The 144,179-nt window shown below is 42.5% G+C and overlaps 1 protein-coding gene across 1 annotated transcript; it reads right to left on the bottom strand.

The window, feature by feature from the left end:
• Nucleotides 1–48,284: 48,284 nt before the first annotated feature.
• CEP120 (centrosomal protein 120) lies at nt 48,285–140,248 on the bottom strand. The gene is made up of 20 exons (XM_075836165.1): nt 139,652–140,248; nt 135,740–135,896; nt 131,562–131,676; nt 130,796–130,937; nt 124,486–124,625; nt 122,850–123,047; nt 121,972–122,196; nt 121,651–121,879; nt 120,327–120,504; nt 119,746–119,895; nt 109,200–109,382; nt 105,160–105,256; nt 104,364–104,501; nt 100,655–100,744; nt 93,082–93,174; nt 90,806–90,967; nt 86,721–86,843; nt 68,347–68,445; nt 50,801–50,946; nt 48,285–48,869 (listed from the first exon to the last, which is right to left on the bottom strand). Exons 1-20 carry the CDS (start codon nt 139,698–139,700, stop codon nt 48,635–48,637), a joined length of 2,949 nt encoding a protein of 982 aa, XP_075692280.1. The 5' UTR covers nt 139,701–140,248; the 3' UTR covers nt 48,285–48,634.
• Nucleotides 140,249–144,179: the final 3,931 nt, after the last annotated feature.

The raw sequence follows: 144,179 nt of genomic DNA, 5'->3' as shown, positions 1-144,179 counted from the left end.
GTAAAGAAAGATGGCTGGATTGTTATGGAAACCCGATGTAAAACAAAAATGACTGGGTTGTTATAGGAACCTGGTGTAAAACTGTGTGTATGTCAGTGAGGCTAAGAATGAAAAACCTGCGAGCTCTATTGGCTAATACGGGTCATCTGATGTGATATGGAGGAAAGTCCTTGATGTGGAAGCCAGTGGTGCTATCTTTGCTTTTGCATTGCAATTTTTTGTGAATATGTCAAAAACGGTAGGCCATAGAGAGCTCAGAGTTACCCGGCTTCGTACGGGTCTATTTGTTTGTTGTTTGTGATTAAAAACCTTGTTTCCTACTGATATGCCTCAGTCTGCTGGGGAATTTCAGCAAACTATTGTTTGCTGTGACGTATCTTGCCAGCCTGACGGGCTTTGGTCTACTGAGAGGTTTCAGCAGCTCGGGCAGCAGTGAGATTGCTCATATCCAGTATAGGCACAGTCCGTTCACAGCGAGTAACACGTAGAGTAAAGAAAAAAGGCCGGGTTGTTATGGAAACCTGGTGTAATACGAAAATGGCTGGGTTGTTATGGAAACCTTCTCTAAAACTGTGTGTATGTGATGAAGCAAGCTAAGAAGGAAGGACCTGTGAGCTTCTATTGGCTAATATAGGTCATCTGATGTGATATGGAGGAATGTCCTAGATGTGGAAGCCAATGATGCCATATTTGCTTTTGTGAATATGTCAAGAACAATAGGTCCTAGATAGATAGTCCAAAACCTTTGGAAGCGTGTGATATACTTATGTGCCAAATTTGGTGCAGATTGGCCCAGTCGGTTTGGCTGTGCTTAAAGAACATACAACAGACAACAGAAAGATATATATATATATATAGCTTCATTTCCACGGCTGTCGAATGGTCCATGTAAAAACTATAAGCTTAAAGAGGCTCTGTCACCAGATTTTCAAACCCTTATCTCCTATTTCAGCTGATCGGCGCTGCAATTTAGATAACAGTAACATTTTTATTTTTCAAAAATGAGCATTTTTGGCCAAGTTATGAGCATTTTTATATTTATGCAAATGAGCCTTTCTTATGGACAACTGGGCGTTTTTAATCTTATTTCCAACTGGGCGTGTATTGTGTTCGTTACATCTGGGTGTGTTTACTTGTTTTACTAGCTGGGCGTTGTGAATGGAAGTGTATGATGCTGACGAATCAGCATCATCCACTTCTCTTCGTTACCACCCAGCTTCTGGCAGTTCACAGACACACAGCGTGTCCTCGCTCGTCCGATGCGATGAAGTTCCTGTGGGAGGAAGTGAGTGACAGAGCAGAATGAAGCGGAAGTGAGCGCTGGCATCTCCTGAGGAGGAGATGCGGGCCAGCGCTCACAGATCCATGGCTGCGGCCGTCGGGAGGTGAGTAATCCCGACGGTCCGTGGCCATGGGTGTTACAGTATCCCCCCTCTTACGCCCCCTCTTCTTGGGACCAGAGCTGGAGAGAAACTTCTTCACGACGGTAGGAGCATTGAGGTTCTCCTCTGTCTCCCAGGACCTCTCTTCTGGACCAAACCCATTCCAATCCATCAAATAAAAAGTTCTCCTTAACCTCGAATGAATCTGATGAACCGCTGGGGGCAACTGCAGGACTAGGAGTCTTGGTGTAGCGGTTCACGACCACAGGCTTCAGGAAGGAGACATGAAAGGAGTTGGGGATCTTGAGGGTGGGAGGCAGCCGAAGCTTGTAGGAGACAGGGTTGATCTGCTGTAGGATCTTGAAGGGTCCGAGGAACCTGGGAGCAAACTTGTATGACGGCACCCTCAGCCAGATATTCCTAGAGGACAGCCAGACCTTGGCACCCGGAAGAAACTGAGGAGGATCTCTTCCCCTTGTGTCTGTCTTTCATTTCATGCGGTCGACCGCCAGCAGACTAGAGGATCGGGTTTGCTGCCAAATCTGCCAGAAGTCCCTGAATGCGGAGTCAGCTGCAGGGACCTGGGATGTAACTGACACCGGGAGAGGAATTTGAGGGTTTTGGCCGTAAACAATGAAGTATAGTGTGGCAGCAGTGGACTCGCTTGTGTGGTTGTTATAAGAGAACTCGGCCCAAGGAGGAAGCTGCACCCAGTCATCATGCTGCCTGGAGATGAAGTGTACATAGTTACATAGTTAGTACGGCTGAAAAAAGACACATGTCCATCAAGTTCAACCAAGGGACGGGAAAAGGAAGGAAAAAATTTCTACACATAGGAGCTAATACTTTTTTGTTCTAGGAAATTATCGAACCCTTTTTTAAAGCTATCTACTGTCCCTGCTGTGACCAGCTCCTGCGGTAGGCTATTCCATAGATTCACAGTTCTTACAGTAAAGAAGGCTTGTCGCCTCTGCAGGTTGCCCCCTTGTTTTTTGAGGGGCTTTTACATGGAACAGGATTTCACCATATTTTTTGTATGTGCCATTAATATATTTATATAAATTAATCATGTCCCCCCTTAGTCGTCTTTTTTCAAGGCTAAATAGGTTTAATTATTTTAATCTTTCCTCATAACTTAGATTCTCCATGCCCCTAATTAGCTCCGTTGCTCTTCTTTGTATTTTTTCCAACTCCAGGGCAATCTTTCTATGAACTGGAGCCCAGAACTGAATTGCATATTCTAGATGAGGCCTCACTAATGCTTTGTAGAGTGGCAATATTACATCCCTGTCCCACGAGTCCATGCCTCTTTTAATACACGACAATATCCTGCTGGCCTTTGAAGCAGCTAATTGACACTGCATGCTGTTATTTAGTTTATGATTTACAAGTACACCCAGATCCTTCTCAACAAGTGAATCCGCCAGTGTAGCTCCCCTTAGGACATATGATGCACGCAGGTTGTTGGTACCCAGATGCATAACTTTACATTTATCTACATTAAACTTAATTTGCCAACTGGATGCCCAAACACTTAGTTTGTTTAAATCTGCTTGCAATTCACGAACATCTTCCATAGACTGAACTATATTACATAGCTTGGTGTCATCTGCAAAAATAGAAATAGTGCTATTAATCTCATCCTCTATATCATTAATAAATAAGTTGAATAATAGTGGTCCCAGCACTGAACCCTGGGGTACACCACTTATTACCGGGGACCATTCAGAGTAGGAATCATTGACCACAACTCTCTGGATACGGTCCTTGAGTCAATTCTCAATCCAATTACAAACTATATTTTCTAAACCTATAGTCCTTAATTTATTCATTAGGCGTCTATGGGGGACAGTGTCAAATGCCTTTGCAAAGTCCAAAAACACTACATCCACAGCGGCCCCTCTGTCTAGGCTTCTGCTCACCTCTTCATAAAAACAGATTAGGTTAGTTTGACAACTTCTGTCCTTAGTAAAACCGTGCTGGCTGTCACTTATAAGACTATTTTTTGTCACATAATCCTGTATATAGTCCCTCAATAGCCCCTCAAACATTTTCCCCACGATGGATGTTAAGCTTACTGGTCTATAATTACCCGGGGAAGACCTAGAGCACTTTTTGAAAATAGGCACCACATTTGCCCTGCGCCAGTCCCTTGGCACTATTCCAGTCACTTTAGATTCTCTGAATATTATGAAAAGGGGGACAGAAATAACTGAACTAAGCTCTTTAAGAATTCTAGGGTGTAACCAATATGGTCCCGGGGCCTTGTGCACATTTATTTTATTTCATTTAGCTTGGACCATATCTACATTCATCCAATTCAGTATATCAACTGATATATTAACAGCACTGGCACCGGCTACATCAGCTGCTCTTTCTTCAGTTGTATATACAAAGCTAAAGAACCCATTTAGTAACTTTGCCTTCTCTTGATCCCCTGTGACCAACTCCCCATTACCACTTTCTAGGGGTCCTACATGTTCAGACCTTGGCTTTTTAGCCTTTATATACTTGAAGAATTTTTTTGGATTTGTTTTACTATCCTTGGCCACCTGCCTTTCATTTTGTATTTTTGCTAATTTTATTACATTTTTACAGATTTTATTAAGCTCTTTATATTTTACAAAGGCTGCAGATGTACCCTCAGATTTGTATTTTTTAAATGCCCTTTTTTGTCATGTATTGCCCCTTTCACAGAAGGTGTAAGCCATGTGGGATTTAATTTTAGTCGTTTATACTTGTTACCTATAGGAATATATTTTGCACTATAATTACCCAAAGTAGATTTGAAAATCTCCCAAGTGTAGTAGATAGTTCTCCAGGATCTGATTGATTCTTTCGACTTGACCATTGAACTGGGGGTGGTAGGCTGAGGAAAAGTCCAACTTTACATCGAGGAGTTCACAGAGGGCTCTCCAGAACTTTGAGTTGAACTGAACCCCCCGGTCAGACACGATATGCAGAGGTAAGCCGTGCAGGCAGAAGATGTGTTGGATGAAGAGGTTGGCCAGTCGAGAAGCAGAAGGTAGACCGGTCAGCGGAACAAAATGAGCCATTTTCGAGAATCGGTCCACCACCACCCAGACCGTACTGCATCCAGCAGAGGGAGGCAGATCCGTGACAAAGTCCATTGCTGTATGCTGCCAGGGAGCATTGGGCAATAGCAGCGGCTGGAGCAGGCCAGCAGGCATGGCGTGAGCAACCTTGTTAGCCGTGCACACCGTGCAGGACGAGACAAAGTCCATGATGTCTTTGCGCTGCGTGAGCCACCAGAAATGACAGGCAATCAGGTCTCAGGTTTTATGGGCACCCGCGTGACCTGCCAGTTTAAAGCTGTGTCCCCAGCGAAGAATTCTTCCTCTGTCCGCCAGGCGTACAAAAGTCCTCCCAGGAGGGATGTCTCTAATTTACAAGGGTTGACAGAGACAATGCAAGACGGATCAATGATGTTTTGCGGGAACTCCATGGCATCCTCAGTCTCGAACGACCTGGACAAGGCATCGGCTCTCACATTTTTGTCGGCAGGGCGGTAGTTTAGCTCAGACTGGAACCGGGCAAAGAACAAGGACCACCTGGTGTGCCGGGGATTCAGCAATTGGGCCAACTGGAGATAGGTGAGGTTCTTATGGTCTGTAAATATCAGAATAGGGTGAGCTGTGCCCTCCAGTAGATGTCTCCATTCCTCCAGAGCCAACTTGATGGCCAGTAACTCCCGATCCCCAATCGATTAGTTGCGCTCTGCGGAAGAGAAAAGTTTAGAATAATAGCCGCATACCACTGTTTTGCCTTTGAGACCTCTCTGGAACAGAAGTGTGCCTGCACCAGCCGAGGAGGCGTCCACCTCCAACTTTAACTGTCGAGAGACATCAGGATGATGGAGGGTTGAGGCTGACGTGAAGGCACTCTTCAGGCTATTAAATGCAGATTCTGTCTCTGGAGTCCACACCTTGGTGTTCATGCTCTTTCTGGTGAGGGTAGAGATGGGCGCTGTCAGTGAAGAGAAGTTTGGGATGAACTGCCGGTAGAAGTTGGCGAATCCCAAAAAGCGCTGTATGGACCTTAAGCCTTGAGGGCGTGGCCATCCCAGGACGTACTTTACCTTCTCAGAATCCATCTTGAGGCCTTGATCCGAGATGATGTAGCCCAGGAAGAATAGAGAATTTCTCTCAAACACGCATTTCTCCAGCTTGGCATATAAGCGATTCTCCCTTAATCGCAGCAGAACTTGACGGACGTGTCTCTGATGAGTCGTCAGGTCTGGAGAAAAGATCAAGATGTCATCGAGGTAGACCACGACACAGACATAGAGGAGATCTCGGAAGATGTCATTGATGAACTCTTGGAAGACCGCAGGAGCGTTACACAGGCCGAAGGGCATTACCAGGTATTCATACTGCCCGTCTCGGGTGTTGAATGCCGTCTTCCATTCGTCACCTTGGTGGATCCGTATATCCGGATATCTGTTCTTGACAGTGATCTGATTGAGACCCCGGTGGTCGATACAAGGTCGAAGAGATCCGCCTTTCTTTTTGACAAAGGAGAACCCGGCCCCGGCCGGGGAGGAGGGCTTTTATATAAAACTTTATACAAATTCTCCTGGATATGAGCGGACTGGATCTTTGGCAAGGAGAGAGGATATACCCGTCCATGAGGAGGGGACACATCAGGAACCAGTTCAATAGGGCAGTCATACGCCCGATGTGGGGGCAGCGTCTCTGCCTCCTTCTTGCTGAAGACTTCCGTAAACTGTGTGTAGTGAGGGGGTAATCCTGCCAACGACCGAAGAAGAGGAGGTTGAGCCGGATGGATCTGTCCCAGACAGCGGTTGAGACACTTGGGACTCCACTGGAGAACCTCACCGGAATTCCAGTCCAGGACTGGGGCATGTAGTCGAAGGCAAGGCAGACCCAGCAGCACAGCATTGACGGCCCTGGGCAGGACGAGGAAAGAAATTAGCTCTGAGTGAAGAGCTCCAACTTGGAACCTCAGCGATTTGATCTTAGATATGACTGGATCGGGTAGGGGCAGTCCGTTCACTGAGGGCACAGCCAAAGACGTCTCCAGGGGAACTGTGGGCAACTGGAGGAAATCCACTAGGTCCCACTGGATAAAATTGGCTGTGGATCCAGAGTCCAAATTGGCCGGAACCCGGTGGGACTTCCTGACGGACACTATGGTCACGGGATGGACAGTTTTGAGGAGAGATTTTTTTATCCAGCGCTGTATCGCCTAGGGTTGTCTCCCCAACCAATCCTAGGCATTGGAGTTTCTTTGGCCTTTGAAAGCACAGATGCACAACATGGCCACCGAGGCCGCAATACAGACAATGTCCCGAAGTGCGTCTGCGTTGTTTCTCCTGGACGGATAACTTAAGCCGGTCCACCTGCATAGGCTCCTCAGGTGGGCCAACTGGCGAGGGCATCAGGGATTGCTGGAAAGCGGGTGCCAGCCTATGGAGTCCTCTCTCCCGACGAACCTCTTGAGATCGTTCCCAGAGCCTCATGTCAACCCGGGTGGCAAGCAAGATGAGGTCATCCAGGGGAGATGGCAGATCACGAGCGGTAAGTTCGTACTTGATCTTGGACGAAAGTCCCTGCCAGAATGCAGCCAGCAAGGCTCTAGCATGCAGGCTGAAGGGGATCTGGCACTGGTTCAGAAATCCGATGCAGGTCCTCGCGTCTCCATCATAGCGATGAGGTAGTGGCAGAGAAAATCGGGGATCAGCACTACCAGGAGGTGTAGTCGGGGGGTCAGTACTGCCAGGAGGTGTAGTAGGAAGAACTGCGGAGGCAATAGATGCAGGTGCCGGGGGAACTGGAGTTGCGTATCCAGCCGATGTGCAATAATGTTCACCGCCTGGAGGAGTTGGTCCTATCGAGACCGGAGGTATAGCATATCCGCCCGCATCACTTATGACGTCGTCATGGTCTTGGGTTGGCAAGCGGGGTCCATGCCTGAGCGTACTGTCACGATCTGTGGGTATGTGGACCCACTGGGCCGTACCGCCGTAGCGGGATAGCAGCTGGCCACACAGTGTACCAAGTAAAGTCTATAGTCCGAGTAAGGGTACCTGTAGTAGTTCAGACAGTAGCGATGGTTAGGCTCGAATGGGACCTTGGCAGCAGACACCAGGCGTGGTGTAACACAGCAGATGTGATCAGTGGCACAACACGACTCCAACTCTCTAAGGCACGGGAATAAGTTAGCACGGGATACAGGATAAATGTAGTAGGTACGGGAACACTGGGAACTGGAAAACACTAAGGGACACTTGCAAGACTAACACGGGTAAACACAACAACGCATAGGCAATGAGGGAAGGGGTAGGGCCCTCTTATAGTCCAGGGTGAGTATGGGCTAATTACAGATTTACTTCATGTGCGCACGCTAGCCCTTTCAGGCCGGGCACGATCGTGCGCGTGCACCCTACGGGACACAGCAGTATGAAGTGAAAGTGAGCGATGGCGTCTCCTGAGGAGGCCAGCGCTCACAGAGCCATGGCTGCGGCCGTCGGTAGGTGAGTAATCCCGACGGTCCGTGGCCATGGGCGTTACAGTATTAAAGCAGGTATTGGTACTTTTGGCAGTGTGGGCAGGTGTCAAGTCCTGCTGGAAAATGAAATCAGCATCGCCATAAAGCTTGTCAGCATGAAGTGCTCTAAAATTTCCTGGTAGACGGCTGCGTTGACTCTGGACTTGATATAATACAGTGGACTAACACCAGCAGATGACATGGCTCCCCAAACCATCGCTGACTGTGGAAACATCACACTGGACTGCAAGCAACTTGGCTTGACGCCTTTCCACTTTTCCTCCAGGCTCTGGGACCTTGAGTTCCAAATGAAAAGCAAAACTTACTTTCATCTGAAAACAGGACTTTAGACACTGAGCAGCAGTGTTGGTCCACTGTGTTATATCAAGTCCAGAGTCAACGCAGTCGTCTACCAGGAAATTTTGGAGCACTTCATGCTTCCCTCTGCTGACAAGCTTTATGGAGATGCTGATTTCATTTTCCAGCAGGACTTGGGACATGCCCACACTGCCAAAAGTACCAATACCTGGTTTAACCCATTAGTGACAGCCAATACGCCTTTTCACGGCGCTGCATCAGAATAAATAAACAGAGCAGGGAGCCGTTAAATTTCCCTGCCCTCAGCTACCAAAGGTAGCTGAAGGGGTGGGGGCATCCCTGCTCGAACGGGTGAGATCGATATCAGTATCGATCTCACCCGTTTAACCCCTCAGATGCGGCGCTCAACAGCGAGGGCCGCATCTGAGTTGTTTTGGAGAGAGGGAGCTCCCTCTCTCTCCCACCGACACCCGGCGATAAGATCGCCGAGTATCTGTGTCTCCGATGGCAGCAGGAGGCCTAATGAATGCCCCCTGGTCTGCCTTTAGTAAATGCATGCTAGTTCATGCCAGAGGCATGGCCTAGCAGATGCCTGTCTGTTTTAAAATGTACAGGCAGTAATACACTGCAATACAAATGTATTTCAGTGTATTATAAAAGCGATCGGAGGATCGCATAGTGAAGTCCCCTAGTGGGACTAGTAAAAAAGTAAAAAAAAGTTTAATGAACTTAATTACATTTTTTTTAAAAAACAACACAGTTTCCCCTTACAAAATGCTTTATTATTTAAAAAAATAAAATATAGTAAAAAAGTTACACATATTTGGTATCGCCCCGTCCGTAATGACCCCGACTACAAAGCTATTACGGTGAACGCCATAAAAAATAAAATAAAAAAACAATGGAAAAATTGCTGTTTTCCGTGAATCCTGCTTTAAAAAAAATTTGATAAAAAGTGATCAAAAAGTCGCATCTACTCCAAAATGGTACCAATAAAAACTACAAGACGTCCTGCAAAACAAAAGCCCTCATACAACTGCATCGGCGGAACAATAAAAAAGTTATGGCTCTTCAAATATTAAGACACAAAAACATATAATTTTGAAAGAAAAAGTGTTTTTACTGTGTAAAAGTAGTAAAACATACAAAATCTATACAAATTTGGTATCTTTGCAATCGTAACAACCCGCTGAATAAAGTTATTGTGTTATTTATACCACACCGTAAACGAGGTAGCTTTAGGATGCAAAAAACTGTGGCGAAATTTCAGGTTTTCTTCTATTCCTCCCCAATAAAAAGTTAATAAAAGTTAATCAATAAATTATATGTACCCCAAAATTATGCTATTAAAAAATACAACTTGTCCTGCATAAAACAAGACCTTATACAGCTATGTCAACGCAAAAATAAAAAAGTTATAGCTCTTGGAATGCGACGATGGAAAAACAAAAAATAGCTTGGTCATTAAGGTTTAAAATAGTCTGGTCATTAAAGGGTTAATAACCACAGTATCACTGAGCTTGATTGGCCAGCAAACGCTCCTGACCTAAACCTCATAGAGAATCTATGGGATATTGTCAAGACGAAGATGAGACACCAGACCCAACAATGCAGACGAGCTGAAGGCCGCTATCAAAGCAACCTGGGCTTCCATAACACCTCAGCAGTGCCACAGGCTGATCACCCCTTGCCACGCCGCATTGATGACGTAATTCATGCAAAAGGAGCCCCGACCAAGTATTGACTGCATATACTGTACATACTTTTCAGTAGGCCTACATTTCGGTATTAAAAATCATTTGTGAAATTGGGCTTATATAATATTCTAATTTTCTGAGACACTAAATTTTGGGTTTTCATTAACTGTTAGCTATACTCATCAACATTAGAAGAAAAAAATGCTGGAAATAGATCACTCTGTGTGTAATGAATCTATAATATATGAGTTTCACTTTTTGAATTGAATTACTGAAATAAATTAACTTTTTGATGATATTCTAATTCATTGAGAAGAACTAGTATATATATACACCGCATTCCAAATTATTATGCAAATGTTATTTCTAGCTGATTTTCCTAAATAGTCGATGCAAATAACAGTCAGTATAATCTTCAAGCCATCAACCGTTAGAGTATAATTCGAATTTTATTGAACAAATCTCATAATGATAACAGATTTTTTTATAGAAGTAAAAAACTCAAAATGCACTGTTTCAAACTATTATGCACAACAGAGGTCAAAACATTTTAAAGTTTGTAAAGAGAACTAAAATTTGTTGAATTTGCAGCATCAGGAGGTCATATTTACAGAAATCAAAAGCTCTTTCAATCAAAAAAAACTTAGGCCAAGTTACATGTTAACATAGGACCCCTTCTTTGATATCACCTTCACAATTCTTGCATCCATTGAATTTGTGAGTATTTGGACAGTTTCTGCTTGAATATCTTTGCAGGATGTCAGAATAGCCTCCCAGAGCTTCTGTTTTGATGTGAACTGCCTCCCACCCTCATAGATATTTTGCTTGAGGATGCTCCAAAGGTTCTCAATAGGGTTGAGGTCAGGGGAACATGGGGGCCACACCATGAGTTTCTCTCCTTTTATGCCCATAGCAGCCAGTGACACAGAGGTATTCTTTGCAGCATGAGATGGTGCATTGTCATGCATGAAGATAATTTTTTCTACGGAAGGCACGGTTCTTCTTTTTGTACCACGGAAGAAAGTGGTCAGTCATAAACTCTATGTACTTTGCAGAGGTCATTTTCACACTGTCAGGGACCCTAAAGGGGCCTACCAGCTCTCTCCCCGTGATTCCAGCCTAAAACATGACTCCGCCACCTCCTTGCTGACGTCGCAGCCTTGTTGGGACATGGTGGCCATTCACAAACCATCCACTACTCCATCCATCTGGACCATCCAGGGTTGCACGGCACTCATCAGTAAACAACACGGTTTGAAAATTAGTCTTCATGTATTTCTGAGCCCACTGCAACCGTTTCTGCTTGTGAGCATTGTTTAGGGGTGGCCGAATAATAGCTTTATGCACACTTGCAAACCCCTGGAGGATCCTACACCTTGAGGTTCGCGGGACTCCAGGGGCACCAGCGCCTTCAAATACCTGTTTGCTGCTTTGCAATTGCATTTTAGCAGTTGCTCTCCTAATCCTATTAATTTGTCTGGCAGAAACCTTCATCATTATGCCTTTATCTGAACGAACCCGTCTGTGCTCTGAATCAGCCACAAATCTTTTCACAGTATGATGATCACACTTAAGTTTTCTTGAAATATCCAATGTTTTCATACCTTGTCCAAGGTATTGCACTATTTCACGCTTTTCGGCAGCAGAGAGATCCTTTTTCTTTCCCATATTACTTGAAACCTGTGGCCTGCTTAATAATGTGGAACGTCCTTCTTAAGTAGTTTTCCTTTGATTGGGCACACCTGGCAAACTAATTATCACAGGTGTCTGAGATTGATTACAATGATCCAAAGAGCCCTAAGACTCAATACCATCCATGAGTTTAATTGAAAAACTAATAATTAAATGTTTATGACACTTAAATCCAATGTGCATAATAATTTGGAACATGGTGTATTGTAGGGAGAGATATTCTACACAACCGTTCTTATTGGTACCAGACAATCCAGCTATTATTAAACTCCATTTTTTAAATAAAATTACAACACACAAATGTAGTAATAAATCACTGTCTACCCGATTGTGCTGCTAAAGGCCGTTCACTCCAATTTGTGAATGAATAAACTACATTATGATCCACTCGGTCACTTGATGGCACAGATGTCCAGGATAGATCACTCCTTGGTGGAAGATTGAGTAGATGGAGTTGTAAGTGAGGTGAGGGAGCTGTGTGGGGGAGGGGGGGAGGATATGATATTACTAGGGGGCAAAAGAGAATTTGCTCTTTGGAGGCAGAAAACAAATGTCCTGGGAGATGAAAAAACGGTCCTGCTGGAAAAGGGGCAAAAGAGAATAATGCTGCTAGGGGATGAGAAAATGGGAAGAATCTGATGTGACAGAAGTGATATAAGATTAAAGAAAATTGGCTACAAAAGAGGTAAGATGAATGTTAAGGGCCTGTTCACATCACCGTTCGGGTTCCGTTCATCGGTTCCGTTCAAACCTGTCCATCAGAGGAAGCGACAAATAGAAACCCGAATGGAAACTGTAGCTTCCTGTAGCATTACCGTTTCAATGGTAATGGTAAAGCTTCCGTTCCGTAAAGTTTTTGTTTTTTCAAGTCGACTACGCTATTGTTTCTGTGCAGAAAAAAGAAAGTTTATGGAACGGAAAAACACTGAAACTAAAGCATTACCATTGAAATCAATGGTAATGCAAATGGAAGCTATAGTTTCCGTGCAGGTTTCCGTTTATCATTTCCTTTGGAGGAGATGTTGAATGGAACCGATGAACGGAACACGAACAATGATGTGAACAGGCCCATAGCTGGCAAAATACTTTAGATAGTTGCTGGTGAAATTTCAGCCGGATGCAGTCCAACAGTCCCCCAATGCCGATAGTTGTGGGACAGAGGGATCAGGTATGCTGAATTTTTACAAGTCTGAGACATTTTTCGTCTATGCCAAAGGTGCATGGCAGCTTCTCACCCCCTATCACTATGTCCGTAAAAATGGCCACTTTCCCAATTTGATATATGCATAACTATGAGGGGTGCAGAGGCCTTGGAGCCCCTAACAGTTAGGGGGAGACCAGTAGTAAAAATGGTAGATGATGGTTGGGCCCTGGTACAGGATGTACATAAGGGCCTAGGAGCTTCAAGTTATACCTCTGGCAGAGCCAGGCTGGGGCTGAAAGCTTAATAACATAACCAGGTACTGCCGCTTCCATTATTGTATACGCTATATCTGGAGATAAAGAAGACAGAGATGTTTAAAAAAAAAATTGGACTGCTTTATCTGGCTGGTGTCATACTTGTTTAGCAACAAATCTGTTTCTAAGAGATTCTCTGTACAGCTTTGTTTCTGCCGTGACACCACTGAGCAGTTAGAACACCACCCGTGTGACATCAAAAGACACTGTGCGGGCAGTAAGCCCTTAAAGAGGCCCTGTCACCACATTATAAGTGCCCTATCTTGTACATAATGTGATCGGCGCTGTAATGTAGATTACAGCAGTGGTTTTTATTTAGAAAAACGATCTATTTTCACCAAGTTATGACCTATTTTAGCTTTATGCTAAAGACTACTGGGTGTGTTTTTACTTTTGACCAAGTGGGCGTTGTGGAGAGAAGTGTATGACGCTGACTAATCAATGACCAATCAGCATCATACACTTCTCTCCATTCATTTACTCTGCACATAGTGATCTTGCTAGATCATGATGTGCAGTCACATACACACACATTAACGTTACTGAAATGTCTTGACAGAAAATAGACATCGCTTCCAACCAGGATGCCGCGTTCGCTATTGAACGTGGCATCTAAGTGGTTAAATGGGCAGGATTAGAGTTGTTGCTGGCTGTTAGTCCAGGGAGTCAGCTGTAATTCACATTAAGTTGGACAGAGCCACATGGTCTGCTACACATCACATTAAGTTGGACAGAGCCCATCGTGCACTTAAATCTAGGGGAACTGCCTCTCACCCTTGAGATGTCATTTGTTGCATTCATGATTTTGAAAATAGAGAGCGTATTAAGGCTTGCAACCGTCGGGACTTTGTATTTGATGGTGCTCCTATACAGCTTTATCCTGATCTTTCCAGGATTACGTTAAAAAAAGCAGACACCTACGCCCACTCCTTACTTTACTTCGAGATCACCAAGTGATGTACTGCTGGGGCTTCCCATTGGCTTTGACTGCACGCCGTTCTGCGACCTTGAAAACCTTTGAGGACCCGACTGCTTTCTGCACTACCCTGGACATTTCTTTCCCAAATATTTCGGCCTGGGAGGTGGCGTCATCTCCACCTACTGCCCCCCAGGATGGATACCAGGCCACCACAAGCGAAGATGTCCTCCTTCCTCGGACTCCTCTGGAAATTCCCCTAGGGTGTCCCCCCAAATGCTGAGATGGCTCGGTCTGTCTGCGGTGCTTTCCTATTTGTAATTTGCTATGTCTGCTACTTTCAATTGTTGTGGACCTTATACTATCCTACAGGACCCTCTGCACCTTTAACATTGTCTAACTTGTGTTACCTGATTTTATTGCAAAGTGCATTTGTTAATACTTGTGTTTATTTTTCTTTTGAGCCTTGCCTTGTCTTGTCTTACCCTTCCTCTTTTGTTTACCAACGTGACCTAGATCGGACTGGTTCCTGATCTCTGAAGCGGCTGCTACCCTCCAAATCATGCTGCACTTGCATGACTGGCCTAAGTAGAGTCATGTAATATTTTACCTACTAAACCTCTTCACCCCCTTTTCCTGCCCATCTCCCAATAACGACACGTGACAACCGAGGTTGGATATGAAATGGCCACAGCAGCCGTTTATTTATTTACATTATTTAAACGCAATTTAATCCGAAACATTCGGATAACTCCACCTCTAATTCACATGACCCAACATGGGTCAGAATCAGAATTAACCATAAACATTTTTTAATACTTTAACAGAGCAGGGGAAGTCCTTGAAGCCATTTTAAGACCGGATTTTCCTTTAAGTTAGCCATCTGCAAACCACCACCAACTCTTTACCTCCAGCCGTAAACCAGCTCGGAGGCACCGCTCACCTCTGCAGATGGCTCCAACCACCAGAAGACCACTTCAAAGGGATAACACCCTATGAAGTCTTCAAATGATATACCTTTTTGGGGGACGCATACCCCCGATGCGACACCCCCACCATTTTGTACTGACCAACCTCAAGGACTCCCCCCGCCACAGCGAAACAGGCCTTGACTACCTTAAGCCTGTGAGTTCCTCCAAACCACCACCGCCCTCTCAATTCCTTCTGCTAAAGCCAAGCTCCACAGATCAATTCCAACCTCGGTCAAATGCACCCCATCACTACGCCAATAGTTCCCAACCCCGGACTCCAGATCCCTGTGACGAACACAAATGCCCCCATTCTTTGCAACGAATCGTGACACCGCCCGATTCACATTAATGCGGGCCTTGTTAACCCTCTCCACCGACCTTGCCAGGCGCCAAGCCTTCCTCGGAACTATGTCCGACCAAACAATCATCAAGGACGGATAAGATGCCCACCGACACAGCAAATCATGCTTTATATCCCGCACTAGCTCACGAAAGGGGCGTACCCCTAGATCGTTCCCCCCAACATGTAACACCAAAACCTCCGGGACTCTATCCAGGCGAGCATATGTTTGAAACTCGGCCAATACCCGGCTCCATAACATACCTCGAAATCCCAACCAATGTAACACCGCATCCCGACGCGGAATGCGAAGCTGGCGGCCATCCGGGCGCACGTCCGCCCGCAGTGCCCCCCAGTGCACAAAAGAATGTCCTAACAGCCAGACTAAACATGGGCGATGATCTGAAAGAAAGGACAAGAAACTCACAGAAAATCATAAGAAACAACGTACAACTCATAACAAATGAGGGCGCACGTAAGACCTAAACCTATTGGACTCCCAGCGGCCAATGCGACGCACGCCCTCGTCATCCAACCCCCAATGCCCAGCTTCCGTAGCCGCGCCAATTCTGAACGAGTGAGACGAGTAACACCCGTTCCCCACACCAACCACAGCCAAGCATTTTTTGAATACTGCATCAAATTGATACTTAGACAGAAACGCGTCATTCTCATGACGGAGCAATGGCGCCTCCGGCACCTCGCCCAGTGGCCTGAACGCACACCCATGAAAGCGACCGGACACATCGTCGATCCCGGGAGAGCAGACAACACTATCCGCTTACCTCGGCCCAACTGATCGGTCTTGGACCGCCGCACCAACAACTCGAGTCTATCCCCGTAAAGACCAACATCCGCCTGTCGCAACCCCCCAGCCTTAGCCTTACTAGGGGAGATCAACTCCCCAATTCGGAGTGCACCAAAAAACGCGAGGGAAAAAGCCAACCTAAACAAATCTACCTCATAAGGTGAATTACAAACAGCCCCCAGCGATGCGCCCAGTGAACCAAGGAGGGCAAAAGACACAGGTCGCCTCTGATCTGCTTCGGCCCTGCCTCTACGCAATCCTTTCAAAGCTTGCTTTACTAGAAAATGCTTGGATACATCCTGGAAACCCCGTAATTTGAAACCGAACGCCAAACCAGCAATGAAACGATTCACCTTAGCCAGCGAAAACCCCGCCTCCCACGCATCACCCAACCAATACAACAATGATACCAACCTGTCTTGCTCTGTGCAGACGTTGCCCAATACTCTTACCCAATCCTCCCATTGCTGCCAACAAGCCGAATAAGCGTTCCAAGTCGCCCTAGCCAGCGACCGTTCAATCAACCCTTCCACGGGACCGAAACCAGCTCCCAGTGATGTTCCGGGCAAGCCAAGCCGGACGCATCCACTCCCGGTGCCAATTGACGAAAACGATCCCACTGCGAGCGAGAAAGAGCATCAGCAATACAGTTGGACACCCCTGGCACATTCACCGCCACCACCCACGCGTTTAGCGACAAGCACAATAACACTTGGTTGACGCAGCAACTGAACCACCGGTGGAGATGATGCCGATATGTTGTTAATTGCTAACACCACTCCCATGTTATCACAGTGGAAACAAACCTTTTTATCCCTGAGCCTGTCCCCCCAAATGGTCGCTGCAACCACGATGGGAAACAGCTCGAGCAGGACCAGATTTCGCATAAGGCCACTGACCACCCAGCTGTCGGCCAGCTCCCCGCACACCATTGACCCCCCGCATATGCGGCAAAACCCCCGGACCCCGCCGCGTCAGTAAACAACTCCACGTCACTCATTTCTTGCACCGGGGACATCCACAACAATTTACCATTATACTGCCCGAGGAACTCGTCCCATAAGTGCAGATCTGCCTTGTGTTCCAAACCAAGCCTCACAAAATGATGGGAAGCCCTGATACCCGCCGTCGCTGCCGCCAAGTGCCTACTAAAAATTCTACCCATTGGCATAATCCTACAGGCAAAGTTCAACTTCCCCAGCAGCGACTGGAGTTCGCGCAAAGTGATCTTTTTTACTCGGCAGGCCCGCCTCACCTCCTGCCTCAATGGTAGTAATTTATCCTCAGGCAGCCTGTACTCCATAGCGACCGAATCAATTGCGATCCCTAAAAAACAGATGGTGGAAACTGGGCCCTCAGTTTTACCCGGCGCCAACGGAATTCCGAAATCCGACACAACCTTCTGCAAGCAATACAATAGGTTACCACAAACAGGAGAACCGCTAGGGCCGACACACAAAAGTCATCCAGATAATGTATCAACGAGTCCACCCCCGCTACACCCTTCGTCACCCATTCCACGAAGCTACTAAAAGCCTCAAAGTATGCGCACGAAAGAGAACACCCCATTGGAAGACACCTATCGACATAGAACCCCCCGTACCAGAAGCAACCCAACAGCCGTTGGCTTTCTGGATGTACAGGCAGCAAACGAAAAGCCGCCTCAATGTCTGTCTTCGCCAACAACGCCCCTTGTCCCGCCCCTCGCACCAACGCCACCGCCTTATCAAATGACGTGTAAAACACCGAGCATAAATCGTGATCTATCCGCTCATTTACCGACGCTCCCCTGGGAAAGGACAAATGGTGAATCAAACAGAATTTATGGGGCTCCCGCTTCGGCACAATTCCCAAGGGGGATACAACCAAATTCACAACAGGCGGCTCAACAAAAGGACCGGCCATGCGCGCCAGCGAAACTTCCTTTAACAGTTTTTCTGAAACAACCGCCGAGTGCAAATAAGCCGACTTAAGGTTACGCCGCGTAACCGGAACCTCATACGGAGGAGGGGGAATAACAAAACCAAACGAAAACCCCTAAAAAATTAACTTGGCTGCAACCCTATCCGGATATTCAGTTAGATACGGTGCCATTCTTTCCACCCTCACCGGAGACCGACCCTTGGCCAACGGCGGAGGACTGAGGACCTGACCGCTTCCCTTTCGGCATACATTTTGCAGCCCCATGAGAGGAGCCATTACACTCCGAACAGACATGTTTAAATTTGCATGAGGCCCCGAACTTACACTGGCCATCATTGAACTGCCAGCAGAATCCAAGTTTTGAACCGAAACCCTGTCCGGACTGACCCGACTGACCTCCTTGGTCAACGCTCCCGGGAAAGGACTGCTTAACCGGGGCCGTAACCCTTAACCATAGCGCAATATCTTTCTGATCCCACCAAATCGCCGGTCGTACAGCTTTTCGCTGGCGAAATTGCTCATCATACCGCAACCACGCCTGCCCACCGTACGCCCTATACGCCTCCCCGATGGCATCGAAATAACAGAACAACGCCGAGCAATTTTCCCGCGCCTTTTCTCCGATCACGCTCGCCAAAATAGCAAAAGCTTGCGACCAGTTCACGAACGTCTGCGGAATAAGCCTATACCGCCGGCGTTCTTCTTCCTCTTTTTTACTCTCATCCCGCTTGCCTTTATCCAGATTGAACTTAGCAAGCGGCAGAAGAGAAAATATCTCCACGTATTCATCTTTCCAAATACGGTCCCTCACCTCCTGCTTCAGGTGAGCACCTAACGGACCCTCAAAACAGACATACACCTCCCCCCGAGCGCGATCATCCAGCCTAATTCTATCCCCATCCTTCAGCGCCTCAGTTTGAACCGACACTGCTACTGCTTCTCTTGACACCCCCGAAACATTACTACCCACGGACCGCGGCAATACATCACGATGACCTTCCCATACCACCGCCGGGGACACCGCAGGAACTACAGGGGCCGCTGCCCTATCTAAACGCCCAACTAACCAACAAACAACGCACCAAATCCGATAAGCCATCGCGCCCGACAACGCCACTATCGACAGCCGCAACCTCCGCGCTTGCTACCCCACCCTCACAACCCGACATGAAAATTGCTGGATACGGTAACGTGGGACTTACACACTCACCGGGCTGCCCAGGCGCTGTATTCCCGCCAGCCGGAAAATCCTGACCGCGCTGCGTCTCATCCAGCTCTCCATCTTCCAAATCCTCTCTTGGCGCCGACTGGTGCTCACACCGACATCTACGACATGGGGACCCTGACATGCTGACCGAGGGGCCGGCCACCTGCCGCCCAACCGTAGGGATCCAAACCTCCGACCGGACTTGTTGCCTCGACGTCGGCGTTGATCTTGTCGTCCTCCCCGACGATCTCGAGGAAGCCTGCCCCCTGGCCGGCACATCACCATGCGGAGCGGCCGTGGATTGCACACTGCATACTGTGGCTGAAGGCGGGGGTGTGATCGGGAGCCCGGCCTGCGACTCCCTGTTAGCCGCCAAGCCCCGTCGCGGCTGGGGATTCCTGCCAGGACGCAGGCCCTGGCAGGAGGCGCCGTCCCAGCAACCTGGCCTGCAGCGTCCTTAGAAGGGCTCCCCCTGCGACGCCGGGCCCGCGGGGCCATGTCTGGGCTCAGGCGCTCTGGTGGACGGGACCGCCGGGAGCGGCGGGGTGACCTGGCCTGAGCCACCGCTCCCGACGACGCCCCCTGCTTTATTGTAGCAGGGGCCGCAGGGACCATCTCTCCCCCTGCTGCAGTAACACTAACGCCCGTGAAGAGGGTGGGGGAAGGGGGCGCCTCTATGCCGGCTGCCGACACAGAGCGCGACGGGCCTGCCTGAGGGATCCGGGCTAGCACTGCCACTGTTTCCTCCAGCCAGCCCGGATCGTGAAACGCCGCTGCAGCCTGCAGCTGCTCGAACATTGCGGCCAGGGAAGCCATACTAACACTGCCACGGGAGGTAAGTAAATCAGTTCGCACTGAGCAGCTCAATTTGCTACCTGTTGTTCCTCTCGCTGCTTCCGGCTCAATGCCGAAAACAGCGGGAGGAACAGATAACTCCCCCCGTCCCGTCCCCTATACGTCCCCTCCCTTTCCCCAACTATCTCTTCTCCTATTGGTTCTCTTCCCTCCTATGGCAGTCATGGAGGCTTCCCCTTAAGCCCTCCGCGCTGCCGTCCAGCCTCGTCTTTCCCTTCTGAGAGTTGTCCACATTCCCACCTGCAGAGTCTCCTGAATACAACTAAATCTATAGACCACACTCTCACAGTTACCATGCTAAGCTGTGTTACGTTGAAGTTCAGGGGTCTTAACTCCAATGTAAAGTGACGTCTGACTCTCAACGAACCCAGATCCCTAAAGTCAGATATAGTTTTTCTCCAGGAGACCCACTTTCATGACAATGGAACATTCAATTTTGCTCGTAGATACTTCCCGGTGATGTATTCAGCCACTAATAAACGTAAGATGGCGGGAGCTCCTATACTCCTATCTACTGCTTGCCCTTTGAAAATTACTTTCACTCAGTTAGATCCTAATGGCAGACATGTCATCCTTCAGGGCACTTTCAGGGAAACACGATAATTCTTTGAAATGTGTATGTCCCCAACAGCTCCCAGACCCTCTTTCTCTCTAGTATACTCACTAAACTGACGCATCTGCCCCCTGCAGCCCTCCTTCTAGTGGGTGAATTCAATATGATTTTCTCAGACTATGTAGACCGCCTATCCCTAACTGGTAGACCTGTGAATTCCAATCAAACCCGCCTCTCTTCTGCTTTTCGTAAACGTATAAAGGAAATACTCTTTTATTTTAATTTTTTTAAATGTTTTTATTGAAAATTTTTAACTTTCAAAACAGATAAAAACAAGGGGACATATACAAAAACACAGAAAAAGGCCATACTTACAAATGGACACAGCCAGGTCAGAAACGCTGATGAAGGAGAGTGAGCAGGTGCTTTAAATAATAATAGCCACTCCCACTAGTCTTGAGGGGAGTGGTGTGTGGTGCATGGGATGTGTAGTAAAAAATAATAAATGAATAGTGTATGTGCAAGTGTAATACTATAAGTGAAATATAGGGGGCAGTAATGAGTGAAGTGCCTCAATAGAAATAAATGAATAATGGGGTGCAAGTGTGTGAAACATGGAGGGATAGTGTGTACGTCATGAGGCACAACGTGTATAGCCAGGTAAAAGCCTATTTGTGACGCCTTGATAGTTCATAGAGCAGGCTACCCTGCTTGCTAAGCCAAACAACAACACATCATGCTCTCCCAGCATCAAAGACCCGGCTGTGTCCAAGAGAAGCGAATATACGTAATAATGAAAAATACATTACTGGCTGTGTCCATTTGTAAGTATGGCCTTTTTCGGTGTTTTTGTATATGTCCCCTTGTTTTTATCTGTTTTGTCTGTGCATGAGGAACATTCAGTTCCAGTTAAGGAGTTAGGGACTCGCAAGTCTGGGGATCCTTGTTATGGATTGCGAGCTTGCGTCCTTTTGGCCAAAATGATCACTAATACCCCAGGTATTTTTCATTATTACGTATATTCGCTTCTCTTGGACACAGCCGGGTCTTTAATGCTGGGAGAGCATGGTTTGTTGTTGTTTGGCTTATCAAGCAGGGTAGCCCGCTCTATGAACTATCAAGGCGTCACAAATAGGCTTCTACCTGGTTATACTCGTTGTGCCTCATGACGTACACACTATCCCTCCATGTTTCACACACTTGCAGCCCATTATTCATTTATTTCTATTGAGGCACTTCACTCATTACTGCCCCCTATATTTCACTTATAGTATTACACTTGCACATACACTATTCATTTATTATTTTTTACTACACATCCCATGCACCACACACCACTCCCCTCAAGACTAGTGGGAGTGGCTATTATTATTTAAAGCACCTGCTCACTCTCCTTCATCAGCGTTTCTGACCTGGCTGTGTCCATTTGTAAGTATGGCCTTTTTCGAAATTTTTAACTTTGTGAGGTAGCAGTACAGAAGGAATAAGGGGAGGAGGGAAGGGTAAAGGGACAGGGAGGGGAAAAAGTACATGAGAAAATACATGTTATGTTTCATCGACAGCCATAATTTAGATAAAAGTCTAATAAATATAATCCATTGTTAATGTTATATGCCACATTATGAATGAGATATCTAGAACCTGCGGAGACATGAAATAAATAGCAAAACCCTTATGTCTACATGAACATAACAAGGGTTAGGGGGGGGGGGAGCAATATGGATTCGGACATCCGGGTCTCATGAGGAAGGGAGCACCAATTCACCACCCAATAGGTCAGTGCCAACATTATATCATTATAGGTGTAGATCTTGAAAGGGATTGTTCCAGATACCAAGTCCTTAAACAGCTCTTCAATTTAAGTTTAATCCTTACTGGAAGAAGGTATATGAATTTATTCCAGATTTGGAAGAACTGTTTTACTTTTTTTCCTTTGACAGAGATGTCTCTATCCAATCCATACGGAAGAGATATGACAGTTTCTCAAGGAATAGTCGAAAAGTGGGTGGAGAGGATGAGATCCAACAATGTAAAATGGTCTTACGTGCTGCCGCAGAAATAAACATTAAAAGCTCTTTCCTGTGTAGGTGTATCACGTTATTTTCAGGTGGTATTATTCCAAACAAACTCCATGTATCTGTGTGAGGGCATGTGTCCATCAAGTTTGTGAATACAAAAGATTGTAATTGATGCCAAAAAGTTTGTATACAAGGACACGATCAGAGACACTGGAGTAAATTAGCATTAAGGGAGGAGCATTTTTGACAGGAGTGATCTGCGGTGTTACCAATTATGAAGCCCCTATGTGGGGAAATATAGGCCCTATTTGTCACCTGATATGCCATTTCCCAGTACATTGCTGAAGGTAAGTATTTCTCTGCCATTTGTAGGGCATATAGGATATCTTCAGTGGATGCATCAGTAAGTATTGTGGACCAATGACCCTCTCCTGTGGAAGATTTGGAAAAATCATATGTATGTGAGAGTAAGCGATAGTAAGTTGTTATTTGGTTGGGCAATTTTTGTCAGGTAGGTGTTAGTGTTAGGAAGAGATCATCCCAATCGTCATCCGTCATATGTTTGTGAATTTTAGAAACATAACTATAAGCTTGCAAATAATGAAACGGGTGAGGACACATTATTTCATATTTCAGTCGTAGGCCGTTAAACGTGTATATCTGTCTTCTATTTCTGTCTATCATTTTAATGATACCATCCAGGCCTCCAGAGTGCCATAATTTAAATATATAGGGTGGTTTTCCTTCATGAAAGGTAGGGTAATCAAAAGCCAAGAAGGCGTTTGATCGCCTAGGCTGGTTCTCGTGTTTGAAAGCATTTGGCTTTTGTGGTACCTTCCTGGCTACACTAACTCAACTTTACACTAACCCAATGGCTACAATTAAAGAGGCTCTGTCACCAGATTTTGCAACCCCTATCTGCTATTGCAGCAGATAGGCGCTGCAATGGAGATTACAGTAACGTTTTTATTTTTAAAAAACGAGCATTTTTGGCCAAGTTATGACCATTTTTGTAGTTATGCAGATGAGGCTTGCAAAAGTCCAAGTGGGTGTGTTTAAAAGTAAAAGTCCAAGTGGGCGTGTATTATGTGCGTACATCGGGGCGTTTTTAATACTTTTACTAGCTGGGCGTTCTGATGAGAAGTATCATCCACTTCTTTTCAGAACGCCCAGCTTCTGCCAGATCACACTGTGACGTCACTCACAGGTCCTGCATCGTGTCAGACGAGCGAGGACACATCGGCACCAGAGGCTACAGTTGATTCTGCAGCAGCATCAGCGTTTGCAGGTAAGTAGCTACATCGACTTACCTGCTAACGCCGATGCTGCTGCAGAATCAACTGAAGCCTCTGGTGCCGATGTGTCCTCGCTCGTCTGACACGATGCAGGACCTGTGAGTGACGTCACAGCGTGATCTGGCAGAAGCTGGGCGTTCTGAAGAGAAGTGGATGATACTTCTCGTCAGAGCGCCCAGCTAGTAAAAGTATTAAAAACGCCCCGATGTACGCACATAATACACGCCCACTTGGACTTTTACTTTTAAACACACCCACTTGGACTTTTGCAAGCCTCATTTGCATAACTACAAAAATGGTCATAACTTGGCCAAAAATGCTCGTTTTTAAAAAATAAAAACGTTACTGTAATCTACATTGCAGCGCCTATCTGCTGCAATAGCAGATGGGGGTTGCAAAATCTGGTGACAGAGCCTCTTTAAGCTTCCTCATGCATCCGCCAGTACTTTTCAAATTAGCAGCCGTTAAAGGGGTTTTCCATGGACACAAAATTTTTGTACTTATACTCTATGTCTAAATTAAATAAACTTCCTAATATAAATTGCGTCAAAAATCGGAACACATTGGTTCCTATTCCCCCTACCTCTGGCCGGCCGGAAGTTCTGCTTTTCATTCATGTGTTTTTTTACTTCGACACACGCTCGTGCATGAGTGTTATTATGCAGACAGACCTGTGTCGATACCCCACTAAGTATCGACACATGTCTGTCATTGAAGCATAAGCAAAGAATGAACGACGCTGGCATTGAGAAGACTGTGGACCAATAGGATGCATCAAACCCAGGTCTACATCAGAAGTCCCGGGTTTGAGGCATCCTATTGGTCCACAGCCTCTTCAATGCCCGCCCCATTCATTTGCTTATGTTTCAATGACGGCACCATTTACTTTACCTTCATGCTTATTCCTCGGTGCTCGGGCGCTGTTCGCCCTTTTCGGGGCGGGCAGCGCACCAGCACTTAGGAATAGCATGAAAGCAAAGTAAATGTTGCTGGCATTGAAGCATAAGCAGACAATGCATTGAGAAGGCTGTAATCCAATAGGATGCCTCAAACCAGGGACTTCTGATGTAGACCCGGGTTTGAGGCATCTTATTGGTCCACAGCCTCAATGCCCACCCTGTTCATTCTCTGCTTATGTTTCAATGCCGACATCATTTACTTCACTTTCATGCTATTTCTGTGTGCCCGTGCGTTGCCCGCCCTGAAAAGGGTGAGCAGCGCACGAGCACGCAGGAATAGCATGAAAGCAAAGTAAATGGTGCCGGCACTGAAACATAAGCAGAGAATGAACGGGGCGGGCATTGAGGAGGCTGTGATCCAATAGGATGCCTCAATCCCCGGACGTCTGATGTAGACCTGGGTTTAAGGCATCCTATTGGTCCACAGCCTTAATGCACGCCCCGTTCATTCTCTACTTACGTTTCAATGCCGGCACCATTTACTTCGCTTTTATGCTATTCCTCCATGTTCGTGCGCTGCTCGCCCTTTTCGGGGCGGCCAGTGAGCGAGCACTTAGGAATAGCATGAAAGCAAAGTAAATGTGCCGGCATTGAAACATAAGCAGAGAATGAACGGCACTGACATTGAGGAGGCTGTGATCCAATAGGATGCCTCAAGCACGGGACTTCTGACGTAGACCCGGGTTTGGAGCATTCTATTGGTCCGCAGCCTCCTCTATGCCCACCCCATTCATTCTTTGACTATGCTTCAATGGCCGCCCCATTTAGTTTGTGTCCTTTCAGATAACTCAGTGCTCATGCACTGCCCGTAGCAAAAATTGTGCCTCCCTGGAAAACCCCTTGAAGGTTGCCCCCTGTCCCCCCTCCTTTTTGCCCTAACTATAGAAGAGGCTGGACGCAGCACGGAGGGCTTAAGGAGAAGCCTCCATGACTGATATAGGAGGGAAAGGGTTAATTCGTTAGGCAAGCGAGGGAGGACAAGGAGGAGTTGGGGAAGGGAGGAGTTAGGGGACGGGTATCTGTTCTTCCCGCTGTTTTCGGCATTGAGCCGAAAGCAGCGGGAGGAAGAACAAGCAGAAGTACAAGATCTCTCTGCTCCTGCTCTTACCTGTCATGGCGACCGCTGACCGGATGCTGGAACAGCTTCGTGCGGCAGCTGAGTTTCACGGTCCGGGGTGGCTTGAGGAGACAGTTGTGGCGCTGGCCAGGATGCCTCAGGCTGGCCCCTCTTCGCGCCGAGCCCGGCGCTCCGTGTCTGCTGCTGGGCCGGATGTGCTCCACTCCCTCGGTCCCTTCTCTATCACCGGTGATATGGCGGCGGGGGGGGGGGAGTCTGGTAATATTGCTCCTGCCGAAATAAAGCAGAGGGCAGCGTCGGGAGCGGCGGTTGCTCAGGCACGGTCACCCCGCCGCTCCCGGCATTCTCGGCCTCCAGAGAGGCTCAGTCCAGAGGTGGTCCCGGGCCCGGCGTCGCAGGGGGAGCCCTTCTAAGGACGCTGCAGGCCAGGCAGCTGGGATGGCCGCCTCCTCCCAGGTCCTGCGTCCTAGCAGGAATACTCAGCCGCGACGGGGCTCGGCGGTCCACAGGGAGTCGCAGGCCGGGCTCCCAGTCATGCCACCTCCTTCGGATGCTGTTTCCAGGGAGCTGTCCATGGCCGCCCCGCATGGTGATGTTCCGGCCGGGGGGCTGGCTTCCTCGAGGTCTTCAGGGAGGACGCCTATATCATCAGCGGCGGCGAGGCAACAGGTTCGGTAAGAAGTCTGGGTCCCGTCGGTTGGGCGGCGGTTCGCCGGCCGATCTGTCAGCATGCCGGGGTCCCTGTGTCGGAGATATCGATGCGATTGCCAGTCGTCAGCGAGAGAAGACTTGGAAGATGGCGAGTTGGACGTGTCTCAGCGTGGTCAGGATTTGCCGGCTGGCAGAAACACAGCGCCTGGGCAGCCTAGTGAGTGTGTAACTCCTTCTTTGCCGTATCCAGCGATTTTTATGTCGGGTGTGGGGCAGCGAGCGCAGAGGTATCGGCCGGCGGTAGTGGCGTTGCCGGGCGCGACGGGTTAACGGATTTAGTGGGTTGTTTGCGGAAGTTAGTCGGGCGCTTAGATAGGGCTGCGGCGCCAGTAGTTCCGGCAGGGTCCCCGGTTGTAGTTTGGGACGGTCCTCGTGATGTTGGGGGGATGGTACAGTCGAGTACCATGGCAGGGGCAGTTTTGGGGGCGTCAAGGGAAGCGGTTGCGGTGTCTGTTCAAACCGAGGCGCAGAAGGATGGGGATAGAATTCGGCTTGATGATCGTGCTCGTGGCGAAGTTTACATGTGTTTCGAGGGTCCTTTAGGGGCCCACCTTAAACAGGAGGTGGACGAGTATGTGGAAATTTTTTTTCTTTTGCCGCTTGCGAAGTTTACTTTGGATAAGGGTAAGCGGGACGAGAGTAAGAAGGAGGAAGAGGAACGTCGTCGGTATAGGCTTATCCCGCAGACGTTCGTCAATTGGTCGCAAGCTTTTGCAATTTTGGCTAGTGTGATCGGGGAAAAGGCGCCTGAGAATTGCTGGGCGTTATTTTGTTATTTTGATGCTATTGGTGAGGCCCATAGTGTGTATGGTGGTCAGGCGTGGTTGCGGTACGACGAGCAATTTCGCCAGCGGAAGGCGGTCCGGCCGGCGATTCGGTGGGATCAGAAAGATATTGCGCTTTGGTTGAGGGTGTCGGCTCCAGTTAACCAGTCCTTTCCCGGGAGCGTTGGCCAAGGAGGTCAGTCTAGCCAGGCCGGGCATGGCTCTGGGTCAAAACTTGGGTTTTGCTGGCAATTTAATGATAGCCAGTGTAAGTTCGGGGGCACATGCAAATTTAAGCACGTGTGTTCGGAATGTAACGGATCCTCGCACGGGGCTGCCAGATGCATGCGAAAGGGGAAGCGGTCAGGTAATCAGTCCTCCTCAACTGGTCAAGTGGTTGTCGCCGGTGAAGGTGGAAAAGATGGCCCCGTACCTAAATGAATACCCAGATAGGTCTGCGGCCAAGTTACTTTATGAGGGGTTTTGTTTTGCTTTTGTTATTCCCCCTCCTCCTCATGAGGTTCCGGTTACACGGCGCAATCTTAAGTCGGCTTATATGCACTCTGAGGTCGTTTTGGCAAAACTGTTGAAGGAAGTTTCGTTAGGTCGCATGGCGGGCCCTATTGTTGATTTGCCGATTGAGAATTTGGTTGTATCCCCCTTGGGAATCGTGCCAAAGCGCGAGTCCCATAAATTTCGTTTGATTCAGCATTTGTCTTTTCCTAGGGGGTCGTCGGTGAATGATAGGATCGATCATGAGTTATGCTCGGTAGTTTATACGTCCTTTGACAATGCAGTGGGGTTAGTTCGTAAGGCGGGGCCTGGCGCGTTGTTAGCGACAACGGACATTGAGGCGGCTTTTCGATTGCTGCGAGTTCATCCAGGCAGTCAACAGCTGTTGGGTTGTTTCTGGAATAGTGGGTTTTATGTGGATCGGTGTCTTCCTATGGGGTGCTCCCTTTCTTGCACATATGTCGAGGCGTTTAGTAGCTTCGTGGAATGGGTGACGAAGGGCGTAGCCGGGGTGGATTCATTGATACATTACCTTGACGATTTTTTGTTTGTCGGCCCTAGCGGTTCGCCGATCTGTGGGAATTTATTGTATTCCTTACAAAAAGTTGCGAAGGAATTCGGGATTCCACTAGCGCCGGGAAAGACTGAGGGCCCTGTCTCCACCATCTGTTTTTTTAGGGATTGAGATGGATTTGGTTGCAATGGAGTGTAGGCTTCCCGAGGATAAATTAATGTCATTGCGTCAGGAGGTGCGGCGGGCCTGTCGTTTGAAGAAAATCCCTTTGCACGATCTTCAGTCCCTGCTGGGGAAGCTGAACTTTGCCTGTCGAATAATGCCAATGGGTAGAGTTTTTAGTAGGCGATTGGCGGCAGCAACAGCGGGGGTTCGTGCACCACATCATTTTGTGAGGATCAGGGAGGAGCATAGGGCTGATCTTCAGGTGTGGGACGATTTTCTCTGTCAATATAATGGGCGATCTTTATGGATGTCTCCAGTACAGGATACGAGCGAGTTGGACCTTTTTACTGACGCGGCTGGGTCAGGCGGGTTTGGCGCATATGGGGGAGGTCAATGGTGTGCGGGGAACTGGCCGGCTAGCTGGGTGGTCAGTGGACTTACGCGGAATCTGGCCCTGCTCGAGCTGTTCCCTATCGTAGTTGCGGTGACCATTTGGGGGGATAGGCTCAGGGATAAAAAGGTTTGTTTCCACTGCGATAACATGGGGATGGTGTTAGCAATTAATGACATATCGGCATCTTCTCCTCCTGTGGTTCAGTTGTTGCGACACTTAGTTCTGGTGTGCTTGTCCTTAAACACGTGGGTGCATGTGCCGGGGGTTTGCAATTGTATCGCTGATGCTCTTTCTCGCTCTTAGTGGGATCGATTCCGTAAATTGGCACCGGGAGCGGATCTGCTCGGTTTGGCTTGTCCGGAACATCTTTGGGACCTGGTTTCGGTTCCGCGGAACGGTTGATCAAAAGGTCGTTGGCGAGTGCGACGTAGAGTGCTTATTCTGCTTGTTGGCGGTAGTGGGAAGAGTGGGTAAGAGGTTTGGGTAACGTCAGCACGGATTAAGACAGGTTGGTGGCACTATTGTATTGGTTGGGGTACGCTTGGGAGGCAGGGTTTTCTCTGGCCAAGGTTAATCGTTTAGTCTCTTTTGGCTTTAAATTGCGGGGTCTACGGGATGTGTACAAGGATTCTGGAGCATTACATTTGTGGGTTCGATTAAACTCTCAAAATGGCTAGAAAAAGAGAGCTTTCATGTGAAACTCGACAGTCTATTCTTGTTCTTAGAAATGAAGGCTATTCCACGCGAGAAATTGCCAAGAAACTGTGAGATTTCCTACAACGGTGTGTACTACTCCCTTCAGAGGACAGCACAAACAGGTACTAACCAGAGTAGAAAGAGAAGTGGGAGGCCCCGCTGCACAACTGAGCAACAAGACAAGTACATTAGAGTCTCTAGTTTGAGAAATAGACACCTCACAGGTCCTCAACTGGCAGCTTAATTAAATAGTACCCGCAAAACGCCAGTGTCAACGTCTACAGTGAAGAGGCGACTCCGGGATTCTGGCCTTCAGGGCAGAGTGGCAGTGCCCATTATGATGTTATGACCCCTGTGACGTCTTCATTTGCACTGTTGAAATATACAGAACTCACCAGCCTATGTCGTTGACAACCTCCTGACATTATGCCTGCAGCATCATTACCAACTATGGACCCTTAAATAGGACGCACCAATCCACAGACATGGGTCACCCCTAAACCCAGGTGCTGCTGCCATGGTTGAGGCCCAGTGCTTAATTTGTAGGGCCACCATTCCGTGTGATGTCACCTCCCCAAAGTACCCACCTGAGAAATTCTCACCTGTTACATCACCACCAATTCTGGTGCCTTAGACACGTCAGGCAATGTCGCTGACAGGGCCAATTATGATGTCATCCCCTCTTTGACGTCACTGACTTTGAAGTGTCATCACATGCACTGGTGCCCTGCAGTGCTAAGCTGATTCTGTAACTTAAAATTAATTTAAATGGTGTGGCTGTGCACTTGCTCAATCACCAATTCCCACAGCAGTCTTGAGGCGAATGGGAATGGGGGACTCGGGATACCTTTTTTTAGTGATTGGTAGTGGGACCCTATGATCAAACATATATCACCTATGCTGTGGATAGATGGTAAATGTGTTTGGTAGGAAAACATCTTTAAACTTTTAACTAGAAATACTATTGCCATTAATATAGACGATGATGTATCTATCTATGTATCTAAATTCTATAGATCTGTAACTCCAATTCAATTTAAAGGATTATATACAATTGTTACAGCAAGACAAATAACTGCACTAAACCTTTTCATGATTTACAGTGGAAAAAGATAAAGTTGACATTGTCTCCTTGTATTTAAGCAGAAACTAAAGCGTGATATGAAAGCTAATTTTTAACATATTCAAGCATATCCCAATCCTATTAATCTTTTTTTTCAGAAATAAACCCTTCAACATTCTTTTCTGAACTGCGGCAATAAAGATTACACATTATATTTTAACCGAAAGCCCCACTTAAGCTAATTTTGGCTCCAAAACAAACTAGAAGAGACAGGGGTCACTTAATAACCCTTCTGCTTTTCAGGCACTGCACTCAGACAGTTACACAGTGGTTACAGAGCAAAAAGTAGACACAATTCGAATGGAGTTTCCAGCGGCCAGCTTCAATTTGGCTTCATATTGCCATACAAGCTCTCAGGAACACATTAAATGAGCCTCTCGATAGACTGATGCTTAAAGAATTTTCCAACTATTGGATAGTTCCCAGCTTTTGAATAGTTACAGACATTTGTGACAACAAACATTTTTTATTCCCAGACAGTGCAGTTGAAAATTTGGTCCGTCTCTAGACGCTCACATATGAATTAATGTCTACAACTCTGTGTTGACTGCTACACTTTTTTTTTCTACCACCCAAATGCATAACAAACAAGTTCCCAACCCATCTCACTTACTCACTTTTTTTTTTCTTTACAATGTAGCCATATTATAATGTCTGTGGGAAATAACCTCACATATAGGGACAAGCATTATTATGTAGTCCAAGACGTGTCAGTTAAGATATTCTTTCATTTTAATCCTGGAATCCAAGTCAGCCATGTCCAGAAGCCAAGCACATTTTCCCAACCTAAGGCCTAGCTCAAACGGAGTATTTTGCAGGCAGAAAAAAATCCTTTCTTTTGACCTGATTGCTCTTTCTTGCCGCGTTTTCTCCCGCAGCCATTGAGCGCCACGGGAATGCTGCAAAAAAAACAAAACGCTTTTTCTGCCTCCCATTGACTTCAGAGGCGGAACCGCGGAATGCTTTTTTTTTCCTCGGGAGCAGTTAAAAGTCACTCGGGAGAAAAAACGCCTCCGCCTCCCATTGAAATCAATGGGAGGCAGTTTCAGACGTTTTTTGTCACGTTATAGTTACCATTTTCTTAAATGTTATTTTCAATTTTCAAAATAGTGAATGTCATTGATAGTAATCTGATCTCTAGCATTGCGTTGCATACACTACTGATCTTAGTCATCTACAATGACAGATTTAGACCATCTGTTGACATTGGTTGGCCTTTTTTCGTAAAATAAAAGATTGTTAGAAGCTAACCAAAGGCAGATGTCTGTCAAAAACTCCATCTGACACGTTGGATAATTTTGGTCGCTGCTTGGGTGTAGTCGTTATATTTATGACATCTTCCATAACAGGCATATACTTGGAACTACATGCAACAGTATTGTCCTCACCTCATCAATATTCATTTACTAACTTATTCACAGACATATGCAGAGATCTATCTGCGTTTTGTCATTGTAACTCATGTCATTGTGATCCATATCGACCTTATCATTGTACTGTACAGTTGAAACTTTTCATTTAAAATTGGGATTTTTCATAGTCCTGTTTACACAAGAAGACTAACAGCAATGTGGTAATAAGTCAAGATGTAAAAACTGCAATCCAAGCGTCTCAACATAATCTTCTATATAGGAAATTCTATAAACCGTGCGTTCTGGAAACAAGCGCTGACGCACTGTGTTACAATGGAGGATGCAGTGACGCGTGTAGTCAAATGCTCCTCTATCCTCGGCCATGTTATGGACGGGAGCAGTGGCCATTAGGAGGATACTGCCGTCATAACAAGGCGGCGTGGCTTTTGTCCCCAGGAAAACAGCACTGAATTGGAAATAAAGTAAAATAGTAAGTTTAACAAAAATACTGTTTAAAATGCGCTGCTGATATTTTTCTTAAAGTAGTCGACCCCTTTAATGTGGTAAACTATAAGGCTGCTTAATGTTGTGCTGCAAAGTAATTAATATTTAGAGAAAAACATTTTCAACTTACTTTGGTTAAATTTATTTTTGTTTTCTGGATTTGATTGATAAAAATCATGTATACTAATATAGTACATGAATAATACCTTTATTACCAGTAAATTAGACCCCAGTCTTTGCATAGTCAAATGGTATATATAGAACACATCTAGAGGCCCGCTGTATAGGACACAATATTGCACCGGTCACCTGACCCTCTTTGTGTCATGTGACTCCCAGCATTCAGTTAGCAACAGTGTTAACCTCTTAAGGACGCGGCCTATTTCGGCCTTCAGGACGCGTCAAATATTATCGCATTTCAAGAGCCATAGCTTTTTTTATTTTTTTGTCAACATAGACGTATGAGGGCTTGTTCTTTGTGGGACGAGATATTTTTTTTTAATAAAAGGAACCATTTTGGGGTAGATATAATGTATAGTATATATTTTTTGGGGGTAGTAGAAAAATAAAACAGCAATTCTGTCAGTGTTTTGTGGGTTTTGTTTTTACATTCATCATTGTTTGGCCCCTGGTTGCCACAGCAACCCATCTGCATCCTGCAATCGTGCTGCAGGGGGGGGGGGTGATGGGCTGACAGAGGGAACCCTCTCCCTCTATAAACCACTAAGATGACGTGGTCAACATTGATCGCGACATCTACGGGGTTAAATGGCCGAGAACAGAGCTCGCTCCGATCCCGGCTGCTAGAACGAGGTGTTGGCTGTGTATTACAGCCGACCACCGCAAGTGCCCTCGCCATCACCATGGTGTACTATTATGTCAGTTTCGGGGAACGACACGCTTACCATTACGTAATAGTTTGTCATAGGGCGGGAAGGTGTTAAAAGACATAGAACGTCTGTCAGATAACATGGTTTATGCAGGTGACGTGACTGGCCCCATGTTTAGTTCAATTCAATGGAATTTGAAATTCCCACACTCTTGGAACTTATGACAAACTTCAGAAATGACACTCTGTAGAACATGCAATTCCTGTGGCACGGACATCTGGTTTTGCCCAGCCTCGTGTCTCTCTATGATCCTATCCTGCATTTAAAAAAAACGTATTTGCTGAGCTATACAAGTCATGTAACATTCAGTTCAGGAAACGTTACATGCACCACCGATCAGCCACTAAGGGAACAAATTGCACCTACACCGCGTTCCAAATTATTATGCACATTGAATTTAAGTGTCATAAACATTTAATTATTAGTTTTTCAATTAAACTCATGGATGGTATTGTGTCTTAGGGCTCTTTGGATCATTGTAATCAATCTCAGACACCTGTGATAATTAGTTTGCCAGGTGTGCCCAATCACAGGAAACCTACTTAAGAAGGACGTTCCACATTATTAAGCAGGCCACAGGTTTCAAGCAATGTGGAATAGAAAAAAAATCTCTCTGCTGCCGAAAAGCGTGAAATAGTGCAATACCTTGGACAAGGTATGAAAACATTGGATATTTCAAGAAAACTTAAGCGTGATCATCGTAGTGTGAAAAGATTTGTGGCCGATTCAGAGAGCTGGTAGGCCCCTTTAGGGTCCCTGACGGTGTGAAAATGACCTCTGCAAAGTACGTAGAGTTTATTACTGACCACTTTCTTCCGTGGTACAAAAAGAAGAACTGTGCCTTCCGTAGCAAAATTATCTTCATGCATGACAATGCACCATCTCATGCTGCAAAGAATACCTCTGTGTCATTGGCTGCTATGGGAATAAAAGGAGAGAAACTCAGGGTGTGGCCCCCATGTTCCCCTGACCACAACCCTATTGAGAGCCTTTGGAGCATCCTCAAGCAAAATATCTATGAGGGTGGGAGGCAGTTCACATCAAAAGAGAAGCTCTGGGAGGTTATTCGGACATCCTGCAAAGATATTGTAAAGGTTTTGCCTGACACAGCTTCTGTCTCGACGCCCGTGGTTAATCAGCCTGCATCTGTGCCTAGGTCGGCTAGAGTGACTCGATCTGCTACCACTCAGGCTGGTAGGCTGAGGAGTGGGAGAACCTATAACAGCCTGGCCAGACGGTTCTAGCTCCCTCCCTTGGTCTATGTATACCTTCATTTGCTGCTTGTCCTTTGCCTGTGATTCTCCCTGGTTCCTGGCTCTGCTATTCCTGCTACTTACAATTGACCTGCTTCATATCGACCCTGGCTTGATTGACTACTATTCTTCTGCTCTGCTTTTGTTACCACGTACTCTCCTGGTTTGACTCGGCTCGTTCACTACTCCTGTTGCTCACGGTGTTGCCGGGGGCAACTGCCCCACTTCCCTCTCTTCTGTGTACCCTGTCTTGTGTTGTCTGTCGTGCACACATTGAGTGTAGGGACCATCGCCCAGTTGTATGCCGTTGCCTAGGACGGGCCGTGCAAGTAGGCAGGGACTGGGTTGCGGGTAGATTAGGGATCACATGTCCGTCTCCCTACCCCGTCATTACAGATATTCAAGCAGAAACTGTCCAAATACTCACAAATTCAATGGATGCAAGAATTGTGAAGGTGATATCAAAGAAGGGGTCCTATGTTAACATGTAACTTGGCCTACTAAGTTTTTTTTGATTGAAAGAGATTTTGATTTCTGTAAATATGACCTCCTGATGATGCAAATTCAACAAATGACCATTTTAGTTCTCTTTACAACCTTTAAAACGTTTTGATCTCTGTTGTGCATAATAATTTGAAACAGTGCATTTTGAGTTTTTTACTTCTAAAAAAAAATCTGTTATCATTAGGAGATTTGTTCAATAAAATTCGCATTATACTCCAACGGTTGATGGCTTGAAGATTATACTGACTGTCATTTGCATCGACTATTTAGGAAAATCAGCGAAAAATAACATTTGCATAATAATTTGGAACGCGGTGTAGTTGTTCTGGAAGGCACATGGAGATGTTGTAATGCAGGGTCAAGCAGAATTAGGGTATGTGCACACGTTAACGACCATTACGTCTGAAATTACGGAGCTGTTTTCAGGGGAAAACAGCTCCGTAATTTCAGACGTAATTGCTCCTACTCGCATTTTGAGAGGCGTAATTGACGGCCGTAATTTAGAGCTGTTCTTCATTTAATTCAATGAAAAACGGCTCAAAACGGCTCAAATTACGTCCAAAGAAGTGTCCTGCACTTCTTTGACGAGGCAGTAATTTACGCGTCGTCACTTGACAGCTGTCAAACGACGACGCGTAAATTACAGGTCGTCGGCACAGTACGTCGGCAAACCCATTCAAATGAATGGCCAGATGTTTGCCGACGTTTTGGAGCCGTATTTTCAGGCGTAAATCGAGGCATTATACGCCTTGTTTACGCCTGAAAATAGGTCGTGTGAACCCAGCCTAAGGGTGAGCTCACACAGAGTTTTTTGCAGGAGGAAAATCTGCCTCAAAATTCAGTTTAGAATTTAGAGGCAGCTTTTCCTCTGCCTGCACGACGTTTTTCGCGGCGTTTTTCGCTTGCGGCCATTGAGCGCCGCGGGCATAAAACGCTACGAAATACGCTTTCTCTGCCACCAATTGTTGTCAATGGGAGGTCAGAGGCGTAAACACCTGAAGATAGGGCATGTCCCTTTTTTTCCCGTGAGCCGGTTTTCCCGCTCGCGGGAAAAAACGCCTTCGCCTCCCATTGAAATGGCCGTTTTTTGACACGGTTTGCGGCGCGGTTTCCGCGTCAAAAACTCGTAAAAAAACTCAGTGTGAACTCCCCCTTAGAAGTATCTTATACGAAGTGTGAGGTTATACTGTACTTCAATCAACGTTCTTATTCTCTTAGAAGCCCTTTCGTTAGTGCATATGTTAACCCCTTAGTGATCAACCTATTTTAGGCCCCAATGACCAGGCTATTTTTTTTTTTTCGTTTTTCTATAGTCGCATTCAAAGAGCTATAACTTTTTTTATTCTCCCGTCGACATAGCTTTATGAGGACTTGTTTTTAGCGGGATTAGCTGTACTTTTTAATGGCACCAATTTGGGGTAGATATTATTTTTGATTGACTCTTAACTTTTTTTGGGGGGGGGGAATAGAAAAAAAAAACATGAAATTCCACCATTGTTTTATGCGTTTTAAATTCACACCGTTCACTGTGCGGCATAAATAACACATTACCTTTATTCTATGGGTTGGTACGATTACGGCGATACCACTTATGCAGGTTTTTTATGTTTTACGACTTTTGCACAATAAAAACTCTTTTGAACTAAAATGATTTGCTTTTTGCATCGACGCTTTCCAAGAGCCGTAATTTTTCTATTTTTCTGTCAATGTAGTGATATGGGGTCTTGTTTTTTGCAGGACGAGACGTAGTTTTGATTGGTACGGTTTTGGGGTACATGGGAGTTACCTTTTATTATTCAAATTTTGGGGGGCAATGGAAAATATAGCAATTTCGCCATTGTTTTTTTGGAGGTTTTTTTTTTACGGTGTTCACCTTTCGGTTTAAATTACATATTAACTTTGGGTCATTACAGTCGCGGCGATACCATATATGTGTAGTTTTATTTATTTTTTACACTTTGACTAAATAAAACTGGTTTTATTTTAATTTTTACAGTAATTTTTATTTCACATTTATAACTTATTTAATTATTCCCACTAGGGGACTTTACTATGCGATCTTTAGATCGCTGCTATAATGCTTTGGTATACTTAGTATACCAAAGCAATATTGCCTGTCAGTGTAAATCCGGCACGTCCTAATATGCATATGCCCAGGGCAGACCTGGGGACCTTTATCAGGCCCCCGGCTGCCATGGCACCCCGTCGGAGGCCAGCGATTGCATTTGCGGGCCGCCGATGTATGATAGAGGAAGCGCCCTCCCTCTGTAAATAACTTAAATGCCGCGGTTGCTATTAACCATGGCATTTAACGGGTTAAACGGACGATCTAAGTAAATTGATCGTGGCCATTGAGCAGGAGCCCGGCTGTCATCAGACAGCCGACCCCCGGCTCCAGCCTGCACGGGACACCCAAGCAGGACTTGGACTAGGCCGCTATTACAAGGCGACGTACTAGCCTAAGGCCCCTTAGTGACCGCTGTAAAAAGGCGTATTTGAGGTCACTAAGGGGTTAAATAGAATACGAACAAAGAGGACAAACGTTAGACAAATAAAAAAACATTTGTTGGCATATTGCTTGGTTTCTGAAAATGAAGGGACCACAGCGCTGGTTTAGCACTATGGCCCATCACTGTTTTTGCCCACACAGCACTGCTCCCAGTCACCTGTTGTGCAGGAAACTGCAACACCTTTCAGGTTCATCCATTCACGGAGCGGTGCTGCAATTCCCAGTGCAAGGAAAAAGACTGAAGGAGACACAGCACTAAACTAGCGCTACGGCCACTTCATTCTCTGGATCGGTCCCAGCAGTTGGACCCCCACTGATTAGAAAGTAATGGCATAAGCTAGCAATACATAGCTTTGAACATGCATAGATTTGTAAAGAAAGCTATAGATAGAATTTGTTCTAAAATGATTTTTGTGAGCTATTTTTAAGGTTACACTGTATAAACATGACCTTTCCTCTTGAGTAATACATACCATTTGACGTATTTGTATATTTTTAACTGGTATGTGGGACTACCTGGAGAAAAAAAAATAACTATTTCACTATGATAATGGCTGAAACCCATAACAATGGAATGTTTATTATCTGAGCAGACAAAAAAAAAAAAAAAAACAGGCTACATGCTTTCCCAATCCATTCCCATCAGATAGACTACTGTATCTATGCCTGAGACAAATGGTGTAAAGATAGAATGTCTTTGGGAGGGTTCATCTGTTAGTAATAATCTTCCATTCTAGCATGACATTTTATCACTTTTAGGAACTTCGGAGATAAGCAAAGCATTAACATAGTAAAGTCTAACCCAAAGATAAATAATGTAGATTCATTGTCATATTTCAGGCTTACTTTGTGTATATCACATGGCATTAGTAAATTGACAGTAAAATAAAATGTTATAATCTGGGTTAATAAATCCAATTTAAGTGTGGCTGTCCTATGGTAGATACCCTACATTAATAACTCCAACAGAAAGGCATGTAAAGCCCTGCAGACTCCCACCCGCCCCCAATAAATCCAGCATATTAATAATAATAAATAAAAAGAAGAGAATATTAAAGTAGGTCTGTAACACTGAATATACTGTCCTATTTGCAGAACGTTATAGAAGATGAAGATCTGAGCAGTTGGATGTATAGTGGGAAAAGATTCAGTAAAAATTGAAATGTATTCATTTAAATCCCTGGTCACTCTGGTCTTATAAGTCCAGAAAAAGACCACCCTCCTTTGGGGTATATATAAATGTATTGATTAACTTTTATTAACTTTTTTTTTTGGGGGGGGGGTGTGTAGAAAAAAAACTTGCAATTTTGCCAACTCTTTTGCGTCCTAAATTTACGCAGTTTACCGTGTGGTATAAATATCACAATAACTTTATTCAGCGGGTTGTTGCGATTACAACGATACCAAATTTGTATCGTTTTTTGTATGTTTTACTACTTTTACACAGTAAAAACGCTTTTTTTTTTTTCAAAATTATTTGTTTTTGCGTATCCATATTTGAAGAGCCATAACTTTTTTGTCGATGCAGTTGTATGAGGGCTTTTTTTTGCGGGACGACTTGTAGTTTTTATCGGTACCATTTGGAGTAGATGCGACTTTTTGATCACTTTTTATCAAATTTTTGCATGTTTTTTTTACGACGTTCACCATGCGGGTTAACCCCTTAAAGAGGCTCTGTCACCAGATTTTGCAACCCCTATCTGCTACTGCAGCAGATAGGCGCTGCAATGTAGATTACAGTAACGTTTTTATTTTTTTTTAAACGAGAATTTTTGGCCAAGTTATGACCATTTTTGTATTTATGCAAATGAGGCTTGCAAAAGTCCAAGTTACATAGTTACATATATAGTTACATAGTTAGTACGGCTGAAAAAAGACACATGTCCATCAAGTTCAACCAAGGGACGGGAAAAGGGAAGGAAAAATTTCTACACATAGGAGCTAATATTTTTTTGTTCTAGGAAATTATCTAACCCTTTTTTAAAGCCATCTACTGTCCCTGCTGTGACCAGCTCCTGCGGTAGGCTATTCCATAGATTCACAGTTCTCACGGTAAAGAAGCCTTGTCGCCTCTGCAGCTTGAACCTTTTTTTCTCCAGACGGAGGGAGTGCCCCCTTGTTTTTTGAGGGGGTTTTACAAGGAACAGGATTTCACCATATTTTTTGTATGTGCCATTAATATATTTATATAAGTTAATCATGTCCCCCCTTAGTCGTCTTTTTTCAAGGCTAAATAGGTTTAATTCTTTCAATCTTTCCTCATAACTTAAATTCTACATGCCCCTAATTAGCTTCGTTGCTCTTCTTTGTATTTTTTACAACTCCAGGGCATCCTTTCTATGAACTGGAGCCCAGAACTGAACTGCATATTCTAGATGAGGCCTCACTAATGCTTTGTAGAGTGGTAATATTACATCCCTGTCCCGTGAGTCCATGCCTCTTTTAATACACGACAATATCCTGCTGGCCTTTGAAGCAGCTGATTGACACTGCATGCTGTTATTGAGTTTATGATTTACAAGTACACCCAGATCCTTCTCAACAAGTGAATCCGCCAGTGTAGCTCCCCCTAGGACATATGATGCATGCAGGTTGTTGGTACCCAGATGCATAACTTTACATTTATCTACATTAAACTTCATCTGCCAAGTGGACGCCCAAACACTTAGTTTGTTTAAATCTGCCTGCAATTCATGAACATCTTCCATAGACTGAACTATATTACATAGCTTGGTGTCATCTGCAAAAATAGAAATAGTGCTATTAATCCCATCCTCTATATCATTAATAAACAAGTTGAATAATAGGGGTCCCAGCACTGAACCCTGGGGTACACCACTTATAACTGGGGACCATTCAGAGTAGGAATCATTGACCACAACCCTCTGGATACGGTCCTTGAGCCAATTCTCAATCCAATTACAAACTATATTTTCTAAACCTATAGTCCTTAATTTACCCATTAGGCGTCTATGGGGGACAGTGTCAAATGCCTTTGCAAAGTCCAAAAACACTAAATCCACAGCGGCCCCTCTGTCTAGACTTCTGCTCACCTCTTCATAAAAACAGATTAGGTTAGTTTGACAACTTCTGTCCTTAGTAAAACCGTGCTGGCTGTCACTTATAATGCTATTTATTGTCACATAATCCTGTATATAGTCCCTCAATAGCCCCTCAAACATTTTCCCCACGATGGATGTTAAGCTTACTGGTCTATAATTACCCGGGGAAGACCTAGAGCCCTTTTTGAAAATAGGCACCACATTTGCGCTGCGCCAGTCCCTTGGCACTATACCAGTCACTAGAGAATCTCTGAATATTATGAAAAGGGGGACAGAAATAACTGAACTAAGCTCTTTAAGAATTCTAGGGTGTAACCCATCTGGTCCCGGGGCCTTGTGCACATTTATTTTCTTTAATTTAGCTTGGACCATATCTACATTCATCCAATTCAGTATATCAACTGATATATTAACAGCACTGGCATCGGCTACATCAGCTGCTCTTTCTTCAGTTGTATATACAGAGCTAAAGAACCCATTTAGTAACTCTCCCTTCTCTTGATCCCCTGTGACCAACTCCCCATTACCATAATCTAGGGGTCCTACATGTTCAGACCTTGGCTTTTTAGCATTTATATACTTGAAGAATTTTTTGGGATTTGTTTTACTATCCTTGGCCACCTGCCTTTCATTTTGTATTTTTGCTAATTTTATTACATTTTTACAGATTTTATTAAGCTCTTTATATTTTACAAAGGCTGCAGATGTACCCTCAGATTTGTATTTTTTAAATGCCCTTTTTTTGTCGTGTATTGCCCCTTTCACAGAAGGTGTAAGCCATGTGGGGTTTAATTTGAGTCGTTTATACTTGTTACCTATAGGAATAAATTTTGCACTATAATAACTCAAAGTAGATTTGAAAATCTCCCATTTATCAAATTAAAAGTATAAGTCCAAGTGGGCGTGTATTATGTGCGTACATCGGGGCGTTTTTACTACTTTTACTAGCTGGGCGTTCTGACGAGAAGTATCATCCACTTCTCTTCAGAACGCCCAGCTTCTGGCAGTGCAGACAAACAGCGTGTTCTCGAGAGATCACGCTGTGACGTCACTCACAGGTCCTGCATCGTGTCGGACGAGCGAGGACACATCGGCACCAGAGGCTACAGTTGATTCTGCAGCAGCATCAGCAGGTAAGTCGATGTAGCTACTTACCTGCAAACGCTGATGATGCTGCAGAATCAACTGTAGCCTCTGGTGCCGATGTGGCCGACACGACGCAGGACCTGGGGCAGGAAGTGAGTGACGTCACAGCGTGATCTCTCGAGAACACGCTGTGTGTCTGCACTGCCAGAAGCTGGGCTTTCTGAAGAGAAGTGGATGATACTTCTCGTCAGAACGCCCAGCTAGTAAAAGTAGTAAAAACGCCCGATGTACGCACATAATACACGCCCACTTGGACTTTTACTTTAAACACGCCCACTTGGACTTTTGCAAGCCTCATTTGCATAAATACAAAAATGGTCATAACTTGGCCAAAAATGCTCGTTTTTTAAAAATAAAAACATTACTGTAATCTACATTGCAGCGCCTATCTGCTGCAATAGCAGATAGGGGTTGCAAAATCTGGTGACAGAGCCTCTTTAAGGACGCAGCCTAGTTTTGGCCTTAAGGCTCAGAGCCCATTTTTCAAATCTGACATATTTCCCTTTATGTGGTAATAACGTCGGAATGCTTAAACCTATCCAAGCGATTCTGAGATTGTTTTCTCGTGACACATTGGGCTTCATGTTCGTGGTAAAATTTGGTCGATATATTCAGTGTTTATTGGTGAAAAATTGCAAAATTTAGAGAAAATTTTGAAAAAATAGCATTTTTCAGAATTTAAATGCATCTGCTTGTAAAACAGACGGTTAGACCACCCAAAATAGTTACTAGTTCACATTTCCCATATGTCTACTTTAGATTGGCATCGTTTTTTGAACATTCTTTTATTTTTCTTGGACGTTACAAGGCTTAGAACATAAACAGCAATTTCTCATATTTTTCAGAAAATTTCAGAAGCCTTTTTTTTAAGGTACTTCTTCAGTTCTGAAGTGGATTTGAGGGGCCTATGTATTAGAAACTCTGATAAAACACCCCATTTTAAAAACTAGACCCCTCAAAGTATTCAAAACAGCATTTAGAAAGTTTTTTAACCCTTCAGGCATTTCACAAGAATTAAAGCAAAGTGTAGGTGAAATTTGCAAATTTCATTTTTCTTGCTGAATTTCAATTTTATTAAAATTTTTTTTCTGTAAGACAGAAAGTTTTACCAGAGAAATACTACTAAATATGTATTGTCCAGATTCTACAGTTTTTAGAAATGTTACACGTGTCTCTAGTGCGCTCGTGGACTAAAACACAAGCCCCAGAAGCAAAAGAAGCACCTAGTACATTGAGGCCTCTTTTTTATTGGAATATATTTTAGGCAGCATGCCAGGTTTAAAGAGGTGTTGAGGTGCCAAAACAGTAGGAATCCCCGAATAGTGACCCCATTTTGGAAACTACACCCCTCAAGGAATTCATTTATGGTTCTTGTTACCATTTTGACCGCACAGTTTTGTCACAGCACCTATTTGAATTGGGCTGTGAAATTAAAAAAAATTTCATTTATTTCCAATAAGATGTCATTTGTGATATAAATTTCTTATTTTCACAGGGAACAAAATACCCCATTTTGTTGCCCAATTTGTCCTGAGTGCAGCAATACCCCATTTGTGGTGATAAACTGCCGTTTGGGCCCATGGGAGGGCTCAGAATGAAAGGAATGCTATGTGTTTGTTGGAGTCCAGATTTTGCTGGATTGGTTTTCGGGTGCCATGTCGCATTTGCAGAGCCCCAGAGGTATCAAAGCAATGGAAACCCACCAGAAGTGACCCCATTTTGGAAACTACACCCCTCAAGGAATTCATTTATGGGTGTTGTGACAATTTGACCCCATAGTTTTTTCACAGAACTTATTTGAATTGGGCTAGGAATTAAAACAAAATTACTTTTTTTCAATAATATGTAGTTTTGGCTGAAAATGTCTTAATTTCACAAGAAATAAAATACCCCATTCTGTTGCACAATTTGTCCTGAGTGCAGCAATACCCCATTTGTGGTGATAAACAGCCATTTGGGCCCATGGGAGGGCTCGGAACGAAAGGACCACCACTTGGCCTACTGGGGATTTTCTGGTGCGAAGTCATGTATGCAGAAGCCCCTGAGGTACCAGTACAGTTGAAACCCGCAAGAAGTGACCCCGTTTTAAAAACTACACCCTTAAGACATTCATCTAGAGGTGTAGTGAGCATTTTGACGGGAGACATACAACCGAAAAACTGTAATGCGGGTTCTCCCAGGTATGGCAATACTCTCAATGTGGCTGTTAACCGCTGCCTGGGCACACAGCAGGGCTCAGAAGGGAAAGATAAGGGAGGATAAGCTGTGCGGAGTGCATCAGGGTAAGTAAAATTGGGGTAAATTATAAACCAAGGGATGTATGATAAATTTTAAAACACTTTCATACAGAGCTCTGGTTTTTCGGGACACGCGTCACATTGATATATTGTATCCTCCCTTATCCCCCTCTTATAGCAGACTTTGCACCTCTTTTGACTCTTTCGTTTCTTGACAGTTTGGGGAACTTCTCCTGGAAATGTTTGCCCTTGTACGATGCGTGTGGCCTCGCTTCCAGAAGTACTGGGTGCCCCCCCTTCCTGGTCCCTAAAGATTAGGTTCTTGATAACCACCTCTTGAAATTCCAGGAAAGTTCCCCTCTGGCCTGTACATCGACGTAGCACGTACACATTGTATAATGCCATCTGTATGATGTGCACGGCCAGCTTCTTATACCACACCGCATGGCGCTGTAGGGCTTCAGGACTTGATCTGACAAGTCCACCACTCCCATGTACCTATTGTAGTCCAGGATGCAGTCTGGTTTGGGGGTCTCTGTACTGGTACATGGGTACTGGTGTGGCATCTCTCTCGTCTTGTACGTGACACACAATATGTTGCTGCTAGAATGTGCCCTGCTCTAACCCCTTCTGAGTGTTTGCCCACGCAGAGTCTTAGGGAGGCCTCTCAGGTTTCTTCTAGCAGTGCCGCATGCCACAGGACTGGAAGCAAGGCAGTTGAAGAGTGAGACACTGGCGTAAAAATTATCCAGGTAGAGGTGGTAACCCTGGTCCAGCAGTGGGTGCACCAAATCCCACACAATTTTTGCATTAACTCCCAGTAAGGGGGGGGGGGGCATTCTGGGAGCTGAATACTGGTGTCCTTCCCTCTATATATCCTAAATTTGTAGGTATACCCTGATGCACTCGCACAGCTTATACATCTTCACGCCATACCTTGCCTTCTTACCCGGCAGGTACTGGCAGAATTGAAGCCTCCCTTTAAAATGTACCAAGGACTCATCAATAGAAATACACATCTCGGGGGTGTATGCTTTGGAAAACCGGTCACTGAAACGGTCTAATAGGGGTCTCAGTTTACACAAACTGTCAAAACTGGGGTCACCTCGGGGTGGGCACGGCTCATTATCAGTATAATGTAAGAAGCGAAGTATTGCCTAATTTATTTATTTTTTTAGGTTACAGTTCAGTTCTGAAGTTGCTTTGAGGGGCCCATATATTAGAAACCCCCATCAAACACCCCATTTTAGAAACTAGACCCCTCAAAGTATTCACAACAGCATTTAGAACGTTTATGAACGCTTTAGGTGTTTCACAGGAATTTAGAGCAAAGTAGAGGTGAAATTTACATTATTTTTTTTGGTCAGAAAATCCTCTTTATACCATTTTTTTTTATAACACAAAAGGTTTTACCAGAGAAACGCAACTCAATACTTATTGCCCAAATTCTCCAGTTTTGAGAAATATCCCACATGTGGCCCTAGTGCGGTAATGGACTGAAGCACCGGCCTCCGACGCAAAGGAGCACCTAGTGGATTTTGAGGCCTCCTTTTTATTAGGCACCATGATCGGTTTGAAGAGGTCTTGTGGTGCCAAAACAGTGGAAAACCCCCAAAAGTGACCCCATTTTGGAAACTAGACCCCTTGAGGAATACATTGTAGTTTTCTTGGGGTGCATGCGGCTTTTTGATCAGTTTTTATTCTATTTTTAAGTGGCGTGGCGACTAAAAAACAGCAATTCTACTATTGTTTTTTTATTCTATTTTTTTTTACAGCGTGCACCGTGCGCTATAAATGACATTCACTTTATTCTGCGGGGCGATACGATTACGGCGATACCAGATGTTTAGTTTTTTTTATGTCCTATGGTGTTTGCACAATAAAATACTTTTTGTAAAAAATCATTTACTTTTTGTGTTACCATATTCTAAGAACCAGAACGTTTTTATTTTTCCATCAAGAAAGCCGTGCGAGGACTTATTTTTTGCGTAACGAACTGTAGTTTTGATCAGTACCATTTTTAGGTACATGCGACTTTTTGATCTTTTTATTCCATTTTTTGGGAGGTGAAGTGACCAAACAATTGCGATTCTGGTACGGTTTATTATTATTTTCTTTTACGGCGTTCACTGCGCGGGATAAATAACGAAATAATTTTGTAGTTCAGGCCGTTACGGACGCGGCGATACCAATTATGTATAGTTTATTTGTTTGTTTATATATTTTTATTAATAATAAAGGACTGATAAGGGAAAAGGGGGGATTTTTACTTTTAAAAACTTTTATTTTCTTATTTTTACTTTATTACTTTGTCCCACTAGGGGACTTGAGGGCAGGAGGCCATGATCGCTATTCTAATACACTGCACTACATGCGTAGTGCATTGTATTAGAACTGTCAGCTACTCACGACTTTGTCAGGACCCACTAGGCTTACGTCGATGGCAGAGCCGGACGCCATTGTTTGGTGTCCGGTTGCCATAGTCACCATCGCCAGCCGCTATCGCGTAGCAGGCTGGCGATTGTAGCTTAACCCCTAAAAAGCCATGATCACTATTGAACATGGCTTTTCAGGGGGGACACAGCGATCGGTATCCGCTGTAGGAGCTGCTGTACGAGACAGCAGCTGTCACAGCTCCTGTGTCGGGTGGACGGCCGAAATGGCCGTTACTCCCGCGACGTACTTTTCCGTTACTGACGCGGCTGTACCAAATATGTGTAACTTTTTTACTTTATTTTGTTTGTTAACAATAAAGCAGTTTGTAAGGGGGGGGGGGGGAAGTGTTTTTTTAATTTTATTTTTTTTCACTTCTAAATAAACTTTTTTTTTTGATCTAGCAAGCATTTACCACAGACATACCTGGGGGCCTTTATTAGGCCCCCGGCTGCCATCGGAGAGACAGACACTCGGCGATCTTATCGCCGGGTGTCAGTGGGATGAGAGGGAGCTCCCTCTCTCCAAAACCACTCAGATGCGGCGCTCGCTATTGAGCGCCGCATCTGAGGGGTTAAACGGGTAATAACAGGTTAATATGCATAAGTATATGTGTGGTCAATACAGAGAACTAGCACACGATCTGTTCCTGCCAAGGACTCTACAAAGGACCAGGGGACATTCATTGCGTATGGAAGAAAGACGTTTCAGACATCAATATAGAAAAGAGTAGTCAAGCTATGGAATGCCCTTCCCCAAGAGGTAGTGATGTCAGATACTATGTCAGCATTTAAAAAAATACTAGATGCTTATTTACTGACAAATGGCATTGAGGGTTATAATTAATCTAGCAATGAATGATGTGTAATTTATTGAGGAAGGTTGAACCTGATGGACCCGAGTCTTTTTTCAACCTATGTAACTATGTGACTAGGTAGAAACCCCTTTTGTGGCGGGAACATCTTTTCCTCTTCTGGAAAAGCTTTACAGTGTCTGTGGAAATTTGTGCCCATTCAGCATTTGTGAGGGCAGGCACGGACATTGGACAGAAAGGTCTGTATCTCAGTCGTTTCTAATTCATACTGAAGGTGTTCAATTGGTTTGAGGTCAGGGCTCTGTGTAGGCCACTTGAGTTCCTCCACACCAAACTCCTCCAACCATGCCTTTATGGACCTCGCTTTGTTGACAGTGGCACAGTCATGCTGGAACAGAAAAAAAGCCTTCCCCAAATTTGGAAGCATATAATAGTCTAAAATATATCTGTATGTGAACCATTAACATTACCTGTCACTGGAAATAAGGAGCCTAGCCCAACCCCTGAAACACAGCCCCAGACAGTTATCCTTATCCACCGAATTTACAGTAAGCACTATGTATACCGGTAGGTAGGATTCTTCTGCCATCCGCCAAACTATTACCAATATAAATAGAAGGCTGGTCTCTGACCTTTGCAAAAGGGTATTTGCCACCATGTGGTTTGAAAGAAAGTATCAAATGTGCCAAATACGAAACATTATTTCTAAAACTTTATTAGAAAAATGTGGATACTGTTTAATAGTCAGAATTTACAATTTTCAAAAATTCGTTACACTATACATACTTTATTCATTGCAGAACCACATTCAAAAGGAAGAACAGAGCAAACGGGAATGTACATTAAAAGTCATAAATAAGGACAAAAAAAAGCATTTAGTACACTTAAAATATTAGGAAAAATATAATGAAATGTAAAATTATTATGTAGTAAAAATAATGTACAGCTCTAGCCCTTTGTACCTTTATAATAGGCGGGTGATATTGAGCCACGGCTAGTAATCATTCTTCAGAGCAGTCGGTAGATGTTGGTAATTTACAGTAAACATGTCATCTCGTACTCCTTTTTGCCATCCCCTCTCTAATTTGACGATCGAGCTCGCTTATGATCCGATCTTCATGCGTATAGACGCCTGTTCTTAACAAAGTGTCCCTCTCTTCAATCAGCCGAGACAGAAAGTCATCCAAGCCTTCATCTTGTGGCCTGGACCCTGACATGGTCATTCTTCGTTCCTGGTTTTTAGATGTGTCAGGTTGTTGTTTTTTGTCTTCTTGCAGCCGGAGTCTGATGGAAATACAACATTTCACTATTTATATTAACCCCTTAATGACCGCCGATACGTCTTTTTACGGCGGTCATTAGTGGGCTTTATTCTAGAGCGCCGCCAAACTACGTCGCTGCATTAGAATAAAGTAAACAGAGCAGGGAGCCGTGAAATCTCCCTGCTCTCAGCTGCCAGAGGTAGCTGAGGGCTGGGGGCGTCCCTGCTCTGCCGGGTGAGATCGATATTAGTATCGATCTCACCCGTTTAACCCTTCAGATGCGGTGCACAATAGCGAGCACCGCATCTGAATGGTTTTGCAGAGAGGGAGGGAGCTCCCTCTCATCTCACTGACACCCGGCGATAAAATCGCCGAGTGTCTGTGTCTTCTATGGCAGCCGGGGGTCTAATAAAGACCCCCAGGTCTGCCTGCAGCGAATGCCTGCTAGATCATGCCGCAGGCATGACCTAGCAGATGCCTGTCCGTTTTAAACGGACAGGCAGTAATACACTGCAATACAAAAGTATTGCAGTGTATTATAATAGCGATCGGAGGATAGGGAAGTCCCCTAGTGGGACTAGTAAAAAAGTAAAAAAAAGTTTAATAAAGTTAATTAAAAAAAAAGTGAAAAAAAAATAAATGAAAAACCCAGCTTTTCCCCTTACAAAATGCTTTACTATTAAAAAAAACTACAATAAAGCAAAAAAGTTACACATATTTGGTATCGCCGCGTCCGTAACGACCCCGACTATAAAGCTGTTACATTATTTAACCCGCACGGTGAACGTCGTAAAAAATAAAATAAAAAACGATGGAAAAATTGCTGTTTTCTGTTAATCCTGACTTAAAAAAAATGTGATAGAAAGTGATCAAAAAGTCGCATCTACTCTCAAATGGTACCAATAAAAACTGCAAGTCGTCCCGCAAAAAACAAGACCTTATACAGCTATGCCGACGCAAAAATAAAAAAGTTACAGCTCTTCGAATGTGACAATGGAAAAATGTAAAAAATCGCTTGGACATTAGGGCCCAGAATGCCAGCAGGGGGAAGGGGTTAAAACGAGTGTTGTTTTCATTACAAATTTAGATTGTAAGCTCATATGGGCAGGGTTCCCTATCCTGTTATCTCATTATTTTTTATTTGTTTTATGGTCGTTGTGCCCATTTGCTACCTTCCGAATTGCAAAGTGCTGCAGAATATGGTAACGCTATATAAAAGATTATTATGGTTACAAATTACTGTCTTTAGAACAGGGAAAACCATGGGCTTATTACTCCTGCACTTTAACATATACTTGGGAAAACAGCGCAATTTGATACATAGCGCAACATACTACTGTACACAGGATGGACTCACATCAGACCCTCTTACCAGAGGAGATCATGGCCTACTTTACCTATTCCTGACTTGTGCAAACAAACAAACATCATGTTACTTATTACTGTTTTTACCATGCGCTATTGGCATTATAATTGTCAATTGCTTTTATTGTTAAAGCGGGTCTGTGATCAAAATATGCTGCCCTAGGTAGGAGCAGCATATTACAGGGACAGGGCCATTCGCCTATTAGTCAAAAAGGCTAATCGGAGCGATCAAAGACCACACCGGATGCATTTTAGTCTGGTTTATTCATTAAGAAATCGGTACCCACAAACCTTTTTGGTGGCATACAGATACCCAGCAGTCAACCATCAATCACAGTGATGAGGATGGGGAGAGCCCTCTACTCAGGAATATTCTTAGATAGCTCATATTAGCCAAACTACACAACGGCTACTACGATAATGGATCTGTCCCTGCATTTATGCTGCCCATACAAAGGGCAGCATATTTGAATGACCGATGTGCATGAGTAGCCTACCCTTGCTTCCATACTGTTATTTCTGCCTATGATTTGCAACTTCTATTCAACTGCAAATCCTTATACACAATACTCTGGTAATTTTTTGTACCTATTTAGTTCATTCCGGATTTCCTCCAGCTCTAGACGTTCCGTTTTTACCACATCTTTCTCTTCTGCTGCCAGATAGCGCAGTCTCATTTGCTCAAGTTCTTCTTGCTGCTTTTTAAGTCTTGCCATAGCATTCTCTTGTTCACGCTTCACAAAAAAAAAACAAAAAAAAAAAAAACAGGAAAATGTGAATTACAAATTTTACCATTAGTAGGTTCATTAAATAACTGAACACGCGGTTTATATATTGGCATTTCTGAACACAGGACTGTTAAAGATTCTTACATGTCTTGTCAATATAATCTGATCTAGAAGACAGCATTTCCTCCCTTTATTTTAGGGAAATTCTCATCTCCAACATTTATGACATATCTATGCGTAAATGAATGGAAGTTACGAAAACAGTGTAGAACAGCTAGCTTGTTTCCGGAACTCGGGAGCTACAGAAACAGCATAGCTTGTGCTGCTACGAGGTTTCCGTTACTAACATTCACTTCTAGAGGAGTTCCAAAAATAGCGTAGCTCAGCTGTTTCCGTACTCTGGTCCACCTCACTACTCCGTGGCTTGAGAGCAGCGACTGCAGGACAAGGTAAGATGGGGGCCAGGGGTCCTGTTCTAGAGGTGGGACCCACATCTATGGGAGAAGGGGCAACAACTTATTTTCTTAAAAGCAAAATGAAGCCTATATGAAAACTTGTCAGCCCCGGTCACGTAAATACTACAATAACGTAAAAAACTAATGGTTTAACATGATACAAATTTAATTTTGATATGTAAAATGAACATAACTGTACATATTCAACTATACCATATTAGTAACAGTTACAGTAAATCGGATATTTAAGCTAGATTACTTTTCTCCTTATAGAACGCCTCTTACTTACGGTTTGAAATTCTTTTTTTTTTTTAATATGGTAATTTACATTATCTGATTTTTTGTTTTTGTTTGTTTGTTATTTGTGCAATTGTTTGAACCAGGAACTAAGGAAGGTTAAACTGTGCTGTCTATTCACAAAACCCACAAGTTGTGCACAATACCTGCTAATTTAATAGCTTTAGAGAAATGTGCAATGCCAGAAACTTTGACATCTCTTCAGTGTAAAACTGCGCAAAATTGGTACATCGATAATGGGTCAGCTGGAGAATGGGTCATTTTTACAGTCCATTAAGTACACAAATTCCACAACCCAGCTAGTTCTCAAATACCCCAACAACTACTCAGAAGTAAGGTATTAACCTTGAAGACATTATGGAAAGTAGCAGGGGTGCTGAGATGGTTTGCATTTGCTGTGTTATGGGATCCCGCCTAGTGACTCCCTGAACTATGTCTGGCTCCACGTTACAACATCAATCTTTCACTCATATAAGCAGTGTTTAAACTTGCTGTATGTGAAAATTAATTATCGCTTGAAATATTCTCAATGTCTTGGCAGCCTGACCAAGTCATTAATACATGAACTTACTGAATATACATGTAAAGTCTGATTGTTCGTTATGGTATTCTTTTACATAGTCCAAGACATATCATAGAGCGAATTAGCTGGGTTCACACCTGCATTGTGACATTCCGCTGTTTTGCTCCGCCAGAGGAGCAGAATGAAGGATTAACAAAAGCAACGGTTCCACTGCACAACGGACACCGCCAGCGGCCGACGAGCCTGACTTTAATAGGTTCCGTCTGGGTGTTCGTAATTTTACCGAACACAATAGCACAGCGTGCTGCACTATTGTCTCTGGTAATCACTGCCATATCTGCGACAGTGGCCCTTAACTTAGCCTCCGACGTTGATGTGAATTGAAGCGATTAGGCCGCAAAAATCTCAACTACGGGAAAATAAAAAAATAGTCATACTTAGCCAGAATGCCGCCCTCCTTCCTGCAGTCCGGCCTCCTGGGATGACGTTTAATCTCATGTGACAGCTGCAGTGTCACATGGCCTGCAACGTCATTGTAGGAGGCCGGACTACGCTCAGGGGAGTCAGTATGAGCGCTTTATTCCGCAGCGGAAATCCCGTTTGAAAAAGATTTTTAGGACAGAAGGTGCTGCGAGTTCCAGGTCGGATACGCTGCGCAGTTTTTAAGCAACACATCCGTCCCGTGGGAACCCGGCCTTAGGGCTCTGTGGGTCTCATTAACATTTACAATAGTGCGAGCCTAAATTGACAGTAAGTCCATACAAAGATAATCAAGACCACAAATTCCATTGATATAACGTTAATTCCTCATGGAGAGGTAATTTTCCAAGACCAAATAGAAGACAGGTGTAAATATAAGACAAATGTTTTATTGGTGTATGGCCAAAGAAAAGTACATATAGTGGAAACAATGTTCAAACAACATACCTTTTAAGAAAAGTTGGACACTTTTAAACAGGTTAAAAGAATCGTTGCAGTGATAAAATACTACATCTGTCAAAATCTTATCATCGATTGATTCCCAACCGGAAAATTTCTTCTCCAATTTTTAAAGTGCAACACAGTCGAAGGTTACCCATATACCTGCTAGTTTTGCTTAGTAGAATACAGTTCCAAGGTGATGCAACAGTGAAAAGAGACATTAAGGCAGACAATTCTGCATCAAAATCTGCAATGTGTACAGGGGGCATAAACAATTACTATTAGGATTCATTTTGCTTTCCTCATGTAAGCTCATTGTAACTAGACAAGTCTTATCAATATTAGAATACAGATAAACCAAATTGACAGTTTTTGGAAAGAAAATGTTTCTGATCAATAAAGCCCAATATAATCCATCATTATAGGTTAAAAAAAAAAACACAGAAAGGAAGGTGGGGGGGGGGGGGGGGAGACCCCCAAAATTCTCAGGTAAGCCGTTATTTGTCCATAGTGACACCACATCCTGCATGTAATCGCCAGATAGTTTGATTCCGCATTCGCAATTTACGCATAGATATTATAGTACTGACAAAGGCAGACGACAACACCGCTTTTTCCAAACGGATACAAATTGTTAAGAGGATACTACAAATAAATTGTAGTGTCCGTCCTGTTATCACAGCCCTTCAGGTCTTTGACACTCCCTTCATGTATTGTAAGCAAAACTATAAAGGAATATAAAAATACTAGCTATGCGGAATAGAAAGAAGATAAAATGCGTCGTTATCTACAATTCAGGAAGATGCAGCTATTACTAGTTTATCAGCAGCTCTCTTACAGTAGGATGCCAAGTCCTCTCTGTTTCCATCACATTTCAACACTTGCTGGGTGCTACATTTCCTTCCATCCTAGTGATGAGAGTCCAGAAATCCAGCCATAAATAAACTGAAGTGTCTTACGGAGACAAGTCTTCAGAAAGTTATAGAAAATAAGTCCTCGCTCCATAATTAATTCACTACTGTTTTGTAATGTTTTCTAATGTACAGTACCACAGAAGAACGATGGCACTATATAAAAGGATAATAAAAATGAAAAAAATAAAGATTTTTAGACTAAAATACATACTCTAATGTAAGCCTGGTCTAGGCAGGGAGTTGAGACATGGCTTTTCTAAAGTAGTCCCAGTAGCAGGGCTAATCAAAAGGATTGTCCAGTTTAGAAAAACCCATTTTCATATACCTTATAAGTCCGATAGAGAATTCTGAGTTGATCGAGGGGGATCCCCTGTTTAGGATTCTCATCTATTGGCCAGAAGGGAAAAAACAGATTCAGAGGAAGTCTTCAAATCTGGATGATCTGCCCTGTTTTGCATTACACAGACTAAACATTGATTTGCATGAGCACTGTGTTATTAATAAATTCACCTGTGGCGGCGCTGCAGGAAAACTGACCACTTACTGGCAGCTTTCCCCATAAATAACAGACGATCATCCAGGTCCCATTGATCAGCTTAGGGTCATGGGAGGGCTAGATGAAGGAATAAAGAGTTATCTATATCTTGGGACCTGATAAAATGAGATGATTATTAGCTATACTAACAATTATAGGTGAGTAACACATTTATTTATAGCCTCTGCCATGAGAAATCAAATGGGAAAGGAAATGGGAATATTTCTGTCTTTCTTGCTGGAACCCCCCCCCCCCCTGAAAAAAACACAAAAAAAACAAAACATATTAGGACAAAACTATAGTACAGTGCATGCTTGAAGGGGATCGGTCACTAGTTTACTAATTCCCTATATCCTAAATATTCTAAAGGGCACTATGATGCTGAGAACTACCGTGTGATTTGTTTTCAAAAACATTTATTATTTGCAAAGTTGTGTGCATTTTTCCAAATATGCATATTTGGCTATACTTGCCAAATGGGAAGTTACTTTTTCTATTCACTGTGGGCGGTGTAATGTTTTCTGTATGACACTGTCCAGTCACAGTCATACAGTTCTCATCTTCACAGCCCAGCGGGATCTCCGCTTAAATTGTGAGATCACGCTGTGTTGGTCCTTCAACACAGCGAGTCAGCGCTACTCCAGGAAAAATGGTTGAAGCAGAGATCACACTGGGCTGTGTAGAACTGCATGACGCTGATTGGACAGCGCCATACAGAAAACATTACATCGCCCGGAGTGAAAAGAAAGAGTAACCTCCCATTTGGCAAGTATAGCAAAATTTACATATTTAGAAAAATGCTCATAACTTTTCAAAAAACAAACGTTTAAAAACAAAAACAACAAAAACACAAGTTATCAACATCATAGCGCCTATTAGATTAGTAAAGAGACATGGAATTAATAAAACTATTCTCAGATCCTCTTTAAGAATGAACTGTCCAAGTTGCGCCCTGTTCACATAATGTTTGGTCTTTCCGTTCATCTGTTCAGTCCGAGGAACAAATTAACAGAAAGACAAACGGAAAGCAGCATTTCCATTTGCAATACCATTCATTTCAATGGTATTTTTCTGGTTTCAGTTTGCGTGCATTCCGCTAGTTTTTTTTTTTTTTACGATGGGAATAGCGCAGTACAGAACGCTGTTGCTTACGTAAAAAAAACGGAAGCCTAGCAGAACGGACGCAAACGGATACCAGAAAAATACCATTAAAATCAATGATATTGCAAATGGCAACGCTACTTTCCGTGTGTCTTTCTGTTCATCTGTTCCTCTGACGGAACGATAAACGGAAAGACCAAACTGAAGGTAAACGCAATGTAAACAGGTCCTTAAGCTGCGTTGAGGACTAAATCTGCATATGGCGCATGTGCGGGCGTTCACACAGGGCATCTAGTAGGAATCTGTGCATGTTTGCTCTGTGCTTATAGGGCTGCTTTATTTTGTATAAATGTATGAACTGACAAACAGAGCTGAGGATTCATACTGAGAATATATTTGCTAAAGTGATCTTTATATACCATAGATCACTTTCTACTGTGAAAGATTCATATATAAATCCCAAAAATCCATTCATTTTCGGTAGAGATTATATATATATTTATTTATATTAATTTTTTTTCCTTCAAAATGCTGTGTTCCTGGAGAAGCTAAATATGCAATAGAGAGACCTGCCAACCCAGCGAGTGTAAAGGACAAACGGCTCCGCAGTCAAGCAATCACAATCTTTATTTTGCTATGGCTGCCTATAAATCCTGAGAAGAGCGGTAAACACACATACAGTAGACTAAACAATCACTAAATAGTGGCCACTGCTCACTCTCCCACTCATACATACCAAGCAAGTCTGTGGGAAAATAATGCCTCTCTCGCTAAGGAACTCAAGTCAAGTTTTCTGAAAATAACCCAGATCTGACAAGTCAGTAGGAGGGCCTGGATGCTTTCAAGACACAGTTTTCAACCTACCCAAGATCCCCGACTAATATATTTTTAAACAAAGCCTTGCTTCCCATGTTTGGCCAAACAACTTTATAATGAATCAAATTAATTACGGGGAGTGGATAAGAATGGGACAGGAGAGGGACAGTCCAGATGTCAGACAGAAAAATTTGTGCTGAGCAAACGCAGAAAAAGTTGTTGTTCGATTAGACGACAAATGACCTGGACGTGCTTCTTATATTTGCAGCATCCAGACAGCCCTAGATAATTAACATTTATGTGCCCCTGTACTACATCCAAAACCATGCAGTTCTGTTCTGCACATTATCAAGAATGTTTTGAAAAAAATGAAAATACAAAAATTCTATAGTTGATTCAGACAAATTTCTATGGGAACAAAAAAAAGCAATACAGCTCTGAGGAGTGGACTGCGTATACCGACTGCTTTATCCGCATAGTCGGGACCACAGTTACAACTTTACACTGAGCCCTTGCCTCATTTCCCAGCTTCTCTCTTTAATATAATGTAAACAAAAATTTTATTTATTTGTGATGTCATTTTCTACTTTTTAATGTATTCATACTTTTACTTGTCTATGGGGGCTGCCATTTTTTTCCCATCTCTGTATGTGTCGATTAACGACACATACAGAGATGGAATACGGCAGCTACAGTGCATAGGAGTCAATGAATGGCTCCCGTCTATTGCTTCTGCTCTCTGGCTCTGTACTGCGCAGACGCAGGTCAGAGTCACACAGCAAAGAAGCTGTTTGTAGGGAGATAGCAGGCACCATTATAAAGACCAGCTGCACTGCAGGTAAGGTGTGTGTCTCCGTCTGTCCCTCTCACAGACCCCCGCTCTCGTAACCCCCGACACCCCCCTCGTGACCCCCGACAACCCCCCCCCAACGGGCCCCCCCACCCGATAGATGTATTGTCAGTGTGGACGGTGTGCGGGGCTAAGCTTGTCAGATGTCGGAGTGCTGAGTGTGTGTGTGTGTGTGTGTGTGTGTGTGTGTGTAGCAGAGCCGAGTGTGTGTGTGTGTGTGTGTGTGTGTGTGTGTGTAGCAGAGCCGAGTGTGTGTGTGTGTGTGTGTGTGTAGCAGAGCCGAGTGTGTGTGTAGCAGAGCCGAGTGTGTGTGTGTGTGTGTGTGTGTGTGTGTGTGTGTGTAGCAGAGCCGAGTGTGTGTGTGTGTGTGTGTGTGTAGCAGAGCCGAGTGTGTGTGTGTGTGTGTGTGTGTGTGTGTGTAGCAGAGCAGAGTGTGTGTGTGTGTAGCAGAGCCGTGTGTGTGTGTGTGTGTGTGTAGCAGAGCCGTGTGTGTGTGTGTGTGTGTGTGTGTAGCAGAGCCGAGTGTGTGTGTGTGTGTGTGTGTGTGTGTGTGTAGCAGAGCCGAGTGTGTGTGTGTGTGTGTAGCAGAGCCGAGTGTGTGTGTGTGTGTGTGTGTGTGTAGCAGAGCCGAGTGTGTGTGTGTGTGTGTGTGTGTAGCAGAGCCGAGTGTGTGTGTGTGTGTGTGTGTGTAGCAGAGCCGAGTGTGTGTGTGTGTGTGTGTGTGTGTGTGTAGCAGAGCCGTGTGTGTGTGTGTGTGTGTGTGTGTGTGTGTGTGTGTGTGTGTGTGTGTAGCAGAGCCGAGTGTGTGTGTGTCTGTGTAGCAGAGCCGAGTGTGTGTGTGTCTGTGTAGCAGAGCCGAGTGTGTGTGTCTGTGTAGCAGAGCCGTGTGTGTGTCTGTGTAGCAGAGCTGTGTGTGTGTGTGTGTGTGTGTGTGTGTGTGTGTGTGTGTGTGTGTGTGTGTGTGTGTGTGTGTAGCAGAGCCGTGTGTGTGTGTGTGTGTGTGTGTGTGTGTGTGTGTGTGCGTGTGCGTGCGCGTGTGCGTGCGCGCGTGTGTGTGCGCGTGTGTGCGCGTGTCACATGTGGCGTATGCATGGGCGCCGCTGATCCTTCATAGCCGCTTATCTGCTGTTTTGAAGAATCAGCGGCAAGCACCCCTACACACACACACGTTTTTTGAAAACGCTTGCGTAAAAAAACTAACACCTCGCTTTCCCATTGACCCAACAGTTTTTTTTTTAAATGCGTGTGTAAAAAGCACGTTGTATGTACTAGCAGCGCACTTTACCAATTATGTAAAAAAAAAAACGATTGCTTACGCTTTTTATGTGGTTTTTGGCACGTAAAATGCGCAAAAACACGCCGTGTGAACCCGTCAACTGAAAAGTAATTCACTTCACTTTCATCATTCTAAGGGTATGTTCACACGCAAGGATTTCAGCCGTTTTTTTAGGACGTTTACGGAAGTAGAACACCTACAAACATCTGCCCTCTGGTTTCAATGGGAAATAAGGCGTTCTGTTCCGACAAGACGTTTTTTATGCGGCCGTTTTCCAAAAACGGCATGTAAAATGACGCCCGCCAAAAAGAAGTGCATATCACTTCTTGGAATGTTTTTGGAGCCGTTTTTCATTGACTATAGAAAAACGACGCCAAAAAACGCGAGTTTGATTAAAAAATGGCTGAAAATCAGGAGCAGTTTTCACTTTGTTTAGTAAGCGTGAGAACATACCCTTAGCCTTTTGGTGTGTCCTATAGCTTCTGCCAGCTGCCATTTGGACAATCACACCCAAAATGGCAGCCGAACACTGCTTAGCAATTTGACGACGACACCTTTTCCTGGCTTGTAGGAGGGGGGGGGTGAGAATCCCTCCCACATTTACGGCAGCTGTGAGTCAGGTTGCTTTGCCTTATTCACCTTGCTGTAATTTTGGGAAGTGCTCCCTCTGGTGGCCAACATAGGAAAACATGTCAAATTATTAAATTTTTAATACTTTCCACCATGTGGAAGAAAAAAAAAAAAAAAAAAGATACAGCAAAAAGCGTAATATAATAGAAATAAGTAACTTACTTAAAAAAAAAAAAAAAAGTTTAATTCTCGACACATTCCCTTTGAATACAAATTTTTGCTGCACCCACACTATTTAGCCATTCTTCGTTCAGAATCTCTATAATACAGGCTGTAACTGAAGACATGCAATGCAATGAAATTACAAAAAAAATAAATATATATATATATATATACACACTATATGTAAAAAAGTATTCCAGTGTGTCATTCAGTCCCAATGCCACAGGCGTATAAAATCCACCACCTAGCCATGCAGTCGCCTTTACAAACATTTGTGAAAGCACGAGACGTTCTTAGAAGATCACTGAACTCCAGTGTGGTAATGTAACAGGATGACACTGTGACAAGTCAGTTTGTGATATTTTTTCCCTCTTAGATATTCCACGATCAATTGCGACTGGTATTATTGTAAAGTGGAAGAGTTTAGGAGGCATAGTGATTAAAAGTCGACAGCGCTCTGCTGACTGCAGAGTTCGGAACCTCCTCTGGCATTAACAGCCGCACAAAGACTGTGCGCCTGGAGGTTCCTGTCATAGGTTTTCATGGCCAAGCAGATGCATGCAAGTCTTACATCACCAAGCACAATCAATGCCAAGCGTCGGATGGTGTGGTGTAAAGCACTCTGCCACTGGACTCTGGAGCAGTGGAAACGTGTTCCGTGGAGTGACGAATCACGCTCTATCTGGCAGTCTGATGGAAGAGTCTGGGTTTAGTAAATACCAGAAAAACGTTACCTACCTGACTACATACATTCTGCCAACTGTAAAGCTTGGTAGAGGAGAGTGTTTTGTGGTGTTTTTTCAGGGGTTGGCCTAGCCCTCTTAATTCCAGTGAAGGGAATTGTTAATGCTTCAGTATACCAAGATTTCTTTGGACAAGTGCATGATTCCAACTTTGTGGGAACATTTTTGGGGAAAGCCCTTTTCTGTTCCAGTATGATTGTGCCCTAGTGCACAAAGCAAGGTCCATAAAGGCATGGTTGGAGGAGTTTGGTGTGGAGGAACTCAAGTGGCCTACACAGAGCCCTGACCTCAAACCAATTGAACACCTTCAGTATGAATTAGAAACGACTGTGATACAGACCTTTCTGTCCAAGGTCCGTGCCAGCCCTCACAAATGCTGAATGGGCACAAATTCCCACAGACACTGTAAAGCTTTTCCATAAGTTTGTGTGGAAGAACTTGACTGCCCGCACAGAGCCCTGACCTCAACCCCATCGAAAACCTTTGGTATGAACTACACTGTGTGGACAATTATTAGGCAAGTGAGTATTTTGACCAGATCATCATTTTTCTGCATATTTTCCATCCCAAGCTGTATAAACTTGACTGCTTATTGGATGAAGAATATCAGGTGATGTGTATTTGTGTAATGAGGGAGGGTGTGGCCTAAGGAGATCAAGACCCTATATCAAGGTGTGCAGAATTATTAGGCAGCTTGTTTTCCTCTGGCAAAATGGTCCAAAAAAAAGAGATTTACCGGACTGTTAAGTCTTTCAGAGGGATGGAGCACTCTTGAAATTGCTAAGATATTGGGGCCTGATCACAGAACCATCAAACGTTTTGTTGCAAATAGACAACAGGGTCGCAAGAAACGTTTTGTTAAAAACACGCAAATTAAAAGCCAAAGATTTGAGAAGAATCAAAACATGAAGCGACCAGGAACCCATTATTCTCCAGTGCTGTCATATTCCAGAACTGCAACCTCCCTGGAAGTACAAGATGTTCAGTGCTCAGAGACATGGCCAGGGTAAGGAAGCCGGAAACCTGACCACTGACACATAAGTTGAATCATCAAGACTGGGCCAAGAAATATCTGGAGACAGATTATTCAAAAGGTTTTATGGACTGATGAGGAGTGTCTCTTGACGGACCAGATGGATGGGCCCGTGGCTGGATTAGTAACGGGCACAGAGCTCCACTTTAACTCTGACGCCAGCTAGGTGGAGGTGGGGTACTGCGATGGGCTGGTATTATTAAAGATGAGCTAGTTGGACCTTTATGTGTTGAAGATGGAGTAAAAATCAACTCTCAAACCTACTGCCAGTTTTTAGAAGACACTTCCATCAAGCAGTGGTACAGGAAAAAGTCTACATCTTCCAAGAAAACCATGATTTTTATGCAGGTCAATGCTCCATCGCATGCATTGAAGTACTGCACTGCATGACTATCCAGTAAAGGCCTTAAAGATGAAAAACTAATGACATGGCCCCCTTCCTTACCTGACCTAAACCCTATTGAGAACTTGTGGGGCCTTCTTAAACGGCAGATTTACGGTGAAGGAAAACCGTACACCTCTCTGAACAGTGTCTGGGAGGCTGTGGTTGCTGCTGCACAAAAAGTTCATCATCAACAGATAAGAAACTGACAAACTCCATGGGTGGAAGTCTTACGACTCTTATTGAAAAGAAGTATGACTATATTGGTCACAGATTTTTTTTTGTTGGAAAGGTCAGAAATGTTTATTTGTAGATTTTGCCTTGCTTGTTTATTATTCTCACTTTAACCGCCCATAGGTGTTTTTACGGCAGCTACTAACCGGCTTTATTCTGATGCAGTAGCCTTTTTACGGCGCTGCATCAAAAATAAACAAACGCCTCCAGGAGCAGTTAAATCTCACTGCTCTCAACTACCGAAGGTAGCTGGGGCTTGGTAGCAGACCTACTCGAGTGGGATCGATATCAGTATCCGTTCTGCCCGTTTAACCCCTCAGATGCACCGCTCAATATCGCAGGTTGCCGGTGCTTTCTATGGCAGCCAGAGGCCCCCAGGTCTGACTCTAGTTAATGCCTGTTAGGCATTGTACACTGCAATCCAGAAGTAGTGCAGTGTATTATATAAGCGATCAAATGATCACACAGTAAAGTCCCCTAGTGGGTCTAAAAAAAAAAAAAAAAAAACGTTTTAGAAAAAGTTTATAATAAACAAACAAAAATCCCAAGTAAAAATGAAAAAAAAAAAAAAAAAAAAAATTTTCCCCTTACAAAATGCTTTATTATGAAAAACAAAACCACAACAAAAAAAAAGGGATAACGTTACACATATTTGGTATCCTCCCGTCCGTAACAACCCCAACTATAAAACTATTGCATTATTTAACCCAAACGGTGAAAGCCGTAAAAAATAAAATAAAAAACACCAGAATTGCTGTTTATCGAAAAATTTGGGATAAATAGTGATGAAAAAGTCGTATGTACTCCAAAATGGTACCAATAAAAACTACAAGGCGTCCCACAAAAGAAAAGCCCTTACACAGCTGCATCGGTGGAAAAAAAAAGTAAAAAAAGTTATGGCCTCTAAAATATGGCGACACAAAAACAAATACATTTTGAAAAAGAAAAAAAAAAAAAAGTTGTGTTTTTACTGTGTAAAAGTAGTAAACCATAAGAAAACGATATAAATTTGGTATCATCGCAATCATAACATCCCGCTGAATAAAGTAATGTTGTTTATACCACACAGTAAACGGTGTAAATTTAGGACGCATAAAATAGTGGGATATTTTGTAATAGAAAAAAAATAAAAAAAAAAATGTTAATCAATAAATTATATGTACCCCAAAATGGTGCTACAACTTGCTACAATACAACTTGTCCCACAAAAAGCTATTTCTTATACAGCTAGGTCGATGCGAAAATAAAAATGTTATTGCTCTTTACATGACTATGGAAAAACTTAAAAAATAGCTTGGTCATTAAAGAGGCTCTGTCACCACATTATAAGTGCCCCATCTCCTACATAACGTGATCGGCGCTGTAATGTAGGTGACAGCAGTGCTTTTTATTTATAAAAACGAACAATTTTGACCAAGTTATGACCGATTTTAGATTTATGCTAATGACTTTTTTAATGCCCAACTGGGCGGTTTTTAGCTTTTGACTAAGTGGGCGTTGTGAAGAGAAAAGTGTATGACGCTGACCAATCAGTGTCATACACTTCTCTCCATTCATGTAATCAGCACATAGTGATCTAGCTAGATCACGATGTGCTGTCACATACACCCACATTATCTTTACTGAAGTGTCTTGAGAGTGAATAGACATCCCTAATAGCCAGGACTGTGCCTAATAATGTAGAACAGAGATTGCAAGCCAGATCCTCTTATCCAACATCAGTGTCTGACCTCACTTATGCTCTTCTGGATGAATGGGGAAAAAAATCCCACAGAAACTCCAAAATCTTGTACAAAGCCTTCCCAGAAGAGTGGAAGCTGTTTAATCTGCAGAGAGGGAACCAACTCCTTATTAATGCCTATGGCTTTACAATGGGATATCATAAAAGCTCCTATAAGTGTAATATGTAGGTGTCCCAATACTTTTCACCCTATAGTGTGTAAGACACCGTCAATTTCTCTTAATATTCTCCTCTCTTGATACTATCCGGTCTCAAGCTGTAAAAAATAATTCTTTAGGTGTACCAAGAGATCATCCATTTTCTCTCTCTCTTTGCACAAACCTCAGATCAGACCTGCATCTGGTTGAAAAACAACTAAGTGCAGCAGGAACCTATCCCTACTTCTCGGTCTGCCATAGGTGTTCAAGAAAAGCTCCGCCAGAAGATAAGGAAAAGGATCTGGAGAAAATAAACCTGTTTTAAGAACATGCAGGAAATTACGCAGACTGACAAACACGGTGGGTGACGTTTTTTTCTTGTGGTTACGGTGTATACTTTCCTTTATATCAAGATTCATCTTGTAAAAAAAAAAAAACACATGCTAGTGAGCTGAATACATGTATTCACCCTGCTCAAGTATTATGTAGACTGGATTTATTTGTGACCTTTGACATAAAAATAATATATAAAAAACAGTCAAGTTGTTTTCAGACTGAGGGTATGTTCACACGCTAGCTGGCTTTTACGGCTGAAATGACAGACTGTTTTCAGAAGAAAACAGCTGCGTCGTTTCAGCCGTAAATGCTCCTCCTCGTAATATACGAGGCGTCTGTGACGCTCGTATATCTGGAGCTGCTCTTCATTGAGTTCAATGAAGAACGGCTCAAATTACGTTGCAAAGAAGTGCCCTGCACTTCTTTGCCGAGGCAGTCCATTTACGCGTCGTCGTTTGACAGCTGTCAAACGACGACGCGTAAATGACAGGTCGTCTGCACAGTACGTCGGCAAACCCATTCATATGAATGGGCAGATGTTTGCCGACGTATTGGAGCCCTATTTTCAGGCGTAAAACGAGGCATAATACGCCTCGTTTACGTCTGAAAATAGGTCGTGTGAACCCAGCCTTAGTTTCTTATATCTTGGTACCTGCTGTAAAGCAAATCTCTGAAGCCTCAGTTCACAGCTCAAGAAAGTGATCTGCCCTCATAATAATGTAAGGAAAACAAAATGTAAACAAACAAATCACAAAATAAAATTAGAAAAAAAAAAAAGTATCTTAGAATGTATTTCTAGCTACTACTAAAAAATAAAAATATGTGGATACATTCATGATACATTTAAGAACCACAATTCTTGATTGTTTTTGCCTCTTTGTATTCCTTTAGTCATAACCTTTTTTATTTTGACATGAACTTAGATGTTGGAGACCCATTTTGTGGTGAAAGTTATAGATTTTTTCCCATTCCATAATGAAAAGGTCAAGAAAAGAAATAAAAACAAAAGACATCCATTTTGTCCCCTTACCTTACGGTGCCAAACTTGGCCAGCTGAGCTAAGCCCCTCGCTGGCTGGGCTCCACACGTCAGTCCATCATTAGGGGTGTTAGAAAGAGACCGACTCACGTTTTCTATGCTAGATTTATAGGGTTTGTTTTAGGACTTTTGTAGAAAGTCTAGGCAAGTTTCACTTATTTCTTGGTTTAGTGTTCATTTGTTGGTCATATAGATCACATATGAACCTACACAATAAAGCAATATGTGCTGCCAAACACACTTTTTATATTAGTCTTAAGATCTTTAGATGTAAAACTCCAAGTTTCATTAAAAGCCTTTTACACGTTTAGGTGTGATGAACATTAAATCCATACAAAACACCGGCTGCAGCTAAAACGCAAAAAGTGCTCGAGAGACGGTAAGAAGTCAAGATTTATTATTTTTTTTTTAATGAACAAATGCAGAAAGGGATCTCTCAAATCACAAAGTAGGCAGATTTTCTAAATGTTTACTCTTTAGGCGAAGTCTTACAATAATTCACTAAAACGGTCTTAGCACAGGCACAAGTTAGTCATGGAAATCATTACTCACTCCTTGTTGGCAGTGGGTGCTCGCACAAGCCAGCCGTCTAAGACTCTTACCAGTTGGGCTCCGTCATGAACGTTTATTAAGAATAAGATAGAAATTCCAACATCTAATTTGCATTATGGAAAGGCTTATACAGCGGTGGGGCGCAACAAATGACTGGCACAGGCAGCTTTCCAAGAGTGGTAATAATTATTCGCAGGATACATTGTTTGAAGAAAGCTTTCTCTTACTGGCAGAAATAGACGTGTGAAGGCACATGTGCCAGACAGAAGAGTGCTGGGATTTCTAACAAGACTGATAGAAAATCATCAAGCAGTTCCAGCTACTACTGAATATCACTCTGCGATCTATTTCCAGGGGCCAGCAAAATGCACTCTGTGTTGGCGAGCAAGCCGGCCCTACAGTCTGTGGTTGTTAAAACCCAAGGTTTTCTACACACGTTAGGATATTTGGCAAACTATACAATGCTACATCATGTGAGGTCCCAACAAAGAAATGCGGTTCATGTATGGCCACGGGTAACTCACGGTCCTCTGTGTCTGATCATTTCACATAAACCGGTAATGCCACCAAAGAGATCCAGATGGCTGGTTGATGGATTTCAATTTTATCGATTTATGACTAAACCAATATGGCCATACCACGTCGTGAACTGGATTCAACCGTGGTATGACAATTGGTAATGTAGCAGATGATTTGAAGACCGTACCTGTTGTAGAAAAACATAGGCTTATTTTTTTTTTACTTAGGTCTTTTCTTTGGAGGGGGCGACTAGAATCAGAGATCCTGTGATCATGTCTATAATACAATGCTAAACTACTGTACTGCACTGCATTGTTTGTCAGTGTTACACTGACAGGCAAACTATTAGTGCCAACCCTCTCTGGTATATTAACCCCTTAGTGACCAGTCCATTTTAAGCCCTAATGACCAAGCTATTTTATTCGTTTTTCTATAGTCGCATTCAAAGAGATATAACTTTTTTATTTTTTCATCTACATAGCTGTATGAGGACTTGTTTTTTGCGGGATTAGTTGTACTTTTTAATAGCACCATTTTTGGGTACTTAGAATTTTTTTATTAACTTTTTTTGGGGGGGGGGGGGGAATTATAAAAAAAAAAACTGAAATTCCACCATTGTTCGATGAGTTTTTAAATTAACGCCGTTCACTGTGCGGCGTAAATAACGTTAACTTTATTCTATGGGTCGGTACGATTACGGCGATACCACATATGTATTTTTATGTTTTACGACTTTTGCACAATAAAAACACTTTTGAACTAAAATTATTTGTTTTTGCATCGTTGCTTTCCAAGAGCCGTAACTTTTTTATTTTTCCATCAATGTAGTGATTTTTTGGGCTTGTTTTTTTGCGGGACGAGACGTAGTTTTGATTGGTACTGTTTTGGGGTGCATGGGACTTATTGATTCATTTTTATTATGACTTTTTTGGGGGGTGATGGAAAAAAATAGCAATTTCGCTATTGTTTTTTGTGTTTTTACTGTAATTTTTATTATTAATCTTTATTTCACATTTATGGCTTATTTTATTAGTCCCACTAGGGGACTTTACTGTGGGATCTTCAGATCGCTGCTATAATGCTTTGGTATACTTCGTATACCTGAGCATTATTGCCTGTCACTGTAAATCTGACAGGCAAACTGTTAGGACGTGCCTCCGGCGCGTCCTAATAGGCATATGTCCAGGGCAAACCTGGGGGCTTTCATCAAGCCCCCGGCTGCCATGACACCCCATCGGAGAACCGCGATTGCATTTGCGGGCCGCCGATGGGTGACAGAGGGAGCTCACTCCCTCTGTAAACAAGTTAAATGCCGCGGACGCTATTGACGGCAGCATTTAACAGGTTAAACGGCCGCGATCGAAGTTATCTTCGATCGCGGGCGTTGGAGCAGGAGCCCAGCTGTCAGCAGAGCCCTGGCTCCAGCCTGCACAGGACACCCGTGCAGGACTTAGACTGGGCCAACGTGAAAAGGCGTCAGCCTAGCCTAAGGCCCCTTAGTGACCAACGTGAAAAGGCATATTGGTGGTCACTAGGGGGTTAAAGCATCTGCTGGTGATGGCCCGTGGGCTTTGCTGCGCCGTAATAGTAAAACGGTTCTCGGGAACTACTGCAGACTTTCCCATACTATTAGGCTATGTTCACATGTAGCGGCACTCGGCCTCCAGCGATGGTGTCATGTCACATCCAGTGATGAGGTGTGACGACACATAAAATCGGTAGAATCCAGGTGTTCAGAGAGCTAAAGGGACCAGGGAAGCGTTGCCACAGAAGAACTAGGGGAGGTGGGTATAGTTTGTTTTTTATTTTTCCAACACACTTAGTGCCGGGAAATACTCACAAATTGGTGATTTGCCATTGCTCTAGATGTGGACTTATCCTGACACTGCATGGTGTGAAGAGGTTAAAGATTGTACACATTTATAGGCATCAACTATGGTACACCATCTCGGTAAACATTTACCTGTGGATTCATCTCACTCCATGTTAATACAACAAGCAAAATGAAACGATTGAAGCCTCATTCACTTCAAGCTGTGACGGTCATGACCAGGCCATCAACTAGCTCTGCTGGCACAGTATTGTCTGCACATTCATAGTAGAAATAGGCTTATAGGGACATTCAACAGAAGATCCAACTGGAAGATTCGGCCAGCAATTCAGCCAGGTTTACCTATAGCCTTCCAAAAAACTAAACATTAGACCACTCACCTGTTTTATTCTTGCCAGCTCCTTTAATGCTCTTCCCCATTGCTGCTTATAGTGCAACTTAGATTTTATCGTAGATTCCAACTTCCTTTCAAGTTCAACCTATTGAAGATAAAATGTGTCAATTCTTATTTATATTGGGATGTTTTAAGTAAACCTTGTGTAAATTTTGTATTTTGCTGAATTTTTCAGTCTATATTTTAACCCCTTGGCCACGTATAAAATGCAGATGTTCTTAAAAACAGCAGTCTGAATCATCTCAGGAACCTATAAAAGTGAAAACGTGTATGGGCAGTTACACTGTCCATGTCTTTTCGCATAGTTTTTATCTTATTTTTTTTCCCCTGGATTATGATGTCTGGCAGCCTTCCATAGGCAGTAACATCCCTTCACCATACACATTAATGTGTAGTGCAGATGTTGGGTGTGATAACTGTTGTCCGAAACAGGTTTTATCCTCTGTTACCTTATGTTAACTAGCAAAAAAAAAACGTTTTAAGCTATCTAAAAAATTTAAGACACCTCCCGAGATTACATTTATATTAGGGGGAAGCATTCTTTCAATTACCACAACACATTACACAACAGTCTTCATACCCAAATATAATATAATATTTTTAATTTTTTTTTGTAGCGCTTTAAAGACCGGCCTATTTTGGCCCTTAATGACCAATCAATTTTTTTATTGACACATTCAAACAGTGATATCTTTTTTATTTTTCCACCGATGTAGCTGTATAAGAACTTGTTTTTTTTTGCAGGAGGAATTGTATTTTTTAATTGCACCATTTTGGGGTACATTTAATTGAAAAACTTTTTTGGGGGTTACGCCATTTTTTTTTGCACTTTAAATTCACGCCGTTTACCGTGCGGCATTGAAAAATATGTTGCCTTTATTCTATGGGTTGGTGTAATTATGGAGATACCAAATATGTATAGTTTGTTTTACTACTTTTCCCACAATAAAAATACTTAAAATAATAATAATTTGTTTTTGCATCGCCGCATTCCAAGAGCCATAACTCTTATTTTATTTTTACCACGATGTGACCATATGTGGGCTTCCGTTTTGGATAGTGATGTCAGAGGGAGAGAAGGAGTCCCAGGCAGAGCGCTAGAAGCAGCTCTGCTCCAGGACTCAGTCATAAGGAATGGACAATGCTCTGGCTGGGGATTCCACTCCTAGAGGGAACTTCAAAGGGCGCTACCTACATGGAGGGAGGCTGTGTGGCACTACCTGAGAGGTGGGGGGCTGTGTGGCACTACCTGGGAGGGGTGGGCTGTGTGGCACTATCTACAGAGGCCACAAAATTTATGGGGGTACAAACTGGGGGCCTAACGTCTTACGGCCGCCGTGAGTTCCCCCGCAAAGGGGCCTACTAAGTCTGTGTTGCCCAAGGGCCCATATAAACCTGGAGCCAGCCATGCATGGGACTTCTTGATTAATCTTCATATTTTTTTTATTTCGGTGGTGGGTGGAAACAAAGAGCAATCATGCGTTTTATTGGCGTTTGTTTTTTTTACGCCGTACACCATGTGGTTTTAAAAAAAAACATGTTAACTTTGTTTGGGTCGTTACGATTGTGACAATACCGTATATGTGTAAGCTTTTATACTTTTACAAAATAAAACGACTTTTTATGGAAAAAGTAATTCTTGCATTTTTTTTACTGTGCTCTCTTTTTTGATTTATTTTTTTAAAATATACTTTATTTCAGGGAAACCTTTCAGTAGGTCTGGTGTCCCTAACCCACCATCATGTCGTTATGCATCAAGGGTTTAATGTTCCAAACCTGTGTATATCAAAAGTGTCAGTTTCGGGAATAATTTGTTAAGTAACTTACAAATTACCGAGATGAGCCTAAGAGCAGCCTCGGGCACATGCTGCCAGTCTCCTCTCGTCAAGTTATAATTTACTTTACGATCGATTCCCGAAACAAACATTTTTTTATTTGGTCAGTTTTGGAAGACTAAAGCCAAGCTGCATACATTTTTTAGTCCTACTAGGGGACTTTACAAAGAAATCTCCTGATCGCTGATATAATGCTTTGGTATACTTTGTTTTACACCGACATGCAGAAATGCTTTGGTATACTGACAGGTAGTCTATTAGGCCTTGCCTCTAGCACGGCCCAACAGGCAGAGACCCATGGCAGACCTGGGGCATTCTCAGGCCACCGATGGAGGACAGAGAGATTCCACTCCCTCTGTAAACCACTTACATGCCGCGGTCGCTATATGGGACACCCGTGCAGGGCTTATTCTGATCCGCCATAAAAAGGAGTATTAGCGGTCACTAAGTGGTTAAACAATAAGGATTAAACTCAAAATGATGATTTCTACAAGACTTGCCTTAATAACAAATTTCATTTAAAACAAAAAATAAATATAAAAATTAAATATATATATATATATATATATATATATATATATATATATATATATATATAACAAAAGGGTCATAGGCACATGAGCTCATACAGCAATTCTGCATTCCACAGTCTTTCTCCTCTCTGACAAGTTGTACGTGACCCTTTCTGTAATACTGTACATTATGTCCCGACAGCTCATAGGTCTGGCGAGTCATTTTCAGCCACTCACTTTAAGCATCTGGTTGGAGGGGGTTGTACATAGAGGGGGGTACAAAGTCTGAATCAAAATGCTTATTTTTACTTGCCATTGCTGATCTGTTATAACTGAATTCAAGCCAACCTGGCCTTGTTTTAGGAATGTACTTTCTCAGTCTCAAACAGAGAAACAAGTTGGCTAAAACACTCAGCAGACAAAAGTTTTACTCTTTATTTTAATAAAACGATAGCAAGTTTAAAGAAACACAAATGTCAGCCCTCCTTTACATTGCACTCAAAAAGAATTCCGGTCCAAAATAAATAAATTATATATTTAACTCTGCTCAAAAATGAGCCCTCTGCTGCGTTGACTAGTTAATATCAATAGAAGACGAGGAAAATGAATGGTTATATTTGTATGTATAAGGAAAATAAAAACAGTGCAGTTACTAGACTCTTTATAAAAGATTATAAAACTGTTTATACTGAAAACTGTTACATGAAAGATTAAGTCGTTTTATAATATAGGAGTTCAAAACAACCTAAATCTGTCAGAATTCACTTAGTGTAGAAACACTACCAACCACAAATAATTAAATCTATGAGTGCTAGGAGTCACTTGCCTTCTTATTAGAGTACTTCTCAGTCCTCGGAGTATTGAGGTACTAATCCTAGCCTGCAGTAACAAATTATTTATAAAGAAGAACGTAAGAGTTGCCAGGGAGCGCACACACATATCCCTACATTGTACGATGGATAGATCATCACTGTAAGTGATATTTCACGGAGAAGGGAGTTACTAGAAAACTACTAAACCAATATGTGAAAAAAAAACTGCACAACAAAAACAACTTACTCCAAAGTAGAGGGCGACAGCATCCAACAAGTCACTACTATGTAACATTTTGGTGTTATTAAAGGGGTTGCCTGGTTTTAAAAACCCTATTATTGGGGGGGGGGAGAGAGAGATTCAAGACTTATCTACCAGCCAGAGCAGCTAAAAATAGTCTAAGTCTCTCCCTCCAGGGGACCTAGCCAGTCTGTGTATTACTAGGACAGTATAATGCTGAATTTCCCCTGTGGTTGTGCCGTAGGAAAACAGGACACTTAAGTCCCTATTACACTTGCCAATGATCGGGTGAACGAGCGTTCATATGAAATGTAAACAGGGCAACGATCAGCCGATGAACGGGTAAACGCTCGTTAATCGGCTGATCTGCTCTTTTATGCAGCATTGAAAATCATGGTTGTCGGCAGCCCATCCCTGTGTAATCAGGGAGATGTGTCGCAGACACGATGGAACTGTATGGGGACCAACGATCAGAGTAACGAGTGCTCTTCACTATACATAAGCAATCATTGCGCCTTGTGAAAGCAGCAAACGAGTGCCCATCAACGAGCGGTCTTATTCTTCGGCGCTCGTGTTCACGGTCCATAATCAGGCTGTGTAATAGGAGCTTTACTGCCAGATTCCCTCACAAAATAAAGCTGAATTTTAGGGTTCCCAGTAGCTGGACACTCTGATCAGCTTATAACTAGAGGACCCTGGTAACAAAAAGAATTGTCCAAAGAGGATTATCCTTTTACACACACAATTAGACCTATCATTCTGTCATAATAATATTCCTTATAATGGGATGACACTATCAAGGTTAAAACAAATAAATGTAAAAAAAAAGCGTCAGCAAATTGTGTGCCCTGTTGGCCGGCACGAAAACTGTAATATTTAACTTTTGTTTTTATCAATATAAATCAAGAAATTTAACTCATACATCTGGTCAGGGAAGGACTTTGTAGTAAGGATTATGAGATACGTCTTTGGCTACCAAATACCTCTAACATGGGCTAGATCTTGTGATTTAAAGAGGCTCTGTCACCAGATTATAAATACTCTACCTCCTACATAATCTGATCGGCGCTGTAATGTAGATAACAGCAGTGGTTTTTAAAAACGATAATTTTTGAGCAAGTTTTGAGCAATTTTAGATTTATGCTAATTTGTTTCTTAATGACCAACTGGGCGTGTTTTGACGCCTAGTCATACACTTCTCTTTACAACGGCCAGTTGGTAAAAAAAGTAAAAACACGCCCAGTTCTCTATTAAGAAACTAATTAGCATAAATCTAAAATTGCTCATAACTTGCTAAAAAATGATCGTTTTTCAAAATGAAAACCACTTATCTACATTACAGCGCCGATCAGATTATGTAGGAGATAGGGCACTTATAATCTGGTGACAGAGCCTCTTTAACCCCTTCACGACCACCCCACGTAGATTAACGGGTTGCAAAGCTGGTCGTTGTGCCTGCAGCCCGTTAATCCACGTGTGCTCCTAAGGGTATGTTCACACGCTGAGAGGCAGTTACGTGTGAAAAGACAGACTGTTAACAGCTGCCTCGTTTCACACGTAAAAGCTCCTTCTCGTAATTTACGAGGCGTCTGAGACGCTCGTAAACCTTGAGCCGTGCTTCATTGATTTCAATGAAGAACGGCTCAAATTACGTGGCAAAGAAGTGCCCTGCACTTCTTTGCCGAGGCAGTAAATTTACGCGTCGTCGTTTGACAGCTGTCAAACGACGACGCGTAAATTACAGGTCGTCTGCACAGTACGTCGGCAAACCCATTCAAATGAATGGGCAGATGTTTGCCGACGTATTGCAGCCCTATTTTCAGACGTAAAACGACTCGTATACGTCTGAAATTTGGCCGTGTGAACATACCCTAACAGAGCACACAGACGCTCCCCGCAGCCCGGCATCTCCCAGTACAGGCTGCTACTAGCAGCCTTAGTACTGGGGGAAAACATCGGGTCGGATCACAGCGGTGATCCGAACCGATGAAGCCCTTAATTGCGGCAGTCAATAGTGACTGCCGCATTTAAGTTGTTATAGCAACATCGGCACCCCGCTACGCGATTGCAGGGGCTGATTGTTGTGGGGGGCGATTGCTATGGCAACCGGAAGCCTAACAAAGGCTTCCTATCTGCCATTACGTTAGCCGATTAGGCCCCGCCCGGAGGCGGAGCCTGATCGGCTTGCTGTCAGTGAACAACTGACAGTTCTAATACATTGCACTACATGGGTAGTATTAGAACATCAAACAAACAGTTGGACCTTCAAGTCCCCTAGTGGGACTAAAGAAGTGTAAAAAAAAGTGTAAAAAAAGTAAAAATAAAAGTTGTAAAAATACAATAAAAGTTTTAAATAATAACACAAAACACAATCGCCCTTTTTACTTTATCAAGTCATTTATTATTGAAAAAAATAATAAAGCCATACATATTTGGTATCGCTGCGACCGTAACGACCTAAACGATAAAAATATAATGTTATTTATTCCGCACAGTGAACGCCGTAAAAAAATAAAAAAAAAATACTGACATAATTGCTATTTTTTGGTCACTTTGTCTTCCAAAAATTTAAATAAAAAGTGATCAAAAAGTCGCATGTACCCAAAAATGGTACCTATAAAAACTATAACTCGTCTCGCTAAAAATAAGCCCTCATACAGCTCCGTCAACGGAAAAATTAAAACCGTTATGGCTCTCACGGCGACAGAAAAAATCCATTCTCTTTACAAAAGTTATTTTATTGTGCAAAAAGTTGTAAAACATAAAAAAGTTCTAGAAATTAGGTATCACCGGAATCGGACTGACCCGCAGAATAAAGCTAACATGTAATTTATAACGCGTGGGGAACGCTGTATAAAAAGAATTAAAAAAATAATGTCAGAATTGCTGTTTTTTGGTCACATTACCTCCCAAAAAAAAAAAAAGGATAACATGTGATCAAAAAGTTGCATGTACCCCAAAATGGTACCAATAAAAACTACAGCTCGTCCCGCAAAAAAAACAGCCCTCATACCACTACGTCTATGAAAAAATAAAATTAGTTAAGGCTCCAATAAGCCAGGAAATAAAAATATGCAGATGTGCCGGCCCGAGGGGAACGTTTCTTCTGTTTCAAGTGACGAATTATGAAGGCCCCTAAAATTAGGGAACCAGGAAGGGGAGGGCCCAAACATATCTGCTGGAAGCGACGGTGCCCGTATTATACCAGGAAAACACTTCTCAGCAAAATTCCTCAAACTGAAAAGGTGCGGAGTGTGGACCAAAAGGGGGATAAGAAAGGACACAGTTTATCAGTGCGACACCGGCCTGTGCAGAAAGGATTGTGTCACAGCGTAACACACATCTATGGATTATTTTATTGTTTTTGTTTACCCCACTATACCACCTGACTATGCCCCTTATATACTCCGCCCGGCTTACATGTACCCGCACATTATAAACGGAAACACCAGTAAGACTCAATACAAAACTACTACAAGCAAAATCCACGCTCCAAAAGCCAAATGGCGCTACCTCCCTTCTGAACCCTACAGTGTGCCCAAACAGCAGTTCACTTCCACATATATGGCATCGCCATACCCGGGAGAACCCTTTTAACAATTTTTGGGGTGTGTGTCTCCAGTGGCACAAGCTGGGCGCCACATATTGGCATATCTATAGAAAAAAATCCCATTTTCACTCTACAACATCGAGTGCACACCAATTTCTGCCAATCACCTGTGGTGTTAATATGCTCACTACACCCATAAGTGAATACCTTGAGGGGTGTAGTTTCCAAAATGGGGTCACTTCTGGGGGGGATCCACTGTTTTGGTCCCGCAGGGACTTTGCAAATGCGACATAGCGCCCAGAAACCAATCCAGCAAAATCTGTACTCCAAAAGCCAAATGGCGCTCCTTCCCTTCTGAGCCCTACTCTGTGCCCAAACAGCCGTTTATGGCCACATATGTGGTATTGCTGTACACAGGAGAAGTTGCTTTACAAGTGTTGTGGTGCTTTTTTTCATTTATTTGTTGAGAAAATGAAACATTTTCAGCTAAAACTACGTCTTATTGAAGAAAAAGGATTTTTTTTAATTTTCACTGCCCAATTCTAATAAAATCTATGAAACACCTGTGGGGTCAAAATGCTCACTACACCCCTAGATGAATTCCTCAAGGGGTGTAGTTTTGTGAATGGAATCACTTTTGGGGAGTTTCCACTGTACTGACATCTTAGGAGCTTTGCAAAGTGACATGGTGTCAAGAAACCAATCCAGCAAAATCTGTGCTCCAAAAGCCAAATGGCACTCCTTCTCTTCTGATCCTTGCCGTGTGCCCAAACAGCAGTTTATGACCACAAATGGGGTATTTCCGTACTCCAGAGAAGTTGCTTTACAAATGTTGTTTTTTTTTTATTCCTTTATTTGTTGAGAAAATGAAAAATTTTGAGCTAAAGCTACGTCTTATTGGAAAAAAAGGATTTTTTTTATCTTCACTGCCCAATTCTAATAAAATCTATGAAACCCCTATGGGTTCAAAATGCTCACTACACCCCTAGATGGATTCTTCAAGGGGTGTAGTTTCCTAAATGGAGTCACTTTTTTGATGTTTTCACTGTTTTGGTGCCTTAGGGGCTTTGCAAATGCGACGTGGTATCCGCAAACCATTCCTGCTAAATTTGAGCTGCAAAAGCCAAATGGCGCTCTTTCCCTTCTAAGCCCTGCCGTGTGTCCAAACAACCGTTTATTACCACATGTGGGGTATTGTTTTACTCGGGAGAAATTGCTTTACAAATGTAGTGGTGCATTTTCTCCTTTTAGTCCTTGTGGAAATTAGAAAAAATTAGCTAAACCTACATTTTCTTTGAAAGAATGTAGATTTTCATTTTCACGGCCTACTTCCAATAATTTCTCCAAAAAACCTGTGGGGTCAAAATGCTCACTATACCACTAGATAATTTCCTCAAGAGGTATAGTTTCCGAAATGGGGTCACTTTTGGGGGATTTCCACTGTTTTGGCGCCGCAAGAGCCTTTCAGACCCGACACGGTGCCTAAAATATTTTCTAATAAAAAAGGAGGCCCCAAAATCCTCTAGGTGTTCCTTTGTTTCTGAGGCCTGTGCTGCAGTCAATAAGTGCACTAGGGCCACATGTGGGGTATTTCTAAAAAATGCAGAATCTGGGCAATAGATATTGAGTTGCGTTTCTCTGGTAAAACTTTGTGTTACAAAAAAAATAGATGAAAAATTAATTTCTGCAAAAAAAAAAAAAGAAATGTGAAAATTTCACATCTACTTTGCCTTAATTCCTGTGAAACATCTAAAGGGTTAAGAGACTTTCTAAATGCTGTTTTGAATACGTTGAGGGGTGAAGTCTTTAAAATGGTGTGACTTATCGAGGGTTTCTAATATAGAAGGCCCTAAAATCCACTTCACAACTGAACTGGTCCCTGTAAAAATAGCCTTTTGAAATTTTCTTGAAAATTTGAGAAATTGCTGCTAAAGTTCTATGCCTTGTGATGTCATAGAAAAATAAAAGGATGTTCAAAAAACAATGCCAATCTAAAGTAGACATATGGGTGATGTTAATTAGCAACAATTTTGTGTGGTATTACCATCTGTCTTACAAGCAGATACATTTAAATTTAGAAAAATGCTAAATTTTTGCAATTAAATACTTATGTACGATGCTAGGAGTCCCTGCCTCTCCGTGGAACTACTGTCCCGTACTGAAAACATGATTACAGTACGGGACAGTTGTCCTGCAGAGAGGCAGGGACTCCTAGCATCGTACGTAACTATGATGCTAGGAGCCCGGCTCCCTGCACGGTGTTCGGTCCGGGACTTCCGGCCGAAATACGTCCGTCCATTACGAACGTTAATGTGCTCGTGTGAACCCAGCCTAAAGGGAGTTTTACACTGGCAAATTATCGTGCAGACAAGCATTCATATAGCACTCGTTGCCCTGTGTAAACAGGGGAACGATCAGCAGATCAACGAGCAAACGCTCGATCATCTGCTGGTCGTATCATTTTAAAAAAGTACAATATTTTCGTTGTCTGCAGCACATCCCCCTGTGTAAACAGGGAGACGCGCTGCCGACATGATGATAATGGATGAGGACGAGCGATCAGAGTAACGACCGCTTGTCCCCATCCATAGCTCCTTGTGACAGGGGCAATCGTGCCCCTTGTTGATCGGCGCTCGGCTGTACCGGCCGGCGTAAAAGGGCTTTTAGTTTGGGACAGATTCTCTGTTTTAGTAGATTGAGAGGATTATCTGTAGTATGTGTTGCTCACTGCTTTTGTTTTGGATTCTCACAATGTAGCAATTTGTAAGATACAGTGGCCACTCTGACATTGCATACAAATGACAGTCATTATGACTTTAAGAAGTGAAGGGAGAAATCCTTCTAGAAATGGAGTCTGGTAACCAGAGAGGTTATCAGGGTGAAACCTTGTTCTAATTGACGGACTTGAAACACATTTCTATTTGTGAGCCAGGTCATTGTCTGGGACACTTTGGGATTTAAACTCAGAAGATTTAACTTGGTTTTATGACCATTTCATTTTATAGTTAACAAGGAAATGCACTGCTGCCATATTCAGATCCAAGTGATGCAGATCCTAAATACGCCCGTGTGCAGAAGACCTAATCCTGTGAGTTTATCAGCTTACATGAGGTTTGTACAGCACAAAAGAGAAGATTGTATGAGTATCGCCTTCATACAGCAGTTATTAATAATTACTAATAATAACGGTCATATTATAAACACCCATGTTATAAACCTATACAGAAATACATCTGTCTGGGGCAGCTGAGCCTAGTACTGCAGCTCAGTCCCGTTGAAGTAAATAACATTTCTGGACAACAGTTTGTACACACACACATATTCAGCTATGCTGGGGCTGACCTGGTATACGGCCCAAGTACACTTACTCACTGCCCCTATGAGCCATGCCCAAATACATAGTTGGGTAATCCCCCTGAAAAGGTTAAGACAAATAGAGTATAATAAAATAAAAAGTGGATAACTCCTTTATTTATAGATACAGAAAATGTAATGGAAATTCTGCTTACATATCTTTTTTATAACAGTGCAGTAGGCCCATGTCTCTTCACAGTTGAATGATATAGCCCACATATTAGTCATGTGTAATGTATCCACTGAATAGGATTAAACATGGCGTCAGTCATGTGACACCTGACATTCAGTTACCAACAGGGTTACATGACATACATGTGTTGGGCAACATCCATGAGCTAAGTGAATAGGACTAATGATGAACAACTACTTTACTGTGTGTATTTACTTAAAAAAATGACAGACTGATGTAACAGACAGCGTTTAATCAACCTTTCATATTTATTTATGTTTTATTTTCTCTCCTCTGTTCCTTATTAATGTCTTTAAGAAAAATTTCTCCAAAAAATAAAGCATTTACAAAAAAAAAAAAAATTACAGACTGTCTGAAGTTGACAACATCACCTAGAGACAAAGTATGACATACTTTCTTTTAATTGGGCTAAGTCCACTCCATACTCAGCGGGTGTTGGCTGTATGTTACAGCTGACACCTCACTGCCACAACCGGGCCGTTTAATCATTTAGATGCCACGGTCAATAGCGACTTAGCCATTATTAAGAGATGGCGGTTCCCATTGGTTAGCCTACCTGGTTGACACAGCAGGCTGGGGGCCTAATGAAGGCCCCCAGGTCTGCCATCTTTCGGTTTCTATTAAGCCCTGGCAAAGGCAGGGGATCAATAAGAGCCAGTTAAACATACCATACACAATTGATAATGCCATGGCCAGAAAAGTCAAAACTATTCTAATATAAGATCACTTAACCCGCAATGAACGCTGTACAAACAACAATTCCAGTTTCACCCTTTCAACCCCTGGAGAGAGATCCCATTCGCTGGACAGGAAACCGGAGGATATAAAAAAAAAAATAAAAAAAATTACACACCTCTCCACACACCAAGTCAGGTTTCATGTCCTCCTGAGGGGATTGTCCTGTTAGGAAAGAAGCACGTCTCCCTGGGTTGCAGGCCCCCTACCAGTTTCTTACCTTTTCTCCCTAGGAGTGCTCTGGAAGGTGTCCTGTGGAGAGAGCAACCTTATGTTTGGGGACAGTTACTCCCTCCTCTCCCAGTCCATCGCTTCCCTCCCTGGAGGTAAGTTGATCGTTTTTTACCGCTCAGACGGTTGTAGATGTAAAGTTTGAAGTGTCCATCAAGGGTTTTGACCTTCCCCCAGCTAGCATGCAGAAAAAACTATCCAAATTTCCACTGGTGTGTATATCTCGCTGGTACTTGTGGTTCCGCATAGAAATGAAACTGCAGAAATGGAACTGCTTGCTGTGTATATCCTCGTACTTGATGTTCTAAATCTCCAACAAGGGAGAAAAAGGAGATAGTGCACTACCTTTTGGAAACTACAAATTCCACGAGTTTATTCCATACTTACAAAAACAGATATAGATAAAAGCATAAGATAAGCTCTTGTAACACGCCAAATAATGCAACCCGACCCTGGAGGTGCTTTTAGGTCCCACGAGGTGAGACCTTCCTCTGGCCGGAGAGCGGTTCTACCGGGGTCATACTCCGTTCCCTGGTGGGGCTGGTACGCATGCCCTGCGTTGGCAGCTTCCGGCACACGCTGTGCAAAACTTCCAGTCACAGCAACGCGTCACATCCGGGGAGGAGGGGCTCCAGGCGTCTGGAGCATAGGACCTCTCCAGCCAATCCAAGGCCTATTTAGGCCTGAACAATATGGAGCCTCAGTCTCCAGCATCTCCTCCCATAATGGAAACACCAGGAGAAGCAGCAGGACGCACTGACCGCTCGGATGCCACAAGATCCCCCAGTCCGGTAATTGAGGAGAAAGCAGGACTTATATAGGGTAAGACAAAAAAAAAACTCTCTCTTTGCTAACACGGTCCTCTTCTCTTGTACATATGTTTAGACCAGGGAAGGTCCTAGAAAGAAACTGAATAAGACCCATAAAAAGGAATGTGCAATTTGTAATAAAAACTTGCAGCCTCTTATAATAAGACTTTACCAGAATTGCTTAGATAAGATCATCACTGAAGAATCTGCAAATCTGGCTTCAAGCATTAAAGAGATCGTGAGGGCAGAAGTTAGGAACTCCCTAAAGAAAAGAAGTATCCACCATCCACCTCTTCCAGGGTAGATTTATCGGATTCCTCTGCTGAAGAGGATTTTCAGATAGAGGAAGGAGGAGGGCTGAGCTCTTCAGACAATACCTCGGATGAGGACGGGGGGAGGGGGGAATTTGTTCTTAGCAGAAGACGTAGATCAGCTCCTAAAAACTGTAAGAGCAACCATGACTTGATGACCCCAAAGAACCTAGCTCTGTCCAGGAAATAATGTTTGAAGGCTTAGGGCCTAGAAAACAGAGAACTTTTCCCATTCATAAAAATTTATCAAGTCTCATCAAAAGGGAATGGAAAAATCCAGATAGGAAAGTTGGTATTCCCAGATTCCTTAAAAGGAAATATCCCTTTGAAGAAGGGGTCTGCAGGGACTGGGATAATACCCATACACTTGACGTCCCAGTGGCAAGAATATCGAGGAAAAATGCCCTTCCCTTTGAGGATCTAGGCTCTTTATCCGATCCCATGGATAGGAAAGCGGATTACTACCTCGAGAGAACCTGGGAAGCTCCTACAGGGACTTTTAAGCCAGGTATTGTAGCCTCTGGTCTCTAAAAATATGGCTAGCACAATTAGAGCTTCACATTAGAGACAAGACTTCAAGGGAACAGATCCTTTCCTCCCTTCCAGTGCTATCTAAGGCAGCAGATTTTCTGGCCGACGCCTCGGTAGATCAGCTGCCCTCTTAAACTCTGCAAGAAGGGCTATCTGGCTAAAAACCTGGAAGGGGGACACTGGATCAAAAGGGACGCTTTGTGCAATTCCCTAGTCTGGAGATTATTTGTTTGGGCCCCCCCTAGATGACCTATTAGAAAATTAGAAAAAGCGTCTGATAGAAAAAAGGGGTTCCCTGCACAAGGAAAACCAATGGACTCCTTTCGTCCCAAAAGGTTTAATAAAAGACCTAACCCTAGGGGACAGAAGTTTAGAACCCCAAAGTTCCCTAGGAAGAACAAGGGTTTCCTTTTCAGGGCTTAAAACTACCCCAAAAACAGAGACCACCAACAATGACGCCAGAAGATCCATGGCGGGTGGGGGGGTCGTCTATCCCTGTTTTTCAAAAGTTGGGAAAAAATTTCAACAAAATCGATGGATCCTAGGAATTATAAAAACAGGTTATGTTCTAGAATTCAAATCTCTTCCACCAAACAGATTCTTTCCCACAAAGACCCTAAAAATAATTCAGAAAAACTGAAAGCATTAGAGTCAGAAATTGTCACTTATACAATTTTTTTTTATTTTTTTTTAAAAAGGGGCTCTATTTCAAGTCCCAAGTGCAGAAACAGGCCAAGGCTTTTGTTCCCCTCTTTTTCTGGTGCAGAAACCGGAAGGAAAATACAGGGTCTTAATAAATCTAAAAGAACCAAATTGTTATTTGACCTACAAATTTTTTTGCATGGAGAGCATTCCATCAACCATAATTCTCCTCTCCAAAGACTGTGTGATGGCATCACTAGATCTGGAGGATGCATATTATCATGTACCAATATGCAGTCCTCACCAGAAATATCTAAGGGTGGCGGTGACCCTCAACAGTTGTTTGTTTCACATACAGTACAGAGTCCTCCCCTTTGGCATTTCACAAGCCACAAGGGTGTTTTCAAAATGTAGGATGTAATTTCCGCCATTCATCAGGACGAGGGACATCCTACTGACTTCCTACCTGGACTTAATAGTGGCAGAAACAACTCAGACCCTGATTCAACATATAGAAATAATTTGTTCTAGCCTAACAAACTTAGGATGGAACATAAACCTGAAAAAAAATCTAAATTTGATTCCCTCAAACAGAGGTGTCTTTCTAGGGATTCTTCTAGACTCCTCCAGGCAGATGTCTTTCCTTCCAGAAGGGAAGATCAATCCCCTGATAGACCATCTCAGAGCTCTATTTAACCCATATGACATCTTTCAGGAAAGCTAGGTCAGTTCTGGACCTCATGATGCGATGCATTCCAGCAGTATTATGGGCTCCGTTCAGATACAGGGCTTTACAATGGGACATTCTAGATCAGTGGGACAAGAGCTGTCTTTCCCTAGATCAATCCCTCCACATTTCATCCACAGACAGGCTGTCTCTAAGATGCTAGTTGAACAGGGAGAACCTCAACAGGGGCATTCCATGGATAACAACCCCTACTCTCAATATAACTACGGATGCGAGTCCTTGGGGTTGGGGAGCTCATTACAACTCCTCTTTTCTCCAGGGTCAGTGGGACCACCAGGCCCCACAGAGGTCTTCAAACTTCAGGGAACTGGCAGCAGTTTTCCAGACTATGAAAACCTCTATACCAGCAGTTTCAGGTCATAAATTAAAAATATATTCAGACAACACGACGACAGTGGCTTATATAAATAAGGGGTGGGGACGAGAAGGTAGTTTTCACTGATGGATTAATCTTCCCAGATAATTTTTATGGCAGAGCGCCACCTATTGACCCTCTCAGCTGTCCACCTGAGGGGAAGGGACAACCAGGTGACAGACTTTCTAAACCGAAAAAGGTTACGCCAGTCAGAATGGTCTCGGAATACAGAGATACTTCAGAAGATTGCTTACAAATGGGGGGTTCCCTCAATAGACCTATTTGCGTCCGGAGAAAACAGGAAGGTCAAGAGATTCTTCTCCCTGGATCCCTCAGACTACCCAACAGCAATAGATGCATTTTCCCAGTGTTGGAGTCGAGAGGGGTTATGCCCACACACCCCCCATGTCTTCTCCCAAGAGTGATAAAAAAAAAAAAAAAAAAAGAGACCCTAGTTCGCATGGTTAAGGAGATTGTCCTAAGACCAGCCTTGGATTCTTCCGACCATACCAGATCTCCTATACCAGGTCCCAGTAATGCAGGTGTAGACATAAATCCTCTAACCAAACCAGATATCGCTTTGATATTAGATTTTCTCCAGGTGTGATTAAATAAAAACCTCAAGCCTAACACCTTAAAGATTCAGATATCCACATTAAAGTTCCTTTTTTTATTTCAAATTGGCGGAACACCCCTGGGTTAGGAGATTCCTGGCAGCCTCCTCTAGGCTTAAAACCCAGAATAGATCCTCAGTTCCTCCATGGGACTTAAATATTCTCCAGGCTATGACAAACTCACCGTTCGAACCACTAGACTCTATAACCCTAAAGACGCTGACACTCAAAATGACGTTCTTGTTGGCCATTACGTCGGCCCGTAGGGTAAGTGAGATACAGGCCCTCTCTGCCTTTCCCCCATATACCCTACTATTAGAGGATAGAGTCATCTTGAAGGCCTTTCCAAGTTTTCTTCCCAAGGTGGTCTCTCCTTTTCATCTAGACCAAGAGATTATTCTCCCCTCCTTTTGTGATTCCCCTAAAAATCAGAGGGAGCAGCAGTTTAACTGCCTGGATGTAAGGAGATGCCTAGTCAGTACCTAAAAATCACTAAAGGTGTAAGAACCTCAGAAAACTTGTTTGTTTATCCAGTTCTAGGGCCCTAACAAGGGTTCGGCAGCCAGTAGACCCACTATAGCTAGATGGATTAAACAGGCCATACATTTAGCCTATGTAAATCAGAATCTCCAGCCTCCACAGTTCTTCAGGGCTCACTCCACCACTGCTGTGTCCACTTCTTGGGCTGAGAGAGCAGAAGCATCCTTAAACCAGATATGCAAGGCTGCTACATAAAGCTCTCCTCACACCTTCCCCAAGCATTACCGATTACAGCTGCATACAGCCTCTGACTTGTACCTTTCTACCAAAGGCCTATAAGATGTGGTCCCACCCTAAATATTGACTTCTATTGTACATCTCCAGGGGTGCTGTCATAGGTGAAAGGGTAAAAGATTGATTACTTCACGGTAATCGGGTTTTCATGAACCTATGACAGACCCCTCTATTACCCTCCCTATTCTTGTAGCATATAGTCCTGATAACGTTAAATGGTCGACATGAATACAAAGAGATTCATTGTAAATAGTGTGTGTGTGTGTGTGTATATATATATATATATTGTATAGCACAAACATATTCCGCAGCACTTCACAATTCAGAGGGAACATGTACAGACAATAGGGTTGCACGGTGCATCTTAACCTCGATACGGTGTACACTCAAACGGTTCAATACCGTTATTTCATGTATTTCGATACGAAGCTGTGCGGCCGCACAACTTAGCATTGTAACACATGAACCTAGTCTGAACGGGGCTGCGGGAGTGTAATACAGCCATTGCCCCGCTCCTGAGACTTGACAAGTGCGCGCGCTGTCAGCATGATGTGATGCGGCCGGCGCTGCACTAATAATTGCCGGCACTGAAGACAGAGAACATGGCGGGCGCACTGCAAAACACCCCCATGTTCTGTCTTCAGTGCCTGCTCCGCCGCTCATTAGTGCAGCGCTGGCCTTATGCTGACCGCGCGCACACACTTATTGTCAGGAGCGGGGCAATGGCTGTATTACATAGCCGAAGCCCCGCGGCAGAGATCAGCGAAATCGCTCATCTCCGTCGTTATTCCCCTGAATACTGCGATCAAAGCTGATCACATCATTCAAGGGGTAAATCCCTGTGATGCAATCGAGGGACATACCATATATGGGCCATTGAAGGACCCCAGGGCTGTCTGACAATATTTCCTGTTGTTAGGGCATACTTAGGCATGTCTAAACAACTGCCTGTGTACTATAAGTACGCAGGCTAATGTACTGGCATATAGATATATGCCAGTACATTAAAGTTTAAAAATAAAAAGTCTAAAAAATGAAAATAAGTAAAGTTAAATAAAAAAATTTTTTTTTTTACAATAAATATTCAAATAAGTCTCAATACATAAGATACACATATTCAGTATCATCTCGACCGTAATAAATTTATTGCGCCATTAACGATGTTTACACGGTTATAAAATAAAAACTGCTTTCTGTCACTTATTAATGTATTATGAATTTTGAACCTCCATGTGCCTCACATTAATAGTAATTAACCCCATCATGTACCTCACACATTAACCCAAAGTTGTCCATTATGACTGAGGAACATGATGGGGTTGATTACTATTAATGTGAGGCACATGGAGATTCCAAATTCATAATACCACGTGCCTCACATCAGAAAATGGAAGAACTTTTTTTTTTTTATTGTTGGCAAAAGTATCGTTTTGGTATCGAGTATCGCAATACTACACAAAGTATCGGTATCGAAGTCCAAATACTGGTATCGTGACAACCCTAACAGGCAATACATAGTGACAAAACCAACTAACAATTAAAACAAATGGAGGACCCTGCTCGCAAGAGCTTACAATCTACAAAGTCTCATGTACCCCAAAATGGTAAGAATAAAAACTAAAGCTTGCTCCGCAAAAAAACAAGCCCTCAAATTTACCTGCTGGAAATAAAAGTTATGTGTCTGAGAATATAGCAACAAATTTTTTTTTTTAACAAATATAGCTTTTTCTTTGTAAGACTAGTAATAAAGAAAAATATATATATATATAAATAAATTTGGTATCGTCGCAATTGTATTGACTTTCAGAATAAAGTTACGTCTAAGGCTAAGTCGACAGAAAAAAATTAGGACTTTAGGAATGCGGGGAGAAAAAAAAACCCTCAAAAAATGTCTGCAGCGCCAAACTGTTAAACACCTGCCTATTTTTAACAATGTATAAATACTTTATACCTCCTACAAATAGACTGTACTTTTCGTTTATTTAGCCATGACAGGAGTAAACAAATACTTCGGAAATTGTAGTACATTTTTCCCTTGAAAATGAATATCCTGAAAACAAGAAAAAGGAACAAGAACATAAGTTACGTCATAGGATGGACAAGTCAATGTTACCTTTTCTAGTGTGAGAAGATTGATCTCGGACTGTAATCGGATTTCTGGTTTACTGCTTTGCTGCTCCTTGTACTGATGAAACTCCTTATCCAGTAATTTAAACTTATGCTCAGCGTCTTGTAGCTGAGGAAAAAAAAAAAAGACAGAGATTGATATAAAACCCATTAAAACTGGCTACTTAAAGAAGCAAGCTGAGGACATAGAACATGTCAGTACTCAGCCCATGAACCCTATGTTTATAGACGTTAAACAGATATCAAAAATCGTGCTGCCACCATAAATTACAACTGATCTCAAAGCAGCAGAAAAGACACAAAGAAAGATATTAAAACAAATTTAGGAAACAAAAGTGAAATGTTATTTATTGCCCAGTGACACAAGAAAAACACAGACAAGAGATAAAATACAGAAACTGCCCTCCACTAAATCCTATAATCACGGACAGTTTGGCCCTACACTTTTTATTTCTCCTAAATCACATTATACATATGAGGCTCTGTTCACATCTGCGTTGGGGTCTCATTCTGACGTTCCGTCGGAGGTTTCCGTCAGAACGGGACCCTGAGCAGACACAAACGGACAACGTTTCCATCACCATTGATTTCAATGGTGACGGAGCCGGTGCCCGTGGTTTCAGTTTGTCTCTTTTGTGCACCGGACCTGTCGTTTTGCCGGAAACAATAGCGTAGTCTACTATTCCCAAGTATACTCACAAATAATATATATATGTGTGATAAAGATAGGAGAGCAGGATTCTCCTCCTCTTCCCTATGCGTGCCGTGTATAGGTTACATGATAGCCGTTAGGCTCCGTCCACTAGCTCAGGGAAAAATGAGAATTAGAGAGAGAGCCCGCAGAGGGAAAAACTGCTAAAACAAATGCCATATACAAGTCATATAATGGCCAGAAATAGTGTTATTCCTCATGTACACACACATTACAGCTTATTCTGAAAAGTCACGAGAAAGTTCGGTATACTAACTAGGTGTCTATGAAGGCTTTGGAGATCTGTATCAAAAAAGCAGATCTCCACTTGGTGGAAAAGGTCTTTAATTACCTTAGATAAGCAACTACTTGTCTAAAGAGGTTTCAGTGATACTTTTTTTTTTCTATGTATTTTATAATTTTTGGGAGGGGATATATGTCTGCTGGGATTTGTATCCATTAAAGAATCAGCGAGGCTGGCCACGGATGTTGGGTGAGAAGATCTGATCCAGTTTGTCCTCATTGCATTCACTGGCAGCAGTAGTGACATGTTGAGTACGGCAAGTCATCACTGCAGCCAAGTAAGCAAAGACCAGAATGGAGCCACATAACCGTTGAGGTGAGCAGTGGAGGGTTTTAAAGAGGAATATGTGCCCCTGTGTTATTTTTACCCAAATGCAGCTATTACTGGGGTTTTATAAAAAGATGGAAAACCCAGTTAAGGTCAATTTCCTCCACACTTAACCCATTTTTTATTTATAAAAAAATGTTTTAAATTAAAAAATAAATAAAAATAAGTAGTAAGGTTCTTAGTGCACATTTTGATTCAACTGTGTGAGCACACCTGCATCACAAGGCAACCATTTTAAGAGGATCCCTAACCTAAGCCTAAGGCGGGATTCACACGACCGGGTCGGGTCCGAGCCCGAGTGCCGGCCGGTAAAATCGGCCATTCTGCCCGGCCGGTTTGCATAAAGTTATGCATCCGTGCCGGGCCGGGCAGATCCGGACAGTGACATCAGCGGCAGCTCCTGAAGGGGAATCCCCATGTGTTCGGGGATTCCGCTTCAGGAGTTTCCCCTGATGTCACTGCCCAGATATGGACAGAGACATCAAGCGCTCTGTCCAGGAGCGGAATCCCCGAACACACGGGGATTCCGCTCCTTCAAGGAGCTAAAGTGCGGCTAGCACATAGCAGAGCGGGGAGATACCTCCCTGCTCTGCTATAGTGGCGTCGCTGCAGTAGTAGCAGCCGCAGCAGCTGCTGCTACTAGCGGCGCCATCTAAGGTGTCGCCGAGCCAGGGTGCTTTTAACAAGCAGGGGAAGGGAGCCAGCGCAGCGCTCCCTCCACCTGCTGTACACCCCGGCCCTGCAACACAGTGTGCAGCGATGCCATTCGTCAGAATGGCATCAACTCCTCCTCCTCACATGCACTCTGCGCTGTGAGGAGGAGGAGATAGAGCGCAAGCCACGGGAAACCCGGCCATCACTCGGAACACATTCCGGTGATGGCCGTGTAATACCCGGCCCCATAGACTTCTATGGGAGCCGGGCGGCCGGGTGCCCGGGCAAAGATAGAGCATGTCCTATTTTTTGACGGCCGGATTTTCCGGCCGTCAAAAAATCGGTCGTGTGAATAGCCCCATTAGGGGTCTATCATTCCTAATGCAGCCGGGTGCCGGCCGATTTATGAACGGCCGGCACCCGGACGGGAAACCCTGCCGTGTGAATGAGGCCTAAGCCTGCAGAATGAACTCTGGGTAGGCAGCTTCACTTTAATTAAAAACAACCTTGGGCCAAATGCAGGACCAAAATGGAGGCAGGGCTCACCCCAAAACGTATGAACACTAAATTAGCCAACACATCCCAAGAAAATGACAAATGGGCAGGTGCATGTACGCTGTGACAACAATCCATTGCAACAGCACTCTGCAAACACCAAGACCACCATTGCAACAGCTTTTTTTTACGGAGCATGCGTTAAACAAATTGTATGCTCAAGAAGAAACTGCAATTGACTTCTGCAAACAAACATGTTCATAGGAAAAAAGGACCCTGCTTAGATCCTGAAAAGCAGCTCACAGTACGTTCTTCCTCTACCAAACATTAGCACTTTTAGATGGGAAATATTCTTATCAAATGTGCATAAACTAAAATTGCCAATAAGTGGTTAATGGTTGGTATTGCACATAGACCTAAATCTTATATGTAGATGCTCAGTCATTAATAACCAAATTAAGAAGATCTCAATGTACAGTGCTATTTGGCAGTGCAACTACAGAAAGATTTTATGTACTAGGGGCACTCGCCAGTCCTGTTCTGCTAGAGCTACACGGCAACCATGGCCGTGCCACGGCAAAAGACCAAAGACCACTATCGTGCTGCCTGCAATGCAAGTAATGAAAGTGAATGCAGACGATTCACAAGTTGCTACGACCACGACCGTCGCAAGAAGTCCAAACCCACCACATTTCTTGGTTTGCGTTGCAGGCAGTGTGACAGCAATCTTTGGCCGTGCCACATGTGTTGCAGCCAATGTCATTGTGTAGCCCGAGCCTTTGCGGACTTTCCATTCATGGTTGCCAATTCCGATATTTCCAATTCATAAAATGAACTTACAGTAGACTGGAAGAAAGTCAATTATCAAACAAATGCATGAAGATTAACAAAACTAATATGGACATGATGTTGTTCTTTATTTAAATGGATAGGGCCTATAGTGGATTGTGGCAGCTATAGGAGCTGAAAATTGACGAACTGACCAGTTGAAACTTTGGCATCTTAGGACACTGCCTATCCATTCGTCACTTCTATTAGGCTTAAAAGGGGTTGTTTAGGTTGGGGGCTGTTTATATACTGATCCTATCCTGTGGATAGGTCATCAGCATAAGAAATCAGTGGCGGTCCGACACCCGGACCCAGCACCGATTAGCTATTCCGGCTGCCGGAAGCAATGCAGAGGCTTGTGCCGGAAGCAGAAGGCTCCGACCACTTTATAGCGGTCGTGCTGGGTTACTGCAGCTCTGTAGCACGGGCACTATACAGTGACCAGGTGGTAGCTGGAAACATCTCATTGGTGCGGAGTCCAGGTGTCGGAAACCCACTGATCGTATACTGATGACCTATCCTGCGGACAAATCATCCATGGGCAACCACTTTAATGTCATGCACCTTTAAACAATAGAAGTCGCTGTAATGGTCCATAAGTCTGAGTACTTATGACCATGCACTGTAGATATCTTGATAGCTAGGTATGGATACCTTTTATACATCTTATGTACACTTGTTTTTCATAAAAATAATAAAAATTATATTCTAAGATAATATGAAATACTGCAGTTACATCACCAAAATGACTATCTATAGGTCTTCCAATTACCTGCTGCTGAATCCGGAGCTTGTCATCCTCCAGTTGCTTAACCTTTAACCGCTCGAGCTCTATTTGATGTACACAGTCTTCTCTAACTCTTCTTATTGAGTCCTGACGCTCTTGAACGCTCCGCTCACACTGTAACTGAAGTTCTGCCTTAGCCTTTTTTAACTGTAAAGTAAAAAGTTGGTTAGAAAAGTAGCACATATGGAACTAGGACTATAGGGATTACTTTCTCAGGTTAGTAAAAGACACCTAATTTAAAGGGTAACTAAACTTTCAAAAAACTTCTGACATGTCATAGTGACAAATAAGTTTTGATCAGTGGTGGTCTGAGCACGGAGACCCCCGCCGATCGCTAAAACGAAGCGGCAGAAAAGCTTGGGTGAGTGCAGAGCCGCTTAGTTTCTGATCTACTTTTCTCAGAAAGCTCAGCAATTGGTGTACGGACTCAATAGAAAGTCTGAGCCCGCACAACAATTGCTCGGCTTTCCGAGAAAAGTCGATCAGAAATTAAGCGAATCAGCACTCACCCGAGCTACTCTGCCACTTTATTTTAGGGATCGGTGGAGGTCTCAGTGCTCAGACCCCCACCGATCAAAACTTCTGACATGTCAGAAGTTTTTTTAAACTTCAGTTACCCTTTAACTGCAATATGAAAAAAGCGCTCCCCACGTCAACTATGTATTCTAAAAAAACACCTTCTACAGTACTTACTAAATAAACCAATTGCCATCAATGTGGAATTTCCAAAACAGCGTGAGCAAAAAATGACTTCCAGTTTGGCTTTTTAGCATTTAAATAACAGTGATACCAAAGCAGAAACATTTTTTTTAAATATTTTAGAACGTAAAGTGTTTCAAAGGCAAAATAAATAAGGTTAGTTTAACTCCGCACAAGGTTCTCTAACAATTTAAAAAAATAAATAAATAAATAAAAAAAAGTTAAATGTATGTAGCATATATAAAAAAACAAAAAACCACGATGCTTCAGCAGGCATTCCTGAGATCTCACTATATAGTTTGAATTATTAAAATTTCAATCTCCAAAGTAAGAACACTTTCGGTGCACAGTTAAATTAACCATATTGCTAAAAAGTGGCGAATATCTTTAAGGGCCTGTTCACATCAGCGTTGCCCTTCCATTGAGGGGTTCCGTCTGAAGTTTCCGTCGGGTAAACCCCCCAACAGAAAGTCAAACGGAAACCTTAGCTTCCGTTTGCATCACCATTGATATCAATGGTGACGGAAACATTGCGAATGGTTTCCGTTTGTCACCATTCCGTCAGGTTTAAGTTTTTTCGACAGAATCAATAGCGCAGCCGTTTCCGTTTGCCTTTCCGTTGAGGGGTTCCACGATGGAAACCTCTGTCGGAACCCCTCAACGGAAAGCCAACGCTGATGTGAAAAGGCCCTAAGCAGGATTAACCATCAATACAGTAGAAAAGTTCCCCTTTATTAGAAAGCTAGAACACTAAAATACCAAAACAAAAAAAATAAACTATTGTCCTACACCAAACGTTCACACTATTTTGGGTTATTGTAATAAACTAAAACACGGCACCAATGTACAGAAACATACATATGGTATGGGCCATATGATAAAAAAAAATAATAATAAAAGTGAAGGTAACACAATGGGATTCCATTTATACAAAGTGAATTACACATATGTACAAACTTACACTTTAACAGAAGACAATCTTAATAAAACTTCCCTAGTACAGATCCAGTACGTCAACATGTCCAGAATAAATTAATGTGTCTTAGATAAGGAAATGTTTAAGGCACCAGAGTTACTTTCTGTTTTATGTCTGTATCATAGCAAATGTCGGATTTTACCAATAGGATTGTGCCAAGAACACAAAGCAGGATATTCTACATGACCCCGAAGATTTATGATTCCCCTACTCCATCCTCGCCTAGGCGGAAAGCATTACATTTCATAGGTGAAACTATGGAAGCACGGTCATATTTTACAACATATGAGAAGGAAGAACAAATGAACAACTTCATGTCATCAAGACCCAAATTTACAAGTTTATTTTGGTGTATTTGGGACTATTTCCGCTTTTTATTCTAGATTTGTGCTAACTACAGTGTTTCCTTTATTTAATACTTGACCTTTCCGAAAGATCGTAAGATCGATTGCTTTGACTTAATGATTGTTTGGCGATTTTTAATGAGATGATAATAAAGACTCTTCCTCGCTTACAGCAAGATGGTTTCTTCAAAATGAAAATCTATTTTGCAATTTTAGTAAATGGATAAAGGAGAAGATCATACCTCAATTTCATCACTTGCAATTTGACGCTCTCTATTTTCTAAATCTGCCAGGGCTTTCTGCAGTTGTTCTTCCAGAGCTGTGTATTCAGCAACCTATAAAAGTAACCGCACAAGAAAAAGAAAAAAAATATGATATACAATTTTTAACCCAAAAGTTTAAAACACGATAAATGCGTAAAAAGAACTACATTTATTTACCTAGCCATCTACTTACAGGGACATTCCCTTAATCCAAAATGTACAAAACCAGAAGTCCAATTAGGAAATTCCTCTGGAATTTGTGGGCTCTCTATGCAAAAGTGAATTTTATATAACTGTCTGATAACACAGAATAAAAAAGGTTTGACTATTCCCACCTGGGCTTCCATAAATTCCAATATTTTTGACAGCAAGAGTAGCGCAGTCTGCTGGCTATTTTTGCAGTCAAAAATACCAGAACCCTGACGGATCCCATTAATGCCAATGGGGTTCGCTTGTACTTGCCAGTATCCGTTGGATAACACATCTAGCATAGTTAAAATTACTTTTCAGAAGCATAATCCATGATGATAGTGTGAATAGGGCCTTACTGAACACCAAGCTACATGGCAAAAAGCATGACATGAATAAATAAAAGTATGTGGTAAGCATATGGATCTGGTCCAATTCTGCACCATCAGTTCTGTGTTGATGTGGGATCAATTATGCTTTGTTCTAATTTATAGTTGTTGTACTTACAGATACGTTGAAAAAAATACTATTTTATAAGTCTGATACATTCTACTCAATGTGTCCGAAAACATCAGTCATGTATGTAAATTTTTAGGCAGATTTTGACCTGCCTGCAATTTCATTGAGCGCCGGGGGCAAAACACGCCATGAAAAACGCTTTCTCTGCCTTCCATTAAAATCAATGGGAGACAGATTCGGCCGTTTTTTTTTGTCCCAGAATCAGACAAGGTTTCCGCGTCAAAAAACGATGTGTACTGGGCCTAAATCTCAAGTTGTGTTTTTGTCTCTCTCTCGTTTAAAGAGGATCTGCCACTAGTTTATTAATGCCCTATCTCCTAACTAATCTAATAGGCGCTATGATGCTGATAACTACAGTGTATTTTGTTTTCCAAAAACATTTATTTTTTGCAAAGTTATCTGCATTTTTCTAAATCTGCTAATTTGACTATACTTGCCAAATGGGAGGTTACTTTCTCTTTGGGCGGTGTAATGTTTTCTGTATGACGCTGTCCAATCAGCAGCATACAGCTTTTCCTCTTCACAACCCAGCAACACAGCGTGATCATATTTTATACAGCTTCCATTCCGGACTGTGTATTCAACTGGCGATATCTCCGGTTGTTTCACAGCCATCCTGGCGTCATATGAAAGATTCGAATCTCCTCTTTCATATGCCTTCAGAACCAGTGACCTGAGATATGGCTGTTTGAAGTGATCCCCCTTTCCTCCAGCCTCAGTCTCTCACACTGTGAAGCAGCTTCATGCTGATAGGACAGTGTCAGAGGCTGTGAGGAGGCTCCACCTCAGGAGAATCGCTGCGGTTACCTCCCACATGTCTAGTATAGGCTCATTTGCAGATTTAGAAATAAGCTCATAACTTTTCAAATCATAAACCTTTTGGGAGACAATTGTCACTAGCATTATCCGCGTGACAGCGCCTATTCGAGTAGCTAGGAGATGGGGCATTACTAAACTAGTGACAGAGCCTCTTTAACCTCTGCTCTAGTGTCACTTTGTCCATGGCACACATAAAAGATACTCAAAAGGTCTGTGGAGAAGAGGGGACTGAATACCCATTAAAGCAAAGCCTCTGAAACACACAAAAAAAACCTTCTCCATTATAATTATTTAGGCGTCTTCAGACACACATATGAATAACTTCTGAGCACTGCACTCGCCTACTTGGGTGAGGAGAAAATTAGGACCCCTGTAGAAATGATCGGTGGGGGTCCCAGCAACCAAACGTTTTTCATCCATCCTGTGAATAGGTGACAGATATTTTATTGTGGGAAAAACCCCTTCAAGTTTTTCTTTATATACTATTATGTAAATTCTGTCTCTCCTTTTTCGTAATTCTATCTTTAGGAAACGCCATTTATAACAATAGTATTGTGGAACAAGGATGTAACTGAACAAGTGAAACGCCATCCCCATACATATTGGGTGGCAATAATAACTGTTGAATACAACATGGTCAACACTAATCAAATACTTTAAAATCGTGTATAAGATGCTTAGATAAGATAAAATGTAGCACTATCTGGAGAAATTATTTTCCAAAGAGGTTTCCAAGATCGCAGCATGCTCATTCGATTTTTCAATAGCCTAATTTTTTATAGCGGATTTCACCCTTTTCAAAGCATAGGGTGAAAATCGAGAGCATATCTGCAGCACAATCCGCCAACTCATGCAGATTTGCGGCACGCCTTCTCTGCTTCTTTCCTTGGACGCGGAGAAGGCCTTCGATCGGGTCCATTTGGGATATTTGCGGTTACTTCTGGAGGCTTTTGGAATTCATGGTACGGCGCATCATAGTATAATGGCCCTATATTCTTCTCCCTCTGCATTGGTATTTACCTCTGGATGTACATCAAAAAATTTCAACATAACCAATGGGACTCGACAAGGGTGTCCTTTATCTCCACTCATCTTTACCTTGGTGATGGAGCCGTTGGCTACTTCCATTAGGTCATCTGTTGCTATTAGTGGGATAACGGTGGGGGATATATCTCATAAAATTGGCTTATTTGCGGATGATGTGCTCATTGCTTTATCTGACCCTGAGACATCTCTATTAGAGGTCACTAAGATATTGGAGGCTTTTAGTGCAATTTCGTACTATAAGCTTAATGTTACTAAGTCCATGGTTTTGAGTATGAATATTTCTCGTCTTCGTTTGGACTCTCTCTGGAAGAAATTTCCGTTTGTTTGGGTTGAGCACTCTTTCTCATACTTAGAAATACAACTTACCTACCCCACTTCTCTTTTATATAAATATAATTATATACCATTGGTATCTGCGATAGAAGCAGACTTATCCAAGTACATGAAGTATGAGGGTAGGGAGAATCTCTGCGGTTAAGATGATGATCCTCCCAAAAATACTATATCTATTTAGAAATGTACCTATTCTGCTATCGGTATCTTATCTTAAAAGACTCCAAGGTATAATTAATACATATATATGGAAAAACTCCCGCCCTAGAGTAGCTGCGGAGGTATTATACCAGCCAATTGTTAAAGGGGGTTTGGGTCTCCCGAACTTGGCTCATTATTATTATGCAGTAATATTGGATCAAGCCAGAATGTGGAAGACTGAAGTTCCTATGAAACATTGGATTTCTATGGAAAAGGAATTACTTGATGGATCTTCTGTAGAAGTGCGCATGTGTCTATTGTCCACTGGTGCTAAAATATCTAAATCTTCTTTAACGATTGATGCAGGCCTCCAGGTCTGGAAAAAAATTACTGTTATTCACCCTATAATCCCGGTGAGATTTTCTGATCTTCCTCTTCGACTGCTTCCGCTTCCGATACCGGATATTGATATCCAAAATTGGCTGTTGTCCGGCATTGAGTGTATTTCTGACATTATGGAGCAAACTCATCTAATGGCATTTAATGATATATGTCTGAAGTACAACATACCCCGTAGGGACTTCTATAAATCTCTTAGAATACGTCATTTGTTGAGTACATTGCCTCCTCTGATTGATTCCCCTAAAACGCCTTTTGAATTGTCATTCACTAATCTGGATAAAACATGCAAAGGGATATTAAAAATGTATAAGGTATTGTGTGAGGGTTTGCTTCGGGAGGAATTTCCTTGTCTGGGGCATTGGGAGAGAGATCTGGGAATCCCTATAAGTACGCAGGATTGGGAAGCCACTTTCAATCTAGCTTGCTCTCTCTCTAAGTGCGCTACACATTTGGAAGCGTGTAGGAAAATAATGTATAGGTGGTATTACACTCCTAGTCGTTTGTCGCGAATATATCCAACATTATCAGATAGGTGCTGGAGGTGCCTCACTTCTAAGGGTACCATCCTCCACATTTTCTGGGAGTGTACAGTATTGTCCAGTTTTTGGCAGCAAGTAGAACATTTCTTACGATCTCTTTTAGGGGTTGACATTCAGCTCGCCCCTGCTCTAGCCCTACTGCATGTGGGATTGGTGGATTTCTCTCCGGGTATCAGAAACATACTTTTTCATGTATTGCTGTCTGCAAAAATATTGATTGCAAAAGACTGAAAATCTACAAAAGTGCCTAATATGAGTGAAGTAATCTTATCTGTTAAAGAGGCTCTGTCACCAGATTTTGAAACCCCTATCTCCTATTGCAGCAGATCGGCGCTGCAATGGAGAGAAGAGTAACGTTTTTGTTTTGTTTTTTAAAACGAGCATTTTTGGCCAAGTTATGACCATTTTTATATTTATGTAAATGAGGCTTTCTAAAGTACAACTGGGCGTGTATAGTGTTCGTTACATCGGGGCGTTTTTACTTCTTTTACTAGCTGGGCGTTGTGAATAGAAGTATCATCCACTTCTCTTCACAACGCCCAGCTTCTGGCAGTGCAAAGACACAGCGTGTTCTCGAGAGATCACGCTGTGACGTCACACTTCCTGCCCCAGGTCCTGCATCGTGTCAGACGAGCGAGGACACATCGGCACCAGAGGCTACAGTTGATTCTGCAGCAGCATCAGCGTTTGAAGGTAAGTAACTACATTGACTTACCTGCAAACGCCGATGCTGCTGCAGAATCAAATGTAGCCTCTGGTGCCGATGTGTCCTCGCTCGTCCGACACGATGCAGGACCTGGGGAAGTGACGTCACAGCATGATCTCTCGAGAACACGCCTGTGTCTGCACTGCCAGAAGCTGGGCGTTGTGAAGAGAAGTGGATGATACTTCTATACACAACGCCCAGCTAGTAAAAGAAGTAAAAACGCCCCGATGTAACGAACACTATACACGCCCAGTTGTACTTTTACTTTAAACACGCCCAGTTGTACTTTAGAAAGCCTCATTTACATAAATATAAAAATGGTCATAACTTGGCCAAAAATGCTAGTTTTAAAAAAAACAACAACAAAACGTTACTCTTATCTCCATTGCAGCGCCGATCTGCTGCAATAGGAGATAGGGGTTGCAAAATCTGGTGACAGAGCCTCTTTAACAATAATTGTGTTATGGAACGCGCTTTAGCCTCTATTCAAGGGTCCTACGCTCGTACTTCCTTATGGGATCAATGGACTGACTCTACTTACTCCGACATACTCTTATGATTACCTCAGTCGAATATGTGGTCAATTTGCCGTGTCTGGATCGGGAGTTTTGTTTGTTTGTTTGTATGTTTCTTTTTTGTTTTTCTGTAAAAAAATGTGATCCTTATCCCAATGCTTTGTTTGCAATGTTTCATTGCTGTATGTAATGATTAGTTGTATACTGGATCAATAAAAATCTGTTTATTAAAAATCGTGTGTATAAGATGCTTAGATAAGATAAAATGTAGCAATTATTTTCCAAAGAGGTTTCCAAGATCGCAGAATGCTCATTCGATTTTTCAATAGCCTAATTTTTTATCGCGGATTTCACCCTTTTCAAAGCATAGGGTGAAATCGAGAGCATATCTGCAGCACAATCCGCCAACTCATACAGATTTGCGGCAAAATCTGCAATAGAAAAACGCTAAAATTCTGTCATGGTTAAACAAACCATAACCCCTTCCAGACTGCCCCCTGTCTTTTGATGCAGGTCTGCAATAGACAATGACGCCTTTTGGCGTTGCTTTGAAAAAAGGCTCCTCACAGCCTACTACTAACAGCTCCTGTACTTCGAGAAGTCTCCTGAATACTGAATGTTCTCTGATCCCAGCTGTTTAACCCTTTGATCGCTGCTGTCTTACCGCAGCATGAAAAGGACGCCACTCCTCGATTGCATCACCAAAAACCCAGTGACGCGATCAGAGACTGGGGGAACTCTCTGCAGTCAGCCCTCGGGACCTAAAAAGGACCCGAGAGATGTCTGTTCAGTTTGCCTGCTTTTAGGGAACACTATGTGTTACCCTAAGGCTGGGCTCCCACTTAGCGTAAACGCTTCGGAATTTGCGCAACGCAATTCTGTGCAGAAATTCCGCAGCAATTACAGTAGCAGCAAAGTGAATGAGGTTTAGAAATTCTCATGCCCATGCTGCGAAAAAAAAAAAAACGCACAAAAGTTGTGCGGAAAGTGTTCTGCGGTGCGTTTTCAATTCTGCAGCAAGTCAATGCTGCGTGTTCTGTGCGGAGATGCTGCGTGTTTGGCCCATAGATTTCAATGGGGAGCAGAAATTCCGCAACAGATTTATGTTTTTGCGGTTTTTACAGAAGAAACGCAGTAGAAACCGCTGGAAAACATAAACATTGATTATAGCAAAGTATAACACAAAATCCGCAGGATAAACCACTGCGGAAAAAAAAGCAGCGTTTCCGCAGCGATAGGAGCAGAAAAATGCACTATTTGGTGCGGATTTCTGTGACAGATTTACCAGCGTTGTTCTAGAGATTCTGCTGCAGATCTTCTGTTGCACAAAATTTGCAGCGTATCCCGTGTGTGGGAACACGACCTTACAGCAGCCTGTGTCATAGTGACACAGTATAAAGTATTTGCATACAGGAGTATGCTAATACATTATAAATATAAAACAAAGCTGTTAAAAACTTATCCCTTCATGCGATTGGAAAAAAAAGAAAAAATAAGCAATTTAGAATAAAATATATTTTATTGCCCATACATTACATAAAAAGAAAAAAAAAATGTAAATTATTTTTTAAAAGGCTTTATTTTCAAAACTTTTTGCTGTACAAACATGTACAAATCTGAAGAATTATTTTCTATAGTAATGTCGCAGAAATTACGTAACTTACACAGTAATTAATTTGTACTCCCAAACTGCACAGGAAAAAAAATACAATTTCTCCCACATAAAACAAGGCCTCATATAGCCACGTCAATGGGAAAAAAAAAAGGAGTTGTGGCTTTTGAAAGGCAGAGAGGCAAACACAAAAAAAATCTAGCTTTTCATGCCTGGTCATTAAGGGGTTAACACTAATCATTTCAAAATAGAAGCAATACTTGGATGAAGGTCAGATATAGTAAAAGGAGTGGTCTCATGAAGATGATCGCCAGGAGTTAGAAAGGACATGTAAAAATAGGTTGCCTTCATCATGCCAACCAAAAACATCTGTATATAAAACAGTTAAAAGCCCTGTTCACACAGTTTTTTGCTGGCAGTTTTTGACCTGCCTGCAACTTCTTGCTGCAATTTTCACCTGCGGCCATTGAGCGCCGAGGGCAAAAAACGCTGCGATAAACGCTTTCTCTGCCTCCCATTGATTTCAATGGGAGGTCAGAATTGTAACCGCAGCATGCTCTATTTCTTGCTGCCGCGGAAATAAAACGCCTACATCTCCCCATTGAAATGAATTGGAAGCGGTTTCGGACACTTTTTGGCGAAAATTCCGACCCAGTTTCCACGACAAAATCACTATAAAAAAACAAACAAACCTCGGTGTGATCTGGGCCAAAGCATCCATATGACTCACCTTTTTCTTTACTAATGCTTCCCTTTCTCGATCTCTTCTTTTCCACTCCTCTGCCAGGACTTGCATGTGGGCCAGTTCTTTCTTCTTCAACTGTCCATCAAAAAGACAATCAAAAAAGCACATGTATTTTTAAACAAATGAATGTGTCGGATCTACGTGATCACTACCATTTTATTTTCAATGTTCTGTCCTTCACAACCCCTGCCTAGGTAGCTAGGTCATCCTTCCCATTTTGAAAAAAACATGGCAAAGATTCGGGGGGGGGGGAGGACTGAACTAAGGACCCAGCCAAGCACTTAAAAATTGTATTATGAAAGAATAAGGCCGGGGCTACACCCCTAGACTTTTAGTAGCACTACTCATTGATTTTAACTATAGAGCTGCAGTGCAAATTAATACATTGATTTTAACTCTTGAGACCGCTGCTGTTCACAAGACTGCATGCAACTCAATCCGTAGTACTACAAAAAGTCTAGGTGTAGCCCTGGCCTTATTGTTTCAGTATTTACACAATGTCGTTTTACCACGCTTTTTGCAGGGTTTCCAAAAACCGCACTGGGAAAAAAAAAACTCATGCGTTTTTACCATGATTTTCAGTTTTGAAGTTAGAAGGAAAGCGCAGAAAATCGTGGTAAAATGTGTTTGTTTTCTTTGGTGAGGTTTTTGGCCCCTTGGCAAAACCGCACCCTAAAGCAGGATACATTTATTTTTTTTAAATTTCCAGCAGTTTTTTCTTTTAATGTTGATGATTATGGTAACAGTTAATGAAAACCCAAAATTTAGTGACTCAGAAAATTGGAATATTATATAAGCCCAATTTCAAAAATGATTTTCAATAAATGTTGCCCTACTAAAAAGCTTGTCCAGTATATGCCCTCAATACTTGGTCGGGGCTCCTTTTCTGCATGAATTACTGCATGAATGTGGCGTGGCATGGAGGCGATCAGCCTGTGGCACTGCTGAGGTGTTATGGAAGCCCAGGTTGCTTTGATAGCGGTCTTCAGCTCGTCTGCATTGTTGTCTCTCATCTTCCTCTTGACAATTCCCCATAGATTCTAAGGGGTTTAGGTCAGACGAGTTTGCTGGCCAATCAAGCACAGTGATACTGTGGTTATTAAACCAGGTATTGGTACATTTGGCAATGTGGGCAGGTGCCAAGTCCTGCTGGAAAATGAAATCATCATCTCCATAAAGCTTGTCAGCAGAGGGAAGCATGAAGTGCTCTAAAATTTCCTGCTAGACGGCTTCGCTGACTCTGGACTTGATATAACATCGATGCGCATACCTATGGTACTAGTTACCCCATTCCACAAGCGCTATCCCCCAGCGATATATTTTTTTGTTCTATTAACCAGCGGCAAGAGTTTGACAATGGCCGGATTGTGGCCGAAACATTACTTATCTCTGTATATTGCCTCATTCTAATTAAATCTATTTTCTGCATATTGACCTAAGGAGTGCTTGAGTTTACCTTCTAAATATAGTCGGGGTGGGAACCCTACCTATAGCACCCAGACAACCTGCAGAGTGCCACAGATTTGATCTTTATGGAGGGAAGACTGACAGCACAGCAGATTTTATTCTTTCTGGTTATGTATATACATAAAGCAGCGTATAATTTAAAGGGTTTTCAGAGATTTATAAATAAGGTTTTTTTATACTTATAATGTAACGTAAAAAAGGGGGGGGCGGGGGGGAGTTAGAAACATACTAGCTTATTGAGTCCCCACGCATTTCTGGTCTTTCCTGTTGAATTGTACAAAAAGATGTGACATCATGTGTCGGTGATTGGCCACAGTAATTGAGTGACATCACGTCACTGCATACAGATTGTAACTAGGAGGAACCAGGGACTGGCAGGAATGGCGCAGATCTAATAAGGCAAGTATATAGCAATATTTTAAGTTTTCACAATTTAAAGGGTAATTCCCATCTCAGACATTAATGGCATAAATGTCCAATAGATTTAGGCCCCACCTCTGGAACCCATACAAATCCATAGAACTGGGCCCCTGACCCCACCCTACCTTCTGCCACTTTGCTCCAGTTAGAGAGTTATGAGGTGGTTGGGTTATTCCGGAAACAGCCGAGCTCGTTTTGCTGCGCAGTTTCTAAAACTTTAATTAAAGTGAACGGGAGTTCCGGAAAAAGCGTATCACAGCAAACCGCACTGTTTCCGTAGCTCGGTTTCCATAACATCTATTCGCTTCTATGGGAGTTCCGGAAACATGATAGCAAAACGCGCTTGGCTGTTTAAGGAAAACCTGGCCACCTCGTATATCAGTGGCCAGAGTCCAGCGGCAGAAAGTAGGATGGGGGTCCCATTCTACAGATAGGTGCGGGTCCCAGAGGTGGGACCCGTATCTATCATACATTTAAGGCATATCTTGTGGATATGCCATAAATGGCCGAGATGGAAATATTCCCTTTAAGCATAAACAAGCCAAAAACTTTATTTACCCATTTACAGATTATCGTACACAAATGTAGAAACTGCCCAGTTCTGGTAAAATGCCTCCATTTTTATTACATTAGGCTGTAGGATGAAGCCTGTCTAAAGGATTTATATATACCAGTTTACCAGCTGATGACAACTGCACAGTTTAGGGTAAAATTCTGTTAGCTTCAAGCTAGCATCACAATGAGTTGTGGGGGGAAACCGAGAAACAAAATAGAGAAAACAACTTGTACTGCCTAGCATTTATCCCCAAATTTGACTCTTATGCAGGAGAATTCTTAAATGGTATTTTTTTTTTTTTTTAATTCAGAGATTTTGATTGTTGTTAATTGGTTCTGAGTCGGCCTCCTTAAAAGCTATGGACACCTTTTTATAGAAAAAATATATATATATATTTTTGCATATGTTACTGGAATTGAAAATGTGCACTAAATTTCAAGCTGCAATCTTCATTCATTTTCACCCCCGAATTTGCAGTTTGCAAACCGCTTCAAAATGCCGACCTTTCTCATGTGGACATGTCCCTTCCAGTAATACATGCTGGATGTGAGGTCTGAGCATCCAGGATGCTGCTGCCTTCACTAGCAGTCATGTATCAGCACAGCTTCATTCCTGTACTGCTTACCCCTTCTACATCCCCATGCGGGATCTCCTTTCTCTAGGTGACATAGGCGGATGCTGAAGAGTGTATGATCTCCCCCCTTCCCTGTGCACAATCTGCCATGGGTGCTCTCTTCACAAAGATGCACATACTGTGTGATTCACCTATTTCTCCTGTGTGCGTTCCTTCCTATGTACACTGCTACAGTATCTGCCCTCCCTGAACACTTAGAGGCTTTCCCTCCTCTCCACACGCACGCTGATCTGCTATGTACAAACCCCCCTGCCTACCCACCCCCCGCTATCTCTAGCACAGAGTGTATGGTGGAGGACAGCAAAAAGCCGACATAGCCAGGAGCAGTATGCAGCCGGATCAATTCCAGAATCAGCAGAACAACTAGCTATGTGGAGGGGTAGCACTGACTCTCTAACAGGAAAATGGTAGGAAATGTTTTAGACTATTTAGAAAAATGCTTAATTTAGCATTTAGGAAGGAAATGAACAACAACAAAAAGGTCAGAGCAAAGGTGTCCATAGCATTTAAAGAACTTGAGAAGTTTAAAAGGCTTATATAGTAAATGTAATGATCACACCAAACCGAATCATGACTTTTGGAAATCACCGCCAATGATAAACCTACAGATCGCATACCTGACTTGCAAAAACTTCCTCCTGCATCTCTTTCCACATTTCCACCTCAAGTGCAGCTTTGTACTCACGGGTTTCACGCGGCTCTTGAATACGTTTAGGAGAAGGAGGCGGCTGAGGAGGATTCTGAAACGCTGAACTCTAGGGATTTACAAATATTAAAAGAACTACAGTACTATTACATGCGAACAACATAGAATTGCCATGCAATTTCATCATAAGAGACAAAAGCTGCACATAATAATAACAGATTATAGGAAAACAAATATGCATACAGGAGCAGCAAATACAGCTTATAATTGGGTCAAGGTTCTGCTTTCTATCCCATACCAATTCTATTCACTGCAGATTGGTTGGGGGGGGGGGGGTGTTTAAGCGGCAGGAGAAGGTTGTGACAATTGCACGTCCTCCCAATTTCAGAACCTAAGACTATTGTGTGGTAGTATTGGACGGCTTTAAAAAACTTTTTTTTTGTCTTCCTTATACCACTCTTAGTTGGCTTCGTTTATGCCAGGTTTTTGCAGCAAAATGTGTATATTTTTGGCACAAGGTGTCACAGTTTAAGTCATGCTATCACTAGACCACACCCCTTACCCGCCAAGCCCCGCACCTTGACAAACAAGACCCAAAAACTGTGTGTTTAAAACCGTTAATAAATGTGGCGCACAGAACGTACGCCAAAATACCGGTACATGTTGAATAGAAAATCTGACACTGTTGCCTGGCTCTACACATTACATTTGCTCATGCACCGTTTCACAGGGAGGGAATCAAATAAATACATCTTAAAAAAAAATACCTGTGAGGATTCAGATACAAGAACCTCCCGTACTTTCACAAGTCCATAATCCTCTAATGTGATTGTGTATGACAGGTCAGCCACTTTGTTTTCAGAACTGAAAGAAATATTTGCAAATACTGTGCTCATAATAATGTAAGCGAAAAGAACAAAAATAAAAGATATACCACACAAGGAAAATAAAATTAAAAAATGATCTTATAATGAACAGAGATATTACTCACTTAGGCCGGGTTCACACTGAGTTTTTTGCAGGAGGAAAATCTGCCTCAAAACTGTTTGAAGTTTTGAGGCAGATTTTCCTCTGCCTGCACGCCGATTTTCGCGGCGTTCTTCGCCCGCGGCCATTGAGCGCCGCGGGCAAAAAAACGCAGTGAAATACGCTTTCTCTGCCTCCCATTGATGTCAATGGGAGGTCAGAGGCGTAGACGCCAGAAGATCGGGCATGTCGCTTCTTTTTCCCGCGAGACGGTTTTTCCGCTTGCGAAAAAAAAAACGCCTTCGCCTCCCATTGAAATCAATGGGAGCCATTTTTTTACGTGGTTTCCGCGTCAAAAAACTCGTCAAGAAACTCTGTGTGTACTCCCCCTTAAAACATCTCTCAACACACGCAGAGCAGATGTATTTATTAACAACCAGGCCTGTTTGGCCCTTTTTGACCAAACCATTATTATTTATTTTTTAAATCTTCACATACCAAGAGATATGACAGAAAAATAAAAAAAGTTAATAAAAGCTGTATGAGGACTTACTTTCTGCGGGACGACTTGTATTTTCCGAGATCACTATTTTGGAGTACATACATTTTTTATTTTTTTTTTGGAAGGGGATGCAAAAAAATAATAATATATAATGTCATGGGTCAAATACGCCAAAGTCGGGTAGGGGAAAGTATGGAACGGGCTCATTGAGTGAACCCGCTCCATACGCTGCCGGTGTCGGCTGTATTTTACATCCGACACTTCAGAGTAACGAGCGGAATCACGCTCGTTTAACTCGTTAAATGCCGCGGTCAATAGCAACCTCAGCATTTAAATCTTTAGAAAGACATCGCGCCCCACGCAACGCAATCGCGGGAGGGCGATGGTTGCTATGGCTGCCTGGGGGCCTAATGAAGGCTCCCAGGTCCGCCATCTTTGTGCTCCTATTAAGCACTGCCTCTGGGAGGGCTTAGTAGTTGCCTGTCAGAATCACGATTAGTATTGCAGTATATCGTGCAAGCGATCTAACGATCTCTGGTTGAAGTCCCCTAGGGAGACTAATAAAGAAACTAAAAGGGAGTCAAATAAAGTTGTTTTTTTTATGTAAAAAAAAAACATAAAAAAATTACAAAAAGTTCAAAAAAATTCCCCTTTTCCCATTTCCCCCTAGAGCATAGTAGATAAATAAGTAAACATAATTGGTATCGCCACGTCTGTAAAAGTCTGAACTATTACAATATATCATTATTTAACCCGCACGGCGAACGGCGTAAAAAAAAATAAATTATAATTGTAAACGCCAGAATCGCTGTTTTTTGTTCTCATCTCCCACAAAAAAATTAAATAAAAATCTCCCGCAAAAAATAAGCCCTCATGCCCCTTAATTGACAGAAAAATAAAAAAAAGTTATGGCTCTCGGAATTTGGGGACACAAAATAAATGTTATTTTTTACACTTAGGTTTTTACTTGTAAAAGTAGTAAAATATAGAAAAAACTATATGTATTTGGTATCGCCGTAATCGCACTGACCCACAGAATAAAGTTAACATGTTGTTTTAATTGCAGTGAATTCCGTAAAAACTACGCGGTAAAAAAAAAAAAAAAAGGAGGGAATCGCAGTTTTTTTCATTTTCTACCCCACAAATATTTTTCCCCCATTTCCTAGTACATTATATGGCATAATAAACAGTGCTACGAAAAACTACAACTCGTCCTGCAAAAATCAAGCCCTCATAGGACTAGATTGACGGAAAAATAAAGAAGTTATGGCTTTTGGAAGGTGGGGAGGAAAAAACGAAAATGAAAATCTGAAAAATGGCTGCGGCGGGAAGGGGTTAAAGGGTTAAAAACATTTTCCAGATTTAAAATATTGCTTTCATTTCATATTGTTAGTTACTTTATACATCTTTCGAATACGCTTTGTGTTTCACTTCCTGTTTGTTTGTCAGTGAATGGAAGCATTCTGGTTTACATCCAGAACCGAAAAACTTGTCATGATCATGTATTGTCTACACAGGTGTCCCATCAGGATAACTCATCCTCCCCGCAAAACATTGGACATGTCGATCTTTTGCTTTTCACGGACCGTGCTCCCATACTTTATATGGGAGAACGATTCGCAAATGGGGGAGGCTGTCCGCGAGCCGTGATTACCGGCATGGCCGTGTGCACGAGGCCCAAGATATTTTTTTTTATAGCTAGAAACCCACATTAAATATTTGTTGCCAAATGCAAGCAATTTTCTAGAGATGTGCGGACAATCTAATATCTGGTTCTCTTACCAGCATTTTTACGTCCTTAAAAAAATAAAAATAAAAAAACACAGGCAATAAACTGATTTCAGGAAGAAATTGTGTATTAGGCTTCATTCACATCTGTGTTGGGACTCCGTTCATGGGTTCCATCTGACCTTTCCGTAAGGGGGAACCCATGAACAGAAGCCAAACTGAAACCATAGGTTTCCGTTTGCATCACCATTGATTTCAATGGTGATGCATCTGGTGCAAATGGTTTCCGTTTGTCACCGTTGCGCAAGAGTTCCGTCGTTTTGACGGAATGAATAGCGTAGTAGACTAAATCAATTGTGATGCAAACGGAAACCTATGGTTTCCGTTTGTCTCAGTCAAGGTTCCGTTCTGACAGGAAGCTCCAACGGTACGTCAGAACGGAACCCTGGCGCAGATGTGAACGAAGCCTCCGGTGTCTTCTTTCCCAATGAGTGTGTAGGAAAGGAGATTCAGACGTCAGTATAGGAAAGGCTTCTTTACAGTTAGAGCAGTCAAACTATGGAACGCCCTACCCCAAGAGGTAGTAATGGCATTTGCTGTATAATTTATCTGAGAAAGGTTAAACATGATGGACACGTGTCTCTTTTTCCACCTATGCAACTATGAGAAGATCAAGGACGTTGGTGGGATTGACTGGAAAAAAACATTGTTTAATTTAATTTACAAAAAAGAAAAAGTCTCTCATAACAAAAAAGCTTTGATGCAGCACTTCTGTTGTATATACCAGCCACAGATTTCTGTATTGTTGTCACATGAAATGCACATTACAGTCAAGTGAGCAGTAATGGAAGCTGCATTCAACTACACATGGACCAAAGAGCGTGAGGAAGCAGCTCTGCAGGATACACCGCTGCCTGTATGGTGGAAAGACTGCGCCGAAAATAGTGAGCACTGCCCAATTCTAGAAGTGTACTACAAGAGGAAGGAAACCTGAACATACGAATATACTGGAAGAACTGGTATGAAGCACATGATTAAAAACCATCTAGTAAAATGTTGAGATGTGAACTTTAAAATTTCAGTGATTTCTTTTCGGACAGCGCCATCTATGGGCATGAATGTTCTTCATTATAGTGGCCTGTTCACACTCGTATTAGTTTTAGTTGTAACGATAATGAAGAAAAAAAAAAAAAGATACAACGCTGCTGTTTTCATATAAGCAGACAAAAGACATGGGGCAGATGTATTAACCCTGTCTGACAGTCCGGCTGGACTGAAGTAGATATGCATAAAGGTCACCAAATTTATAAAAATGGCGCACACAGAATGTTACAGTTGGCACAATTCGCTAGACATGTTAAACACTTTGCTCTTCCATACGCCACCTTATGACTGGGCTATTTTATACCAGTATTTTGCACCACAATAATGGTACCTGCCATTATTACATTTGGTGAATTTGACGATTTTTGCCAGAATCCGGTTAAATTTTGGTTAGCAAAATCTCTCAATGTGTACAGTATCCTGGATTTCCCATTGCACCTTCGTTGAAAAGTAATAGCATTTATATTTGGATACGGCTAGAGCTCTTTAGTCATGACCATGTCTTACCCCTCTATAGGCGTGACAGAAGCCTTCTCATTAAAGGTCTGTCTCCAGCAATGGTTCCCATGTGGTCCTAAGAACCGGGTCTTTTCTGTAGTTAAAACATTTGATAGGTGAAGTCTTGCTACTCCAATAAGGAGATCCTTTGCCGATTTATCCTTGTGCCACACTTCAACAAGCAGTGGCAGCCTAGAAAAGATCTTTGTGTTATATCCTAAATATCTGGAAAAGTCAATTCATTTACATGTACAGAATCAGAAACAAACAGTACTCCATCGCACTCTAGTGGCCATATGAAGAAAAACAACATTTACCATTAGTGGGACATGGCAGAAAATAATAAATGGGGTTATAATGAACATCAATGGATTTATTTTGAATCACTTATATTAAAAGTTGTAGTGGTGAACTGCATTAATGCAAACATCCATACTGCTAAATCAGCTAAATAATAGACTTGTTCGGGCTCATGAAATAAATACCACACTAGCGACATGGGTTCCATTTTAACAAGATCGATAATGGATATGATGGATCCATTTTGTAACAGATGTTAAAGTTATTAACTTACAAAGTGTCCGTCAGGTTTCCATTTTATTTCTGAAGCAAAACAGGGCAGCAGACTACACTATACTGCCCACCAGAGCCGACAAAAACATGACCGAACGGAACCTTGATGCCGATGTGAACAGAGACTAAAGGCTGGGTTCACGCAGAGGTTTTTGACGCGGAAACCATGCCACAAAACTGGTCAAAAACGGCCCGAAAATGCCTCCGATGGATTTCAGTGGGAGGCGGAGGCGTCTTTTTCCCGCGAGCGGTAAAACCGTCTCGCGGGAGAAAGAAGGGACATGCCCTATCTTCGGGCGTTTATGCCTCTGACCTCCCATTGACATCAATGGGTGGCAGAGAAAGCGTATGTCGGGGAGTTTTATGCCTGCGGACGATACACGCAGCGAAAATCGGCGTGCAAGGAGAGGAAAATCTGCCTCAAACTTCCAAACGGAACTTTGAGGCAGAATTTCCGCCTGCAAAAAACTCTGTGTGAACCCAGCCTTACTGTTCTATAACGACAGCAAGAGACACCGAAAAGTAGAACGACACTGGAGACAGGAAGAGACGTACACGTGTAACAGAAGCAGCAGAAAACAAACAGGATTATGCAATACAACGTCTCACTCCTGAGAACACGAACACACGAACACACCTCAATTAGTTAGAATATCACCAAAAAGTTAATGGATTTCAGTAATTCAATTCAAAAAGTGAAACTCATTATATAGATTCATTACACACAGAGTGATCTATTTCCAGCATATTTTTATTTCTTTTTAACCCCTTCAGGACTGAGCCTGTTTTGGCCTTGTGGACGCAGTTAATTTTTTCAAATCTAACCTGTCACTTCATGTGGTAATAACTTGGGAATGCTTTTACCTATCCAAGTGATGCTGAGATTGTTTTCTCGTGACATATTGTACTTGATGTTAGTGGAAAAATTTGATCAATAAACTCAGTATTTGTTTGTGAAAATCACCAAACTTTAGAGAATATGTGCAAAAATTAGCATTTTTCTAAATTTAAATGTATCTGCTTGTAAGACAGATAGTAATACCACACAAAGTAGTTCCTAATTAACATTTCCCATAAGTCTACTTTATGTTTGCATCGGTTTTTTTTTCACGTCCTTTTACTTTTCTAGGACGATACAAGGCTTAGAACTTTAGCAGCAATTTCTCACATTTTCAAGAAAATTTCCAAAACCTATCTTTATAGGTACCAGTTCTGAAGTGGCTTTGAGGGCCTTATATATTAGAAACCCCCATAAGTCACCCAATTTTAAAAACTGCACCCCTCAAAGTTTTCAAAACAGCATTTAGAAAGTTTCTTGACCCTTTAGGTGTTTCACAGGAATTAAAGCAAAGTAGAGGTGAAATTTACAAACTTCTTTTTTTTGTTGTAAAATCCATTTTAATCCATTTTTTTTTCGGTACCACAGAAGGTTTTACCAGAGAAATGCAACTCAATATTTATTGCCCAGATTCTGCAGTTTTTAGAAATATCCAACATGTAGCCGTAGTGTGGTAATGGACCGAAGCACCGGCCTCCGAAGCAAAGGAGCACCTAGTGGATTTTGGGGCCTTCTTTTTATTAGAATATATTTTAGGCACAATGTCAGGTTTGAAGAGGTCTTGTGGGGCTAAAACAGTGGAAACACCCCCCAAAAAGACACCATATGGCAAACTACACCCCTCAAGGAATTCATCAAGGGGTATAGTTAGCATTTTAACCACACAGGTTTTTTGCTGAGTTTAGTGGAATTAGTCCATAAAAATGAAAATCTACATTTTTTTCCAATAAAAAGTAGAAATTATACATTTTTACAAGGAATAAAGAGGAAAAAGAAGCCCAAGATTTGTAAAGCAATTTCTCCTGATTACGGCAATACCCCATATGTGGTAATAAACGGCTGTATGGACACACGGCAGGGCTCAGAAGGGAAGGAGCGCTACTTGGCTTTTGGAGCTCAAATTTACTCAATTTAGGGTTTTCGGGTGTCATGTCGCATTTGCAAAGCCCGAGGGCCCAAAACAGTGGACACCCCCTAGAAGTGACCCCATTTGGGAAACTACCCCTAGACAAATTCTTTTTAGGGCTGTATAGTGAGCATTTTTATCCCCTAGGTTTTTTGATGAATTTAGTGTAATTAGGCCATCAAAACTTCTATTGTTTTTTATGGCGTTCACCGTGCGCTATAGATGACAAATTTAATTTATTCTGTGGGTCGATGAGATTACGGCGATACCATATGTATATAGTTTTTTTTTATGTTTTACGGTGTTTGCGCAATAAAATCACGGTTTTAAAATAATTATTTAGTTTGTGTCGCCATATTCTAAGAGCCACAACCTTTTTATTTTTCTTTCAGGAAAGCTGTGTGAGGGCTTGTTTCTTGCGGAACAAACTGTAGTTTTTATTGGTACAATTTTTGATCCCTATTTATGCAATTCCGGTATAGTTTTTTTCATTATTTTTTTTATGGCGGTCACCGTGTTGGATAAATTAGATTATATTTTTATAGTTCAGGCGGTTACAAACGCGGCGATACCAATTATGCATAGTTTATTTTTTCTAATAATAAAAGGACTTTATAAGGGAAAAAGAGCGATTTTTAAATGTTATTATTTTGACATTTTACTTTTGTACATTTTTTTGTAACTTTTTTCTTTTTTAGTCCCATTAGGGACTTGAAGATCCAATTGTTGGATCGTTGTTATAATACCCTGCAATACTTCTGTATTGCAGGGTATTATACCTGTCAGTTACACACTGACAGGAGGCATATTTGGTCCTGCCTCTGGCAGGACGTAATCGCCTTCAATAGATGGCAGACCCGAAGCCTTTGTTAGGCTTCCGGTTCCCCGCAACAATCGTCCACCGCAATTGCGTAGCGGGGTGTCGATGTTGATATAACAACTTAAATGCAGCGGTCGCTATTGATGGCCGCATTTAAGGGGTTAATCAGTTCAGATTACCGCTGTGATCCGACCCGATGTTTTCCCCCAGTACTAAGGCTGCTAGTAGCAGCCCATACTGGGAGATGCCGGGCTGCGGGGAGCGCCTGTGTGCTCTGTTAATCTACGTGTGGTGGTCGGGAAGGGGTTAATTTTTTAATGATTATGACTAACACTTAATGAAAAGAGCAAATTTTGACTCTCAGAAAAATATATAAGCCCAATTTCAAAAATGATTTTTAATAGTGAAATGTTGGCCTACTGAAAAGCATGTACAGTATATGCAGTCAATACTTGGTCGGGCTCCTTTTGCATGAATTACTGCATCAATGCTGCGTGGCATGGAGGCGATCAGACTGTGGCACTGCTGAGGGGTTATCAATGCGGCGTGGCATGGAGGCGATCAGCCTGTGGCACTGCTGAGGTGTTATGGAAGCACAGGTTGCTTTGATAGCCGCCTTCAGCTCGTCTGCATTGTTGGGTCTGGTGTCTCAACTTCCTCTTGACAATACTCCATAGATTCTCTATAGGGTTTAGGTCAGACGAGTTTGCTGGCCAATGCAGCACAGTGATACTGTGGTTATTAAACCAGGGATTGGTACTTTTGGCAGTGTGGGCAGGTGCCAAAATGAAATCAGCATCTCCATAAAGCTGGTCTGCAGAGGGAAGCATGAAGTGCTCTAAAATTGCCTGCGTTAACTCTGGACTTGATAGAACACATCTTGAATATGTAGGTTTAGTCCCAGTTCTGTATGCATGTGTAGCGTAGGTTCCCACCTCATAAAAGTCACCTCGTCGTGGCAGATGGGCTCACACAATTTGATCAAAATGTGCACTAAGAACCTCCCTATTGTAAGTAGATTTAGCAGTAAAGCATATTTATTTGTATTTAGTGACTTAGGTGGCATTAGTATTTGCAGTGTTCCGGTCGCCATCTTCTTGTGTGCTGCCAAGATGCAAAATGTATGATTACGAACAATCGTAGTAACGATCATTTGTCCCCATACATTCCGACTAGGGCTCGGCGATTTTGCCAAAAAATAAAATCTAGATTTTTTTTTTTTAACCCTATGGGTGATTTTCGATTGGAATCTCAATTTTCTTATTACTGTTAAATAAACTGAAAAAAATACCAAGAGATAATGTAATCAATTATTTTCTTTATATAAATAACTCTTTAACATATATTGCTATAATAATTGTATGGAACTTCACAACTTTTAACTTCTGCAAATACTTGATCAGAAATGCTATTGGAAAAAATGTCTAAGTGATTATAACTTCTGTGTTCCCCGGCAGGGAACAGGTTAACAGAATCTATAAAATCGATGATGCACTGCATACACTAACATCCCTCTCTGCCAGTCACCACCTCAGCCGGTCTCCGACATTGCAGACAAGAGCAGTGTAAATTGCAGCAGGGCCAGGCAGATAGCGCCGAGCTGGCACTTTCGGGGGAGATTACATTATAGTATCTGAAGTCTGAGCAGGACCCTGTGCAGTACCAGCCCCACAATTGGGTTTTAACCGCTTCCCGACCGCCCACTGTATATTCACGTCGGCACCTGCTGGGCTCTGTGCAGTGCCGACGTGAATTCACGGTGGGTGTTAAAAGCGCGATCCGGGTGTCTCAGAGTAGCGCTGACACCCGGATCGCGCTATTATCACCTGCCTCTGGCCCCGGAGATATGATCGGGACCTGATTAGTTCAGGTCCCGGTCATGTGATCGCAGGGAAAGTGTGTTGTAGCAACGAACTGTAAAGTTTATTGCTATAACAAACTGGAAAGTTTGTTGCTACAACAAACTTTCCCGGGGACCGATTGCTGGTGCTGCAGTCGGTTATAAGGCAGAACCGGGGGCCATATAACAGCCCCCGGGTCTGCCATGCACAGCAGCCTATGAGAACCAGCCGGATGCTGGTTCTCATAAGCTTCCTGTCAGTGTGACTCTCAGCGTCACACTGACAGTTTATAATACCTTACACTACCTAGGTAGTGTAATGTATTATAGCAGCGATCAGTGCTGCCAGGCTTCAAGTAAAACAAGTAAAAAAAAAAAAAAAGAAAGTAATAAAAAAGTTTTATAAAAAAGTGTAAAAACAAGTTATAAAAGTTACAAAAAAAAAAAAAAGAATGCTTTTTTTCCTATAATAAGTCTTTTCTTCTAGGAAAAAAATGAAAATGTTAAAAAAAGTACACATATTTGGTATCACCGCATTCATAACAACCCAAACTATAATATTATTTTTCCCGCACGGTGAACACCGCAAAAAAAATAATTAAAAAACAATGTCAGAATCACTTTTTTTTGGTCATCACCCCTCCCAAAATATAGAATAAAAAGTGATCAAAAAGTCGCATGTACCCCAAAATAGTACCAATAAAAACTACAACCCGTCCCGCAAAACACAAGCCCTTACACCGCTTTTTTGATGGAAAAATATAAAATTATGACTCTCAGAATATGGGGACACAAAAAATAAATAATTTTATCAAAGTGATTTTATTGCGCAATTGCCACAAAACATAAAAAACCTATATACATATGGTATCGCCGTAATCGTACCGACCCGCAGAATAAAGTAAAATGTAATTTATACCGCACGGTGAAAGCTGTAAAAAATAAAATACAAAAAACATTGTCAGAATTGATGTTTCTTTGTCACTCTGCTTCCAAAAAAATCTAATAAAATGTGATTAAAAAAAAAATCACATGTACCCTAAAATGGTACTAATGAAAAGTACAGATTGTCCCACAACAAATAAGCCCTCAAACAGCTCCGGTGAAGAAAAAATAAAAAAGTTCTGGCTCTCAGAATATGGCGATACAAAATGTGCAGAGTGTTCCAAAAGCGGATAAAATCGGGCGCCATTTATCAGTGCGATACCGGCCACATATCTGCGAATTATTATTTATGTACCCCATTATTATACCCTCTTATTATACCCTGATGTACTCCTCACAGATTACATATGCCCCCACATTATAAACTGAAATACCAGCAAAACCCCAAACAGAACAGTTACCAAGCAAAATCTGCGCTCCAAAAGCCAAATGGTGTTCCCTCCCTTCTGAGCCCCACAGCGTGCCCAAACACCAGCTCACGTCCACATATATGACATTTTATATCCGGGAGAACCCGCTCAACATTGTATGAGGTATTTGTCTTCAGTTGCACAAACTGGGCACAATATATTGTGCATTAAAATGGCATATCAGTGGAAAATTTTAATTTTCACTTTGCACCATCCACTGCGCCTTAATAGCATGTCGTGGTGCGAGGGGTTATTTATGGAGCGGGCTCATGCGCTGTGCACGCTCCATATTCTGCAGGTGTCCGCTGTGTATTACAGCTGACACCCGGGACTAACGGACAGGAACAGCGATCGCGCTGTTACAGGAGCCTGTAAAATTACATTATACTGCAATACATTAGTATTGCAGTGTATTGTACCAGCGACCTAATGATCGCTCGTTCCAGTCCCCTAAAGGGACTTTTGGGAGGTTTCCACTGTTTTGGTACCTCAGTGGCTTTGCATATGCGACATGACACCCGAAAACCATTCCAGCTAAATTTGAGCTCCAAAAGCCAAATATTGTTCCTGCCCTCCTGAGTCCTGCCGTGGGTCCAAACAGCAGTTTATTACCACATATGGGGTATTGCTGTAATCAGGACAAATTGCTTTACAAATTTTGGGGTAATTTTTCTCCTTTATTCATTGTAAAAATTAAACATTTCTATGTTTTTTCAGAAAAAAGTAGATTTTCATTTTCACGGCCTAATTCCACTAAATTCAGCAAAAAAACTGTGGGGTCAAAATGCTAACTATACCCCTAGAACAATTCCTTGAGGGGTGTAGTCTTCAAAATGGGGTCAGTTTTGGGGGGATTCCACTATTTTGCTTACTCCAGGGCGTTGCAAACGCGACATGGAACTGAAAACCAATCCAGCAAAATCTGCGCTTCAAAATCCAAATGTCGCTCCTTCCCTTCTGAGCTCTGCCGTGGGTCCAAACAGCAGTTTAGTACCACATATGGGGTATTGGCGTAATCGGGAGAAGTAGCTTTACAAGTTCTGGGGTGCTTTTTAATCTTTATTCCGTGCAAATATTATTTTTTTTTATATTTTTTCAGAAAAAAAGTAGATTTTCACTTTCACAGACAAACTCCAATAAATATAGCAAAATATCTGTGGGGTCAAGATGCTAACTATACCCCTAGATAAATTCCTTGAGGTGTGTAGTTTCCAAAACCGTCTCACTTTTGGGGGATTTCCACTGTTTTGGCACCACAAGACCTCTTCAAACCTGACATGGTGCCTAAAATATATTCTAAAAAAAGGAGGCCCCAAAATCCACTAGGTGCTACTTTGCTTCTGAGGCCGGTATTTCAGTCCATTATCACACTAGGGTCACATGTTGGATATTTCTAAAAACTGCAGAATCTGGGCAATAAATATTGAGTTGCATTTCTCGGGTAAAACCTTCTGTGTTACAGAAAAACATTTATTACAAATGAATTTCAGCAAAAAAAATACAATTTGTAAATTTCACCTCTACTTTGCTTTAATTCCTGTGAAGCGCCTAATGGGTTAAGAAACTTTCTGAATGCTATTTTGAATACTTTGAGGGGTGCAGTTTTTAATATGGGGTGATTTATGGGGTCTATCTAGTACATAAGGCCCTCAAAGCCACTTCAGAACTGAACTGGTCCCTGTAAAAATAGCCTTTTGAAATTTTATTGAAAATGTGAGAAATTGCTGCTAAAGTTCTAAACGTTGTAACGTCCTAGAAAAATAAAATAATGTTCAAAAAACTATGCAAATATAAAGTAGACATATGGAATATATAAAATAGTAACTATTTTGTGTGGTATTACTATCTGTTTTACAAGCAGATACATTTAAAATGAGAAAAATCATAATTTTTGCAAATTTTGTCTTAATTTTGGTGTTTTTCACAAATAAGCAATGAATTTATTGACCATATTTTTCCACTAACATAAAGTACAATATGTCACGAGAAAATAATCTCAGAATCGCTTGGATAGGCAAAAGCATTCCGGAGTTATTACCACATAAAGAGACATGTCAGATTTGAGAAAATGGGGCTGGTCATGAAGGTCAAAATGAGCTCGGTCTTGAAAGGGTTAAATAAATGAAATTAAGTCCGGATTCACACGACGGTGATTGGACTGTGAAAAACAGTCAGTGCGTCAGCTGGATTTCCCAGCCCGACCACGGTACATGTGAACGGGACTCCTGGCGTCATAGTCATTTAGGCTACAGTTATACGACAGTGGAAAAAAAAAAAAATGGCCAATAAAAACTGATCAATTGTCAGAATCAGTGTGTCTCCAAATGGATTTCCTAAGGGTTTTTTTTTGTCTCAATACCCTGAAAACCCCAGTGCCCATGTAGATAGTGCCGCAATGTCCCTGTAGATAGTGAGAAAGGGCCCCCATATAGTAACAGTGCCACCCCCTATATTGTGCCACACACCCGTGCAGATAGCACCACCACGTAGCTCGCAGCACCACCCACTCCTTGTAGATCGCACCCCCACAAGTAGATCGCAGCCCTACATGTAGATCGCATTCCCATCCCCCCCCACCCCCTTGTAGATCGCATTCCCCCCCACCCCCTTGTAGATCGCATTCCCACCCCCTTGTAGATCGCATACGTTGGCTTGCAGCCAACAATCTGACCAGGGATTCCGCTACTGTAGAAGCCCCTAGCATCACTATGCATATACGGACAGTGACGTCAGGGGCTACTCCTGGAGCGTAATCCCCAGGCCACAGCGCTGCTGACGCGGAGGCAGTGGATTACACTTTTAGAGTTAGCTCCTAACGTTACTGTCACTACATGGACAGAGACTTCAGGAGCTCCCTCTAAGAGCGGAATCACCGGCTAGATGGATTCTGCTCCTACAGGGAGCTACAGTGGTGGTGTCTACAGGAGGTGCTATATACAGGGGGTGAGGCACTATTTACATGGGCACTGTGGCATTATATAGGCACTACCTACAGGGGACACGGTGGGAACTGTGGCACCATTTACAGTGGGCACTACCTATTTGGGCACTGGCACTATCTACAGTGGGCAATGTGGCACTATCTACAGTGGTATTGCGTCTCTATGTACATGGGCGCTGTGGTGTTATCAGGTGGCTGCGACAAAAAACCAAAACCCTAACGAAGAAAAATTCAATTTTTTTTTTCATGTCTATGAAAATGGATGGCAAATGTCGGTGAAAAATGGTCAGACGGCCGGGTGATGGATTCAAATTTTGAGACACATTGATGCAAAACAGCCATGAAAACGGATCAACTGTTAGCTTAACGGTCCTTTTTTTCACGTCGTGTGAATATAACCTTATAGCCCTCTTATCCGCTCACATCGATCAAGGGTGGCAGTGTGTATGTTTATGTACATACATACACAATATAGAGAAATATATATTAAAAAAAAAATTACAAAAAAGTTTTTTTTTTCACATGTTTAGAGATTTGTCTGCTCAATCAAAAACTAAAAACATGAAATTAAACTAATCTAGAAAGTAGATGACTTACACACTATCCCTCCATGTTTCACACACTTACACCCCATTATTCATTTATTTGTATTGAGGCACTTTACTCATTACTGCCCCCTATATTTCACTTATAGTATTACACTTGCACATACACTATTCATTTATTATTTCTTACTACAGATCCCATGCACCACACCACTCCCCTCAAGACTAGTGGGAGTGGCTATTATTATTTAAAGCACCTGCTCACTCTCATCAGCGTTTCTGACCTGGCTGTGTCCATTTGTAAGTATGGCATTTTTTGGTGTTTTTGTATATATGTCCCCTTGGTTTTATCTGTTTAATCTAGAAAGTAAAAATAGTTGTGATATTCAAAGTGGATGCAAAGATATTATCGTTTAAAGAAGTGCATATCAGAAATGGAAAATTTGACCTAGACACTGGTGCATCAATGACCCTTGGTCATGAAAGGGTTGAAGTTGTAAGTTAAGCGGCTCAATACCTTAAGAAAGTTTCCTGAAGTTGATGGGGCATAGTCGCAAAATCAAACGCACAATAAGACTGTGGGAGAAATACTTCCATATTTCTTCGTATCTCCACTGGAGGGTTAGTCATAATAGGGGCTGCACTGCCAAAGAATGGGTAAGTGTACCTGAACCGGAGAAAGAAAAAAAATGTGAAAAAACACCAAGAAAACTTTTTTCATCCCAGCCACTTTAATCCACTTAAATACTACACAAATTGGGAACCAATGATAGACATGCTGACTGCAAAGACTGACAAAGATAAATGGTCATTTAGCCAAAAGTTCTCCCAAGAGTTTTTCTGTTCCCCTATTTCTGCCATGGAGCTAGATTTGTTCCCGCAGTCAGGCAGTGTTGGAGACCGCTTGGAACTGCCAAATCAATACAAAGTTTGTTCTCAAACTATGTACAACAGGGAGAAGTGAAAGCAATTTACCTGTGTAAAGGATATCCAATACACAGGGAAAAATAAACAATTACACAAATTAAAATGTGTAACCCAGCACTACCACAAAACAATAATTTCAAAAGAATTGTGAATAAGAAATTAAAGTCAAACCTTAGCATGCAGTTTACAGGAAATCCAGCATCTATTTTACTAATGCTTCTCAAATCGATGGAGAAGCAGAAGTGGTGGGCAGCAGGGGGCACTGCGATCTTCTGTCCAGACACAGACTCAGAAAGGCTCTTTACAGCCTCCATCGCACTTTGTGGAGCAGGCGATGGGGATTGGGCAGCTGTGGTAGAAAACACAAACATAGAATAATGTCATCAAAAAGCATGTTAAGTAAATAGCCAAGTTAGGCTATGTTCACCGAATGGTTGTTGGCCAACGTTTGAAGTATACGCCGGGAAACGCTTCGGTTTTGGCCGGTGCAGCGAGCGCCGATCAACGAGACCGCTCATTAATCAGCGCTCGTTTGCTCCCTTCACACAGAGCTATGGATGGGGACGAGCGGTCGTTACTCCGTTCACTCATCCCCATACATTATCATCACGCCGGCAGCACGTCTCCCTGTTTACACAGGGAGATATGCTGCCGACAACCATAATATTTTACTTTTTTTAAAACGTTACGATTAGTAGATGAGTGTTTGCTCGTTAATCTGCTGATCGCTGCCCTGTTTACACAGAGCAATTATCGGCAACGAGCTTTAAATGAATGCTTGTCTGGCCGAGAATTGCCCAGTGTAAAACCGCCTTAACAGTCGCATTTGTCACCCATAGGCTATAAAAACATATCTGTTAAACAGATACGTCATTAACTATACCATTCTAGTCTATGGGTGACGGTTAGGCATCCACTTAAGACATCTGTTACCCATAGACTTAAACAGATTCTATTGAACGTTTAAGACATAAAAAAAAAATATTGAAAAAGCTCATGACAGCCTTTTAAAGGACACGTTATAAGCTTTTCCATAACTTTTGCATGGTATGTCATCCGTCACCCATAGGCTACCATGTTTAAAAAAACGTATACTTTCTTACTGAACTAGCGGGATAGAATGGTGTAGTTTACTACACTATTTCATACTTTTTTTGGTATACTAATGTATACCAACCAGACGAAGACCAAAAGGACAGATTTATTGGCCTCCGTCCGACAATAAGCCTACATAGAACACCTTTAGTTGCACGTCAGGAGCCATCAAGACCGACATGCTAAAAGTAAACCAAAAAAATTATTTGAACAGGGCAAACGTTTAAACGGTTCACTTGCAGGGGAAACTGGAGTTTTAAAATTATACAAGACCATAGAGTACATCCTCCAAAATAATCGCTCAACGTTCTACACAGTGTGGGTGGAAATAAGTGAACACAATTACTGTACCAAGAGCATATTAATGCCTCTTCAGGAGGAAGTAAGAACCACCTATTACCTGGCAGGGGATGTTCAATTTGCGGCTGTAAGTTTGCTGGTTCTGCCTGCACAGATTGTATACTCTCCACGTCACTCTCCGTGGCGTCATCTTTGGTGGGTGGGGAATCACTAAACAGAGGCGGTTTAGGTGGTAAACTATTTGCATTCTCTTTAGAATTTTTAGGTGGTGTGGATGGCACTTTTCCTGTTACAACATTTTCATTGTGTTCTTTGGGGCGAAGTGAAGACTGTGGAAACATAAAACAAGCGGATTTAAAATGATCCATGCAAAGCTATAGTATATGGATCTGTCAGTCAACATGAAAAAGTGCCATCTTACCTGTAAATGACCTTCTTTATACAGGGAAACAGACACTCCAATTGTAGGAGCGCCATCTGCCGGCAGTGCGGGTATAGTCTGCTTGGATCTGTTAGGAGGAGTAAGCAGAAATGCCCCTTCAACAACCACTGGATGATGCTCGATTTCTGTACTTGCCTTTTTCAGCAATCCGGTCAAAGGAATTTCTGTGCTGCCAAGAGACTGATCACCACAACACAGATGGATCTTTGAAAACAGACAAGAAAGATGAATGCGGTAAAGAAGTTGGTTCTGTAAAGGATCTAAAGTTATCTACACCTCTGGCAATGACAAGATACAATGTAACTGTTTGATAGGAAAACACATTTATTTTGGGCAGGGCTGGACAAATTCCGGAAGACAAGTAGCCAAGGTGCCTAGAAGTTAGCGGCCGTTGACTTACTTTTTAGGAGGTTTACTATAGATGTCTATGGAAGTTCTTATTGCCTGGCAACTTAGAGAAATATAACTGGCTCCTGGAGTGGAGAAAACTGGCTTCCAAAGTCTATCCCTGCTCTTGGGTATATTGGGGCACACTTATCATGCCATTTTAAAATCTTGCACAAAAGGTTAGAGAATTTATTTTTTTTTACATCAAAGAGTCATGGCTAAAATACTCAATTATTAATTTTTTTATACAAAACACTGGAGTACACGTGCGACATGAACTAGGTGTGTTTAGTATGTCTTGAGTTGTGGCCAATATATTGCGTGGCATTAGCCAATTTTATAAATGAACCACAATGTGCACCAAATGAAGGGTCTTATTTTTCTTACTATACTAGCTGACTACTGTGGGGAAATGTAGTCCTATTAAATATCAGACCAAATAGCACTACAACCAGTGAAAATAGTCTTACCTGCAACTTAGGCTGCACAGAGAGATACATATAGAGCACCTCGGTTGTGCTGCGTATTCTGACAGATGCTCGCTCAGGTTCAAAGTCTGGACTGATCAGATCCGTAAACGGCTCATTTGTGACATCATTTCCCAGTAAAGAGTAGTAAAAGAAAAATTCTGGCTGTGGTTCTGGAAGCCTTAAATTAGTGGGGATTAACTAAAAGAAAACAAAATCAATATGAGGAATTAAGACAAATTACGAATGAACATGTGGAACGTGGGAAAACAAAATCAAGAATAAAAAATAAAAGAAGCGCATCTATGGTTTCCCATGCTTGCAACAGCTTGTACCTGCCCTTGTATCTAAGTTTAGCCGTTCTCGGTTATTTTTTTAAGTAAATATATGTACTTTTTCTGTGACCTGTTTGCAACAGGTTGTAACATATCTTCTCACACCTGAAATATCCTATTATGCAAATAGAACTTCATTGAGAAGAGAACACGATAAACTTTTTTCTAGAAAAGTCAACGGTGGGGTAAGGCCCAGGCATCACCATGCTCAGGCAGGTGATGCCCAAAAGAGAAAGATTTAAAAAGTCTGAGGCTACATATGTACGGCGATATTAACCCCTAAAAGCTGCGCTTCTAGGGGAGAATACCTCAATATATACAGTCTGATGGAGAATGCCATTATTTTATCAGGTTTGGGGAAAAAAATAAAAATAAAATCGGATACAAAAACCTTTGTATGCCTCAGTATGAAGACATATGGAGGTTACGATGGAGGGCTCATGAACCTCTATAGCAGCACAATTATGGATGCTCAGGCAACAGCTTCACCAGTGTCTGTGCAGCCTATGTTGATTCATCCCACATTTCCATTATATATATATATATATATATATATATATATATATACACATATTCACATACATATACACACACATACATATACACACACACACACACACACACACACACACACACATATATATATATATATATATATATATATATATATAACACTCACATGTGTGCGACAAAAATCACAACTGGCACTATCCATTTTTTGGATTATTTGTACTAACCAATACTTTGGTTAATAGTAACGAATACAGCGGACTCGTCTGTTGTATTCATGCGGTGAGTTTTCTGTCCGCCTGCCTCACAATTGTCTGACAACCTCAGTGAATATAGGCAGATACAAAACGGCCATGAGTCAATGGAAGCGGAGGAACGCTCCCCGTATCGATACAACAGACGAGCGCATCCTGTGTTAGCTGCTATTAACCTAAGTATTGTGCCTTTCGTTCAAATAGTATAGCAGACCGGTCCCTATAGCATGCGGTCGTGAAATAGGGTAGCATACTATGGCGACAGCTTTGATTTCACATATGTAACTGGCAGTCTACAAGTCAGAATATTTCTAAACACCCATACACACTTTATGCACATTATTATATGGGAAAGGGTTTAAAGTCTGTTGTACAATTGTATTTATTATTGTAGGAATGTCAGTGGAACGATTCACTTCATCAGGAAATAGCTCCAATACCTCTAAAATTGCCTTTCTGGAAACCATTTGCGAAGCATTTAGATTAAAAGCAAACACAATGAGTACATATCTAGTCATAGGGGATTGACAACATTATTACCTGCTCTAACTGAGTTGCAAAAGCAATGGTTACAGAGAGTACAAAGTAGTCTTTACAGTGCTCTGCAGGTCCAATTTGATGGTAGCCCTCGGCTTCATTCAGAATGGCCACAAGACTCTTTGGGTCAAGTTCACCCTGGACTAAAGAAAATAAGGACCAAAAATGAAAAGATAAATAACATGACAAAACAATAGGCCACTATATTTTGCTCCACAATGGACGCTCCACCTCTTTTCAACCTTCTTAGAATAATTTAGCAATAGCAACATGACGACAGCTGACAAGTGATCTCACGTACACGGCCGTGTAATAGCAAATGTGACTGGTCAGTCTTTACTCATTCACACGACAGATTTGTTGCAGAAATTTCTGTGGCTGTCCCATAAACCCGAATGGGGCTTGTAATAGTCCAAGCACATGTTGCAGAAATACCTACATAAGATCTGCCGCATGTGAACATCCCCTAACAGAGAGAAATTATTTCATTAAATCATCCTCATGAGCAACATTTGGAATACAACACATGGACTGTAGATCTCAGAAATGATGACAAATGCTCTTGAAGCCCTAGTGTCAGCTTAGATTGTCTAATTTCATTACTTTACTGTCAATTCTAGATCGTAAGATTGTGAAGCAGATCTATCATTTTACTCAGATCACTTTACTGTTAAATTTGTTTAGCTTTAACAATTGTAGTTATGTTATGTCTGCTCCATTGACCAACACCCAAAAAAACCAAAGACTGATGTTGTAGTACCGACCTCCAGTAGTCCGTGCTGCATGTCGAGTATAAAACTGCAGAGAACTAGCAAAGCACATGCTCTGTTTTCAATGCTCACATATTAATAGCTATTGCTCAAATTACAACGACTAGGAGGCCTCGGAAAGGATCATGCTCTGCCAGACTTCTGTATTTTATGCGCTTTATCATGGACCACAGGGGTCAAGCACTGCAATGCCTATGAAAGGAGCACAGACAAGAAGGTAGAAATATCAGGCACCCTTCATTATACACACATACATACACTACCGTTCAAAAGTTTGGGGTCACCCAGACAATTTTGTGTTTTCCATGAAAAATCACACTTATATTTATCAAATGAGTTGCAAAAGGACTAGAAAATATAGTCAAGACATTGACAAGGTTAGAAATAATGATTTTTATTTCAAATAATTTTCTCCTTCAAACTTTGCTTTCGTCAAAGAATGCTCCATTTGCAGCAATTACAGCATTGCAGAACTTGGGCATTCTAGCTGTTAATTTGCTGAGGTAATCGGGAGAAATTTCACCCCATGCTTCCAGAAGGCCCTCCCACAAGTTGGATTGGCTTGATGGGCACTTCTTGCGTACCATACGGTCAAGCTGCTCCCACAACAGCTCTATGGGGTTGAGATCTGGTGACTGCGCTGGCCACTCCATTACAGATGGAATACCAGATGCCTGCTTCTTCCCTAAATAGTTCTTGTATAATTTGGAGGTGTGCTTTGGGTCATTGTCCTGTTGTAGGATGAAATTGGCTCCAATCAAGCGCTGTCCACAGGGTATGGCATGGCGTTGCAAAATGAAGTGATAGCCTTCCTTATTCAAAATCCCTTTTACCTTGTACAAATCTACCTCTTTACAGCACCAAAGCAACCCCAGACCATCACATTACCTCCACCATGCTTGACAGATGGCGTCAGGCACTCTTCCAGCATCTTTTCAATTCTGCGTCTCACAAATGCTCTTCTGTGTGATCCAAACACCTCAAACTTGGATTTGTCTGTCCATAACACTTTCATCCAATCTTCCTCTGTCCAATGTCTGTGTGCTTTTGCCCATATTAATCTTTTCCTTTTATTAGCCAGTCTCAGATATGGCTTTTTCTTTGCCACTCTGCCCTGAAGGCCAGCATCCCGGAGTCGCCTCTTCACTGCAGACGTTGACACTGGCGTTTTGCGGGTACTATTTAATGAAGCTGCCAGTTGAGGACCTGCGAGGCGTCTATTTCTCAAACTAGAGACTCTAATGTACTTGTCTTGTTGCTCAGTTGTGCAGCGGGGCCTCCCACTTCTCTTTCTACTCTGGTTAGAGCCTGTGTGTGTGCTGTCCTCTGAAGGGAGTAGTACACACCGTTGTAGGAAATCTTCAGTTTCTTGGCAATTTCTCGCATGGAATAGCCTTAATTTCTAAGAACAAGAATAGACTGTCGAGTTTCACATGAAAGCTCTCTTTTTCTAGCCATTTTGAGAGTTTAATCGAACCCACAAATGTAATGCTCCAGATTCTCAACTAGCTCAAAGGAAGGTCCGTTTTATAGCTCCTCTAAACAGCAAAACTGTTTACAGCGGTGCTAACATAATTGCACAAGGGTTTTTAAGTGTTTTCTAATCATCCATTAGCCTTCTAACACAGTTAGCAAACACAATGTACCATTAGAACACTGGAGTGATGGTTGCTGGAAATGGGCCTCTACACACCTATGTAGATATTGAATTAAAAACCAGACGTTTGCAGCTAGAATAGTCATTTAGCACATTAACAATGTAGAGTGTATTTCTGATTAATTTAATGTTCTCTTCATTGAAAAAAACTGTGTTTTTCTTATAAAAATAAGGAAATTTCTAAGTGACCCTAAACTTTTCAACGGTAGTGTACATACATACAGTGCTGTAGAAAAAGTATTTGCCCCTCACCCGATTTCTTAAATATTTGCTAATTTGTCATATTTAAATGTTTTAAATCATACAGGTAATTTTAAATGGAATATTAAGACAACACTAGTAAACACAAAATGCAGCTTTTAAACGATGACTCATTTTTTTGAGGATTAATATTTTTTCAAAACCTAGATCACCCATGGGAAAAAATAATTTCCCCCCTAAATCTTATAACTGCAGTTATAAAACTGCCAAGAGTGGCACAACCAATCAAAGGTTTAAGATAACTTGCGAAGAGTCTTACGTCGGTGTGGAGGAATTTTGTCCCACTCTTCTCTGCAGAATAGTTGTTTCTGATCATTATCCTGCTGCATAACCCAACTGCGCTTGAGCTTTAGGCCAGGAACTGACAAGCGGACAGTCTCTTCAGGATTTTCGGATAGAGAGAAGAATTCATGGTTCCATTATTTCTGACATGTTGTCCAGGTCCTGCAGAAGCAAAGCTGCCCCATCATGTTTGACTGTTGGCATGATGCGCTTATGGTGGAATGTAGTTTTAGCTTTATGCCAGATGTAACGAGCCCAACGTCTTCTAAAAAGTCCCGCCTATGACTCATCAGTCCACAGATTACCCCGAAAGTCTAGACGTTTTTTTGGGGCAAATGCGAGATGAGCCTGTGTGTCCCTTTAGGTTAGCAGTGGTTTGCGCCTTGCAATTCTCCCATGGGTGTCTTTTTGTTTGCCTGGGTTATTTTGTGACCTTCTTGAGGAGTATTCTATGTGCTCCTTGTGAAATTTTGGTTGGCTGGCCACTCCTGAGAAAGTTCACCACTATTCCAAGTTTTCTCTAATTGCAGATAATGTCTCGCTGGAGTCCCAGAGCCTTAGCAATGGCTTTGTAACCCTTTCCAGACTGGTGTTTCAATGACTATTTTTCATCTGTATTTGAACCTCTTTAGATCGCGGCATCATGTGCCGCTTTTTGAGACCTTCTAGCCTGCTTCACATTGCCAGGCAGGTCCTATTTAAGTGAGGTTTAGATTCAACAGGTCTGTCAGTAATCAAGCCTGGATGAGACTAGTCAAAGGGATCCCAGTAGTCAATTCTACGTGGTAACTGATTGATTTAATAGATAAGGGGGCAATTACTTTTTCACATAGGGCCAAGTGGGACTGAACAGCATTATACATTTAATACATGAAATTATCATTTAAAAACAGAATTTTGTGTTCACTTGGGTTGTCTTTGTCTAAAATTATTGGGCAAATACTTTTTCACAAGACTGTACCTCGATGTGTTCTTGTGTTAGGGGCTTCATTGCAATCTTCACATTCCAGTCATTAAGGAATGTGTGCCCTTTTAAGTTAGAGCATCTGTTAGAAAAGGCAACGTGGTTCTTCCCCGCTGATGAGCTGTGAGGGGCGAGGCAATAACAGTGGCATTAAAGGGAGATTAGTTTTGACCAAACTAAACTTCTATATCCACTATATAATGACTAGAGAGACATTTCAGAACACATCCATGTATAGCAGCAGTAATAACGCGTTCCATAGATCAAGAAGTTTTAACTCCTGCGCCATATGCAAATTGCTCTCGAAGTGCCCACTGGGCATTTCTTCAGCAGGCAATTGTACTGCACTGTGGCGGCCACCCCTTCCAACTATGCTTGACATCTCTTTGCAGGCAACAGTGGATGACAAGGAGGCGACAGAGATATAAATCAAGCCTGGATGGGAGGGTTTGCCGCAAAGATCGCAGGACACGGGCCTGATGAAGAAACGCTCTACAGGCACTTCAAAAGTAATCTACTGTACATGCAGCGCTGGAGTGGTTAAAACTTATTTTTCTAAAGATATGCTTTATTACTGCTGCTGTAAATGGATATGTTCTAAAATGTCGATCTAAGCCAGTGTAGCAGTTTCGCTTTGTCAAAACTGATGACCGGTTCCCCTTCAAATGGTCACTAACTTCTCATCAAACTTTGCTTAAATTAATAGTACTAACGTATACAAGAAATTTTGTAATATATCCAGTTAGAGAAAAATTCCTTTCGCCACTTATCAGGCTCCCCCCCCCGCCCTCACTGTTCATCCACTCTGAATTTACAGCTTTTTCTTCTAAAGACAAAATCTCTCAAGCTCACGAGAGATCAGGTTTCAGCTGCCCATAGAAATGTATGCAGAGGGAAAAGGAGAAGAGTGAGTGACACAGAATCTGCTGCAGCTTATCTCACCCCAGTGCTGGATTCTCAGCTACACGGCTCAGTACTGCTGTATAATCTCCATGTTGCAGCAGCTTCTATTTGTATATGATACACAGAAATAGGAGAGCAGGATTCTCCTTTTCTATGTGTGCATTGCATAGAAGATAAGATAGAAGTTAGGCTAGACTCACTATCTCAGAGACAACTCAGAATTAAAGATCCTGCAAAGGAGAAAACTGCTAAAAAAGTGCAGAATGCAAGTCATGTAATGGCCAGAAATAGTGGTATTCATCATGTACTCAAACGACAGCTTATTCTGAAAAGTCACCTGAAAAGTTAGTGGATTTTAGGAATTTTAGTGTAATACTCTTACTAAAAAGGAAGTGGAGTCTTGGACAAGAAAGCGATTGTTTGTTTTTACTTGCCTGGGATAAACCTAAATATATCCTAATACAAAGACACCAGAGATAATAAAAAGTAAATAAAAATATTCCACAAAGAAAAAAAAATAAGTAATTACAAAAAGGGGAGCAAACCGGATGGACCATGTTTGTGTAGAGACAAAGGCCTCTTAGAGAAAATTATGCCGTCCCTAAAACATTACATGAAATATATACCGGTACTTCAGTGAAATAATTAACATTGGCTAATACGAAAAAAAAGATCAAGAATTAAGCAGTCTACGCAGCTGGAAATAACTACATATAGAACAATTATCAAATTATGGTTTACTATTTCAAGGGTTGACGATCATTTCCTGAATCTGGCCACCACATGTGAGCGGTCACCACTAAGATCGTATTTCCTTCTGCTCTTGGTGTTAGATGTTGGAGTTAAAAAGGTATTCCCATCTTAGACATTTATGGCATATCCACGGGATTACCATAAAATGTCCAATAGATGCGATCCCACCTCTGGGTCCCGCACCTATCTTTAGAACAGGGCCCCATGACCCTCGTCCTACTTTCAGCCACTGTTGCTTAGTGCCAGCAACTGATTTACAAGGTGCCTGGGTTTTCCGGAAAGTTTTGCTTCGCTGCTTCCAGAACTCCTATAGAAGTGAAAGGGGGCTCCGGAAACAATGTAGCACAGCGAGCTGCGCGGTTTCTGTAGCTCCTGAGTTCCTAGAAATAGCACAGTTCGATGTGCTATGCGGTTTCTGTAACTTCCATTCCCTTCTATGGGAGTTCAGATAACAGCGTAGCAAAATGCGCTTGACTGTTTCCGGAAAGCCCGAACCCCGTGCAAGTCAGCGGCCAGAGCCCAGTGACCGTGGCAGAAGGTAGAACAGGGTTCAGGAACGCCCCATTCTAGAGATAGGTGCACGTCCCAGAGGTGGTACCCACATCTATCGGACATTTATGACTTATCCTTTGGATGTGCCATGAATATCCAAGATGGGTATACAAGTAAAGCTTTTTAATTTCTTGGCCTTCGTAAACTTACGAAATGTTGTTTTCTTCTCACCTTTACTGCTTCGAGGAGGAGCTTCCTTGGCTTTAAAAGCATCTACAGCTGGTTTGGTGTCAGTTTCCAATGCAATATTAAGCTGGACTTCTGGCTTAAATTTTGTGTACTTACTGCTCAATAAAGAAAACCATTTTGGGGCCTGCAAAAAAACAAAAACAAACAAAAAAAAGACAATAAAATGTGTATGTTTAAAAACAGACAGCAATAGTGCCAAAGGCAATAGCAAGGTGGTCTCAGGGACAGATTTTTATTTCAAAGCACCCAGAATAATGTTAAATACAAAAAAAAAAGACGTAATATGGGGTTTTTAACCCATATTATGAAAAAAACTTGAGGTGCACCAAATGCAGTATATGGTTATTTAGAGAAGCCTTTTTAGCAGCCGGACATAAATAGAAAACAACCTAGGCGCCAGCGAATTTTCAGGAGCATTGAATACCTGCAGCTGACTTTTTAAGATATGTGACAAGGAAGTAATATTTTACCATCTCGACATGTGCCTGAAAAATGTCAAACTTAGAAATTACAGACTGTAGTTTAGGGAGAAACTGTGAAAAACCATATTTCCTACTGCGACTATTGGTTACCTATGCCAGCCATTCGCGTAAAAGGTAAAAGCCAACACTCCCACACCATCCTGCCGAACACGAGGACGGCTGCCAGTCCCCTGCACTGGAGAGTGGATAACTAGGCAAGTAATAATGAAACAATTCTACAGTAGAACCCCAGCTGACATGGGTCTTTAAATGGTGATTAGAATTACTTGTTTCTTTTCCTGAGCAGCTCTCAAATCTAAAACAACATATCCGACAGACTCTCTTGCAGATGTTAACGTGTCCAAGGCAAAACACTGGAGCTTGATCGGCGTTCGCTGCAGCCTACAACGAGAACAAACGTGTATTGTTACAAGAACATTTTTACATATCGAAGCAGCATTTTAAACCCACACACATTGCATTTGGCAATTTACAAACTGTATTTTTTTTTCCTCTGAGTCTCTTGATACAGTGTATAATCTAAAAAAAAAATCAATAAAAAATAATAAAATCTCCAGAATCATTTGTCTATTTGCTAATACAGTAAATTCAGCATTCATAACTAATCTTCCTCAATACACAGAAACAAACATTGCCTGTCTCCCCCATTGATGTACATCAAGCTATTGAAATCCACATTATGTATTACTATTCTAAATAAATTCTATATAATGCATATATATTATAGATTATACATTATGTAAATAAAACATAGAAATGCCGGATATACTTGCAGTGCCTAGTATACTAGCAGGTAGAAGATATAGGAGACAGATTAAATCTGGTCTAACTGGCTCATAAGGGCTAATGTTTTTGGTCTCATGATGTCTTGGAGACTAAGACCTCTACCCAGCAGACACCAGCACATTTAACCAGTTATGTCCTCACCACGTGACTTGCAGATACTTATCTGTACACGAATAAAAATTTTGGTAAAATGAAAAGGAATAGAGAAAGACAGTACACAAATTCTAGAGGGGTAATTTTTTTGGCAGGTTAATGCCAGTCAACTAGTTACTCGGAAGGGGAGGAAGCAATATATTAAAAATGCAATGTACCCACAGAATGAGTTAAAGGGGTAATCCCATCTTATAAACGGATAGCATATTGCTAAGATATGCCATCACTTTATGATCAGTGGGGGTCCCAGAGAATGAAGGGGCCGCTGAACTGACTTAGTGCTGTGTTTCCTTCACTGTTATTTTCCAGTACAACTGTGCCCCGGCTGTTCGGGGAGCTGCAGCACTCCTGCAGTCGGGTGGCCAGCTACGCAGGGAAAATTTAGAAGGGTGCACAGCACTAATCAGCGTTGCGGCCCCTTCATGCTCAGGATCTGTGGGTGCCCCAGAAATCAGACCCCACTGATCATAAAGTGATGGCATATCCAGGGACATGCTATCACTTTAGAAGATGGGAATAACCCTTTAGTAACTAAGACTTTATTGTATGGCAGCTGTACTACAATTTAGTAGAACCACTGTAGACAAGCCCAATTTCTCAAACGTCATGAACACAACACAGTTAACGTTACTATTTTTAATGAGAGTACATTACAAAAATCCTTCACCTCTACCCTGGAAGAAAAAAAAAAAGTGCAAACTATAGGTTACTCCCTAATGGATCATGGAAATAGTGATATATTGAGATTAAAAGGATTGGAATCAAACAATGAGAGCAGATCTCCGAGCACAGGACGATGAAGTTCCAGGAACATCACGTTCCACTTTAATATTTAATCTAAAATGAAAAGTGACGGCAAATTGTGCACACTATAAGATAAAGGAGACTTCCACCTTAAGTGACCTTCTGAAATGTCAGAAAATAACATTGGCCTTGAGCTGAAGCGCCCATCAACTCCTAGAATAAGAACATTGCATCGCTTCCTCAGAAATAGTTTTATTATGGTCAGGCATGTGTAAAAGACACCATTGCAATTAGTGTGATCCTGTAAATCGCTGTTCATGATACAGAATCTCATAACCCCCCCCCCCCCCCAATACTTTTCTATATACATACACACAATTTTTCATGACTGCTCCACATTTATGCTATGCATCTCCTATTCCACCTTCCATCGCAATGTGATCTGGAGACTGTGCAAGCCGTTGTAGTATAGACACTCCTATTCAAGAAGCCAGTGTGAGATGAGGAGTGATTTTGGTCATGGTATGCTTTGGGTAGACTGCGGCCATCAGCACAATGATCAGGTAGGCAGTAGGATTTCAATACCCAATTACTATTAAGAGGTCTAATGTAGACCAAAAAAAAACAACCATTCTCCACACAAATACACCACTCCAACCACACAAAGGAGATGTCTGGTTTACAAAACTCAATTATTGCCCACAGAATAAAGCGGAGAGATGGGGGCCCGAGCAGCAGGACTTCATGTGATCAACTTATTGTTGGGAAAAATTGTCTGAAGTGGACAACCCCTTTTACTGAGGTATTCCCAACGTTAACATTTCTGCCATATCCATGGGATATGCCATAAATGTCTGATAGATACGCCCATCTCACCTCACCAGGCAGGACGGGGGTCGGAAGACCCTGATCTGGAGATGTACGTCTCAGCTCTGGGATCCACATCTATGGCACATCCTGTTAATGTCATAAGTATTTAAGTGGGGAATACTCCAATAAGTACCTTCCCAAATCTGGGTGGATCCATGAGGTCATGTGCTTTACATCACATTCTGATCTAGGGTGGTCACGGATTACCAGAATTTGGATTTCGATACCGATACTTTGTGTAGTATTGCAATACTCGATACCAAAACGATACTTTGCCAACAACAATGAAAAATAAAGACGTTCTTCCATTTTCTGCTGTGAGGCACGTGGTGTGATGAATTTTTAACCTCCATGTGCCTCACATAGTAATTAACCCCATCATGTACCTCAGTCATAATGGACAACATTGGGTTAAAGTATTTGTATTTTTTACAGCGTACACATTAAAAATGACGCTATAAATTTGTTGAGCAGGTCATTATGGCCACGACGATCCCGGATGTGTATTTATTTTGTATTAAGACTTATTTTAATGTTTATTGTAAAAAAAAAGTGTGTGTGTGTGCGTGTGTGTGTGTGTGTGTGTGTGTGTTTTTATTTTTAAATTTAACATTACCTTATTTTTAAACTTTAATGTACTGGCATATATCTATATGCCAGTACATTGGCCTGCATATGGATAGGTACGTCCTAACAACTACCTGTGTACTAAGTATGCCCTAACAGGAAATATGGTCAGACAGTCCTGGGGTACTTAAATGGACCATGAGCTGCCTTGGTATGTCTCTCAATCGCGTCACAGGGGTTTCCTGTGATGCGATGAAAGAGGAGGAGGTATCCCCCCCTTATTTTCCCCTTGAATGCTGTGGTCAGCTTTGATCACGGCATTCGAGGGAATAGCAGCGGAGATCCGAGGTTTATTTGATGTCAGCCGTTACAGCGGGGTTGCGGCTGTGTAATACAGCCATTGCCCCACTTTTGATCGCACGTGTTGTGCCCATGCGGTCAGCATAATGTGATGCGGCCGGTGCTGCCCTAATGAGCGGTGGCGATGAATACAGAACATGGGGGTGTTATGCAGTGCGCCCATAATGTTCTCTGTTTTCAGGGCCGGCGCCACCGATCATTAGTGTAGCGCTGGTCGCATCACATTGTTACTGACTAAATTCATGTGTTACAATACTAAGCTGTGCGGCCACACAGCTTAGTATCGAAATACATTAATTAACAGTATTGAATCATTTCAGGGTGCACGTTATCTAAATAGTATCGATATTTCCATGCATCATGCAACCCTATTGCCATTTGAAAATCTCAAATACTTGAACTATCACATCTGGCACCAACAATCATTCCATGGACAAAGTCACTTAGGTCACATTTTATCCTTATTGTGGCGTTTGGGCTGAAGAGCAACTGAACCTCTAAATCTCATGTGGAAACCACGTAATTGTGTGTCCTCCCAGTGAACACCTAGATCAAGTTAGTTCGTTGTGGGAGTGGACAAAGCATTTTAGGATTCTGACACAGTGCGGTGTGCTGGGAGACATTTGTTGGATGTTCTGCTTACCTCCACATCAAACGTTTTCAAGCAGGCTGAAATGACCTTGCCACCTTTATGGCTACATCAGACAGTTTTTTGGCGCTGATCACCGCGGCCAAAAAACACGGCAAAGAAAGTGCAGGCAGGACAAAATCTGCCTGCAAAAAAACTCTGTGTGAACATACCCTTACTGTACAAGTGACAGCTCTTGTCCATATACCGACCCTGACCATATTTCCTGGAACCCTAGATGAGGGGTATACATTTGCTGCCACAATTGACTTATTAGTGGGCACATATATTCTGAATACATAATGCCAACAAGGCCACAGATAAATAGAGAGTCACCTGTGTTGGTGAAGGCCTTTCTTGTCAAGTTCCCAAGCGAGTTCTGTAGTAAACTGTGGTTGCTCTAAGTGGGGTACTGGATCTGTAGAAAGTTGCTCGCCATCAAACTTCGCTTCCACCACAAGCATATGCCGAGATCGCTTTGGAAAATGACGCCCTGGAGAGAGGGAAGAGAAAAGGGAAGGTCAGCACAAAATGTATGCCAAGAGGAAAAAGTAATAGGAGTTACGCATGAAAATTGTCATTTCTAAATACATTTTTGGAAAATAAACCATAATTGTCCATGTAACGTAATATTAATGTGAGGAACCTGTCACACGAGACTAGATGAACACGATTCTAATACATGGTCAGATTTAGGTTGTTTTTTTTCTTGCCACTTTAGATACTCTTCCTTTTTCAGAAATTTGTCAAAAATATGGTTATTCGTCCATAAGATGCCGGCATTTTCTGACTGATCTGACTGCCAGCTTCAACATGGTTTTAGCGGCAAGAAGTGACATTCCACCCCCTGTATGAAAAACGGGGCGGTATCCAACTTAAGGGCCAGTTTACATGTTGCGTAAATACTGCAGATTTTCCGCAACGGGATTCGTTGCAGAAAATCCGCAGTAAGTACAGTAGCAGCAAAGTGGATGAGATTGAACAAATCTCATCCACACGGTGCGTAAATACCGAGCCGAAATACCGCTCAGAATTCGACCTGTGGTGCGGAAATGCATTCCGCAGAATGTCAATTGTCTTTATGTAAACGCTGCTTATATGTTGCGGGATTTCCCCATTGAACTCAATGGGGATGTAAATCCTGCATCAAATAGTCGTTTTTCCGTTTTTTGCAGCGATGTCGCCGCAAAAAAACAGAACTCAGAAAAAAATAAAAAAAAATAAAACATACCTAGGAATCTGTGTGTCATCCTCCTGGGGTGACGCTTCATCTCATGTGACCGCCATTGCAGCCAATCACAGGCTGTAGCGGTGGTCACATGGATGAAATGTCATCCCAGGAGGCCGGTCTGCTAGCAGGCCGGCTAAGTGCTGCAGTTTTTCACAGCGGACATTCCGGGCGAAAAACTGCACCAGTTTGATGCGCTTTTTCGCCCGGAGTTCCCTGCGGCTCACAGGGCGGATGCGCTGCGTGCTATTATGCTGTGTATCCGTCACGTGTGAACTCAGCCTAAGACTATAAAAGGCTTATTTCAAGCTGTTTTTTTTTACACCGATTCAGACATGAAAAACGTGCCAAAATCAGTGTGGACAATGCCTAAAGAGGCCATCCATTCCCCACAAGTGAAATCTATGCTAGCTACAAGCTGGCGTAGATTTCCACTATAACTGACACCAGCTTCTGGCGTGGGTGCTCCAGCCCCTACCACTGAGCCCTGTCCACGTTTTTAAAAAGTGCCGTGAGCGACGTAAACCCCCAAAGTCGGAAATTATTGCTCAAATACGGTGTGCTCCATAATTTGTGCCTTTGTAACGCCAGAAAACTAGCGTAAAGCCTTTCTGAAACTTCCCCCCTTTGTGTCTCCATGTTAATTCATTCTTTCTAGATCGTACAATAGTAAAATAACCAGGATCATAGAGAAAAATTCACAGAAAACGGTAGACGGAAACTAGCAGAAAACTTTAGAAATATTTTTTCCAGTATCAACAGATGTTTCCATATCCCGAAAGGCTTCTCCGGTGACAAAATGATTGTTCACAAGGATTCATGTAGTAGAACTGAAACACTAAACCACGGCAGCCCATATGGAGGTTTGATCGTCAATCTATAAGACCATTATATCCTACAGCAATCTACTGCATATTTGTTTGGTTAGAAAAATAAATATATTAACATATTGCATATTTTAAACAAAGACATTTTTTTATTTAAAGAGGTTATTTTAAAGCAAAACATTTACAACATAAATGAAACACAAACCCACAAAGGAGCAAAGTTTGTGACAGAAGATAACACAAAACACACACACACACACACACACACACCAGGAGCGTTCAAATGAGAGAAGTAGTATTTGTCCTTTCTACTTTCTCTCCCTTTATGATCCACATCTGGCTTTGGCTTCAAAAACTGCATAAAAAAAACCCCGATCAAATCCTGCACGTGTGAACACGCTCCAGTAATTTACCGCAGCAAAACCACTACTGTACAGAAGTGCATGTCTTTCTGCGGCTTCATTGTGAACCCAGAAGCTTTCAAATTAGGCCATGTTCATACAATGCAGATTCCAAGTCTAAATGCAGAAATAATCCAGTTCCACCGGCAATGCATGTGAATGGAATATTTTGGGTATTAGTTGTGGATTTCTCATACCCCAAGGTCTCATGCACACGACTGTAGCCATGATTTTCAGGTCAGCCGTGGGGCGGAGTGTCACCTGCGAGCCGCCGGCAAATCGCAGGCCGTGCACACAGCCGCGTCCATTATTTTCTATGAGCCTGGACGGCAGAACACCGCTGTAATAAGACATGCCCGTTCTGTCTGCGGTCCAGGCTCCTGGGCCATGCACGGACCTTGGAAACCACGGTCGTGTGCATGGGCCCATAGAAATGAATGGGGCCGCAATTCTCCTGTGGATTTTCGGGGGAATTGCAGCCGCAAAAGCACGGTTGGGTGCATGAGGCCTAAGGCTGATATCACACGGGGCGGATACGCTGCGTAAAGTTACACTTCCGTATCCGCCCCAATGGCCGCAGGGAATTCAAGGCGAAAAACCGCACCAAGCTGTAGTGCAGTTTTTTCGACCGTAATACCCGCTGCGGAAAACTCCATCCAAGAAGACCGCTGCAGCGGCGGTCACATGGGATGAAACATCATTCCAGGAGGCCGTCCTGGAGGAAGAAATAGACTTCAGGGTAAGTAGAAGATTTTTTTTCTGAGTTGTGTTTTTGCGGCTGAATCGCTGTAATTCGGCCACAAAAAACGCAACTACTGCTATTTGCTGCGTGTTTTACCTCGCCATTGAATTCAAAGAGGGAAACCCACAACAAATAAGCAGCATTTACGCAAATACAATTGACATGATGCGGAATAAAATTCTGCACCGCACATCAATTTGAGCGTTTTTTTCAGCCGCGTGCGGATGAGACTTGTTCTCTCTCATCTACGTTGCTGCTACTGTATTATGCTGAGGATTTTCAACAATGAATTCCGTTGCGGAAAATGCACAGTATTTACGCAACGTGTTAACTGACCCTTAGTCCGAGTTCACACATCGCGGATTTGACGCAGATCTCACCGTTTTGCATTGCAAAGGATAAAATCTGCAATGAAAACCATGACATGTGAACTTAGCCTTATACTTCTTATCCGGGCCATACAGCCCTTGTGTGACATTATCCACTGTACAGAAATATCTCAGCGTTCCTGGCACACTCCAACTAGAAGAACATTGGGGGGCCTGGAAAGGGGACTCCACCATTTAGGTAAGGTGCCGCCATTTAGCTCATGTCAGCTGTCAATCAATTGCAAGGGTCTGAATCTCCGGAGCGGGTCAATAACTACCAGCAGACATTCCACACAGATACAGGTTACTACAATGATGGCCGTCATTCCAGTGAAATAATTCCCTGCCCCCACCATAGCGAGTCTTCCTTGTGATCACGGTTTGCTACATAATACGGATGGTGGTCATCAGCAGAACACGTACATGGAAACCATCATTCTAACCTATTACAAACCAATGGCCAATTTCAGTTTGATCATAAGAGAAATTGCCGTGTACTGCCAGCCTATGTTACACATTGCATGTATGTTTGCAGGTGGCGTATGGAATGCTGGGACGTGTAGTTCTACAGATGGGTGCTCGGCATTCGATTAGCATCACTCAGTAACTGCTCCGCATATAACTTCTCATATGGATAATACCTAGAAGGAAGACTCAGGTACACAGAGACAACACGGTTTACCTTCAAGTATGGACACAACGATGAGCAGCTGGTCCGTCTTGTAGCCCATGTCTGTGCGGGTATGAGGGGAGACAGACGGTGGCACAGACCGTTGTCCAGCTGTCACTGTCAGGCAATAACAAAGTGTCACCCGCCGCTACATAGCTCTTTGCCGCTTCTCCCAACATACAAACACAGCGAGTCCCTCCTCCTGACTACCAACTACTTCCGCCTGGCAACCGTGAGCTGACCAATCAAAATACCCAGCGGGTGAACGCGAGGGAAGGGGACAGCTAGCAGTCAACCGAACAGACTGAGGAATGCACATGCGTGTTAGGACTATTTCCAGTCACATGACTATACAAGAGAAGCCATGTTAGATGTGGGCAGCGGAACTCTGCTTCTCCCCTAGTGAGAAAATATACCATAGATCATGTGCAGCCTGGAGTTTTGTGTGTTGAATATCCTCCAGGAAGGTACATAGGCAGCACAGCTGTTTAGGAATATGGAGCAAGCCAATGAACAAAATCAGGCATACATGGCAACTTTTAAAGAGGCTCTGTCACCAGATTATAAGTGCCCTATCTCCTACATAATGTGATCGGCGCTGTAATGTAGATAACAACAGTGGTTTTTATTTTGAAAAACGATCATTATTGAGCAAGTTATGAGCAATTTTAGATTTATGCTAATGAATTTCTTAATAGACAACTGGGCGTGTTTTTACTTTTTACCAACTGGGCGTTGTGAAGTGAAGTGTATGAGGCTGACCAATCAGTGACCAATCAGTGTCCTACACTTCTCATTGTTCCAGCCCAGCATGATCCACAGCACAGTGTGATTGTGCAGTGAAAGAAGTAAACACGCCCAGTTGGTAAAAACACAATACACGCCCAGTTGGAAATAAGAGAAAACACGCCCAGTTGTCCATTAGAAAAGCTCATTTGCATAAATATAAAATTGCTCCTAATGAAAACAAAAAAAAAAAAAAAAAACGTTACTGTTATCTACATTGCAGCGCCGATCACATGCAATAGGAGATAGGGATTTGATAATCTGGTGACAGAGCCTCTTTAACCCGTTAGTGACCGACCCATCGTGTTTCTACGTCGGTCACTAACGGGCCTTATTCCGATGCCATAGACTTTTTACGTCGCGGCATCGGAATAAGTTTACAGAGCAGGGAGCTGTCAAATCTCCCTGCTCTCAGCTGCCAGAGGTAGCTGGGGGCGTCCCTGCTCTGCCGGGTGAGATCGATATTAGTATCGATCTCACCCGTTTAACCCCTCAGATGCGGTGCGCAATAGCGAGCACCGCATCTGAGTGGTTTTGGAGAGAGGGAGGGAGCTCCCTCTCTCTCCCACCAACACCCGGCGATACGATCGCCGAGTGTCTGTGTCTCCAATGGCAGCCGGGGGTCTAATAAAGGCCCCCAGGTCTGCCTGGAGTGAATGCCTGCTAGATCATGCAGCAGGCATGACCTAGCAGATGCCTGTGTTAAACGGACAGGCAGTAATACACTGCAATACAAAAGTATTGCAATGTATTACAATAGCGATCGGAGAATCGCATATTATAGTCCCCTAGTGGGACTAGTAAAAAAGTGAAAAAAACGTTTAATAAAGTTAATTAAAAAAAAAATGTGAAAAAAAATGAAAAACCCAGCTTTTCCCCTCACAAAATGCTTTACTATTAAACAAACAAAATAAAGTTAAAAAGTTACACATATTTGGTATCGCCGCGTCCGTAACGACCCCCACTATAAATGTATTCCATTATTTAACCCGCACGGTGAACGCCGTAAAAAATGTAATAAAAAACTATGGAAAAATTGCTGTTTTCTGTGAATACTGACTTTAAAAAAATGTGATAAAAAGTGATCAAAAAGTCGCATCTACTCCAAAATGGTACCAATAAAAACTACAAGTCTTCCCGCAAAAAAAAAGCCCTCATACAACCGCATCGGCGAAAAAATAAAAACGTTACGGCTCTTCAAATATAGAGACACAAAAACAAATAATTTTGAAAAAAAAGCGTTTTTACTGTGTAAAAGTAGTAAAACATACAAAAACTATACAAATTTGATATCATTGCAATCGTAACAACCCGCTGAATAAAGTTATTATGTTATTTATATCACACGGTAAACGGCGTAGATTTAAGACGCGAAAAAGAGTGGCGAAATTTCAGGTTTTTTTCTATTTCCCCCCAAATAAAAGTTAATAAAAGTTAATCAATAAATAATATGTCCCCCAAAATGGTGCTATTGAAAAGTACAACTTGTCCCGCAAAAAACAAGATCTTATACAGCTATGTCGGCGCAAAAATAAAAACGTTATAGCTCTTGGAATGCGACGATGGAAAAACTTAAAAAATGGCCTGGTCATTAAGGTCAAAAATAGGCTGGTCATTAACCCCTTCCCGACATTTGACGTACATGTACGTCATGGAAAGCATTGACTTCCCGCAAAATGCCGTACATGTACGTCAAACGTTTGGCACCGGCTCAGAAGCTGAGTCGGTGCCATCATCGTCGGATCTCAGCTGTATCTTACAGCTGACATCCGACTGTAACGGCGGGGACCGAAATTAGCTTCGATCCCCGCCATTAACCCCTTAAGTGCAGCGCTCAAACGCGATCGCTGCACTTAAGGTGTTTGCAGCTCATCGGAGCCCCAGCAATGAAATTGCCGGGGTTCCGGTGGCTGCAATGGCAACCGGAGGCCTAATACTGGCCTCCCGGTCTGCCTAGCACCGAAGCCGGTCAAGATCCGCCCGGCGGCGGAGCCTGATCGGCTTCCGTAGCTGCCGGCAAGATGGCGCCGGGTCAGGAGCTGATCCGGCGTCATCAGCGGTGGAAGTCAGCTGTACTGTACAGCTGACATCCACCTGTAACGGCAGGAACCGGAGCTAGCTCCGATCCCTGCCATTAACCCCTTCGATGCAGCAATCGAAAGCAATTGCTGCATCGTAGCGGTTACAAGCAGATCGCCAGCCCTGACAGGCAATCGGGACTGGCGACTGCTGTTATGGCAACAGGAGACACAATGGTCTCCTGCTCTGCCATTACGGAAGCCGATTTAGGCCCCGCCGGGAGGCGAAGCCTAAACGGCTTGCTGTCAGTGAATGACTGACAGATCTAATACATTGCACTACATAGGTAGTGCAATGTATTAGAAAAAAAAAATCTGACCGTTGGACCTTCAAGTCCCCTAGTGGGACTTGAGAAAAAGTGTAAAAAAAGTATAAAAAAGTGTAAAAAAAAGTGCAAAAAATAAAAGTTTGAAAACAATAAAAGTTTCAAGTAATCAAATAACACACAATCCCCCTTTTACTCTTATCAAGTCCTTTATTATTGAAAAATAATAATAAACCATATGTATTTGGTATCGCCACGACCGTAACGACCGGAGGTATCAAAATATTATATTATTTATTGCACGCGGTGAACAGCGTAAAAAAAAACGTAAAAAACGTTACCAGAGTTTCTGTTTTTTGGTCACTTTGCCCTACAAATATTACAATAAAAAGTGATCAAAAAGTCGCACGTATCCAAAAATGGTACCTATAAAAACTATAGCTCGTCCCGCAAAAAACAAGCCCTCATACAACTCCGTCGACAAAAAAATTAAAACGTTATGGTTCTCACAACTTGGCGACAGAAAAAATACATTCTTTTTACAAAAGGAATTTTATTGTGCAAAAAGTTGTAAAACATAAAAAAGTGCTATAAATTAGGTATCGCCGGAATCGGACTGACCCGCAGAATAAAGTTAACATGTAGTTTATAATGCGTGGTGAACGCTGTATAAAAAAACCAAAAAAAGCTGTGCCAGAATTGCGTTTTTTTGTTTACCTAGCATCCCAAAAAATAGGATAAAAGGTGATCAAAAAGTCACATGTACCCCAAAATGGTACCAATAATAACTACAGCTCGTCCCGCAACAAACCAGCCCTCATACCACTACGTCTATGACAAAATAAAATTAGTTATGGCTCCAATAAGTCAGGAAATAAAAAAATATGCAGTTGTGCCCGAGGGGAACATTTCTTCTGTTTCAAGAGGCGATTTATCAAGGACCTAAAATTAGGGAACCAGGAAGGGGAGAGCCCAAACATATCCGCTGGAAGCGACGGTGCCCGTATTATACCAGGACAACACTTTCCCAGCAAAATTCCCCAAACTACAAAGGCGCGGAGTGTGGACCAAAAGGGGGATAAGAAATGACACCATTTATCAGTGCGACACCGGCCTGTACAGAAAGCATTGCTTCACAGCGTAACACACTTCTATGGATTATTTTTATTTTTTTATACCACCTGACTATGCCCCTTATATACTCCGCCCCGCTTACATGTACCCCCACATTATAAAACACCAGCAATACTCAAACAAATATAGTGCCAAGCAAAATCCGCTCTCCAAAAGCCAAATGGTGCTCCCTCGGCCCTGAACCCTGCAGCGTCCCCAAACAGCAGTTTCCTTCAACATATATGGCATCGTCATACCCGGGAGAAACCTTTTAACAATTTTTGGGGTGTGTGTCTC

Source organism: Rhinoderma darwinii, chromosome 1 (genome assembly GCF_050947455.1).
Source record: "Rhinoderma darwinii isolate aRhiDar2 chromosome 1, aRhiDar2.hap1, whole genome shotgun sequence".
NCBI classification, from domain to species: Eukaryota; Metazoa; Chordata; class Amphibia; order Anura; family Rhinodermatidae; genus Rhinoderma; species Rhinoderma darwinii.
The sequence above is the reverse complement of the archived record's forward strand: the minus strand, read 5'-3'. Positions and strand labels throughout refer to the sequence as shown.

Coding starts and splice junctions, on each gene's coding strand:
- CEP120 (XM_075836165.1), bottom strand. CDS start 139,700: ATGGGCTACAAGACGGACCAGCTGCTCATCGTTGTGTCCATACTTGAA. Junction 121,880..121,971: donor ATAAAGAAGGTCATTTACAG/GTAAGATGGCAC, acceptor ATGTTTCCACAG/TCTTCACTTCGCCCCAAAGA. Junction 50,947..68,346: donor AGCTGGCAAGAATAAAACAG/GTGAGTGGTCTA, acceptor TTTTTTGTGAAG/CGTGAACAAGAGAATGCTAT.